At 37.7% G+C, this 144179-nt stretch overlaps 1 protein-coding gene across 3 annotated transcripts; it reads right to left on the reverse strand.

Moving 5' to 3' along the window:
* Positions 1-18980: 18980 nt before the first annotated feature.
* Positions 18981-71605, reverse strand: MAP9 (microtubule associated protein 9). Of its 3 annotated transcripts, none has more exons than XM_066279620.1 (14): positions 71495-71605; positions 70501-70657; positions 69712-69796; positions 68163-68483; positions 62713-62942; positions 57459-57552; positions 55371-55612; positions 54469-54539; positions 52379-52547; positions 43677-43766; positions 41681-41842; positions 41408-41553; positions 40894-41026; positions 18981-26066 (listed from the first exon to the last, which is right to left on the reverse strand). In XM_066279620.1, the coding sequence occupies exons 2-14, from the start codon at positions 70573-70575 to the stop codon at positions 25941-25943; spliced, it is 1944 nt and encodes a 647-aa protein (XP_066135717.1). In that variant the 5' UTR covers positions 70576-70657; positions 71495-71605; the 3' UTR covers positions 18981-25940. The 3 variants fall into 3 exon arrangements, with proteins under 3 accessions (XP_066135717.1, XP_066135696.1, XP_066135706.1); XM_066279599.1 differs by having other exon boundaries at positions 57459-57555; XM_066279609.1 differs by lacking the exon at positions 71495-71605 and adding an exon at positions 71149-71460 and having other exon boundaries at positions 57459-57555.
* Positions 71606-144179: the final 72574 nt, after the last annotated feature.

The following is a 144179-nucleotide window of genomic DNA, read 5'->3' on the forward strand; positions in this document are numbered from 1 at the left end:
ATGGATTTGGGGATGTGTTCATTAGAGGTTGCTATTGCCATCATATGATTTATTTTTTATTTATTTATTTATTTTTTACAGAGACAGAGAGAGAGAGTCAGACAGGGACAGACAGACAGAAACGGAGAGATGAGAAGCATCAATCATTAGTTTTTCGTTGCGCATTGCGACACCTTAGTTGTTCATTGATTGCTTTCTCATATGTGCCTTGATCCCGGGCCTTCAGCAGACTGAGTAACCCCTTGCTCGATTCTGCGACCTTGGGTCCAAGCTGGTGAGCTTTTGCTCAAACCAGATGAGCCCACAGGGTCTCAAACCTGGGTCCTTGGCATCCCAATCTGACACTCTATCTACTGTGCCACCGCCTGGTCAGGTGCCATCATATGATTTAAATAGTTGTGTCCCTGCTCAAATATATGTTCAAGTGCTAAGCACTAGAACCTCAAAAATAACTTTATTTGCATATACGGTCACTACATGCGTATTGAATTAAGATGGGACATTCTGGAGTAGGGTGGGCCTTCAATCCTAAACAACTGGTGTCCATAAAAGATGAGAAGACACAGACACATGAGACATGTGACAATGGAGGCAGACTGTTAGATGCTGTGGCTGCAAGCCAAGGAATGCTGAGGATCAGCAGCCAACCACCAGAAGCTACAAAGAAGCAAGAAAGGATTCTCTCCTGCACGTGTCAGAGGCATTATGGCCTTCCCGATCCCTTGAGCTATGAGACAATACATTTTTGTTATTTTAAGCCACTTCTTCTTTTTTTTTTTTTTATAAATTTTTATTAGTGGTACTGGGATGACATTAATAAATCAGGGTACATATATTCAAAGAAAACATGTCTAGGTTATTTTGTCATTAAATTATGTTGCGTACCCCTCGCCCAAAGTCAGATTGTCCTCCTCCACCCTCTATCTAGTTCTCTGTGCCCCTCCCCCTCCCCCTAACTCTCTCCCTCCCTCCCTCCCTCCCATGTCCTCCCTCCCCCCACCCCTGGAAACCACCACACTCTTGTCCATGTCTTTTAGTCTCATTTTTATGTTCCACCAATGTATGGAATCATGTAGTTCTTGTTTTTTTCTGATTTACTTATTTCACTCCTTATAATGTTATCAAGATCCCACCATTTTGCTGTAAATGATCTGATGTCATCATTTCTTATGGCTGAGTAGTATTCCATAGTGTATATGTGCCACATCTTCTTTATCAGTCTTCTATTGAAGGGCTTTTTGGTTGTTTCCATGTCTTGGCCACTGTGAACAGTGCTGCAATGAACATGGGGCTACATGTGTCTTCACGTATCAATGTTTCTGAGGTTTTGGGGTATATACCCAGTAGAGGGATTGCTGGGTCATAAGGTAGTTCTATTTGCAGTTTTTTGAGGAACCACCATACTTTCCTCCATAATGGTTGTACTACTTTACAGTCCCACCAACAGTGAATGAGGGTTCCTTTTTCTCCACAGCCTCTCCAACATTTGCTATTACCCGTCTTGTTGATAATAGCTAATCTAACAGGGGTGAGGTGGTATCTCATTGTAGTTTTGATTTGCATTTCTCTAATAACTAATGAAGCTGAGCATCTTTTCATATATCTGTTGGCCATTTGTATCTCTTCCTGGGAGAAGTGTCTGTTCATGTCCTCTTCTCATTTTTTTATGGGATTGTTTGTTTGTTTGTTGTTGAGTTTTATGAGTTCTTTGTAAATTTTGGAAATTAGGCCCTTATCTGAGCTGTTGTTTGAAAATATCATTTCCCATTTAGTTGGCTGTCTGTTTATTTTTATATCAGTTTCTCTTGCTGAGCAAAAACTTTTTATTCTGATGTAGTCCCATTCATTTATCTTTGCCTTCACTTCTCTTGCCATTGGAGTCAAGTTCATAAAATGTTCTTTAAAACCCAGGTCCATCATTTTAGTACCTATGTCTTCTTCTATGTACTTTATTGTTTCAGGTCTTATATTTAGGTCTTTGATCCATTTTGAATTAATTTTAGTACACGGGGACAGGCTATAGTCGAGTTTCATTCTTTTGCATGTGGCTTTCCAGTTTTCCCAACACCATTTGTTGAAGAGGCTTTCTTTTCTCCATTGTATGTTGTTGGCCCCTTTATCAAAGATTATTTGACCATATATATGTGGTTTTATTTCTGGGCTTTCTATTCTGTTCCATTGGTCTGAGTGTCTATTTTTCTGCCAATACCATGCTGTTTTGATTATCGTGGCCCTATAATATAGTTTAAAGTCAGGTATTGTAATGCCCCCAGCTTCATTCTTTTTCCTTAGGATTATTTTGGCTATTCGGGGTTTTTTATAGTTCCATATAAATCTGATGATTTTTTGTTCCATTTCTTTGAAAAATCTCATAGGGATTTTGATGGGAATTGCATTAAATTTGTATATTGCTTTGGGGAATATGGCCATTTTGATTATATTTATTCTTCCTATCCAAGAACAAGGAATATTTTTCCATCTCATTGTATCTTTTTCGATTTCCCTTAACAATGCTTTGTAATTTTCATTATATAGGTCCTTTACATTCTTTGTTATGTTTATTCCTAGGTATTTTAATTTTTTTGTTGCAATCGTGAAGGGGATTATTTTTTTGAGTTCGTTTTCTAATATTTCATTGTTGGCATATAGAAAGGCTATGGACTTTTGTATGTTAATTTTGTATCCTGCGACCTTACTGTATTGGTTTATTGTTTCTAATAATCTTTTTGTGGAGTCCTTCGGGTTTTCGATGTATAGGATCATATCATCAGCAAAAAGTGATACCTTTACTTCTTCTTTTCCGATATGGATGCCTTTTATTTCTTTGTCTTGTCTGATTGCTCTGGCCAGAACTTCTAGCACCACGTTAAATAAGAGTGGAGAGAGTGGACAACCCTGTCTTGTTCCTGATTTAAGGTAGAAAGTCCTCAGTTTTATGCCGTTTAATATGATGTTGGCTGATGGTTTATCATATATGGCCTTTATCATGTTGAGATATTTTCCTTCTATACCCATTTTGTTGAGAGTCTTAAACATAAAATTGTGTTGTATTTTATCAAAAGCCTTTTCTGCATCTATTGATAAGATCATGTGGTTTTTGTTCTTTGTTTTGTTGATATGGTGTATTACGTTAACCGTTTTACATATGTTGAACCATCCTTGAGATTCTGGGATGAATCCCAATTGATCATGATGTATTATTTTTTTAATATGTTGTTGTATTCGGTTTGCCAGTATTTTGTTTAGTATTTTAGCATCTGTATTCATTAGAGATATTGGTCTGTAGTTTTCTTTCTTTGTGCCATCCTTGCCAGGTTTTGGTATGAGGGTTATGTTGGCCTCATAAAATGTGTTTGGAAGTATTGCTTCTTCTTCAATTTTTTGGAAGACTTTGAGTAGAATAGGAACCAAGTCTTCTTTGAATGTTTGATAGAATTCACTAGTATAACCATCTGGGCCTGGACTTTTATTTTTGGGGAGGTTTTTAATAGTTTTTTCTATTTCTTCCCTGCTGATTGGTCTGTTTAGGCTTTCTGCTTCTTTATGACTCAGTTTAGGAAGGTTGTATTGTTCTAGGAATTTATCCATTTCTTCTAGATTGTTGTATTTGGTGGCATATAATTTTTCATAGTATTCTACAATAATTCTTTGTATATCTATGAAGTCTGTGGTGATCTCTCCTCTTTCATTTTGGATTTTATTTATTTGAGTCCTGTGCCTTTTTTCCTTGGTGAGTCTTGCCAAGGGTTTGTCAATTTTGTTGATCTTTTCAAAGAACCAGCTCCTTGTTTTATTGATTTTTTCTATAGTTTTTCTGTTCTCTATTTCATTTATTTCTGCTCTGATTTTTATTATCTCCTTTCTTCAGCTGGTTTTGGGTTGTCTTTGTTCTTCTTTTTCTAGTTCCTTAAGGTGTGAAGTTAAGTGGTTTACTTCGGCTCTCTCTTGTTTGTTCATATAGGCCTGAAGTGATATGAACTTTCCTCTTATTACTGCTTTTGCTGCATCCCAGAGATTCTGCTATGTCGTATTTTCATTTTCATTTGTCTGTATATATCTTTTGATCTCTGCGCTTATTTCTTCTTTGACCCATTCATTTTTTAGAAGTATGTTGTTTAGTTTCCACATTTTTGTGGGTTTTCCCCCCTCTTTTTTGCAGTTGAATTCTAGTTTCAAGGCTTTATGATCAGAAAATATGCTTGGTACAATTTCAATTTTTCTAAATTTGCTGATATTGTCTTTGTGGCCCAACATATGGTCAATTCTTGAGAATGTTCCATGTACACTAGAGAAAAATGTGTACTCTGTCGCTTTGGGATGAAGTGTCCTGTAGATGTCTATCATATCCAGGTGTTCTAGTATTTCGTTTAAGGCCACTATATCTTTATTGATTCTCTGTTTGGATGACCGATCTAGAGCCGTCAGCGGTGTATTGAGGTCTCCAAGTATGATTGTATTTTTGTTAGTTTTTGTTTTAAGGTCAATAAGTAGCTGCCTTATATATTTTGGTGCTCCTTGGTTTGGTGCATATATATTAAGGATTGTTATGTCTTCTTGATTCAACTTCCCCTTAATCATTATGAAATGACCATTTTTGTCTCTGAGTACTTTTTCTGTCTTGTAGTCAGCATTATTAGATATGAGTATTGCTACGCCTGCTTTTTTTTGGGTGTTGTTTGCTTGGAGTATTTTTTTCCAGCCTTTCACTTTGAATTTGTTTTTATCCTTGTTGCTTAGATGTGTTTCTTGTAGGCAGCATACAGTTGGATTTTCTTTTTTAATCCATTCTGCTACTCTGTGTCTTTTTATTGTTAAGTTTAATCCATTTACATTTAGTGTAATTATTGACACTTGTGGGTTCCCTACTGCCATTTTATAAATTGCTTTCTGTTAGTTTTGTATCTAGTTTGATTCTTCTCTCTTGTTTTTCTATCATTTGTTTTTGTTTGTTTGTGTTCCATACTTCTTTCCTCTGTTGCTACCTTTTTTAAGTCAAGTGTTTTTGTGGTGGTTTTTTCAAGGGTGGTTACCATTAAGTAATGAAAAGGGTACCTACCATATTCATTGTAGTACCCTATCTTATAAGTATTTCTGCACTTCATCGTCCTTTGCTACTGTTAATCTCCATCCTCTCCCCCCTTTTTTTCCTTTGTTGTCACAGTTTAAGTTTGGTTTTATTGTGTTATTGGTGGAGCTGTTACTTGTGGTGTTGTTTTCTTTTGTTCTTTGAATCTGGTTGGAAAACCCCCTTTAGTATTTCCTGAAGTGGGGGCTTTCTGTTGATAAATTCTCTCATCTTTTCTGTATTTGTGAATGTTTTTATATCTCCTTCATACTTGAAGGATAGCTTTGATGGGTATAGTATTCTTGGCTGAAAGTTCCTCTCTTTCAGGGCTTTAAATATTGGGGTCCACTCTCTTCTAGCTTGTAGAGTTTCTGCTGAGAAGTCTGATGATAATCTATTAGGCCTTCCTTTATATGTTGTACTCTTCTTTTCCCTGGCTGCCTTGAGAATTTTTTCTTTGTCATTGGTTTGTGTCATCTTTATTATGATGTGCCTTGGAGTGGGTTTGTTGGGGTTAAGAAAACTCGGTGTTCTGTTTGCTTCTTGAATTTGAGGCTTTAGTTCTTTCCTCAGGCTTGGGAAGTTCTCGTCTATTATTTGTTTGAGTATATTCTCCATTCCATTTTCTTTCTCTTCTCCCTCTGATATACCTATTATTCTTATGTTATTCTTTCTGATGGAGTCAGACAATTCCTGTAGGGCTTTCTCATTTTTTATTATTTTTAATTCTCTTTCTTCTTCTCTCTGTTGTGCCTCAAGTTGTTTGTCTTCTATTTCACTAATCCTATCCTCAATCTGGGCTGTTCTGTTAGCTAATCTTGTTACCTCGTTTTTCAGCTCGTGAATTGAGTTTTTCATTTGTGTTTGATTTGTTTTAATAGTTTCAATTTCCTTGGTAATATATTCTTTGTGTTCATTGAGTTGTTTTCTGATCTCCCTATATTGCCTTTCTGTGTTTTCTTGTATATCTTTGAGTATTTTTAAGATTTCTATTTTAAATTCTCTGTCATTTAGCTCCAAGGCTTCCAATATGTTGAGTCTTTTCTCCATAGATTTTTCCACATCTATTTGTGTTACCTCTCTTTCTTTTGTATCCATAATATTCGATTTCCTCTTTCTTATTGGCATCTGAGGGTGGTCTTGTTGATAGCACTAATTAGAATTAATAAAGAGTAAAAAGTAAAAAAAAAAAAAAAAAGTTAAAACACCCCACAAAAAAAAAAACAGTAATAATTTATTATTTCCCCTTTTTTTTATTTTTTCTCTTTCCCTCCTCTCCCCTCCTCAGGGAAATATCGTGCCTATAATGGAGGGCCTGATTTGGGGTGAAGAGTTCAAGGGGCAAAAAAAGGGAGTAGGGACCTACTAAATGCAAAAAAAAAAAAAAAAAAAAAAGGAAGAAAATTTTAGACAAGCATAAGATGATTTGCTTGTAAGTGATGGTCAACTAAGAGATATAATGAGAGGGATGAGAGGGAACCAGAAAAAAGGACCAAAAAAAGAATAATAAAGAAGAAAAAAATAAAAATAAGTAAAAATCTGTTGTATTAAGTGGAGCGAAGACTAAATGCAATGGAGACCTTGGGTTGGGAGGACCCAAAATGCCACAAAAATAAACAAACAAGAAAAAAACAAAAACAAAAGCAAAAAAGAAAAATAAAGCCAAAAAAAGCCTTGAGTCCCAAATTAACTAATTTGTTCGTGATTGAGGATTAAATGGGAGGAAAGTAAAACAAGAAAAGAAAAAACGAATAGAAAGGAAAAAATAAGAAAAAGAGAAAAACGAAGGAAGTAATAAAAAAGGAAGAGAAAAAAACAAAATAAAGCAAATCAAAAAAAAAAAAAACCAAAAGAGGAGAGATTGAGAGTTAAGTGTTTTGGAGTATAACCTTAAAGGAGGGTGAGGATGAAGAAGAGAAATAAAATGTAACAGTTATGGGTAGCGTAGTTCAAGAAAAGGGAAGCATAAGATGGGCAGAGAATAGAAGGACCGAGGTGGAGGAAATAAAGGCAATAAGATAGAAGAAACAAACAACAACAACAAAAAAAATTAGTGGAACAAGTTGTAAAGTCTGGATTTTTCTTGATTTTGAGAGGTTAACTTCTTCCTTTTTCTTTTCTCTCCCTCTTCCTGGTCGGTGACTCTGTACCCCAGGCTCTGCCCCTGTGTCACACTTAGGTAGGGATTTGCAGTTGATGGGATTCTATGGCAATGTCATATAATTGGCTTTAGTCTTGCTGGAAGTAAAGGCTTGTTGGCGTTTGCAGGGTCCAATGATGAGAGAGTTTGCTTTCCTGGATTCTCTCTCCTAGTCCCCCCTTCCTGAATTAGCAGCCTGGTGATCCAGCTATAAGGCTGCAACTGCTTCTGCCTGGGGAGTAAGAGGCTCAAAGAGCTGGGAAATCCCCACTCTATCCCCACTCAGTGCAAGGCTTTGGGAAAGGCTCTGGCAGTCAGGGCCTCCAGTGTAATCAGGCGGGGGTGGGAGTCAAATTGTTGTCAAGGTGACTGTTCATCGCCTAGCATTCAGTTGGACCTCTCAACCCAGGCTTTCCACACTTTGTAGCCTGTTTTGGCTGGGAAGAAGAGGCACTAGTCTCTGCTTGCGACTAGTGTAGTATAGATCTTATTATCTGCCAAGTCCCTCTTGTTAGCGTTTATCCCTGAATATGGAGGCTCTATCAATCAGAAGTTGCCCCCGCCCCTTTAGCGAGAGGCAGTAAAAAATATCACGCCTCTTGTCTTGGGTCGCTGAACTGAGAGAGATCTTATCAATTAGAACCGAGGGTGCGCAGATTTCATGGGTTAAGCTAATTTCAGTGATTGGGTCGCAGCTGTGCTCCCGAAGGTATTTTAGGCTGCCTGCGTGCGCCCCTCCCCCAACGCTTGATTGTTAGCTTGAATGGCTGGGTGAGGTGCCCCACCCACGGAGAGAATCTCCCAAGTAGAAGACCTCCCTGGTGCCTCTCCCGCTCGCCCTGCCGCTGGCGGCTGAATCGCACCAGGCGCAGGATAATGGGGCACCCTGGGTGTGCGGGCCAGTAAGGCACTCTGGGAGTGTGGAATGCCCAGGGCACGCGCGCGAATGGGGTGCTCCGGGCACCGGTGGCTGGCGACTCTCACTCACAGTGCGCCGGCAGCTGGGAACGTTAGCGGTGCTCACTCTGCAACCGGACCGGGCGCGCGCGCCGGTGGCTGCTAGCTGCTACCGAGTGTGGGCGGTGCTCGCCCTGCAACCATACCGGGTGCTCGCCCGCGGCTGCTCGCGGCTCCCGAGTGTGGGCGGTGCTCCCTCTGCAACCTGACTGGGCGTGCGCCCGCGGCTGCTCGCAGCTCCTGAGTGTGGGCTGACTCACCACAGGCGCACTCCCTCGCGGCTTGAATGAACGTCGCTGCGGTAGCTTCCTCCACACCCTCGTCTCTCAGATTCAAGTGATAACAGTCCTTTCGCTTTCAGTTTGTGTGGAACTCCGGAATGCTCCGAGGATAAATTTTTCTGTTTCTAGTTGATAAATTTGTTGTGATTTAGGGGAGATCTGTTGGACGCGCTGCTCACGGCGCCATTTCCGTGACGTCACTCCCTATTTTAAGCCACTTCATTGGTGATACTTTGTTACAGCAGCTCTAGGAAAGTAGTAAACCCTTGATGTTAAAAGATTTAAAATTTGAAAGGCTTGCAAAGAACTTTTTATGAAATGAATATAATGTTATTATGTAAGAAAACCTCCACCTAAAAAAAACTAGGACTACAAACTGATGAGACAGTCAGATTACCAGGGAAAAGCAATATTTAGTGATAGGTATCAAGTTTCATGGAAGTCATAGATGACTCTTTAATAGATCAAGTTAAGTCTGAGCATGGTGAATAAGAGCTTGGGGTCTCAATACATTGTTACATTGCTCCTTATTTGGAAACAATTTTATATAAGCCTGCCTTCCAACCATATGAGTGAAGCAGAAAAAGGCTAGTGTATCTGTTTTAATTAATAAACTAATAAAATGTGGTTGTTCTAGATCTGAAAGAAAGGGTTGAAACATAAATTTAAAACATAAGCCAACAAAAATATAAGGTAATATCTTTGGCTTCTACATCCAGAAAAGTATCAGAGAGAAAGACTAAATGACTGACCCATCCAATACATTATATGACTCATGTTCTACACTCACTACTTATATGTGGGGACCTGGGAGCCAGGCACAGTTGGGTTTTAATACTGGATCTTGATTATATTATATTGATTTAATTAATTAATTAATTAGTTTTCACCTCAGTGTTTTTTATTTAGAAATGGGAACAATAAAACCTACTGTGCAGTGTTGTTACAGATACATACTATCAATAAAAACCCCTTAGTGTGCTATGCCACACATAATAAATATTCAGCAAATGGTAATTAGCAGTTAAAGTTCTGTGGACTTGGTCCTTATGGGATTAAAAAAAAATCCTTTTGAAAACAGGAATATATCGTTTTAGAATGAGATCAAAACCCAAATATATTGATGATAATATATCAATAAACTTGATATTACATAAACAGTTCTAGTTCCTATAACATACATTCATAAAGATTTAATACTTGCTTACAATAAAGTATAATTTATTAGGTTAGCTGTTTAGTACAGAACTTCCTCAAGGGAAAATACCCTTAATGTGATCTTTCATTTGTGCCGACCTAGGATCTCTAAAAACCAGTGAGGCTTCTACTTTGTGCAAACATCTGTAATGACTAGTATGTGCTTTCTTTATTGCTTAATGATTTTTGAAACGTAGGTTTTTGGATCCTCTTGTTTCGAGTAATTTTCTTCCTACAAAATGTGCAGCATACAGTTCTTTAAAAGCACGACCTGTAAAAAAAAATTAGCAATTTAAAAAACCGCTAAAATTTTCATAGACGCATTAACAAGATCTCCAGGGTAAAACTTTCAAGCTTCAGAATGGGGGGATTGGGAAGTTCCATCCTATAATGGCACCTGCCCTTATCACAGACCTTCATTGGCACATCTACGTCTTCCACTTGTCTGTGATTATTTCCACTTGTTCCAGTAAGTACTTCCTTAATGCATTCCTCTAAGAGTTATATCATACAACCTGACTGCTTGACTAATTCTGTAAAACGCTGTTTTACCCTGTATTATAACTTTCTTTTACTGGAATAAGCATGAATGTACATAATTTCTGGGAGAGAGAAGCAGTGTACAAATGATAAGGCACATCAACAAAACACTAGAGACTTAATAGGTGAACCAAAAAACCCTAACTTGGATGCATGTTTAAATAAAATGCACCAGATGACTACATAATTCAATAGTCATCTTGTTTTATGTTTCAAATGGTTGGATTTATTTAGGTGAATTAGGCCCAAGTTTATTTATAGTTCTACTTTTATCATGTTTGGCTTCTCTTACTTAATTTTTTCCAGGTGAATCAAAGTCAGTGCAAATATTTTGGCAGAGGTAGTTCCTATTGCCAAATCCCCCATTTTCTCATAGTTAGAAAATTCAGGCCAATTTATACTTTAAATCAGTGGTAGTCAACCTGGTCCCTACCACCCACTAGTGGGTGTTCCAGCTTTCATGGTGGGCGGTAGCTAAGCAACCAAAGTATAAATAAAGATATATTTAACTATAGTAAGTTGTTTTATAAAGATTTATTCTGCCAAACTTAGTGAAAATCCGACATAAAGTACTTGGTAAGTAATTATTATTATATGCTTTAACTTGCTATAACTCTGCTTTATAAATTTTATAAAGTAAAGTTACTTCCCTACTTTATAAATCACCATTGCTATGGAACCAGTGGGCGGTTAGAAAATTTTACTACTGATGAGATACAAAAGTGGGCGGTAGGTATAAAAAGGTTGACTACCCCTGCTTTAAATGTTCATGGTACTATGTCATGACTACCCCATGTCCACCAACTTCTTGACAGGTCAAATGGAGGAGGTGGTAATTAAATCATAATTAGAACTTTTAAAAATAATAGAATGATTGTGAAATATGTTATAAAGCTATTTACCACAGACACTCATGAAAGACTTTTGTTTCTCCCATTACCACAAGGATTCCTTTCCCCACGTGGTGTGAACCTGATCTTCCCACATACCCAAAGCTACCAGTGGGTTTTGTGGGCTCTGAGTTGGCCATTGGATAAATATTCCACATCCTCACACTGCTCTCTGAGAACATCTTACTGTCCTATCCAAAACCAGATTCCTGCTTAGGGGCATAATTTACCCCGATACTGTCAAGACGTGGCAGTTTTCTCTCCCATACTCTTCTCAAAAACAGGCAAGAAGTTGGTAATATTCAAACTCATTGAATAATCACTGTGTGTTCAGCATTTACAGTGATTAAATTCACTTTCACTTAATTCTTAAAACAATTCTATGAGATAACAGATATTCTCAATTAAGCAATGAAGAAAGTGGGGTCCCAAAAATGTAAGTTACTTACCCAGGGTCACCCTATCAGCTAAGTAACAGAAATTAATTTTATTCATTCCAAAACTATAACGTTACCCACTGCTTTGATACATTCCAAGGCAGTTGGTATCTTCATTGAACTTTGGTGCATATTCTAGGATATTTACTTTCCCTTTTCTCTCAAAAAGCATAGCTTTCTGAAGCCCAAACCAATAGGCAATGCTGCTCACTTCCTTTCTTTGTTAAAGTCAACTAACGCCTTGTCACTCTTTCTTATTCACTACAGCAGTGGTCCCCAACCCCCGGGCCACAGACTGGTACTGGTCCATGGGCCATTTGGTACCGATCCACAGAAAAAGAATAAATAACTTACATTATTTCCGTTTTATTTATATTTAAGTCTGAACAATGTTTTATTTTTAAAAAATGACCAGATTCCCTCTGTTACATCCAAGACTCACTCTTGATGCGTGTCTCAGTCACGTGATGCATTTATCCATCCCACCGTAAAGGCCAGTCTGTGAAAATATTTTCTGACATTAAACCGGTCCGTGGCCCAAAAAAGGTTGGGGACCACTGCACTACAGTACTAGATTATGATATTTCTCTTTACCAATCAACATTAAGATCATCATGCTGGGTGATTTGGTGTCATATGCACCAAAATGGGAGAAACTTTTCTCATAACTGGTGATTAGTTTACACAACACCCAGGAACTCAAAACCTATACCATTCCATAAACTTAAGCTTCCAAAACTTCAGTCAAAAATCCGTGGAAAAAATAGTGTCTTCACATGCAGAGGCAAGGGAAGAAAAGTGAAAGAAATAGGGCTTATCTAAAACATTTGCAAGAGTTCAAAACATACTCTGCCTTAGTTGAAAGGCACCTCCCCTGTTGCAAGGCTCATTTAAAATGATCTGCACTTATTTCTAAGATCCTTTATTGAGATTCCTTTTAAGTGTACGAATAAAAATTCATGCTCCCAAAGCCATGCTGTTTTAGTTTAAGAAGGAAAAGAAAGTGTTTGTTGTTGGGTCGGTGCATAAGATTTAAAAGTTAGATTTGATTTTGAAAGTGATAGACGTAAGAGAAAGTCTTTCTTCTCTCCTCGTCTTCCTTGAACTTGTGGGTTTCTTCCCCCGGGAGCTGACCTCTCACTGAGAAACCCTGGCAGGGTGGAGTGAGGTTGTGCCGGCAGCTTTGTTTGCCGCCCACACGCTGACACCGAGCGGCCGGCCAGGGTATTAAGTCCCACGGCAGACGCATGAGCCAAACTAATAAAGGAGGAGCACATATTCGTGCTGTAAATAGCTTTAGTCTGATTGCTCTCGAGTAAAGAAGCACAGAGGGCAACTCGTCATTGCTAACTTTGTTTTCTATTTTCTGAGAAAAAATTCACTGTGCTGTTAATGGCTTTTTAAATTACACAAAGAGTTGTCCAACCACTCGGATCAGAATTATGCCTACTCGGACTCTCTTGCATGAGCTGGTGTAAGGCCATGGTGTTTTCCATTTTTACACAGAAACTAAAAACTAGAGGCAAGTACTGCTTCTAGTCAGGCTGTATATCAGTCATCCCGGATATATTGTCTACACTTTCCTATTTGAACTGAGAGAAGAGATGTATGTCTGGCAACAGTGTTATCAATCATTTAGTAAAACGTGTTGGCCAGAAAGCCATAACGTACAATGATTTTCATTAAAAACAAGGTTTGCTTTCCAGGAGTCAGGTGTTTTCAAAGGCAGGTCATCGTGGGACCTTCAGGCTGGAATCCTAGGAGTTGGCGATGATGACTCATCTCTAATAATCAGAATTCCCCTTTCCAGGGGCCAGTCCAAGCAGCCTCTGGTCTTCGTTTGGCATGCCTCCTTATTTCCAACTCATTGGGAGTGAGTGTACTGAGAAATTTGTGTGTTTTGGAGGTACAGTCAGATCAAGATTTGTGTTCGCATACTATCCCGCCCCTCTTCTCCCCCAGCCCCGATGAGCATCGTTGCGGTGCCTCTGAGGACTCTTTCCTCTTACACCCTTTTCGGAATATTCTTCCCCCGATGGAGTCACTTGTTACTTCTGGTGTATACGAGGAAACCAATACTATTTTAACACTAATACCAAATTGCTTTTTATTTTCATGCTTTGGGTCATTTCACTGGAGTTTGGAAGTGGGCAAGAATTAAGCTCATAGGCCCATAACATCTTGAGCTAGAAATATCGTCCATTTAATAGCTGTTTTTATTTGTTTTGGCTTTACAAATGAATAACTTAGCTTTGTTTATTCCCAGGAAGTAAGACTAGTCACAACTACCAAATACCTTGCATCTGTTGGCAATGAAACCAAAGGCTACAGTCACATTTCTACTATGAATGTTAAAAGCTAAGGAATGAATTACCTCAAAAATCATAAAAATATATTTTATCACAGATAGGTTTTTAAAATACAAAAACTTATATGCTAGTCATAACAAATATTAATGACTTAGAAATACGTAAAATAAATCCCAGAGTTCTTCCCCGTTCCTTCCCCATTCATGACAAACAACCCTGTTCAATAGTTTAGCGCAGGGGTAGTCAACCTTTTTACACCTACCGCCCACTTTTGTATCTCTGTTAGTAGTAGAATCTTCTAACCACCCACCGGTTCCACAGTAATGGTGATTTATAAAGTAGGGAAGTAACTTTATGAAATTTATAAAGCAGTTACAGCAAGTTAAAGCATATAATAATAATTACCAAGTACTTTGTGTCGAATTTTCACTGTTTGGCAGAATAAATCTTTATAAAACAACTTACTATAGTTAAATTTATCTTTTTATTTATACTTTGGTTGCTCCGCGACCGCCCACCATGAAAGCTGGAACGGCCACTAGGGGGCGGTAGGGATCAGGTTGACTACCACTGGTTTAGTGAGTACCATTCAACTTTTCTCCCTGTATCTCACATCTATCCATTGATTACAGCATTGTTTTGTTTATTTTTTAAAATTTCCTTTCCTCTATAGATTACTGGGTATAAGGCAGAAACTATAAGAAGTGTGTCGTTTATTACTTGCTTGTTCACTTTAATATATCAAGGATGTTTTACTGTAATAAATATAAACATTCTTTATTATTGCACATAGATTTGGGACAAACCATTTTGCCTATCTGTGGATGTTTAGCTCATTTTCAGTAGGTTTAAAATTTTGTGCAAAAAGCATCCTTTTTCACTTTTGTAAAAATATCTTTTTTGTGTGTGAAAATATCTTTGATAGAAACTTAGAAGTGAAACTGTTGGTTGACTGGTATGAGAGTTGAGATTTTTACATAAATTGCTAAATTGAGCCTCAAAACGACTGTACCAAATTATACTCTCATCATCAGTGGTGCCTGTTTCTCCACGCAGCAACTCCCATTGGATACCACCAATCTGTTTTACTTTTCATATCAGTCAAAACTGTATTATGGTGTCACAAAAATTAAATATCTACATAACTCTTGTATCCTAGTGCTTTACTACAACCAAGATTTTATTTGCCTTTCACCAAAATCCCCTCTTCTTAATCTTGCAATAAACCATCTGGAATCAATGTTCTCTAAGAATATTGCAGAAGAGAGATTTTATATTGTGTGTGTGCATGCATGTGTGCACGCATGCATGAACACACACACACATATAAATATAATTTTTTTAAAAAGTGAGAGGAGGGGAGATAGACTCCTGCATGTGCTCTGAGATCCACCTGGCAACCCTCATCTGGGTCCCATGCTTAATCAACCAAGCTATTTTTAGCACCTGAGGCCAATACTCAGCTCATCAGAGCTATCCTCAGCACCAGGGGCCAACAGCTTAACAGTTTGAACCAGTCGAGCCACTGGCTGTGGGAAGGAAAGAGAGAGAAAAGAGGAAGGAAGGATGGAGAAGCAGATTGTCCCTTCTCTTGTGTGCCCTGACTGGGGATCAAACCCAGGACACCCCTAAACCAGGTCAATGCTCCATCCATGAAGCCAACTGGCCAGGGCCTAGGGATTACAGGGAGTCCTAGGGTTCCAACAATCCTGACATATGATGTTTTGAGTTTACAATGCTCGCTTAAATAAAAAATTTTGAAAAAATTGAGACATGCTTTGGATTATGTGGTTAGCATCATATTTACGAACTACGCGGGCAAACAAGTTCCAGACTAGCCTGGAACAATTCTTTAAGAAGGTAGAGAGGCCTGCAACAGATCCTGTATCCTCAGCTGCTTCTCAAGATGAAACATCTGTAATACAGGTAGAATAATCTCCAGCATCTGCTGCATGTGCCTTAGGCAATCCTGGTTCACCTGGTCCAGTATTACCAGCCCCTTCTGCCTCTCCAGCTTCCTCCTCCCAATAGGTCACTCTCTCCCATCTTGGAATGCCCCTTCCAGTGTGCAAGCTAACCACAAGAATAAGGGTAAGGAATTTTTTTTACACTCATTTTTTGTCATTTTTTCTGTTACTACAGTATAGTGTACAGCACAGTATATTTATGTCCTTTTCCTTTTTCTGTGGCTTTGTTGTATTTTTATGTTCTAGATTATGATTGTACAACTGTGTTAGGATAGCTAAGTGACTTAGGTTAGGCTGTGTTTTGACTTACACCAAAATGCGGGTTACGTCACTGTTGTAGGAATAGAACTGTCAGAACCTGAGGACCCCTTGTACTTTTAAACATCCAAATCCAATAATAGCATTCTTGTTTCCTCTCACCACCCACGGGCTCTCATCACTTGCCCCTTCTAATTGCAAAGGGGCTGAGACATTCAATTCTTTCATTCAACAAGTGGTCTTGGCTGAGAACGAGAAGTCTCTGCCTTACTACTATTCTCTAATGTGTGAAAATGGTATCTTCCCATGCCTCTAGTTTTCTTTCTCCCTTATGAACTTTCCTCTGTGTTCTTTTTAATTAATCATTTTTAAATTTTTATTATTTAGAGGAGTCCATAATGTATTATACTATGCATAATAACTATTCTTTCTATATATTACAAATATTTCCTCTCAGGAGTTCTGCTCTTAATTATAGTGACAACATTGTGGTGAATGTCCCTTTGTGTAAAAAATTTTTAGTTAAATCAGTGACCCACCATCCCATTTGGGTTTTTTATTTACACTAACCAAATCTTTTTCAAAATACAAAGCTAAAAAGAAAGGTATTCTCATTTAAGTTTCTTATGTCGTGGGTAAAAGTGAAAATAGTTCATTTCTTGAGCATAATCTTCGTTTTTAATCTTCCCACCAGTATCATTTTTTTAAAAACAAAGCTTAAAGTCGACAGTTACACTAATACTTTACAACAGACATAAATAATACAAACACGTATTTGGGGGAACATGTCCAAATTTGGGGAATTAGTCAAAGCAGCAAGTAATGATTTTGAAATCCATACATTAGACTCAGAGTCCAGGAGGCGAGTCCATGTACCATGTACAAATGGCACTATTTAGCAGACCTTGCACACTCACTGCAAAGTGAAGGCTCCACGTTTGCTTCCTGGTTTTATGCTCCCTGCAGGAGGAAGTGGAAAGTTTCCACAATCCTAATTTTTTTTTTTTTGTATTTTTCTGAAGCTGGAAACGGGGAGAGACAGTCAGACAGACTCCCGCCTGCACCCGACTGGGATCCACCCGGCACGCCCATCAGGGGCGACACTCTGCCCACCAGGGGGCGATGCTCTGCCGAGACCAGAGCCACTCTAGCGCCTGGGGCAGAGGCCAAGGAGCCATCCCTAGCGCCCGGGCCATCTTTGCTCCAATGGAGCCTTGGCTGCGGGAGGGGAAGAGAGAGACAGAGAGGAAGGAGAGGGGCGGGGTGGAGAAGCAAATGGGCGCTTCTCCTATGTGCCCTGGCCGGGAATCGAACCCGGGTCCCCCACATGCCAGGCCGACGCTCTACCGCTGAGCCAACCGGCCAGGGCCCACACTCCTAATTTTGATTGGCTTAAGTGACCTCTAAACATGAAATGTACAAACTGTCAACTTTCTCTACATGCTTTTAATTCTTTTTAACCTGTCAGAAACATCTTTCTGTAAAGAAAGAAATAATGGTGCCCTCCCACAATGAGCGTTTCTGGTCTTTCCAAAGTAGAAATGGCTATTAGAGGAGCAGGTTCTGTGGGGACACTTCCGACCACAGCTGATGCCCATGGAGCTGTTGTTTCTCGGGAAGCCACGCCACAGAGCATTGTGTGGGTGTGCTCGCTCCCAGGGGTGACCTGAAACAAATGTTCTATCGGAGACCACGAGTGATGGCCAATACTGCCACGGCCAGTGCGGGAAGTGAAGACCTGAGCGGGGGTGGCAGAGGATGCAGGAAAACACAGAGACATAGGAAGAGTTTGGGCCAGGAGGGACATTGTGCTCTGATGCAGACACAATGACCCCAACCCTGTTTTCGGGCTGGTGATCTTTTGGGGATTCAAACCCAGGTCCTTTGTTATCCCAGTCTGACACTATCGTGTCACCGCTGGCCCTGCTTTTGGAGTCAATGTCACGAATAGCCTTCAAGTTGTTCTAGTGACCTTGCCTTGCCAGGTCACTCAAGGCCGAGCAGGGCCCTTCCTCTGCTCTCAGCTGCACAGAAGCCGGCACATTCAGACGCAGTGGCTCTCTACAAATACAATAGGGCAGTGAATACACTTGGCACACCACTGTGCCCATGGCTGTGTTATCATCCCTTCTGCTCTGAAACACCTTGCTCTGGACTCTAAATCACATTAGCTATATACTACATCCCAGTCTGGAATTTGAAATATAGAGCCATGACTGGGAGTGATGATTTTTAAGCCAACTGTCAAAAGAATTGGGGTTACACAGTGGTAAACAAAACAGAAATCCAGCAGCTTTAGGATTAACATAGTGATTTAATTCTGTAAACCTACTTTAAAACGGTCTTTTTCAAAGCCTTAACCTAGGGCATAGAATTTACCATCTCTGCCTTATTTTAACTCTTGTCTATCATACTGCCTGATGCCAAAATTTCCTGATATGAGAATGAAAACTTAAATATTAAAGACTGAATCTAGAAATAATTGAGGTGATGTACATACCTAAATGTAATTTAAAATAAAAGTTTTCACAAATTGAGGTTCTTTTTTTCCTTCATGAATTAGCAGATTTGAAGCTCACGTTTTTCCTTGCAGGTATCAGCATCTGATAAGAATGAACTGATGGCCTGGTCGTCTGCAGGGACATGTTTGTGGTCCTGAAGGGGAACAGGAAGATCTTTCTTTGAGAGATGTGTTGTTGAATCAGGCACCTGAAACCTGTATTATTAAGTTAACTAGTGTTATCTTATACAGTCACTACAAAAAGAAAATTAGATGACCTGGGTTAGAGCAGAGAAGAAACATGAGATTCAGAAGGAAGATGCCAAGAAAATATCTTTTGGTGGAAAAATTTTAACTTTAATGAGACAGAAAGCATCAATTCACACTGATGCTGAAAAAAAAACCCAGCTCCTATAACTTGAAAATCATGTGCCTATAAGTTAACAGCCCATGTTTCAACGACAAAGTACAAACAGGTTCCACTGAACTTCAGTTGTTCAGAGAAACACGAAACAAAAGAGCCCAACAAACCACCCACCCTCAGAGTAGTTCTTAAACAATATAAGCAAACAATTTGTTTTGTATTGTTTTGTTTTTCATTGAGGATTTTGGTGAGTACAAGAGATGTAACTGAGTAAAATCTCCAGCGCCTACAATTCCATGTTCTTCTCAATATGTGTTAGTTCTTAAAACTAACTTATTGTAATAACTTCAGGCTTTTATAGGTTGAAAGGCTCTTTCTGTTGCTGAATGATTGTTAGCATATCAAGAAAGCCAGTGGGTAGCGGGAAATCGAATTTGTACCTCACCACTCTTCCCAGTGGTGATCTGGTGGCGTCAGCCCTCAGGGGTTGTGGAAGCCTGAGAATAAAATGGGAGGAGGTGATACACCCAAGAAGGCTATTGGAAAATCATCTGAATATCGCCTCTAGTCACCAATCACCCTAACATAATGTCACGTTTTCCCAGTCTCGTTCCACTTTAAAGAGCTTGAGAACATCTCATTTCTTCCACTAATAGGAACAGATGTGCGCAGATGATCAGTCTCAAACATTTCATGCAATAGCTTCCTTGTTCCCACAGTTTGCACATTCTTCTACTATTTGTTCATATATTTTACAAAATGTCCAGAGGATTACACCAAATATTAAGAGTTGCTTCAGGGAAAGGTCATTTATTCTATTTGCTTCTGATTTTGCAGGTGTTATTAATACCATGAGGCCCCTAGGGCCCATTACCTGTGTTCTTCAGAATAAACAAATGTTCCATTGTTAAACTGCTGAGGGTATGCTTGGATAACTTGGTGGCTTTTTTCTTCATTTATTTTAATCTACTCCTGCAGTACTAACCAATAATGTTTTTAAACAAACATCCTTATTTTCTTTATAAGTACAGCAAACATCAAATTTGGTTATTGAAATCAAGTGTAGCATTTTATCAATTCTTAGAAATTAATTTTTGTGGCTTCCAGTATTTTATTCAAAACATTTATCAGCCAACCTTAATTTTTTTTTTTACTTTCACCTATTTTGATGATAGAACAGTGTAGAGTATTTTTACAAACTAAAATGATGTTAACTCCCTTGTCCCTAGAATGTAAGCTGTGTGATTCCACTCATGGAAAATATGATCTTTGATGTCATATCCACAAATCCTATTTCTCATACATATTCTATCATAAGGCATGAAGTTTTCTCTGTATTTTTTTCTATAGATGTTTTTTTTGTTTGTTTGTTTTTTTGGCTCATTTGTCTGATTTCCTTTGCGATTTTTAAACTGGGGTAAAATTTACCATTGGAAGCATTTTAAAGTTTACAGTTCATAGTGTTAAATGCATTCACATTGTTGTACAAACAATCTGCAGAACTCTTTTCATATTGCAAAGTGAAAATTCTATGTCCATTAAACAACTCCCATTGCATGTCTAGTAGTTCTGGCAGTATAAAAAGGTTTCTAGTTTATGAAATTTCTTTTATTTGCCTTTAGCACTGATGTGACCTTGCAGAATGACCCATGATATCTTTTTTATCTTGCATACACTCTTCAGTGAGGTTAATTCTCAGAGTTTGAACATCCTGAGTGACTATCTCATAGTCTACGTTCTGTAACCTGCTGGGTTTTCTGACATTCTAATATTAAGATAAAAGAAGCTTGACTAACTCCTTAAATATTACAAATTCTTTTCCCATTCTAAAGGTCCACCATTTCTAACAACAAGGTTATTGATGACAATAATGGCTGTATTGTTACTTACTATAGTAAACACGTCAGAAAACACTGTCCAAAAACAAGTTAATTGTAGTTGCAGCATCAGAGATTATTCCCACTCCTTTCTATACCCCTGCTATTGGAAAAGTGTGATAGTGTGGAACTATGTTCATTATTTACCCTTGAGCAGAAAGTCTGGTTTCCAACTGTATAGTTTAACCTGATTTTTATTTTAAAGAATAAAAATAGGTTATGTTTAAATACATACATGTATGTGCATGTACCTATATTGTATAATATACATGCACATATGTATACACACATATGGATAGCACAGAAACAGACACAGACAGAGGGAGAAAAAGAGAGAAAACTGTATTTATCTTCTTCATTCTCAGCTTCTTTCAGTACCAAGAAAAATGAACGGGAAATTAAAAACCAAATACATGATATGTTAACTATGATTATCTTTATGGGAGGGAAGTGTGAGTAATTTTTGCTATTTGCATTTTCTAATGATTTGATAATTACATTACCGCTGCAAGTTGTGGAATTTTTTTGTTTGTTTATTTATTGATTTTAGTGAAAGAGGAAGGGAGAAAGATGTAGAGACAGGAACATCAATCTTTTCCTATATGGGCACTGACTGGGGATCAAACTGGGAACCTTTGTGCTTTGGGATGATGCTCTAACCAACCCAGCTATCTGACCAGGGCTTGTGTAATGTTTTGAGTGAAAAAAAGTTTTATATTCAAATTTCCAGTAGTCATTTCTAATAAAAGGTATGTCAATATGTCAACATAATATCATTATTTCATCTTTAGCACACAAATAAACTCACACCACATTTCCTAACATTGTAAAATTAAATTTTGGCAGTCAATAAATAATACTACCCAATAAAATAAATCTTGACTGGTTCCCTTTAATTAAGCATTATATGAAAATATGCTAGTAAAAAGCAGACATTAAATACATCTTTTCAAATAATTCTTAAAAAATATCCCACATTCAACACCAAGAATCTAGTTCATCCTTTAACATTATATCGATACAATTACTTGTAACATGTGTCAAAATAATAAATCACATGAAGTTTTAAAGTAAAAGAATTCAGAGATCTCCAGTTAAGCATTTACACAGTATCGATTATTCTGTCAGCCAATGTATTTCAGAAGCAGGAAAATTGGTAATATTTTTGCTTTGCATATAATGGGTTTAAATACATTTTAATGTAGCACTACTGAAACCAGAGCCAAGATTAAATCAGGAAAATACGTTTCTGTACTAGTTTACTCTTGGGAACTTTTTTGACTAACATGCAATTTCCGCTATTTTGTGAAATTCCTTTTCTCTATTGTATCTTACCCATGACTTAGGACGGAAGAAACTGTAGCTTTCCTCACATTTAAGGTGGCAGGGTAGGGGCCCAAACACTTTGATCTGGTGGGTAATTATGGAAAAGACAGAGGAAAAATGACACATCTAAGAGGATAAAAGATAAAAATCAACCAATAATGACTGCAGTTTTAAAAACTAGTGTGTGTGTGGGGGAAACTAGTGTGAAGGTTTTATCAGATTTCCAAAATTGTAGAATGGTGGACAGAGTATAACAGGGAAATCTGATACCAGAGTTCCAACTACAGCTCCTTGTAGTTGTTATATGAGCTTGGGAAAGTCAAAGCTTTGGGGAATCAGTTTCTTCAACTTGGAAAAAGATTTTGGGCCAGGTTTACAAATTATTAAAATCCCTTTTAGATAAATGGTTATATCACTCTAAGGTACAGAGAACTGTGGATACCTAAACTACTCTCAGGTACTGTTTTGCAACTGTGAAAAATATCAGTTTCAATACTATTTAAAACAATTTAAGTACCTGCTAACATTTTCAAAATGTGATGCATTACAAACCACTGGAATATTGCTATCCCTGAACAGTTATTTTCTTTCACTTAGAAAACTTCAACCTCTTTCTGATCTAAAAATGCTATATTGTTTATGTAACACTATTATTTTCTTGGTTATTATGGAACTTAAGTTCTGCATAAGAACTTATTTTTTAGTATTAATATTTAAATTTCTGGGGAAATATTTTTCAATAATGTTTTCAAATATTCACTAAATTCCCATTTACTTTGCAGTGTCAGCATTCTTCAAGTGATAATACAATTTAAAAACTAGAAGTTTAATCTGAAAATCTATAAACTTACCCTATGTCCTTAATTTGAATTAAAATTCCTTTATATTATAAATTAATGAAAATTAGCAAATATCTACATTAAAAATTTTGTTTTTCATCTCATAGCACCCAAAAACTAATTTGTAAAATCCTGCGGCACACCAAAAAATATATTTTTTGCCAATCTGACAAAAATAAAAAAAGCTATAATTTTAATTCATTCACACCAGAGGGCTATTGTGTCATTTTTAAAATCTGACAACCAAAGGAAAATAAGTCAGTGCCCCTGACTAAATACTCAGGTACTGCATGTTCTAAAACTTCTTGTGGCAGACTGGTTGAAAATCGCTGATGTACACTGACATTTGATACTTTTAAAGGAGACATGAGGAAACCATTCCTCCTTAAATGGATCAATATATTCAGGAGGATATTTCCAGGTTGGATTCTCCCCTTGGAATCTCAAAAGGTAAAAATAATACTGTATTTTCACCCGGCTCTCAAAATTCAGCTTTATTTCTTCTACTGGAGAGAAGTTGATTTCCATCAGCTAGATAATTTAATCAGCACCACTTGTTGTAAACAGACAAATCCCTTTTTGAGGAAATGACTTGTTAGGTCTTTGCAAACATCTCAATTTTCATTTTTATCTTACCTCACAAAGCAACACTAAGAAATTAGTATTTCGATTTCTTCTTGGAAGGTCCCTAAATACAGGTCACCCTCATATTCTCTTCTGAGTGCTGTGGCCTAGACTGACCAGGAACGCAGAGATCGCTTCTTATATGCTAAAAAACGTGTAATGTCAAATAACCATTATCAAAACCATCTACGTTAACCTAACCTTCTTTCACATACACAAAGTGGGGGAGTAGAGGGCTTACAGTAGTAAATAAATGAAATCAATATTTATTAAGTCATTATGTGCCGTATACCTTACATTAATTGCACTCGACTCTGACAACTATGAGGTGACAGTGGTAACCCACTAAATATTATAATGTAGAAGATAAGAAAGTTTAACTTTTTAATGTGAAATCTATTATTTTACAGCCCTAAAAACAGCCATAAATTTTTTTCTATTTTTTCCTTTTACTTCTCTGAAATGTGCAAATGTCTTTTTAGCTCTGAACAGCTATTCCATACAATGAGTGCATCGCAATCCGTTCTGGTAGGCACTGTGTTTGGTACTATGGGAGACACACAGATGAATGACAAGCCCGAAATTCCATGCTGAGAATACTTGTTGCTGGTAATAATGCCAATCTCATGCACTATTCTCTTAGTTCAGGCAGTATAAAAAGGCTTCTAGTTCCATTTATGAAAAATTTAAAATTTATCTACAGCACCGACACGACCTTACAAAGGGACCCATGACATCTTTCTTATCCTCCACATACACCGCAGCAAGGTGAGTTCTCAGAGTGGGAACTCCTGAGTGAGTATCTCACACCTTACATTCCAACACCTGCTGGGCTTTCTAACATTCTAATACCAGGTACAAGGCATTTGACCAACTCCTTAGATATGATAAATTCTCTTTTTATTTTATAGATCTAATGAGGTCCACCATCTCTACTAACAAACAGCTATGTCTTAAGGGAAGGATCACCTCTGGACAATAATACATGATTGTAGGAGCTGCGAGGTAAGTGTGTGTGTGTAAGACTGATATTCTACAGAGGTCTGGGTGAACTCACAACTCTCTGAGGCTGCGTGAAGCCATAAAATGAGCATGTGGATTCTGGAGGGAGACCAACTCAATCAGTTCTATCTAATTCCAACCTAATCACATACTAAATATGGGGCAAGTTATTTGAGTTCTCTGAGTCTCAGTACTTTTATTTGCAAAATGAGGCTAATAATACCTACCCTGAACAGTTGTTGTAAAGGTGAGAAATATCATTTGTAAAGATCCAGCAGAGAGGATACAACAGGTGCTTAATAAATAGTAACTGCTTATTCTCATCCATCATCACATTGCATTTGGCTAAGGTAGCATTTCATCTCCTAGAGCATTCACTTGGTCTGTCATAAACTGCTTATCAGTTGAAGTATGAGTCCAATTAATATAAGGATATGCAGAGATCTAAACAAGTAAAAACTATTTGAACATATTCTACAATTACTTTCCCATACAGCTGACTTCCAAATATAAGCTTCAAGACTCTGGCTTAGTTAAGAGGACAAAAATTGCCTTTATCACCTTCATGGTTTTAGTTTGGAAAATAACAATAGTGATAATGACTTTGAACTCTTGTGCAATTCCCATAAATAATGTGTAAGTATATCACTACCATGGGCTTGATATCTTTTTGGTATCACTGAAATAATAAAGCGAGATAGAATTTAAAAAGACAATTTTCAGAGGTCTGCTCATTATAAAGTTTCCATGACTGTCATGTAAGCCTAGAACACATAAAATTCATTCATAGTGAAACACAAAGCAGAATTCTCAAATCAAATACCTCAATGATTAGCGTCCTCCTGAATTGTCTCAATTGACCACAATTCTAGCTTGCACAGTACAAATGCAACTGCTTTGAGCTAAAGAGCAATCTTAGAAAAAATAATATATGCATACGCCCCAGCGACCATTCATAAAAACCTGAATCCAGATGCACCGCCATATATAAATTCAATTATTTCTATAATAATTATACCTGATGGTTTCCCTATTATTGAGAATAAACACATTTAAATAACATATACAATATAGTGAAAGTGATCACTGATTGATCATCTGACTGTAAGAATCATCAGGACAAGACAAAGGTTATGTATTTTAAAGGTAAGAGCAATCTGATAATTATTAGCTTTTCATCTGAGGCAGTTTATCTACAGTTCAAAATAATGCTTTCAATGCTTTTACTGATTAAGCTCCAAAGCATCTTTTTCATAATCAGCAGAAGTGGCTGGCATTCAATTATCATAGACTCTTTTTAACTATAAATAACTGAATAAATACTTTTAAATCTATGTTGAACTAACAAGTAAATAATGTAAGTAGAATTATCGAAACACTTTTGAGAACACAATTCTGCTCGGAGGGCTCCACGGAGGAAGTGCCTCCTGTTCCAGAAAGGAATGGCGTTTCTTTTCTTTCCGGTCAATTCTTTCCTGCCGTTCTTTCTTTTCCTGGAGAGAAAACAGAAAACTATAAATTTATATATCTGTATAAACAGAACAAAATAATCCATTAGAAGAATTTAAATGTCATTTCCTAGGTGAATTGGTTATAAAGAAATAGCAGTTAGGAAACACTGCTAATTTATAACTATACTACCAATAGGTGTAAATGCACCCTTTATTTTTTTAAACATTAAAAGTGATATTTAAAAAGAATTATGTAAAATAGGAAAAAGGCCTCTAATTCCATAATGCAAAGACAATAACAATTATATTAGTGATCATTTTTTGAGCACAGGTTCTCAGAAGGAAATTCACTTCTGCAAAGCATGGATACACCATGGCAGCAAGGAATATTTCAGATTTTTTACAAACAGCTGAAAACTGAGCCTCATGTTCCTTTGCTTGTTATTGAGCCTGAGCATATTTTTATTTCTTTAGACCTGTGATTTTTTTGCTCAATCATTTGGTTCATTTAACTATGTGGCTCTCAGATAATTTTTAATAATCTACATATTTTCATGTAGTAAATATTAGCTTTGCAGCATTTTATCTACAATACTTTTAGTCCTTGATTTTTACAAAAAATAAGATAAATAGTTCAGCCACAGATAATAGTTCAGTGGTAGTCAACCTGGTCCCTACCGCCCACTAGTGGGCGTTCCAGCTTTCATGGTAGGCGGTAGCGGAGCAACCAAAGTATAAATAAAAAGATAGATTTAACTACACTAAGTTGTTTTATAAAGATTTATTCTGCCAAACTTAGCAAAAATCCAACATAAAGTACTTGATAAGTAATTATTATTATATGCTTTAAGTTGCTGTAACTCTGCTTTATAAATTTCATAAAGTAAAGTTACTTCCCTACTTTATAAAATGGAACCGGTGGCGGTTAGAAAATTTTACTACTAACAGAGATACAAAAGTGGGTGGTAGGTAGAGAAAGATTGACTACCCCTGCAACAGTTTAAAGAGTAACGTGATCAAGCCCTGTGTAGCCACTATGTGCCTTTACGAAATAAAACATGATCAATACTTCTGTCCGCACCCGCATCACACCCCCTTCCTCTGCATTACCTCCCATGAGGTATTACTCCGAACTTGACGCTTATCACTACAGCTCTTCATACTTTTATTACACGTGTATTTATTCCTGAACAACACATAATTTTGTTTTGCAGGTTTTCAGAATTTATACTACAAAGTATTGTGCTATATTTTCTGTTGCAAACTTCTTTAATTGATCATAATATTTCTAAGGTTCATCTACATGGAGCTGCAGCCTCATTTCCTAGTGTACAGAATTCCATTATATAACACATCACAACTTATGAATTGATACTTTTTGTTGAAGTCATTTTCTAGCGTTTCTCCCACACAGTGAGCTGTAATCATCCCTGTTTATCCTTTGTCCTTATAAGTCAAGATTTTCTCTCAACATATATGTGTAGGAGTGAAACTGTTCATTTGTAGGGTGAGAATACGTTCAACTCTGCTGGGAAATTTATTCTCCAAACTTCACCTGCCAACCAGCACCTATGAGGACTTTCTATTTTGATATATTAATGATTTTAAATTTAATATGTTTTCTTTTGTTATTTCTTATAGCATTTTTAGGTTTTAAAAAGCATCTCACTGCCATAAAATTTGATAGATATTACATTTTATTTTCTTTCAGTTCTATTTGTTTGGCATTTTATATTCAACATTTTAATTCTTTTGGAGTTTCTATTGCCATAAGGTAGTAAAGTGATTTATGTCCAAATGTCACACAAATAATCCCAATTGTCATTTCCGTGCATCCATTAATTCATGTTACTTTATTGTACATGTAGTACATCCTTATCTGTAATGGGTTCTCAGGTGTCCTGTGGGCCTGTTATTCTACGGGTACTATACTGCTTCCATTTTTACTTATTCAACTGTTGAGCACTGCGCTCCTACTTGGGGTCAAGCAGTACTCTGGGTACCATGCATAAAGTGATTATAAAATCCAAACATACAGATACGATCCCTTTCCCTCAGACAACTTGCAAAATAGACAGTTAATAAACAAATAACAGGCAATCCAAACTATGTGAATTTTTATAAAACATATAAACTGTTGTGCTTGCTGAAGAAGAAAAGGGAGTACTTCCAAAGATGAGCGGATTCAGGAAAAGTCATCTTAAGTGAGACATGATGGATAGAAGCCACTCGTGATAGGCATCGAGGAGAGAGCATTTCAAGCAGAGAGCAGCAGGTGTGGGGCTCTGACAGGTGGGAAATATCTTGGATGTGAGCAGAAACAAGAGACTCAGTGTGAATAAAAGTGGTGGAAGAGGGGAGAGGAGTATCAGATGAGAATAAAAGGTAGATGAGTCAGATTCGGAGGCCCTGCAGGCCACTGCAACGGAACACAGGTGAAAACAGAGAAGTCAACACGTGACCCTGAAAAGGCAGGCAGAGAAGTGAGAGAGAAACTAGGGGTGCAAGACAACCGGGGAGGAGACAGTAGCAGGAAGGGAAGCCAGCTGTGAGAACGCCGACATCTAGGAACTGGGGCAGGAAAGAATGCCTTGCCGTGGCTGGTCTAGCAGAACTGCCACTTTCGACCTAGTGATGGGGAAAGGGACGCCACTCGCGTTAAAGTGGAAAAGATATGGGGAATTAAGGAGGTGTAAACAAAATGTTTTAGAGGTTTAACTATATATATAAAGGCAGTGAGATGTGGAACCGTATCAGGAGGGAAATGAGGAATTACAAGGGTTTGAAGATGAAATGTCCTGAAACGTGACAGGAATAATCCAGCAGAGGGAAATGCTGGCTCACAGCAGAGTGGAACAGGAAGTTACTATTTTATTGCTTGACAAGAACAGCCCTGCCTCATCTTTGTGTGTGTGTGACAGAGAGACAGAGGGACAGATAGGGACAGACAGAAAGGGAGAGAGATGAGAAGCATCAATTTTTCATTGCAGCACCTTAGTTGTTCATTGATTGGTTTCTCATATGTGCCTTGACTGGGGGGGCAACAGCAGGCTGAGTGACCCCTTGCTCGAGCCAGCGACCTTGGGCTCAAGCTGGTGAGCCTCACTCAAACCAGATGAGCCCGCGCTCAAGCTGGCGACCTCGGGGTTTCAAACCTTGGTCCTCCGCGTCCCAGTCCGACACTCTATCCACTGTGCCACCACCTTGTCAGGCCAGCTCTGCCTCATCTTGTATTAAAAATGTTATCTTTCGGATGACGTCAGAGTAATGGCAGGGTAGGAAGCGATACCGATAAATCTCCCCCAAAACTCAACAAGATCTTCAACCAGAAACAGAAAAATCTATACTTGGAGCTTCCAGATGCTTCGCAATACACCCAAAGGTATGACTGAGTGAAAAATTGGCTAAATATATAACCAAACCCCGAAGGAAATAGGGAGTAAGAAATGCTCCTCCTTCCTCTCTAACCTAAACAGGGCGGCTTTCTCTGGTAACTGTGAATATAGAAACTGAGGCGGGCAAAGGGGGTGAATAGATCCAGGCCACCGTGGCACAAACGGCCGAACCAGGCTGTGGCACACAGATCCAAGCCGAGGAAAATCTGATCCTGTGGCAACCCGGGCAATACAAGCTAACACTCGTGCCAAACCCAAACAAAGAAAGACAAGCGGAGCGGCCATTTTACCCGGTCTCCTGGTCGGTGCGCAGTTAGTGGGCGAGAATTTCTTCCTAGGCCCCGAGAGTGGGTGCCCGTGTTGCCCCACGGAGAGGCAGGGTCAGAGGCCTTTCTGTGGGCCGAGGGCAGAGTCTCTGGGCAGCCCCAGCGCCCTGGGAAAGCCACGCACGGGAGGGAGTGAAAACTAATTCCAACGGTGGAGATTTTCCGTGCTGGAGGGTGTTTCACTCAGAGGGAACCGCGGCCGGCCTCATATCCTGGTTTGTGTGCGCAGATAAGGAGTGAGCAATTCCTCCGAGTGCCTCGGCAGTGCACGCCCGTGTTATCACACAGAGGGGCAGAGTCAGGGGCCTTTGTGTGGGCCAAAGCGGAATCTCGAGCCGCCCCAGCGCCTTGCAAAAGCCGCGCACGGGGACGGAGCGAGACTCAATTCCAACGCTGCAACTTTTCCCTGCGGTTGGGGGTTTCACTCAGAGTGTGAGACTGCTGGCCGGATATCCTGGTCACAGACAGTGAGTGAGAGTTTCCTCCAAGCGCCCCGGAAGTAGGCGCCCGCTTGTGCTACCGGACAGAGTGGCAGAGCCAGAGGTCTTTGAGTGGGCGGAAAGCCCGCCTGATTATGCTAGCAGCTCTGACTGACTGAGCCTTACCCAGAGCCCTGTGCTGAGTGGAAATAGAGTGGGGAGTTGCCAGCTCTTTGAGCCTCTTACTATCCAGGCAGAGGCAGCAGCAACCCCATAGCTGGATTATCAGGCTACTAATCAAGGAAGGAAAGACTAGGAGAAAGGCTCCAGGAATACGGACTCTCTTACTGTCGGAGCCTATAAATGCTAATGAGCTTCGACTGCCAACGAGACTAAAGCACAATACATGACATTGCCATAGAGACTTATCAACTGCAAGACTCTACCTGAGCGTGCCAAAGGGGCAGAACCCGGGGTACAGAGTCACCGACCAGGAAGAGGGAGAGAAAAGAAAAAGCAAGAAGATAACCTCTCAAAATCAAGAATAATCTGCAGACTTTATAACCTATCACATTTTATTATATTTGTTCATTTGTTTCTCTTATCTTCATTCTTGATACTTTTTTTTCCTCCTCCAATTTGGCCGATTAACTCTCTACCAGTCTTACTCTCTCCTCTCCTTGAACTACACTACCCATAAGTGTTACATCTCCCATTATCTTTTCTCTTCTCTTCCTTTCTCTCTATGAGGGTTGCACTCCAAAACCCTTAACTTTCTCTCTCTCTCTCCTTTCTTTTTTCTTCTTTTAGTGGTTCCCTCTTTCTTTCTCTCTCTCTCTTTCTTTTCTCCCTCTATATTAGTTTCTTCCTTTCTCCTTTACATCTCCTCTCATTCAAACCTCAATAACAAACAAATTATCTTATCTGGGACTCAAACCTATGTTTGTGGCATTTTGGGGGGTTTTTACTTCACCTTTTTCCATATTATCTAGTTCTTGTTCCACTAAATACAATAGTAATTTTTTAATTTGTCCCCCCATTTTTCCGTTTTCCTCTTATTCCTCTCATCATAACTATTAGACAACCAACACCTAAAAGTAAATCATTTTATTCTTGACCCAAATTTTTTTCTTATTTGCTTTTTGTGGGTTCACATGCTCTTTTTTTTTCTTTCTTTTTTTTTTTGCCCCTTTATTACTTTTCCCCAATTCAGGCCCTCCATCACAGGCATTGTTTGTTATAATTCACAGTCCACCACAAGATTTTCTCAAAAAAGAGGGGAGAGGAGAGAAGAGAAAAAAAGGAGGGGGGGAATAATTTCCTTTTTTTAAAAATTTTTATTTTATTTTAATTTCTTTATTTCATTATTAATTTTTTTTTAAAAAAAACAACTCTTTTCGATTTTTTTTTTTATTTTTTTAACTTTTTATTCTTTATTAAATCTCATTAATACTATCAACAAAACCACCCTCAGATGCCATTAAGGAAGAGAAAATCGAATATCATGGATACAAAAGAAAGAGAGGTAACACAGCTAGATGAGGAAAAATCTATGGAGAAAAAATTTAATATATTGGAAACCTTGGAGCTAAATGACAGAGAATTCAAGATAGAAATCCTAAAAATCCTCCGAGATATACAAGAAAACACAGAAAGGCAATTTAGGGAGCTCAGAAAACAACTCAATGAACACAAAGAATATATGTCCAAGGAAATTGAAACTATAAAAACAAATCAAACAGAGATGAAAAACTCAATTCACGAGCTGAAAAACGAAATAACAAGCTTAGCTAATAGAACAGGTCAGATAGAAGAGAGGATTAGTGAAATAGAAGACAAGCAACTTGAGGCACAACAGAGAGAAGAAGAAAGAGACTCAAAAATTAAAAAAAATGAGATAGCCCTACAAGAATTATCTGACTCCATCAAAAAGAATAACATAAGAATAATAGGTATATCAGAGGGAGAAGAGAGAGAAAATGGAATGGAGAACATACTCAAACAAATAATAGATGAGAACTTCCCAAGCCTGTGGAAAAAACTTAAGCCTCAAGTTCAAGAAGCAAACAGAACTCCAAGTTTTCTTAACCCCAACAAACCTACTCCAAGGCATATCATAATGAAATTGACACAAATCAACAGCAAAGAAAAAATTCTCAAGGCAGCCAGGGAAAAGAAGAATACAACATATAAAGGAAGGCCCATTAGATTATTATCAGGTTTCTCAGCAGAAACTCTACAAGCTAGAAGAGAGTGGACCCCAATATTTAAAGTCCTGAAAGAGAGGAACTTTCAGCCACGAATACTATACCCATCAAAGCTATCCTTCAAATACGAAGGAGAAATAAAAACATTCACAGATACAGAAAAGATGAGGGAATTTATCATCAGAAAACCCCCACTCCAGGAATTACTAAAGGGGGTTCTCCAATAAGATACAAAGAACAAAAAAAAACAGAGCCACAAGTAAAAGCTCCAAGAAGAACACAATAAAACCAAATTTAAACTGTGACAACAACAAAAAGAAAGAGGGGGAGAAGATGGAGATTAACAGTAGCAAAGGACGATGGAGTGCAAAAGTACTCACAAAATAGTTCGCTACAATGAACAGGGTAGGGACCCTTTTCATTACTCAAAGGTAACCACCATTGAAAAAACCACCACAGAAGCACATGAGATAAAAAAGATAGCAACAGAGGAAAGATGTATGGAATACAACCAAATAAAAACAAAAGATAGAAAAACGAAAGAGAAGGATCAAACAAGACACAAAACTAACAGAAAGCAAGATATAAAATGGCAATAGGGAACTCACAAGTATCAATAATTACACTAAATGTAAACGGATTAAACTCACCAATAAAAAGGCACAGAGTAGCAGAATGGATTAAAAAAGAAAAACCAACTGTATGCTGCCTACAGGAAACTCATCTAAGTAACAAGGATAAAAAGAAATTCAAAGTGAAAGGCTGGAAAACAATACTCCAAGCAAATAACATCCAAAAAAAAGCAGGTGTAGCAATACTCATATCGGATAATGCTGACTACAAGACAGGAAAAGTACTCAGAGACAAAAATGGCCATTTCATAATGGCTAAGGGGACACTGAATCAAGAACACATAACAATTCTTAATATATATGCACCAAACCAAGGAGCACCAAAATATATAAGACAGCTACTTATTGATCTTAAAACAAAAACTGACAAAAATACAATCATACTTGGAGACCTCAATACACCGCTGACGGCTCTAGATCGGTCATCCAAACAGAGAATCAACAAAGACATAGTGGCCTTAAACAAAACACTAGAGCACCTGGATATGATAGACATCTACAGGACATTTCATCCCAAAGTGACTGAGTATACATTTTTCTCCAGTGTACATGGATCATTCTCAAGAATTGACCATATGTTGGGCCACAAAAACAACATCAGCAAATTCAGAAAAATTGAAGTTGTACCAAGCATATTTTCTGATCATAAAGCCTTGAAACTAGAATTCAACTGCAAAAAAGAGGGAAAAAATCCCACAAAAATGTGGAAACTAAACAACATACTTTTAAAAAATGAATGGGTCAAAGAAGAAATAAGTGCAGAGATCAAAAGATATATACAGACTAATGAAAATGACAATACGACATATCAGAATCTATGGGATGCAGCAAAAGCAGTGATAAGAGGGAAGTTCATATCGCTTCAGGCATATATGAACAAACAAGAGAGAGCCCAAGTGAACCACTTAACTTCCCACCTTAAGGAACTAGAAAAAGAAGAACAAAGACAACCCAAAACCAGCCGAAGAAAGGAGATAATAAAAATCAGAGCAGAAATAAATGAATTAGAGAACAGAAAAACTAAAGAAAAAATTAATAGAACAAGGAGCTGGTTCTTTGAAAAGATCAACAAAATTGACAAACCCTTGGCAAGACTTACCAAGGAAAAAAGAGAAAGAACTCATATAAACAAAATCCAAAATGAAAGAGGAGAAATCACCACGGACACTGTAGATATACAAAGAATTATTGTAGAATACTATGAAAAACTTTATGCCACTAAATTCAACAACCTAGAAGAAATGGATAAATTCCTAGAAAAATACAACCTTCCTAGACTGAGTCAAGAAGAAGCAGAAAGCCTAAACAGACTTATCAGTAGAGAAGAAATAGAAAAAACCATTAAAAACCTCCCCCAAAATAAAAGTCCAGGCCCTGACGGTTATACCAGTGAATTTTATCAAACATTCAAAGAAGACTTGGTTCCTATTCTACTGAAAGTCTTCCAAAAAATTGAAGAAGAAGCAATACTTCCAAACACATTTTATGAGGCCAACATAACCCTCATACCAAAACCAGGCAAGGATGGCACAAAAAAAGAAAACTACAGACCAATATCTCTAATGAATACAGATGCTAAAATACTAAACAAAATACTAGCAAATCGAATACAACAACACATTAAAAAAATAATACATTATGATCAAGTGGGATTCATCCCAGAAACTCAAGGATGGTTCAACATACGTAAAACGGTTAATGTAATACACCATATCAACAAAACAAAGAACAAAAACCACATGATCTTATCAATAGACGCAGAAAAGGCTTTCGATAAAATACAACACAATTTTATGTTTAAGACTCTCAACAAAATGGGTATAGAAGGAAAATATCTCAACATGATAAAGGCCATATATGATAAACCATCAGCTAACATCATATTAAATGGCACTAAACTGAAGGCTTTCCCCCTTAAATCAGGAACAAGACAGGGTTGTCCACTCTCTCCACTCTTATTTAATGTGGTACTAGAGGTTCTCGCCACAGCAATCAGACAAGACAAAGAAATAAAAGGCATCCATATCGGAAAAGAAGAAGTAAAGGTATCACTTTTTGCAGATGATATGATCCTATACATCGAAAACCCCAAAGAATCCACAAAAAGACTACTAGAATCAATAAGCCAATACAGTAAGGTCGCAGGATACAAAATTAACATACAGAAGTCAATAGCCTTTCTATATGCCAACAATGAAACAACTGAGAAGGAACTCAAAAGAATAATCCCCTTCACGATTGCAACAAAAAAAATAAAATACTTAGGAATAAACATAACAAAGAATGTAAAGGACTTATATAATGAAAACTATAAACCATTGTTAAGGGAAATCGAAAAAGATATAATGAGATGGAAGAATATACCTTGTTCTTGGCTAGGAAGAATAAATATAATCAAGATGGCTATATTACCCAAAGCAATATACAAATTTAATGCAATTCCCATCAAACTTCCAATGACGTTTTTTAAAGAAATAGAGCAAAAAATCATCAGATTTATATGGAACTATAAAAAACCCCGAATAGCCAAAGCAATCCTAAAGAAAAAGAATGAAGCTGGGGGCATAACAATACCTGACTTCAAACTCTATTATAGGGCCACGACAATCAAAACAGCATGGTATTGGCAGAAAAATAGACACTCAGACCAATGGAACAGAATAGAAAGTCCAGAAATAAAACCACATATATATAGTCAAATAATTTTTGATAAAGGGGCCAACAACACACAATGGAGAAAAGAAAGCCTCTTCAATAAATGGTGCTGGGAAAACTGGAAAGCCACATGCAAAAGAATGAAACTGGACTACAGTCTCTCCCCCTGTACAAAAATTAACTCAAAATGGATCAAAGATCTAAACATAAGACCTGAAACAATTAAGTACATAGAAGAAGACATAGGTACTCAACTCATGGACCTGGGTTTTAAAGAGCATTTTATGAATTTGACTCCAATGGCAAGAGAAGTGAAGGCAAAAATTAATGAATGGGACTACATCAGACTAAGAAGTTTTTGCTCAGCAAGAGAAACTGATAACAAAATAAACAGAAAGCCAACTAAATGGGAAATGATATTTTCAAACAACAGCTCAGATAAGGACCTAATATCCAAAATATACAAAGAACTCATAAAACTCAACAACAAAGAAACAAACAATCCAATAAAAAAATGGGAAGAGGATATGAATAGACACTTCTCCCAGGAAGAAATACAAATGGCCAACAGATATATGAAAAGATGCTCATCTTCTTTAGCTATTAGAGAAATGCAAATCAAAACGGCAATGAGATACCACCTCACACCTGTTCGATTAGCTGTTATTAGCAAGTCAGGTAATAGCAAATGTTGGAGAGGCTGTGGAGAAAAAGGAACCCTCATACACTGTTGGTGGGAATGTAAAGTAGTACAACCATTATGGAAGAAAGTATGGTGGTTCCTCAAAAAACTGCAAATAGAACTACCTTATGACCCAGCAATCCCTCTACTGGGTATATATCCCCCAAACTCAGAAACATTGATACGTAAAGACACATGCAGCCCCATGTTTATTGCAGCATTGTTCACAGTGGCCAGGACATGGAAACAACCAAAAAGCCCATCAATAGATGACTGGATAAAGAAGATGTGGCACATATACACTATGGAATACTACTCAGCCATAAGAAATGATGACATCGGAACATTTACAGCAAAATGGTGGGATCTTGATAACATGATACGAAGCGAAATAAGTAAATCAGAAAAAAACAGGAACTGTATTATTCCATACGTAGGTGGGACATAATAGTGAAACTAAGAGACATTGATAAGAGTGTGGTGGTTACGGGGGGGAGGGGGGAATGGGAGAGGAATAGGGGGTGGGGAGGGGCACAAAGAAAACAAGATAGAAGGTGACAGAGGACAATCTGACTTTGGGTGGTGGGTATGCAACATAATTGAATGACAAGATAACCTGGATTTATTATCTTTGAATATATATATCCTGATTTATTGATATCACCCCATTAAAAAAATAAAATTATAAAAAAAATGTTATCTTTCATATTCTCATATTTTTATTTTACCAGATGAATTTTAGAGCCATTTTGTTTTTCTGCACATAATCATTTCAAAGAAATGACTGAGTTTTTATGCACTAATACAAAATCTAAACAATAATCGAGGAAAACCTTAAATGTTAAGAGTATTTGTATCCTGCATCTCAGATAGAGACTTTCTGCAAGTCTGTAATCACCCCGTACAAAGTTTGATGGTTTCTTATGTAGTAATTTCCTCAGAGCAGCAGTGTCAGGGAGCCTCTGGACCTTGCCTCTGCCGGCTGAATGGCTTGGAAGGGATAAATTATTAAAGTCTATGCTTCTTTTATCAATATACATATATGGGATGCATAAATGATACAAGAATATAATGCAAGGTCTCCATTACCATACAATTATTCACATACAGTACTATAAAAGCAGTCAAGAGAAGTGAGATTTTTAAAATCTATCTTAATATTTTGTTCCTTGTCGTGAGAATGTTTGCATGCTACTACTCCTGGTAAAACAAAGAGAGAACCTCCTTACAGAATTATAATTCAGAAAAAAAAAGCTGTAATTGGATCACTGTCAATCATTTTCATATTTTATATATTTCATACTTTATAGAGAGGGCAGTGACCAGGCTGTGTCCACAGAAAGTGAGTGAGCAAACCTTTTTATCCATTCCATTTGACATGGAGAGAGAAAGTGAAACAAGTCTGATTTTTAGCAGCAGGTGCTAAAAAGTTAAGATAGAAAATAAGCAGTTATCAACTTTCATATCAATTAACATGAGTCAATAATGTTACTTCAAATAATAATTTTAAAAATCTTGTTGGAAAGTTCTGTCGTCTGTTTGAGTCTGTTGTGTGACTTATTTTCTTACCAAAGGTAACTAGGAATTAATCTTGTAACCAGCATGAAGAAGAGTCTTACCTGATCTTTGGCTACAATGTTTCCCTAAAAAAATAACAAAAAAAATTACCCTTCAAGTGCTCACTACCCAAGCTAGGCTGTAAACCAAAATTTTGAGATGCTACTTTACAGAAAATTGAAGTTTTTAGAGTTCTATATGGGGAAATTTTTCTATTCTATCTTAAAACAAATTTCAATAAGAAATTCGTAAGATGAGGAGTAGGCCTGTAATGTGTTGTATATGGATGATTTTATAGGTAGCGCTATATTTGTAGCGGTTATATTTGTAGAGGTTATATTACATATTGAAACAAGTTATTTTATAGTAGGTCTTTGATGAGTTATCTTTCTTCTGAGGACTGATCAGAATGGGAAATTGGCTAAATACTATAATAAAACATAATGTACCTAACTCTGACATAGTCATTAAGAGAATTCTATTTCATTTTTAAGAGTATGTAAAAATAAAGTTCAAAACAAACATTTACATTTAATTACTCCAAGTGATACTAGCAGACTCAGTCAGTATAAGTCTCCTTAATATGAAGACTTTCAAATTTTCTTAGAACAAGAATGTAATCAAAGGAAACCATAAAAGACTAACTTCCTCACTCACAACACTGAACTGAAACAATTTTGATCATCTTATTTTATTATTTTTCTGCCTGGAACTAGTACATAGTTACACTAAAGTCAACACATAAACAACAATAAACTCTGTTGGTATTTGTATTAGGATTGCATTAAATTTGTAAATTACTTCAGGAAGAATTGACATCTTTATAGCATTATAAAATTGAATGTTTCTATTTCAAGGCTGTTTTGATCCATTTTCTCAAGTCTTCATTTGTGTCTTGAGGAGTATTCTAAAGTTCTCTTCATGTTAGTATTGAGTGCTTAAGTTCATTCCCATTTTATCTTTCTACCCTACCTTCGGATAGCTGCCTTTGGTCCTCCATGCCTCACTAGCTACTGCTGATTCTAAAATTTATGTGAAACAATAAACAATACTAGTTACAAATACTTTGAAAGAAGAGCTATGAAGGAAGATTGACCCAAACAGATATAAACATACAAAGCCCTGATAATGAAACTATGGTACTGGAATATGTAGAGTAAGACTGACCAATTAAACAAAAAGTCAAGAACAGACCCCAAAAATCAGGGAAAGTATCACATAATTAAGGTAGTACCTCAAATCACTAAAAATGGGCTATTTTATAAAAGATGGATTTAGAAAAAATAAAGTTGGAATCATATTTCCCACCATATATCAGGGTAAATTCTAAGTAGATCAAATACCGAAATGTTAGGATACTACAATCATAAAGTTATAATATCAGAATTAAAATAGGAGCACTTTGTTTAATTTCAAGTTATGGAGAAGGTGTTTTCAACCACTCCTGAAAACCAGAACTCAAAAGACAAGACTGATGCATTTGACGCCAAAACATGAAGTAAAATTCTCCATGACGTAATATACTACATGCACAGTTGAAAGACCAATGAAACGAGAAAAAATATTTGTAACTCATATAAAAACTGATAGACTAATTTCCCTAGTACATAAAAAAGCTGTTAGAAATCCATAGGAAAAAGACCAACAGAAAAATGTAGAAGAAGTGTATGACCTGACAGTTTACAGAAAAAAAAAAGAGAAAAAGATAAACTTTTTAAAAACGAAGAGGTGCTGAATCTCAGTCCCGACCAGAGAAATGCAACAGCATTCCGGGTATGTTAACTAGCAGGTTAGCAGGACTGCAAAAAACATTTGATAGGAAACCCTAATGCAGGGGTCCCCAAACTGCGGCCCCCACCGCACTTCCGGAAGGGGCACCTCTTTCATTGGTGGTCAGCGGATGCATCCTGTGCTCCTGGAGTACTGTATGTGGCAGTGCCGCACACTTGCATCATTTTTCCGGCTAGCAATATGGACAATTTGGAACCGGACATTGACCATCTCGTTAGCCAAAAGTAGGCCCATAGTTCCCATTGAAATACTGGTCAGTTTGTTGATTTAAATTTTCTTGTTCTTTATTTTAAATATTGTATTTGTTCCTGTTTTGTTTTTTTACTTTAAAATAAGATATGTGCAGTGTGCATAGTTTTTTTTATAGTCCGGCCCTCCAATGGTCTGAAGGACAGTGAACTGGCCCCCTGTGTAAAAAAGTTTGGGGACCCCTGCCCTAATGAATCCTAACCCCCGAAGAGAAATTTTACAGTTTTTGAAATATGATGTGTTAATTACTTACACAAGTGTGTCAGCTACTCATATAAAGTATTCATATGAATGCATTACTTATTCAAAACTGAAACTGCATATTTATACTGACATTTTTAGAGATCAGTATTTGTTTGACATCAATGAAATGTAACTATAAACAAAAGTACACTAAAACAAACAAAAAATATATATGAAGTCCAGCTAGATATTTCCCTCCCAAAATTCACTTACTTTCTTCATTAAAGAACACCTAAATAAGACCTTCTCTTTGAGGTCATCTGAAAGAACAAAAGAGAATAAAAAAAAAATGGAATAATGTTCTTACTGTAAGTTCAGTGTTAGTGTATATCACGGCCAGGTTCCACCTAAAATAATCTGGCAAACCGGCAGCAGTAGACTTGTCAGTGTGTCAAAGCTTCCTGTGACTTTAACTATGAAAGTCATTGCAAAGGAAGAATGGGCATGACTGGTAAGGAGACCATTTGTGGGGAGGCAGGGGAGGAAGAGCATGATGCTGAAAGTTTAAGTGCTTTAGGAAATGGTGGAAGCATCAATAGAAATGAGGAAATCAAAAGAAATATAATATATGTAGGAGGTGGAGAATGAGTTCAGCAGAGCAGCTTCCAGAAAGAAATGCTCAGAAAGCAGGGACAAACGGAACTGACATTGGGTCCAGAAAAGCCCCAAAAGTACATTTAAAAAATCCAAGTGTATTAGCAAACCAAACCTACCAGCCATTTTTCATATTCATCAATAGCTTGTTTATCTTTATCATTTTTCTCAGCTCTTTTCAGTTCTTCTCTTTTTTTCTCATTTATTTTCTCTTTTCCCTTTTCTTTGAAAAAAGCTTCTTTTTTTTCATTCCTATGTAGGATAGCATAAAACACTGGAAAGTTAAAGGAGAACATATAATAAAGATTTCCTAATAAATCTTTATAATGAGATTGAGATGCTTTAGTAAATTAAAAAAAAATTTAAGGATTTTATTTATTCATTTTTTTAGAGAGAAAAAGAGAGAGAGAAAGAAAGAAGGGGGGGAGGAGCAGGAAGCATCAACTCCAACATGTGCCTTGACAGGGCAAGCCCAGGGTCTCAAACCAGCGACCTCAGAGTTCCATCCGGGTCGACACTTTATCCACTGCGCCACCACGGGCCAGGCACATTAGTAAATTTCAAGTGAATACACTTTGGAAGTCCTAGACAGCTATTAATTTAAAATCCGTCACAGCACTTATTTTGGATTACCATTTTTCCACAGCCGTGACGTTGTCCTTCCTTTTTTCAGCAATAGTTTCTTCCTCCTTTTGTTTCTTTGCTCTTTCATATTCTTTCTCCTTTTTATTTTTCTCTTTAAGATACTCCATCTTTTTTTCTTTCCATCTTTCAAAAGCCTGAAAAATTTCAGAATGAGTTTCTGATTTATTGTGAATACTGTAAAATCAGTAAAAACACAGTTAATCACTAATTTCGATTTCAAATATTTAAACATAATAAAGAGATATTCAAACTGTCAAATACTTGTTGAGCTTCTTCTTTCCTGGCAGCATTTTCTTCTTCAGTTTTCTTCTTGTTTTTGTCCTCAAGCCTTTTTTTGGCAGCTATTTTCTTAGCTTCCTTTTCCTTCATGGCCTTCCAGGCCTCAAATGATGCTAAGGCTTCTTCTCTCTTAGCAGCCTTTTTCTATTTTGAGAAAAGAGTAGACAGTTATATATGTATATACAAATAGCTAGAGAAATACAGATATGTAGACATACATATTTTTCCTTTTTTCCCTCGATACGCATCATACCTATACATTATGTTTCAAAGCAGATACTTTATTTAGAATGGTTTATACAAATTGATTTATTAAAAATTGTATTCTGAATCATTCACTACATCTTAAAATGTCCTTTAGCCCTGGCCAGTTGGCTCAGTGGTAGAGCATCAGCCCGGTGTGTGGATGTCCAGGGTTTGATTTCTGGTCAGGGCACACAGAAAATTACATATCTGCTTCTTCACTCCACCCCTCTCCCTCGTGCTTCTCTCTCTCTCTCTTCCCCTCCTGAAGCCATGGCTCAATTGGAGCAAGTTGGCCCCAGGCATTGAGGATCACTCTATGGCCTCCACCTCAGGTGCTAAGAAGAGCTCGGTTGCTGAGCAATGGAGCAACACTCCAGATGAGCAGAGCATCGTCCCTTAGTGGTTTGCCGGGTGCATCCTGGTTGGGCGCATGAGGGAGTCTGTCTCTCTGCCTCCCCTCCTTTCACTGAATAAAAGAAAAATGTCCTTTACTAAAAGGCATTTCATCAGTTATTGATGTACTATTAGTCATGGGAAAAAAGTCAACTATATATTTTCTTGGCAGTGCACTACACAAACATTATCAAAATCAACTGTAACAGGCCCAGTGGTACTGTAAGATGTTCATAATCAAATATTTAAGTAAAATATATAAAAACATCAGAAAAGTATGAAGCTTCGAAAGTGAGTCTGAGTAAGGGTATTTGGCCACGTCACACAGTAAACTGCAGATGTTTGCTTCAAACAGAGTTCTGATCAACATCAAAGCATAAAACTCTTACCACATAAACATATTCCAAATGGTGAACTTGTGTGGCAGACTGGAAAATATGTAGGTGAGTGTATAGCAAGTATGTTATTACTTTACTTACTTGAATCTAATCCCATGATAACCTGTGCTTACATTAATATTGGTTAACATTAAATGATATAAAGCCTTATTTTGGATAAAACATAATTTAGAAATAGAAGGACTACCTACCTCACTGAGATGTAAAGATCAAACGAGAAGTCTCTGGCACTAACTGCAGCAGTAAGAGGCTGCAAAGGTGGTGACAGGTGTACAAGCACGCCCCCTGCAGGGCTGTTCCATACAGGACTGTGCATTTGGGAAACAGGACTTTTTTCTAAATCCATTTCAGCACTAGACAGCATAAGGAAGTGTTTCCCCGCCCCGCCCCAGGGCTTTCATTTTAGAAGATGAGAAAGAACTGAGCATGTTGTAGGCTATTACGTAGGAGTTGGAGGTAGAGATAGAATAGGAGAGAATGAAACAAGAGCTCAGCTCAAGTCAATGGGAAGGATATGGGTCATAGACTCAGGTAGGAGTTAGTGTTAAAGATACAAAAGAACTATAAGTAAGAAAGAGGAAAACTGAAGGGTAAGGCTGACGACCCTTTCTTTTCTTGGCTAAATTGTAGGACTGAAAGAAATTTTTAAGAGTGAAATAATCAGGTGGTCACAAGCAATACTAAATACATAACCAGTAGTGTGAAAACTATTCCACCCACATAAAAAATAAAAATCTCTGTGTATTTGTTTTCATAAAACAGTTATACATTTTTATATCAAACTAAAAATATATCAAGTTCTAGAGAAATAAATTCTTTTATATACAAGTTATTTTGCCATTTAAAAAACAGTTCATTTCTAAATATGAAATATTCACAGATATTTTACTGAAGTATTTACTGAATATTTACTGAAGAGATATTAAAAAATTTCAGAGTACCTGTTCATTTTGGATCCTTAAGTTTTCACTTTCAATCCTTTTAATTCTGTGCTTTTCATGCAGATATACATTTTTCCTTTCTAACCACTCCTGTGAGAACAAGAATAAAGCTGTGATATTCAAAGTTTCTGGAATGAATTGGAATTCTTGTTTATTTCTGTAGTATTTTATTTAGAAATTTAAAAAGCAAAGCAAAATACAATTTATTAATTTTATATAAACTGGTATTTTTTTTCTTTTTTGTATATATGTTCTAATATATAAAGATGAGCATGAATTAAGAAAATTGTTATTTTTCTTAGGATTTAAAACAGACTTTGAAAATGAAATAAATGGCTACATATATTAAGATTTTTCTGAAATTCACATGTACTGTTTTTTTAAAGTATATTATCCTGTATAACAGAAAAATATAATTGTGAAAAAATTAGGAAAGTCTTTTTCTGTGTAAGCAGGTACAAACTCCCAAATACAAACTCTCAGAAAAAAACAAACTAAAATTCTTTTTGTTCATGACAATATAAACTTTAAGAGAAAAAGTATAAAAACACATACAGACCTTAACAATATTATTCTTAAAAATATTTTATAAAATATATTTTTATAAATTGCCATGGCATATTTCTTTCTTTAAAAACTAGGATGAGAGATGACGTCAGAGTAATGGCGGAGTAGGAAGCGATACCGATAAATCTCCCCCAAAACTCAACAAGATCTTCAACCAGAAACAGAAAAACCTATACTTGGAGCTTCCAGATGCTTCGCAATACACCGAAAGGTATGATTGAGTGAAAAATTGGCTAAATATATAACCAAACCCCGAAGGAAAAAGGGAGTAAGAAATGCTCCGCCTTCCTCACTAACCTAAACAGGGCGGCTTTCTCTGGTAACTGTGAATATAGAAACTGAGGCGGGCAAAGGGGGTGAATAGATCCAGGCCGCCGCGGCACAAACGGCCGAACCAGGCTGTGGCACACAGATCCAAGCCGAGGAAAATCTGATCCTGTGGCAACCCGGGCAATACAAGCTAACATTCGCGCCAAACCCAAACAAAGAAAGACAAGCGGAGCGGCCATTTTACCCGGTCTCCTGGTCAGTGCGCAGTTAGTGGGCGAGAATTTCTTCCTAGGCCCCGAGAGTGGGTGCCCGTGTTGCCCCACGGAGAGGCAGGGTCAGAGGCCTTTCTGTGGGCTGAGGACAGAGTCTCTGGGCAGCCCCAGCGCCCTGGGAAAGCCACGCACGGGAGGGAGTGAGAACTACTTCCAACGGTGGAGATTTTCCGTGCTGGTGAGGGTTTCACTCAGAGGGAACCGCGGCCGGCCTCATATCCTGGTGTGCGAGCGCAGATAAGGAGTGAGCGATTCCTCCGAGTGCCTCCGCAGTGCGCGCCCGTGTTATCGCAGAGAGGGGCAGAGTCAGGGGCCTTTGTGTGGGCCAAAGCGGAATCTCGAGCCGCCCCAGCGCCTTGCAAAAGCCGCGCACGGGGACAGAGCGAGACTCAATTCCAACGCTGCAACTTTTCCCTGCGGTTGGGGGTTTCACTCAGAGCGTGAGACTGCTGGCTGGATATCCTGGTCGCAGACAGTGAGTGAGAGTTTCCTCCAAGTGCCCCCCAGAAGTGGGCGCCCGCTTGTGTTACCGGACAGAGTGGCAGAGCCAGTGGTCTTTGAGTGGGCGGAAAGCCCGCCTGATTATGCTAGCAGCTCTGACTGACTGAGCCTTACCCAGAGCCCTGTGCTGAGTGGAAATAGAGTGGGGAGTTGCCAGCTCTTTGAACCTCTTACTATCCAGGCAGAGGCAGCAGCAACCCCATAGCTGGATTATCAGGCTACTAATTGAGGAAGGAAAGACTAGGAGAAAGGCTCCAGGAACACGGACTCTCTCACTGTCGGAGCCTATAAATGCTAATGAGCCTCGACTCCCACGAGACTAAAGCACAATACATGACATTGCCATAGAGACTTATCAACTGCAAGCCTCTACCTGAGCGTGCCAAAGGGGCAGAACCCGGGGTACAGAGTCACCGACCAGGAAGAGGGAGAGAAAAGAAAAAGCAAGAAGATAACCTCTCAAAATCAAGAATAATCTGCAGACTTTATAACCTATCACATTTTATTATATTTGTTCATTTGTTTCTCTTATCTTCATTCTTGAGACTTTTTTTTCTTCCTCCAATTTGGCCGATTAACTCTCTACTGGTCTTACTCTCTCCTCTCCTTGAACTACACTACCCATAAGTGTTACATCTCCCATTATCTTTTCTCTTCTCTTCCTTTCTCTCTATGAGGGTTGCACTCCAAAACCCTTAACTCTCTCTCTCTCTCCTTTCTTTTTTCTTCTTTTAGTGGTTCCCTCTTTTTTTTTTTCTCTCTCTCTTTCTTTTCTCCCTCTATATTAGTTTCTTCCTTTCTCCTTTACATCTCCTCTCATTCAAACCTCAATAACAAACAAATTATCTTATCTGGGACTCAAACCTATGTTTGTGGCATTTTGGGGGGTTTTTACTTCACCTTTTTAACTCACTAGCAGTGCTCCCATCCCTGGCTCTCCATATTATCTAGTTCTTGTTCCACTAAATACAATAGTAAGTTTTTAATTTGTCCCCCCATTTTTCCGTTTTCCTCTTATTCCTCTCATCACAACTCTTAGACAACCAACACCTAAAAGCAAATCATTTTATTCTGGACCCAAATTTTTTCCTTATTTGCTTTTTGTGGGTCCATACGCTATTTTTTTTTTCTTTTTTCTTTTTTTTTTTTTTTTTTTTTTTCTTTTTTTCTTTTTTGCCCCTTTATTACTTTTCCCCAATTCAGGCCCTCCATCACAGGCATTGTTTGTTATAATTCACAGTCCACCACAAGATTTTCTCAAGAAAGAGGGGAGAGGAGAGGAGAGGAAAAAAGGAGGGGGGGAATAATTTCCTTTTTTTAAAAATTTTTATTTTATTTTATTTTTCTTTATTTCATTATTAATTATTTTAAAAAAAACAACTCTTTTCGATTTATTATTTTATTTTATTTTTTTTAACTTTTTATTCTTTATTAAATCTCATTAATACTATCAACAAAACCACCCTCAGATGCCATTAAGGAAGAGAAAATCGAATATCATGGATACAAAAGAAAGAGAGGTAACACAGCTAGATGAGAAAAAATCTATGGAGAAAAAATTTAATATATTGGAAACCTTGGAGCTAAATGACAGAGAATTCAAGATAGAAATCCTAAAAATCCTCCGAGATATACAAGAAAACACAGAAAGGCAATATAGGGAGCTCAGAAAACAACTCAATGAACACAAAGAATATATGTCCAAGGAAATTGAAACTATAAAAACAAATCAAACAGAGATGAAAAACTCAATTCACGAGCTGAAAAACGAAGTAACAAGCTTAGCTAATAGAACAGGTCAGATAGAAGAGAGGATTAGTGAAATAGAAGACAAGCAACTTGAGGCACAACAGAGAGAAGAAGAAAGAGACTCAAAAATTAAAAAAAATGAGATAGCCCTACAAGAATTATCTGACTCCATCAAAAAGAATAACATAAGAATAATAGGTATATCAGAGGGAGAAGAGAGAGAAAATGGAATGGAGAACATACTCAAACAAATAATAGATGAGAACTTCCCAAGCCTGTGGAAAGAACTAAAGCCTCAAGTTCAAGAAGCAAACAGAACTCCAAGTTTTCTTAGCCCCAACAAACCTACTCCAAGGCATATCATAATGAAATTGACACAAACCAACAGCAAAGAAAAAATTCTCAAGGCAGACAGGGAAAAGAAGAATACAACATATAAAGGAAGGCCCATTAGATTATCATCAGATTTCTCAGCAGAAACTCTACAAGCTAGAAGAGAGTGGACCCCAATATTTAAAGTCCTGAAAGAGAGGAACTTTCAGCCACGAATACTATACCCATCAAAGCTATCCTTCAAATACGAAGGAGAAATAAAAACATTCACAGATACAGAAAAGATGAGGGAATTTATCATCAGAAAACCCCCACTCCAGGAATTACTAAAGGGGGTTCTCCAATAAGATACAAAGAACAAAAAAAAACAGAGCCACAAGTAAAAGCTCCAAGAAGAACACAATAAAACCAAATTTAAACTGTGACAACAACAAAAAGAAAGAGGGGGAGAAGATGGAGATTAACAGTAGCAAAGGACGATGGAGTGCAAAAGTACTCACAAAATAGTTCGCTACAATGAACAGGGTAGGGACCCTTTTCATTACTCAAAGGTAACCACCATTGAAAAAACCACCACAGAAGCACATGAGATAAAAAAGATAGCAACAGAGGAAAGATGTATGGAATACAACCAAATAAAAACAAAAGATAGAAAAACGAAAGAGAAGGATCAAACAAGACACAAAACTAACAGAAAGCAAGATATAAAATGGCAATAGGGAACTCACAAGTATCAATAATTACACTAAATGTAAACGGATTAAACTCACCAATAAAAAGGCACAGAGTAGCAGAATGGATTAAAAAAGAAAAACCAACTGTATGCTGCCTACAGGAAACTCATCTAAGCAACAAGGATAAAAAGAAATTCAAAGTGAAAGGCTGGAAAACAATACTCCAAGCAAATAACATCCAAAAAAAAGCAGGTGTAGCAATACTCATATCGGATAATGCTGACTACAAGACAGGAAAAGTACTCAGAGACAAAAATGGCCATTTCATAATGGCTAAGGGGATACTGAATCAAGAACACATAACAATTCTTAATATATATGCACCAAACCAAGGAGCACCAAAATATATAAGACAGCTACTTATTGATCTTAAAACAAAAACTGACAAAAATACAATCATACTTGGAGACCTCAATACACCGCTGACGGCTCTAGATCGGTCATCCAAACAGAGAATCAACAAAGACATAGTGGCCTTAAACAAAACACTAGAGCACCTGGATATGATAGACATCTACAGGACATTTCATCCCAAAGTGACTGAGTATACATTTTTCTCCAGTGTACATGGATCATTCTCAAGAATTGACCATATGTTGGGCCACAAAAACAACATCAGCAAATTCAGAAAAATTGAAGTTGTACCAAGCATATTTTCTGATCATAAAGCCTTGAAACTAGAATTCAACTGCAAAAAAGAGGGAAAAAATCCCACAAAAATGTGGAAACTAAACAACATACTTTTAAAAAATGAATGGGTCAAAGAAGAAATAAGCGCAGAGATCAAAAGATATATACAGACTAATGAAAATGACAATACGACATATCAGAATCTATGGGATGCAGCAAAAGCAGTGATAAGAGGGAAGTTCATATCGCTTCAGGCATATATGAACAAACAAGAGAGAGCCCAAGTGAACCACTTAACTTCCCACCTTAAGGAACTAGAAAAAGAAGAACAAAGACAACCCAAAACCAGCCGAAGAAAGGAGATAATAAAAATCAGAGCAGAAATAAATGAATTAGAGAACAGAAAAACTAAAGAAAAAATTAATAGAACAAGGAGCTGGTTCTTTGAAAAGATCAACAAAATTGACAAACCCTTGGCAAGACTTACCAAGGAAAAAAGAGAAAGAACTCATATAAACAAAATCCAAAATGAAAGAGGAGAAATCACCACGGACACTGTAGATATACAAAGAATTATTGTAGAATACTATGAAAAACTTTATGCCACTAAATTCAACAACCTAGAAGAAATGGATAAATTCCTAGAAAAATACAACCTTCCTAGACTGAGTCAAGAAGAAGCAGAAAGCCTAAACAGACTTATCAGTAGAGAAGAAATAGAAAAAACCATTAAAAACCTCCCCCAAAATAAAAGTCCAGGCCCTGACGGTTATACCAGTGAATTTTATCAAACATTCAAAGAAGACTTGGTTCCTATTCTACTGAAAGTCTTCCAAAAAATTGAAGAAGAAGCAATACTTCCAAACACATTTTATGAGGCCAACATAACCCTCATCCCAAAACCAGGCAAGGATGGCACAAAAAAAGAAAACTACAGACCAATATCTCTAATGAATACAGATGCTAAAATACTAAACAAAATACTAGCAAATCGAATACAACAACATATTAAAAAAATAATACATCATGATCAAGTGGGATTCATCCCAGAATCTCAAAGATGGTTCAACATACGCAAAACGGTTAACGTAATACACCATATCAAAAAAACAAAGAACAAAAACCACATGATCTTATCAATAGACGCAGAAAAGGCTTTCGATAAAATACAACACAATTTTATGTTTAAGACTCTCAACAAAATGGGTATAGAAGGAAAATATCTCAACATGATAAAGGCCATATATGATAAACCATCAGCTAACATCATATTAAATGGCACGAAACTGAAGGCTTTCCCCCTTAAATCAGGAACAAGACAGGGTTGTCCACTCTCTCCACTCTTATTTAATGTGGTACTAGAGGTTCTAGCCAGAGCAATCAGACAAGACAAAGAAATAAAAGGCATCCATATCGGAAAAGAAGAAGTAAAGGTATCACTTTTTGCAGATGATATGATCCTATACATCGAAAACCCCAAAGAATCCACAAAAAGACTACTAGAAACAATAAGCCAATACAGTAAGGTCGCAGGATACAAAATTAACATACAAAAGTCCATAGCCTTTCTATATGCCAAAAATGAAATATTACAAAACGAACTCAAAAAAATAATCCCCTTCACGATTGCAACAAAAAAAATAAAATACTTAGGAATAAACATAACAAAGAATGTAAAGGACTTATATAATGAAAACTATAAACCATTGTTAAGGGAAATCGAAAAAGATATAATGAGATGGAAGAATATACCTTGTTCTTGGCTAGGAAGAATAAATATAATCAAGATGGCTATATTACCCAAAGCAATATACAAATTTAATGCAATTCCCATCAAACTTCCAATGACGTTTTTTAAAGAAATAGAGCAAAAAATCATCAGATTTATATGGAACTATAAAAAACCCCGAATAGCCAAAGCAATCCTAAAGAAAAAGAATGAAGCTGGGGGCATAACAATACCTGACTTCAAACTCTATTATAGGGCCACGACAATCAAAACAGCATGGTATTGGCAGAAAAATAGACACTCAGACCAATGGAACAGAATAGAAAGTCCAGAAATAAAACCACATATATATAGTCAAATAATTTTTGATAAAGGGGCCAACAACACACAATGGAGAAAAGAAAGCCTCTTCAATAAATGGTGTTGGGAAAACTGGAAAGCCACATGCAAAAGAATGAAACTGGACTACAGTCTCTCTCCCTGTACAAAAATTAACTCAAAATGGATCAAAGATCTAAACATAAGACCTGAAACAATTAAGTACATAGAAGAAGACATAGGTACTCAACTCATGGACCTGGGTTTTAAAGAGCATTTTATGAATTTGACTCCAATGGCAAGAGAAGTGAAGGCAAAAATTAATGAATGGGACTACATCAGACTAAGAAGTTTTTGCTCAGCAAGAGAAACTGATAACAAAATAAACAGAAAGCCAACTAAATGGGAAATGATATTTTCAAACAACAGCTCAGATAAGGGCCTAATATCCAAAATATACAAAGAACTCATAAAACTCAACAACAAACAAACAAACAATCTCATAAAAAAATGGGAAGAGGATATGAATAGACACATCTCCCAGGAAGAAATACAAATGGCCAACAGATATATGAAAAGATGCTCATCTTCTTTAGCTATTAGAGAAATGCAAATCAAAACGGCAATGAGATACCACCTCACACCTGTTCGATTAGCTGTTATTAGCAAGTCAGGTAATAGCAAATGTTGGAGAGGCTGTGGAGAAAAAGGAACCCTCATACACTGTTGGTGGGAATGTAAAGTAGTACAACCATTATGGAAGAAAGTATGGTGGTTCCTCAAAAAACTGAAAATAGAACTACCTTATGACCCAGCAATCCCTCTACTGGGTATATATCCCCAAAACTCAGAAACATTGATACGTAAAGACACATGCAGCCCCATGTTTATTGCAGCATTGTTCACAGTGGCCAGGACATGGAAACAACCAAAAAGCCCATCAATAGATGACTGGATAAAGAAGATGTGGTACATATACACTATGGAATACTACTCAGCCATAAGAAATGATGACATCGGAACATTTACAGCAAAATGGTGGGATCTTGATAACATGATACGAAGCGAAATAAGTAAATCAGAAAAAACCAGGAACTGTATTATTCCATACGTAGGTGGGACATAATACTGAAACTAAGAGACATTGACAAGAGTGTGGTGGTTACGGGGGGGAGGGGGGAATGGGAGAGGGATAGGGGGTGGGGAGGGGCACAAAGAAAACAAGATAGAAGGTGACAGAGGACAATCTGACTTTGGGTGGTGGGTATGCAACATAATTGAACGACAAGATAACCTGGACTTGTTATCTTTGAATATATGTATCCTGATTTATTGATGTCACCCCATTAAAAAAATAAAATTATAAAAAAAAACAAAAAACAAAAAACAAAAAAAAAAACTAGGATGATCAGTTAAGCAAAGGCTGAAAGGGAATAATTTAGTAAATAATATTTTGGCTTGCTCAGGTATTACAAAGAAAAATCTTTTCCAATAAATAAAGTATTAAAGCATCATTTCTGACAGGGCCATTTCATTCCTTGATAAACTGGTACCCTTACATAAGTGATTAAGTCTTACAATTAATTTTTTTTTTTTTACCTGATAAACAGTTGCCCTTATATCATCTGCTCTGTCAGGTTCTATGTTCTGTTTCTGTGAGGGCTTTTGGTCCAAGACTTTCAAAGTCCCTAAATAGTGAGAAGAGGTAGTTTTCGATGGAGTTCTCCTTATAGAACTAGAATTCTTTAAAAACTCAGAGGTCATTAATCTGAAAAGATACAAACAAATCAAGATCAAACATTACAGTTACACTTCCTAAAAAAAAAAGATTCATTAGAATTTTGCAACCAGTATATTTGAAAACTACATTCTAACTTAACAAATTATAATTACCTTGACTATAATATCTAATCTTTCTTTAGTATACAAAGAGATCCACTCACCATGATTTAAATTTTATAACTTCCAGTTATAGAGCTTCAAAGGATTGCTCTTTTAAGGTATTTGTAATTAGTACATCTTTATTATATGCAGCTTAAGTGTCTGTTTGTCGCCGATAGCTTATTGGTTGCTTGCGTAACTGTACTAGCCAATGGGGTGAAGTTGCCACGGCATTCAAATAGTCCTGCCTTCTGGCATGCCACCTCACAAATTGAGGATAAAGATTGGAGCAATTATTATGCTGTTAAGAAATCTTAACACCAGAAGGGGTCTTTGCAATGGTACAAGACTAGAGGTTCTCCAATTGAAAAATAATGTCATAATAGCTAAGTCTTTGACTAGCTCATCTAAAGGTGAAATACATGTCATTCCAAGAATTGATTTGGCTCCATCTCAAACAGGGTTGCCGTTTCAATTGAGACGTAGACAACTTCCTGTAAAACTTGCCTTTGCTATGACCATCAATAAGTCTCAGGGCCAACCGCTTAAGCGTGTTGGCATTTTTTTACCTGAGCCTGCATTTGGACACGGCCAACTTTATGTTGCCTGTTCAAGAGTTCGTGAAAGAACGGATGTAAAATTAAAAATAATTGATGGTCCTCTGCAAGGAGAGCTTAAAAATGATGGAAAGATCTACACAAGAAATGTTGTGTACAAAGAGATCTTTGACATGTGAATTAACATTTTATTATTTAAATCACCTTTATTTATTGAGCTAGCGGTGGCTCTTAAGAAATGTACCACCAGTGGTTTCCTTCATTGCACTCTACTTTAAGCAATTAAGCAAGTAGAAGGGGGAAACCCCGTGGGGCAGTAAGCAAAGGGGCGTCCTCGCCGCCTGCCCTGGGTAATTCAGTTTGAATTAGCAGACACCTTTGCACAAATCATTTTAATTACAATTTATAATATCTAGAACAGCAGTCATTTCGTATGACCGCCGGGCTTTCTAGTTTTTAAATAAATGAACTGTATCTTACTCAGGTAACATGGAAAAACAGTATCAATAAATTAGGTTCTAATATTTTCTTGTATCCCTTTCTTGCATAAACCATTCTAATATAAATTTAGAATACTATCTTTTCAGGGATTGGCAAGAAAACTTGGCCCAGCACCCGTTTTGGTAAATCAAGTTTACTGTATCACAGCTATATTCATTCATGTATATACTGCCTATGGCCACTTCCCTGCTATGACAGTAGAACTGAGCAGGTTACAGAGACAGCTTGCTGACGCCTGTTCTAGTTAATGAATGATCATTTGATTACCGGTATCTTAAAAGTATCCAAAGGTTCTGATTAGTATTTATGAGTTAGTGTTCATTATCATCATCATCATCAGTCTTAATGAAGCTAGATAGATTTAATAAAACAACTTAGTTCACAGAACCTGAATGCTTTGAGTATTCTGGTTCAAGTGTTAGAAATGACACTGCATAGAGAAGTGTAACGCTGGACCCCAGCTTCATTACCGGGTTATAGCTACTGCCTCACAAAATAAAAAACCTGGAGAAAAGAAACTATCCCAGAAGCAATGTAGAGTATGGAAAATCCTAATCAATTCCTTTCCATAAAACAATATAAGCAGCTGAGGGATTTAATCATTTAGAAACTACTTTATTTGTCTCATGAGATGGAAATTAAGAGAAAATCAAGAACTAACACCAAGTGCAATTTACTTCACAGAAGTTCAATTAAAACTAGCTCTGTGGAATGTAAACGGTAAGTAAGGGATGGTGGTAACTTGATTACCTGCCCGAGGCACTGGATGCTCTATTATTCGTTGACTTTTTGTTCTTTGCATTTCTATCTTCAATTGTTTTCTATTAAAAAGAAAAAGCCAGAGGTGGATCACTTACCCCGACTGTAACAGTAAGGCTTAGAGGGCAAACTGTCAGTAGTAAATCAAAGTTTTTTAAACTTCTACAAGTGTCAAGCACAGTGCTCACTGGAACAAAGGATATTACATTTTAGGGGGCTGACCGACAATAAAAAGATAAACAAATGTGACCCGTGAGAGGGTGGGTGTCGGTGACAGTGACTGGAGTGGAGGTGAGGCAGGGTCTCCCTGAGGACTTGACATCAGAGCGAAGACCAATGAGTGAAAAGAAGCCACGTGAAGGTGTGTGGAGAGAAAGAAGCAGAAAGTACACACAAGGAACCTGCGAAGGGAAAGAGCGTGATAATCAGGGGAAACAGAAAAAGGTGAATGCTTCTGAATGCTGCTGGTCAGAGAACAGCAGGCACAGTGGGGGGACACATGCTCAGAGGAATCCTTTGAAATCTTTAAGAAGTGGTAAAATGTTAAAAAAAATGGTAACTGAAAAAATTACTTTTAGATTTAAAATCTTGGAATGTGTTCCAAATGGCTGCCATTTTAAACAAAGACCTATAGAAACCTACCCACCTATGAACATATATTTCTAAGATCTTTAAAAGTTTATTATGATCATATATAATACTTCTGATAACTTCTAATGCAACCTTCCCTGAAGAATTAAATTAAATAAGAAGCACTTGACAATATAATACCACTATCAAAAGATGAGTTTTCCACTGATAGTTCAGAAGTAACAAACATGGAAACAAAATATTTCAAAATTGTATTTTGGGGTTTAAGCTGTAGAATAAAAGGTATAATTTTATATAAATACCTTTGCAGAGTCAGTTGCATCGGTAGGTCCTAAGTGATGTGGTGATAGTGGTGGCTCAACCTCCAAGTCATCATTCATAATCAGCTCAGCTTTCTCCTTTTGTTCTTCAAGGTCCTGAAGAGTCACTTGCCCTTCATTAGATTTCTCAAGTGCAGTAGTAGCCAAGTCTATCAAAAACAAATTCTCCGCATTTTCAGCTGATTTCAAGGAACGATGGTGTTCAGTGCATTCTTCGTTCTGATCTATTTTGAGACAGAGTAACAGCACTAAAACTCCAGTGTAAATTAAGAAGATGGATAGAGATTCATTTGCTTTCCACTAGATGTCATTAATCCCTTTTTTTCTTGCAAAATAAAGTATGAAGAAAACTATCATATTCAACTTGATTAAACTCTTTTTTTCCAAAGTGATCTATAAAAGAGAAAATGGTTACTCAATCTACTAAAACATCTGACATACCTAACTCTTAGAAAAAATATATATCACATTAGTAAATAGAATAGAATAACTACCGTAAACTGAAGACACACTAAACATGCGTGTTGATATATAAACTAAGTCAAGTCAGGTAGCAATGTCTATTCTCCCTAAAAGCCTATTTGTTAGCTGGAACAAGAGGCTGTGTGAGTAGCAGGCACACATCTCTGAGCCGTACTAGTTACTAGCAGTACAGAGGTCAACCTGTCTAGATGCAGGGAGAACCGAGAATTCATGTAACTCTAGTAGGGTCCACCACACAGAACAAAGCTACCCACTCAAGAGTCTTATTCCCACTAAGATGCAGTATTGCCCCTGATACCAAAGAGGCACTAAAGGCAGGCCTACTACTACTTATCCTCAGTGCTCTGGCCTACTAGGGTTAGTTTCACTTTTACAGAATTACTTCTACCACCACTTTGGAATTCTCAACAGAAAGAAATCAGTGCTTTCTGTGTTGATCACCAACTTTCACTTCTACTGGGATCCACTTACTGGCCAATCCAGTATCTTACTGTCAAAGCCTTAATTCTGTTGCTTTCATTATGGCCATTTTGGGGGTGGGGAGGACTCATTTTGAGGTATGCTATATTTAAAATCACTTTATAATTATAGCTGCACATTCACATTTGGAGAGCATCTATGACTCAAAGTATCATTAGGATTCTTTACAACTGCTAGTCAAGGTACTCAATGAAAAGAACAAAGACTCTGGGGTCAAGGGTCAAATTAAGACTCCATCACTGACCATGGGGATGTTGCCCAATATCGCTGTACTTCAGTTTTCCTCATCAGGAAAATGACAAACAATTATACTATACAGTAAGAATTTACCATGGTAATTACACATCCCAGTCCTGGAAACATCAATGCCTTTAGCTCTCATTAAGCTACATGTCAGAACTAAGGAAAGAAATAACCTTAACAAGTCACAGTCACACTTACCACATTTACTAAGAATTAGTCTATGTGTTTTACATATATAAACCCAATGAATTCTTACAGCCACTCTATGAAGTGGGTTACTCTTATCATCCTCATTTCAAAGATCAACAGACAAGTGAGAGAGGTTAGTTACTCTGTTCAAGTAGTTGTGCCTGGATTCCAATCCAGCTTAGTCTCAATCTCAAAGTCCACCTACCCAGTATGTTGTGCTGCGGGTTACAGCAGGGACACTATTCAATAACAGTTCACATTTAGTGAGCATTCTGCTGTGCCAAGAGCTGAGCTAGTGCCTGAAATGCATAGTACCACTTAATTTTCACAACAGCTTTGAGACCAGTCTCACTACAAATTGGGAAAGTTGAGGCACTGAGAGATTGAGTTCTGCATCTCCAGCCACATAGTCAGTAAGTCATATAGTTTGTATTACAATTCAGGCAAACACAAACTTGTATTGTTCCTGTCTCTACGTAAGGTACAGGGATGGGCAAAAGTAGGTTTACAGTTGTATGTGAAACAGTTCATTCTTACATTATTTATTAATTATTGTACTATTTATTTGTATTATAACTGTAAACCTACTTTTGCCTACCCCTGAATTATATCTTTTACAAATAGAATTATGTACAATTCTCAGCAATAGTGTTCACAAATAATTGATATAACCACCTTTTATAGTTGTTTTTTCCCCAGATCCTGGTGAAAAGGAATCTCCAAGACTTTCTTTAAGGTATGATGATGATAAACTTGTTACCCAGGGATCCTGCTTTAAAAAAAAAAAGAAAAAAGTATCTATTAGTAAGTTTAGTTCTCAAGATTTGTGGAGGACAAAAGCATTATTAAGATTATTTCGGGCCCTGGCCGGTTGGCTCAGCGGTGGAGCGTCGGCTGGGCGTGTGCATTCCTGGGTTTCATTCCCAGCCAGGGCACACAGGAGGGGTGCCCATCTGCTTCTCCAGCTTTCCCCTTCTTCTTCCTCTCTATCTTTCTCTCCCCCTCCCACAGCCAAAGCTCCACTGGAGCAAAGTAGGCCCGGGCGCTGAGGACGGCTCCATGGCCTCCACCTCAGGTGCTAGAATGGCTCCAACTGCAACGGAGCGGTGCTCCAGATGGGCATGCCAGGTGGATCCTGGTCGGGTGCATGTGGGAGGGAGTCTGTCTGCCTCCCTGCTTCTAACTTCGGAAAAATATAAATATATATATATATATTTGTATTTGTATTTGTAAAGTCTTTTATAGTATATATATATATTTTATAAATATATACTATAAAAGACTTTTGTAACTCTGAAATCTGCATTATTAAGAGTCTGCTGATGAAACACCAAAAGCCTCTAAACTATCGGAGGCTAATATGCTTTACTTTCAAGCCCTGATGTCTTGATCATTGAAAAGGGTCACAACAGAGCTAGTCTAGTTCTTTAGATGACATGCTCCATATTTGTTTTCAGCAATTTTTAAAACTTCTGCTCTAAAGTCAAATCTCCTAAATATTTAAGATAAAGAATTGATATCTCTTTCTCTAATTCTCTCTTCTAAGACAGTATAAAGACAGTAGCTAAAAATCTTTAGTTTTAAACAAATACTAAAAGACATCCAAATAAAAGCAATTATAAAACCAATTATACAGATAAAAATATTTAAAATTGGAAAAGTACAAATTCCATGAACTTCAGTTTTCCTCAAAATTCTAAAAATTACAACTCAAATGAAATAATTATAATTGTACTTAAGCTAAACATCTCTTTATAGAATAGTAATCCAACCCAAAGGTGATGATATAATAATATAAGAAGTTTGATGTGGCAAAATAAATTTTAGTTTTCTTTCCTAAGGCATTTTTATAGGTACCAAGAAAATGAAATGTCAAAAGCAATAGGAAGAAACCTTCTGGGAAGGTGGGAGAATGGCTGAAACTCTGGAGCAGGGGTCGGGAACCTATGGCTTGCAAGCCAAATGTGGCTCTTTTGATGGCTGCATCTGGGTCACAGACAAATCTTTAATAAAAAAATAATAATGTTAAAAATATAAAACATTCTCATGTATTACAATCCATTCATTTCCTACCACTCATGTTCATGGTTGCAGGTGGCTGAAGCCAATCACAGCTGTCCTCCAGGACAACACCAACTTTTTATTGGATAATGCTTAAGGTACACGGGTCGTTGTATGGCTCTCACAGAATTACATTTTAAAATATGTGGCGTTCATGGCTCTCTCAGCCAAAAAGTTTCCCGACCCCTGCTCTGGAGTCTATCTTGAGAGGCAAAGTTTTGCCTGAGGAGTTTGCAATTTAGTAGCTTTTTGCCCAAGGGCATTCTTCCACCTGTGCAGTTCAGTGGAAAGCTACAGCCTTCCTGGGCTGGCTGGAGGAGGCTGGAGAAGGCTACAGCTTTCCTGGGCTGGCTGGAGGAGGCTGGAGGAGGCTGGAGGAGGCTGGAGAAGGCTGCAGCTTTCCTGGGCAGGCTGGAGGAGGCTGGAGAAGGCTGCAGCTTTCCTGGGCAGGCTGGAGGAGGCTGGAGAAGGCTGCAGCCTTACTGGGCTTACGGGAGCTGGGCTCAAAGGATAGAGTTGAGGGTTGGAAGATCAGCCAGTATGTTTGGTTCATATACCAAAGGCATGAACCCCAAATCTGCATATAAAATTTACTGAAACCCTTGACTCATCTATTTGTGGCATGTTCCGGGAAGACTAGCAGGTCCTGTGAAATCACAGCAGCTAGAAAATGAAAGAATTAAGCAGAGAATTCTGCCCATATTCATGACAGTAGCATGATGGCTGAGGGAGTACATGAAACTATACAACCACAAGGCTTCTATAGTAAATGTGAAATAATTCAGTATCAACTCTAAGGAGATTGTGGTAATTTATAGATGCATTTTGTAATCCAGAGCAACTAATAAAAATATAATGCAAATAGGTATAGCTGAAAAGGCAATAAAAATTAAAGTAGAAAACTAAAACATATATGATTAACTCCTAAAGCAATAAAGGAATTATAGAGGAATGATAACAGTATTTAAAAAAACATAAATAAATAGAAAACAAACAGCAAGAAACTGGCCCTAAAGATACATTAAAAAGCAAACTGTCAGACTTCATAAAAAGTTGACATCAAACTATCATTGCAATAGTCATTTAAAGAATAAGACAAAAATAGTTTGAAAAAAATATCAAAAAAAAGATTTACTATATAAACACTAGTCATAAAAAAGCTGACAGCCCTGGCCGGTTGGCTCAGCGGTAGAGCGTCGGCCTAGCGTGCGGAGGACCCCGGTTCGATTCCCGGCCAGGGCACATAGGAGAAGCGCCCATTTGCTTCTCCACCCCTCCGCCGCGCCTTCCTCTCTGTCTCTCTCTTCCCCTCCCGCAGCCAAGGCTCCATTGGAGCAAAAGATGGCCCGGGCGCTGGGGATGGCTCTGTGGCCTCTGCCCCAGGCGCTAGAGTGGCTCTGGTCGCAATATGGCGACACCCAGGAGGGTCGCAACATGGCGACGCCCAGGATGGGCAGAGCATCGCCCCCTGGTGGGCAGAGCGTCGCCCCCTGGTGGGCGTGCCGGGTGGATCCCGGTCGGGCGCATGCGGGAGTCTGTCTGACTGTCTCTCCCTGTTTCCAGCTTCAGAAAAGATGAAAAAAAAAAAAAAAAAAAAAAAGGCTGACATATCAGACAAAACAAACTACAAGATAAGGTAAAATATTTCATAATGCTAAATAGAGTGAAGACATAAATGTATTATCTGTCTAATAATGGCATCATAAAATACTGGCAGAACTTAAGGGAAGTGTAGACAAATTTGTAAGCATAACTACACATTTGAACTCCCTTATATGGTACTTGGTAAATCAACTAAACAATAAGTCAGTGTGGATGGGAAAGACATGAATGTTCTATCAGCCACTCTGACCAAAATAAAATTATAAAACATTATATCTAACACTATAGAACACATATTTTTTGAAAAAGCAAGTGGAACTTTCACAAGATACACTTAGGCTGAGCCATAAAAATATCAACAATTTTTAAAAATGTGAAACCATATTCTCTGAACACAATATTAAATTATATAAATCAATACAAAAGATTTTATTGGATCTAGAGAAGATCAAATGTTTGAAAATAAAATAATTCAGCACATAATAACCAACTGGCCAGAAAAGAGATTATAAGGGAAATTAGAAAATATATTTTAAAAAATGATAATGAAAATAAAAGGCATCAAAAAAACTGAGTGCTTCTAAAGCAGTGAATAAAGGGAGATTTATAACTTTCAATGGTTTTATTAGAAAGGACGAAAGGCTTAAAACCAGTGGACACATTTTTCAACTTACAAAGATAAGCAAATTAAACCCAAAGAAAGAAATAACAAAGAGTGAGACTGGGAACAAACTACAGAAAAAATTAACAAAGCCAAAATTGGTTCCTTTAAAAAGTATGATAAAACTGAGCAATGCCTCTCAAGATTTAATAAGACAGAAATCACAAATTCCATATTAGAAATAAAAGAAAGAATGCACAATAAACTACAGATTTCTTAATGGAAGCTTAGCTAGGCATCCTATAGTTCCATTTCCCCAATCTGCTGAAGGACATTACGGAGGAAGGAGCATTCTTCCCATACTTATTCCCTCTGAAATGTGAAGTGGAAATCGCCAACACCAGTGAAGTGTAAAGACAGAGGTCAAGTGTTCCCCCTAATAATGATAAAGAGTAAACTCCCTGATGGAATCCTCAAAGATTACATTTACTTCCACTTGGTAATATCCCACCAAATATAGGACAGTGCCATCAACATTCAATAAATAAAACAAAAGGAATAAAATAACCGTGGTTATAATGTCCTTAGCTAGGCGTGGATGAAAAAGGGGCCACATACCAAATCCAACAGGGTCAGGGAGGCCTGCACGGCTGGCCCTATAAACTCAGAGACCAAAAGTAACCACCTGGGGATGGTTTGAACATAAACATACCTACCTAACTAAAAGCAAGTTATGGAGGGTAGTCCCATCCTAGGCCTGTAGTTTCCTTGACAAAGGTCAATCTGTATCTAAGTGAATCTGTCTGTTGTCTTTTTGCATCTAAGCTAACATTCCTCTGAAATGTCAGGGTAATCTCCTTTTCCAGATCCTGAGGGCACACCCACCTCACAGAGCAGGAGACCCCAGAACCCCTCATTCTGACCCTGTTTCCCCAAATAGCATCTCTATCTGCTTTAATGTTAATTGTTAACTATCCTTTAACCATCAATGTAAACAAGTATCTCTGTTTTACTTTTTATCCAAATCTAGAGACATCCTTCTCCCACTCCCTAATCTATCACCATCTGATTTCGTGTAACCTCCTATGTCTCCCTTTTTCATTCTAATCTATAAAATAAGGTGCGAAACTGCCATTCTATGGAACATTTATTTTCTCAGTTTGTTGAGATTTTGCTGACAGGCAATTGTCAGTTTGGCTCAAGTAAACTCAAAAATTCTCTACAAGTTTGGCTGGTTCATACATCAACACAATAAGTTATACAATTCAAAAATATAAATAAATAAATATGTAAATTCTTGCAATTAAGATACACATACAATAGTGCATAGAGTCAAAGGGGCAATATTTTTTTTCACATTTAACTTTCTACGAAATTGGACAAATATTATAACTACTGGTATGTTATGGCCTAATTGGCAGTTTTATTCTCTCTTGGCAGTGCACAATATAATGCTATATTTTTGCTATATCTTACAACTGATGGAGTTTCAGACTCAATGGAATACAGTGTAGTTAAAAAACTTAATATTCTTTCCTTTCCAACTGCTGAAGAAAACATGGAACACACACACATGCATGCACAGGAATATTCTCTCTTTCTCATGATTAGATGCAAAGGCCTGAGTTCAAGAACACAGTTCAGTAGTTGAGCAGTAGTGCTAACCTCAGGATCAAGGTTTGCAGAGAGTGCTTGCTTCTCAGCTTCCAGCTGTCCATCGTCTGGCCCTGGGAGGGGCGGAGGTGCAGAAGGTGCCTCCAACCCTTCACAGAGGGCAGTTTCTTTCTCTTCTCCTCGCCCCTCCTTTTCCTCCCCAATGCTGTGCCTTTTCAACAGGCTCCTTGGCCGAGGGGTCGGTGTGACGTGATTTCCTGCTTCAAAGCTGCTGCTCTTTTCTGCTGACAATGAGATGTTTTAAGGTGGGTGTACAGAAAAAGACCGTGGCTCCCAGAGCATGCCAAGGAGCCACCACACGTCCCTCCTTGCCCATGCACCTTGGCCGTTGTCCTGGAGAGCCAGAGGGGGCCGCCCCCCTCTCTGCACAGTGCTCTAGTAAGCGCGGAGAAGCAACAGCTCCTACTCAAAACTTTAAAGAGTAGCTGTCATCTCGGAAGTAACTAGCTTACTTTAGTTTTGTGACAAATTACCTAACTCCTTAACCTTATAATATCTCATAGCATTTGAAAAAGAATTTTAAAGCAAAGAAAACAAAACCGTGCTCTATATAGGATGAGGGGCTCACCTATCAAAACTTTACTGAGTGCCCCCTGCTGGGCCCTGTACACAGTACTCACATTCCTGGACTTCATAATCAAGACTATGACAAGGGTTTTACAGGGTGGAAGGGAGGTGATTTCAATGACATAACTAATAAGACAAAGATAAGTGCTGTCACAAGTATGGAGATGATGTCGGCACGTGGGATAGAAGAGCTGACTCTCACTGGAGGGAGGATTGAAGAACTAGATGATCTGAGATATTGAGTTCATGAAACTTCTCTAGCCATTATTAAAATTGCTTAGTTACTATTTCAATTATTGCTAGATTTAACATAGCAATCTAATGCTGGCATACTCTCAGACTTCGAAACATGATAAACTTAATACTGACATTTTACCTGTTACAAATATTCATTTCTCCATTGTTCTACCTATACAATCTTCTGACAAAATTTCAAACCTGTACTAATTAACACCTTCCGCCTTTCTGCCTATAAAGGGTTTATGGATACTGCTAGAAGATGCCACAACCATACCAGCTGATACAAATGTAAATGTTTCTCTGACAATTTTAGCTATGTCCTAGATGTTCAAATTCCAAGAGTCATCCTAGATCCCTCCCTCTGTTCTCCCATAACCAAGCATCACTATACCCTATTGATTCTACTTCCTAAATCTCATTTATCTCACTTTCTATATCCCTGCCGTTAGCTCCTCATTCACTCTTTACTAGATTACTGCCTTAGTGATATTCGTAAAATGAAAATCAGATTACATCACTCTTCTCCACAACATTCAATGGCTCCCCATGATCCAATCCTACAAAATACAAGCTTCATTATTTTTGTACAATACAGAAGCTTTCATGGTCTTGTCCCTGGCTACCATGCCGCCTTGTCTACTTGACATCCATTCTGCAGTCTGTGTTCCTGACTCAGTGGGCTGACGGCTGTTTTGACTCAATGTCATAAACCTTCCTCCTACCATACCTTTAACAAAGCTGATCCCTTGCCTAGAATGTCCGCTGCCTGCTTCTCCTCCTGACAAAATGCTTGCATGTCTTTTGAGCCTCAGTTTAAGCAGAATATTAAATCATGCCTATTGGGGTGGCTTTGGTTGATAAAATTAATATAGGTTTCAAGTGCAATTATAATTCTTTGATATATCATCTGTATACTGCACTGTGTATTTACCACCCAAAGTCCAATCTGCTTCTATCACCATGAAATGCTGTATTCTTAGTTACCATCACAGTGCTTACAACATAGTGTAGTCACAATAATTATGTGTGAGTAAATAAAATGATCTGCTTATAAGCAAATGTTAAATAATAAACTGAATCACAATAGCATTTATAAGGTGCTTAATTTATGCCAAGATTGTTCTAAGCACTTCAAACATAGGAATTCATTTAATTGCCTCAGATCTCTAATGGAGGTTCAACTACTATCCCCATTTTATAGATAAATAAAATGAGCAACAAAGATGTCCTGTGCCATGGTCATAAACTCCAGCTTGTGCACTTAAAGCAGGAGCACCCTGACTCTAAAGATCATGACTTTAGTCTTGTCAACATAGAAAACACCTTGTAAAACTTATTTTCTACAATCACCACCCTTGTGATATTTGCTCATAAGAACAAAGAAAACTTTCAGGTTCTAGCATTTTTATAAAGCATTAATTGCTACACAGCAACATCTCACCACATTAAAGTTATCAAGTTCCAAACCCTGTAAGCCTAAGAATTAAGAGAAGGATAAAGCCAAGCTCATAAACCACATTCTTCTTTCATAAATGAATCATTCATTTTTTCATTTACATATTTAAATACTTCATGAATTGTAAATGCCAGGTACTATGTTAGGACCATTAGCCTCAATTCTGCTTCAGTGTGAAGAACCTGGGGATATGACTTTAATATATTTTATACCAAAATGCCACTTACAGTATTGTCAAGTTTTAGAAAGACAGAAGTCTGGTCTGTCTAGGCGGTGGCACAGTGGATAGAGTGTTGGCCTGGGATGCTGAGTACCCAGGTTTGAAAACCTGAGGTTACCAGCTTGAGTGCGGGCTCATCCTGCTTGAGCACAGGCTCATTAGCTTGAGCACAGGATCGCCGGCTTGATCAAGGGATCATAGGCATGACCCCAAGTTCACTGGCTTGAGCCCAAGGTCAATGGCTGGAGTCCACTGATCAAGGTACATATGAGAAGCAATCGATGAACAACTAAGATGCCACAACAAAGAACTGATGCTTCTCATCTCTCTCCCTTCCTGACTGTCTGTTGCTGTCTGTCTGTTTCTCTTTCTTTGTCTCTCTCTCTCCCTTCCATTACTTAAAAAAAAAAAAAAAAAAAAGAAGCCTATATATTTTCAAAATGCAATGTTTTATAATCAAACAGAAGATTACTTATGTTGGTAATTATTTTTATAACATATATCCTGAAGAGCAAATGGCTAATGATTATTTAAAAATATATAGTGCTGCACATTTGTGTATAGCACTTAGAATCGTGGTGTCATCTTGTGGTTAAAATACAGTATTTCTTTTTTTTAAGGTTTTATTTATTGATTTTTAGAGAGGGGAGACAGAGGTGGGGGAAGCGAGAAGTATGAACTCTTAGCTGCTTCACTTCAGTTGTTCACTGATTGCTTTTCATATGTGCCTTGACTGGGCAAGCCCAGAGTTTCAAACCGGTGACCTCAGCATTCCAGGTTGATGCTTTATCCACTGTGCCATCACAGGTCAAGCTAGTATTTTATTTTTTTTAAGATTTTATTTATTACTGATTTTAAGAGAGGAGAGAGAGAGGAGAGAAAGAAAAGGGAATGGGAGCAGGAAGAATCAACTTGTAGTAGTTGCTTCTTGTATGTGCCTTGACCATAGTATTTCTATAATCATTTTAACTCATCACAGGTTAAAAAAAGCAAGAGTATTAATTATGTAGGTGGATTATTGCTGATTATCTACCATACAGTTATAATTATATACTTCTATCTGTACAAAATCAATTTTGACTCCTGTATGTTCATATTTTCTACTCAGCCTAATAAAAAACTTTTAAGAATCAAGACAATTAGGATAAATATAATCCACAAAAATCATTCTAAACTCAAGTAAGACTACAAAACATGGCCTACGCTGTCCTTCTGGAAGAGTCACTATGCACCTTTCCTTATTAACAGCTCCTAGAAGTTCTCTGATAAAGAAATCAGTTTAAATTTTCTATAACTCTGTGTTTTCCCCATAATACCAATGGACAACCTATGGGATGGACTTTGGCAATGGTGTTACTGGATTATTCACCAAGTTCAATTATGTTCTCTTCTATCCCCTTTTTTTCATTGCATTCAGTACACTAGGAAGTTACATAAGTTACATTTTTAGCAAGTGAACTGTGTGTCATATGACGACTTAGGCCCACAGTTTTGTTGCCTTTTACAGTTTATGACACACACATCGATTCTCAGAACAGTTTCTTGCGATAGGAAGAGCGGGTTTTACCCTCCTCCCCGTGAGAACACTGTACTGAGGTCACACTCACCTAGTATAGTGTTGTTTTTCTGTGTTCTGGACACTGGGTCTTCCCTGCTCTGCTCATAGCCTCTCCTCTATGAAAGCTAACGGGACTATAGGGGAAAGATAAGGAATGGCTCCCTAATCCATGTGCAAAGGAAAGTTCTGTCTGATGCTGCCAGTGACATCTACTATGTAGAGCAGGGGTCAGGAACCTTTATGGCTGAGAGAGCCATGAACACCACATATTTTAAAATATAATTCCATGAGAGCCATAAAACAACCCGTGTATTATACATTATCCAATAAAAATTTGGTGTTGTCCTGGAGGACAGCTGTGATTGGCTCCAGCCACCCGCAACCATGAACATGAGCGGTAGAAAATGAACAGATTGTAATATATAATGTTTTATATTTTTAACGTTATTACTTTTTTTATTAAAGATTTGTCTGCAAGCCAGATGCAGCCATCAAAAGAGCCACATCTGCCTCGCAAGCCATAGATTCCTGACCCCTGATGTAGAGTATGAATATTTACCGGTACAATATTTAATGTTGATATAAAGAGAAGAGATTTCTATGAAGCTCACATCAAGTACTATATTTCCTATAATACAGAAAAGAAGACTGAGAGACAACACCCTTAACCTTCCATGCTCATGTTGCTGTGTGGTGGCCCAGGGCACCTCAGAGGGGTTGGTGCCTGCTTCACTCCACCTTGACCCCACTGTGCCTAGAGCTCAGAAGAACTGTGGAGAAACTACTGTAATCCCACATCACACCAGCAATTTACTCCCAGAAAATTGAGTTTTAGTGGATTTTCCCTAGGGAATAGAGAAACTGAATGGAGACTCTTCTTTCTAAGGGGAAGTCTGAAGGTTTTAAACAACAACAGAAACAACACAACCCTCTCCTTCCAATTACAGTGCATAAATGTCAAGCAATATTTGGACAAATGGCGGTACGGAAATGATTGTTTCAAGGACTAGTTACAGTGTGGCTGTAACTTCAATCTCTGTCATATGAAATGGATTAGAAAGGACCCATTGCAGTTCCATCCCAAAAAACAAAACTGAAGCCCACAGACTGAGGCCAGGCTGGGCCCAGGGCTTTGGAGGCACAGTTGGGGACGACTGAAGGTCCCCAGGCCTCCATCAGGCACCAGCATGGACGCTATGCTAAATACACCACTGGACACCAAAATTATGGGTTCCCCCATGGCTCTATTATTTTGATTTATGTCTGTAAAACTGAAAAGTTAAGTCTGATCTTTTTTCTTAAATATGTACTAGCTAGCTAACAGATGAAGGTATTTTGTGCCTGGTTATCTTAAACAAAAGTTTTAAGAAATGCAGTCAAAATGATCTAAAACAAATTACCTGAAGATGTGTGTCTCACTGAAAAAATTCTGGGTTTAGGTTTCACTTTAGTTTTCTCTTTTTCAATTTCCTGGTCTTCATTTTGAGATTCAGCTAAAGGATTTCCAACCCTGCCTTCGCCAACGTTGGGTGTCATCTCCTGATCGTTTCTGATGGAGGATGCTGACTCATCTTCCATCACGTCACTATTTGATTTATTGGTTTTCAAAAAAGACAGTTTTGGAGAATTCTTTTCTTCATCATCTGATATATGGAAATCATTTATTGTTTTCTTAAGTGAATTTTCATCTATGGAGGTGTCAGAAAAGTCACCTAAGGAAACTGAAAAATAGAAGAAAAAAATGTACTCAGTAGGAGATCTTAAAGTTTGGAAGGTGACATTAATCAAAAGGTTACCTTAAAGATTACAAATGAGCAAAGCAACTTAGGCAGTTTGTATTGGCATTTATGAAACAGAAGTTTTAATTTCATTAATTTTATTCAGAACATAATTATCAAGTGTGAATACTGTGCCAACCATTGTGCTTACTCTGAGAAAAGTCATCCAAAGATCCAAAGTTTCCTCATAGTAACAACTGTCTCGAGATATTTAGACTCTGGACTGTAAAATTTTTATATGTAAACGACTTCATTAGATTTTACCCTGAGAAGAATAATTCAGAAGGTTAACTATATAGCAACGATTATGGGATTGTTCTGATTATTTTTGCAGAGAACATTAAAATTATTCACTGAATCTTCAAGTATAAAACACTGAATTTCAAGTTTAGAATTGTTTGTTTATACTTGAATGGTATTATTTTCATGTAATTAAAAGAAACCAAATTAAATCATACCAGTACTGGTACATGGGTCTTTAACCCTTTGAGTAGTACGAATGTTCATGTACATCCTCATGCCTCCTGACCATCTAGAGTACGATCGTAACAAAACATTTTTTTAACTGTGTAAGGCAACATTTAAAAAAGGCAAATGTATGTTATTCTTGTTTCCATAAATTGGTTATCAAACAAACATAATTTTAAGTTAATAAAACTGTAACTGGAACTAATTTTGTTTTTTGAAAAAAAACCTCTCCTGGGGGTCAGAGAGCAAGGGTTAAAACTAATTTCTTATTACAGCCCAAAATATCTGATTTATATATAGCATTATAAAAGTGATTCTAATGTGCAACAAAGTTTGGTTGTATGAGCCCTAGTTATTAACTCACTATAAAGTCTCATAGAGTTATCTTAAATATGAACATGGTTTACCACTGACAGGCATACTTTTACTGCAAAACTATTATCAGTTAACTTATATTTTCATATTTGCATTCAGAAAACAGCCAGGGGCAATCATACAACTTCCTAAACTTAAGAGAATATTTACACTTAATAAAAAGTTGGAAATCTAAAACTAATGAATTCATCGATCTTATTTTAACATACAGAATTTTTACAAAAGAAAATTTAAAAAAAAAAAAAAAATTTTTACTTAGTTAGGCTAAATATACCTAACTAAGAAAATAAAAAAAAATAGTGGTTTACTTTTCCATATTGTCACATACCAATCTCATCACTGTCAAAGTCATCTGAGTATTCAGAACTCCTTTGTCTGGCAGAACGAGCTGTAATTGCTTTTATGAGTTCATCCTGAAATAAAATAATTAAAATCAATTTCTACCCCAAAATGGAGGTCTCATATTTAGACAATTTAAATAAATAGTGCTTGGTTAATAAGTGCTTTAATACTCAGGTTTTATTACTCTAACCATATTCACTGAAAGTCAATCTTATTCTAGGCACCCAGGTACTCAGACTCACTGCAGAACATCACTGGTAAGATCCTTCTCCTCATGGAGCTTACGGTTAAATTGCAAGGACAGACACCATCAAGTAAGATAACTGAGGAGACTCAGAAAGGATTTATTATAAACTGGCATTCTGGAAGAAACGGGTACTTTTAAAGATCTTTTGTTTGTGGAGATTGCAGAAATGGATGTAATCAATACTGCAAATTTAGGTGCTGAGTACAACAAAACTGTAGGGACCAAGCAGAGAAAACTTGAATATTGTTATGTTAATAGGAAAAAACCTATAAAACATTTAATATCAATTTAAAGTCGCTATTCAACTTTTAAAGGCTGGTTTAATTTTTAAGGTAGTAAGAATCTGTCATTGGGACTAGTTTGGTTGTCTTAAACAGTTTGCAATACTGGAGCCCAAATAACCATCTGCAAAATTTTAAAAGGAATTTAAGCCTTACACTAGCCTTACATAAGATTCTTCCTAACATCAGTTCAAATCCCATGTTCCTAATACAGTGCTTACTTGTAAAATCACTTGAAATACGTTACCTGGAAAGTAGTTCTTTTGGTGACTTTTGGGCTCTTTGTATATGCCAAAGTTGTGCTAAAAACTTCACCAGACATAGTGTTTGGGTTTTTTTTCTTTACTCATTACCTGTATAAAATGGCTACTAGATGATAGACATAATTCAACCTCTGATGGTGGCTGAAATATAAAAAAAAACAAATCAGACTTTTTGCATGCTGAGAATTTCTAATACTACACTTAGTGGACGGACCCCCAAGGTCAGGCAGAAACAAGGGAAGCACCACGTGACCACTGGGGCTACATCTACATTTAACAATGTAGAGTTCTTGTAAAGATACCTCAAATTCCCATAACAGGCCTGTTTTAAAATATATATATATCCAAATTGAAGTTATCCCAAAAGAGTTTTGTAACAATATTTTAAGAACGAGCAAATAAAGGACTGCAATAGATTAATAGGATTAAATGTTGCCAATTAAACTACTACAAATTTCATTTCTCACCTGTCTTGTATTTAAAAAAAAATTATAACATTGTCAACAACACAGTCATACTTATTTCAAAGGCTACCAAGACAATTATCAACATAAAATATATAACTAAGAATACCACCACCAAAAGGAAAAGGAAAAAATAATACTAGGGAAAGAAAAGGATAAAATACTAACCTGCAAATAGCGATATTTTTTTCAAGACACTTTTTCTGTTTACAAAGTGTATATAAGCGTTAGATAAAATGAAGCTCCGCGATGGGCTGCATTCGAGTCACCGTACAAAGCGGCCCGTGAGCGTTTCTCGTACTTGGAGCAGAGGACGGGCCTCGGGCACCCGGCCGCCCGCCGCAGCGCGCGGGGACCGCTCCGGGCCCGGCCAGGTGGCGCGCAAGTCCCCGCCCGCCGCCCCGCGCAGCCAGCCGAGCGCCGCGCACTCGCCGGCCCGTGCACACTCCAGCGCCGTCCCCGTCCCGTTCCTCCGCGACCCCCCAGCCCCACCAATCCCGGGTTCTGTACCCACCCCTGCCACTCCTGCGGGGACTCCCTGCCACCCCGAGGACCGAGAGGCTGGAGCCACTTTCCAAGGTCTGGGCCTGGCGGCTCTCAGAGACATGGAACTGGACGAGCTGGGGGCGGAGCTAAAGAACGGTGGGGGGTAAGCCGTTGCTAGGAAACAGCGTCTGCGGGAGGAAGTGACTTCCCTACCGTCAGGTCTCTTGGGTACCCAACACTACCTTACGGCCCCACGTGTCGCTGGGGCAACCGTGAAGAGAAAGGAAATGACATCAACCCTCTCGGCTTTGGAAGAGGGTTGCACCTCCGCCGCCTGTGCTTCAGCTGTTGCCTAGGAGACAGGACTGGTCCAGCTCCCACTGGCGCACCGAAAGCCTTGAGCTTGCCGGTGAAGGGCTTTATCCGCACCTGCTGCGTCGACCAAAGCACATTCATCGTTTTCCCACAGTTAACACATGGCTCGGTCTGACAAAATAGTGTACGGACAAATGGGACAGTATAGCACTGTAATGACGTTCGCAGACTCAGGAGTCTGACTGCACGTTGGAATCTTAGCGCCCCTTCCGTATAACCGTGTAATGTCGTGAAAGTTAACATTTCTATGTCTCAGTTTCTTATTCTGAAGAAGAAGAAGAAAAGATAATGGTAGCCACCGTAACTGGTTGTTGGATGTATTAAATGAAATAATGCAGGTGGAACATTTGCAAGAGTTCCTGAGATTGCACTCAGTCAATATCAGTTACATTTTTTATGCAATTTAGTCACAGAGGACCAGGATAGAAGTCATCCTTTGTCGTCCTCATTGAAAACCAATTCCTGACCTGTGGTGGCGCAGTGGATAAAGCATCGACCTGGAAATGCTGAGGTCGCCGGTTCAAAACCCTGGGCTTGCCTGGTCAAGGCACATATGGGAGTTGATGCTTCCAGCTCCTCCCCCCTTCTCTCCTCTCTCTCTCTTTCTCTCTCTCCTCTCTAAAAATGAATAAATAAAATAAAAAAAAAACCACACACACACAAAAAAGAAAACCAATTCCTAGTGTTTCTTTAATATAAAATTACCCTCTTTGTATACACAATGGATACTCTGGTTAAAATCAATCAATAGAGGCAGACAACAGTATGATGATTACCAGAAGGAAAAGGGGCTGGGTGGGTGGAGATATAATAAGGTTTAGGGGGGATAAACGGTAGAAGAAGAATTGACTTGGGTGGTGAACACAATACAATACACAGTTGATGTATTGTAGAATTGTACAAGTGAAACCTGTGTAATTTTATTAACCAATATTGCCTCAATAAGTTCACTAAAAAAAGAAAAATAAATAAATACATGTTTATTTAGCTTAAAGAAATCAAATCAGTCAACAAAATGATCTAATAGGCTGCAGGACCATGTGCTGCTTAGTAACCAAAATCATCATCATTAATTAGAATAAGTAATCCTTAAACAAAAAACCAAATGCAATTATTTAAATAATACTTTCAAATAACATGGATTTCTACCAATACAAATTTAAAAGAAGCTTAATCTTACTGAAATTGTCTGAATAAATAAATGTACTATGTAGTAATAGTTCCAGTATTATTTCCCATATCTCTAAAATGTATTAATTTTCACTTATTAAACAATTATTTATAAACAAATCTCATTGAGATAGATTTAATAAATCAACATGTTGAAAAACTCAATGTACACAACAAAAATATGAGTAAAATTTTGTTTTCAAACAATATTACACAAGCAGACTTTTTAAGCTTGTATTCAACTTATGCAAACTTGTTTGAAAAACTTAGTTTGATTAATATTTGCTTAATTTTAAACATTTTGTGAGTCTCTCTCTGCATATGAGAAAGATTTTTCATTCATCAGTTACTGCTAATCAAAAACATGATGAACATATTTATTAATCAATAAATATGATTCCATCAGAGCACCTGTCCCCACAGTGAGAAAACTGTCTGCGTTTTTCTTATAAGTGAGGTATAAATTTGCTCATGTTGTAATACTTAGATTAATTCAAAAACCTCTGCTTTGTTCATTTTTTAAAATCCATTTACCTGATATAGTTTTCATTTAGATATGATTTCAGAAAATAAAATTCAAAACAATGAAAAGAGCTTTAAGAAATGATTCTATCTTTTCTTCAGAACCTACTAGATTTTTATTTTCAGCTTCAAGAGAATTAATAAATACTATCAAGCTATGCCACGCCAACCTTTAATAAACAAAAATGATTAACCAAAACTGGTTAATTTCTCCACGAGACCTAAAGCACAATGTCTTTCCACTATTTTCTTAACTTAAGCAGCAGAAAATTATTTAATAACATTATATAATGCCTACTTGATAGTATTTTATTTAATGCATAATTTTCAATAAATATACAATTGGTGAATGAACTCATGAAAAAACAAATAGCATTTTAAACTGGAAAATAATGAAAAATAAATTTTAAAACATTCCAAAAGAAGCTTACAGATATTCACTTTTAAAGAAATGAAAACACAACACAAAATTTCAGTAGCTTATGTAATATTTTCTCTATAGCTTATCTTTCATTTTGCTAATATACATTAACCCTCGACAGTATTTGCTTAATAAGCATTTTTTTAATTTAATACTATTTTCAATTCTGAACCTTGTCTTTAGTCACTCATTCATTCGTTTGTTGATTCATTCATTCATTCATTCATTCATTTATTCATCACTGAGTAAGTATACTCATGTCAATTTTCTGGGTCAGATTTCAGGAGTTCAAAAGTAAACCAGAATGAGTCCCTGCCTAGGGTCCTCATAGACTAGAGCTGTGGACAAGTCCTGCCGGGGGTGAGGACGATGGAGATGCAAAGACCCGACTCCGGGGACGAGGTTCAGTGACGCAGATCCACTTCATTCAGGAAGTAAGCTAGCTTATATACATGGGTTCAGCCAATAAGGTGTTACAGCATGTCCTTCATAGCCAATGGCTGAAAAGATCAGGGAGCTGCGTGGTTGGTGCTAAGTCACTTCCTTACAGCGGGCAAGCTTCCTTCCTGGGTATGCCCAGGAGGGTTCTGGGAGTATTCTCACAGCATTGCATCAGCCGCAGCTGCTAGAAATGTGCTCTGTGCTTCACCCACATTGAGCTACCTGGAAGGCTGGGCAAACACATAATGACTTCACATCATGATCACCTCTCTGTAAGAGTACAAGGTAAGAAAAGAGAGTTCAAGAGAGAGTGGAGAAATCTTCCTGGGGCCTCTAGAAAGTTTTCACAAAGTAAGTTTGAGTTGATTGATGAGTTTAGGGTATAAGGAAGGATCTGAAGTACTTTTTAAGCAGAGGAAATGCTCTATGAGTTTGTGGATGGGAGTGGTTGAGCAGAGAGATGGGGAAGGTGCTCAGTGCTTGGACTGTGCTGTCTATCAGACAGAGAGGGAAGTGAGAAGGTTTTTTTCCAGATAAAAGAGCAACTGAGAAGTGACTCTTCTTTAAAAAAAGACCAAAAAAAAGCAAGAAAAAGAAAATACTCATGGACATGGACTACAGTGTGGGGATTCCCAGGGAGGGGGGTGCTGCTGGAAGAATATATAAAGGAGATAAATGGTGATTCATAGAGATTTGACTTAGGGTAGTGAACACACAATACAGCGTACAGAGGAAGCGTGGTAGGATTGTGCACCTGAAACCTGTATAATTTTTTTTAACCAGTGTCACTTCAATAAATTTAATTAAAAATGAATAAATAAAAAGTCCCTGCCCCCACAACCCAGCAGGAAAATTGTTTATGCTTGGTGACTGGCAACACAAGTTATGAACAAAAAATCCTGTACTCACAGCCCTGGTTAAATAACAAAGCACCTGTCTAACATTTTAAGAAATGTACCACACAGAGAAAATCCTCATGTGTTTCCCTGGATAACCACTATGCTTACATTAAACTCTGAATGCCATGTCAGAGGAGAATGAGAGTAAGCACCCAGATACAAGTGCATGTACCAATACCAGTGTTGACTTGTGGGATTAGGACAGCAAGAGAATTATAGAAAGGAATTATCAGTGTCCTGAGGAAAGACAACCATGACCAGCTGCATTAGTTAAAAATATTCATCAGCATTTTATGAGTGAGGCATACCTACTATTGTTAGTGAAATATACCAGTACATATTCTGTTTGATTGTCCCATAGAGAAATATATGAATTGTGATGTAGTAAGATAAATATGATTTCTCATTCAAACTCAGAACTTGTCTTTCTGAACAAATTATTTTTGTTATAAGGGTAATGTCCTTAGTTAAATACCCCCTACAGATATCATTCTAGACAAAAATACATGATCTGGGTGGATACTATTTCTATTCCCTGTATATTGTAACTGTCCTCTGTCTAGTATAATTCTTTATACTTTACTCATTTCATTCTATTCAATCTTTCCAAAACTCTAGAATTTCTGCTTTTTCTATCTGCATTTTACAAGAGAAAAAATAAGTATGGTGACATCTTGAGATGCAAGTAGGTTTGAAAATAAATTATTTTTGCCTGTGAAGTGTCCTAGACAAGACTGTTTTTTTTACGTAGACTTTATTATGTTATTGTAGTTTTAAGAAATCTTCACATTTAATAATGTTTCACATAGACAGAACCACACTGATCTTATCTGAGGAGTGGGCCTAGTGTTTCCTGCCCTTCCTGATCTAGCAGCACACACTGCAGAGAGCATTTTATGCACCGTTTCTCCCACATGGACCTCCCCCTTCTGTTCCCTTGTTTGAAATCTCTTGGCACCTTCCTGATTTGTGCATCTTCCCTTCAAGACAAATCTAGTTTCACGACAGAAAAGAAAAATCACCAATTTACATGTTTTCAGATAAAAATCTCTATACTCTATGAGTTTTTGTAGAATTAAAATCTAGTGTTGAATTAAGCCCAGGAATCGCTTGGTGAGAAATTACCTTGTGAAAGATCATTTCTTTTAGGATTTGCAGAGGAAGAGAGGCCAGAACCCAATGGTAGCTGATAAGAATAAAACAAATTTTTCAGCACTATGCACCAAATTTTGGTTTTGCATTGAACTCATTGTAGAATGCCATAATTCTTTTTGGGTGGTTGAGAGGGAGTCTTTGTCCAGGAGGATAAGACTCCCATGACATGCATTAATAACCACATTCCACCAGATGGCAGCAAAGGATTTAGCACTTGGGACAAAAGCAAGAACATTTAAAAAAAAATTATTTATTCATTGATTTTTAGATAGAGGGGAGAGAGAGAGGGAGAAGCTGGAAGCATCAACTCGTAGTAGTTGCTTCTTGTATGTGCCTTGACCAGAAAAGCCCAGAATTTCAAACTGGCAACCTCAGCATTCCAGGTCAACACTTTATTCACTGTGCCACCACAGATCAGGGGGAACATATTTTTGAGGTATTATTTACTTTGCTTAGAGTGATTTAAAAATACATTGAAAAGTAAACTACTATTAAAATCATCTTATAAAAATTTTTGAATGATCAAAAATTTATTTATATTAGAAAGTTAGAGATTTAGTAGTTTAATGTGATAATAAATACTTTGTAAACAAACATGTTAAAAAGACCACATAAACTGCTCACCTGCCAGCCCCAGTCCCTGATTCTAAACTTAGCCATGATCATTGCTAATTGGTAGGTTTCCTTCCCACACTACATTTCTGTGCACAGAAAAATGTTCACGTTACATGTGTTTCTCTATAACTTGTTTTTTTTTACTTGAATATTCTTTCACGTTAATCAGCAGCCGAATTGTACATAACTCTATAATTAGACAATTATGTATATTTAAAAACCATTATTCATGTCACTTTAGTTTGTTTCCAGTTTTTATGAGAAGCCTCAAAGAAGCATTGTAGCATACCTATTCATTTTGGATAAAAACCTAGTGATGTAATCATTGAGCATATATATTAATTGTCTTTGTACTTATTGTCAAAATGTCTCCAGAAAAGTTTGTACAACACAACACTCCAATATACATCCAAAGAAAATTTGTCACCTAAACCAATTTGTTATTTAGCCACCTTTATTGCACCCTTAGAAGATGTAATTTTGTTTGCTAACTTTTTTTTTTTATTCTAGCCTGGGTAAGTATTATTTATTGTCTCCTTCAATTATAATAACATTTATTAGTAAAATTAATAAACAAAATATCAAATAAAACCAGAAACATAAAATATTTTCTTTAGTTTTTAACAGGAAACATTAAGGGATCAAGGATGAGGAAATTATTTAAATATAACTGGAAAATGTTCTGCGGGTAGAAATAAAACTTTTCAAATTTCCTTAATTATATAACTATTATTTCTATCATTAGGAAGAAACTGTTCAATGAAGTTTTCTTAAGGAAATCCATTAGGTCACAGGAACTAAAAATAACATAAGGTAGAGTTCTTCGTGTTTAAAACAGGTTGTGATTAATGCTAAGACATTATTAAATATTTTATATAACCTCAAAGGCACTCCATCTGCCCAATCAAGAGTTCAGTGTTTGGCATTTTACATATATGTTTTATAGTCAAAGTTAGAGTAAACTTTGATAAAAACTTTGTTATCCAAGTTTCTTAACCTTAATATAAACTTTTATAGTTCCTGAGTAAACATTATAAGGTGATGCTTTTATTTCTTGGCCTGGATTCACATGTCAACTTTTGTTTTCTAACAGCGTGTTCATGCAACCTGTAGCTGACTGACGTTTTTCTATTATAGAGAATGAATAAAGAACGTGGCCTGTACAATCTGATACAAACTTTTTTCCCTTGCATTATCATTACAATGTCCCTTTTACCTTTATAATTAAAACCCACAAAATTTTCCTTTTATTTATTTGCTGCGATTTATTTATATTTTTAAACAAAATTTTTCTTAAGCCCATATTATATCTGTTAGATAAAAACATTTTCCCTAGTAACTATAAGTGAATCTGGTTTGTTTCTGTTTTTGTTATATTTGTTTTGTTTTAAATATTTGAGTGATGTGTGTCTGGGGTTGGCTGGACTCAGGTAAAAATCAGTGATGTATAGTATGTTAAGCTATAGATAGCATAGACTTTCTATTTTTTTTATTTTTTTGTTTTTTTTTTATTTTTTATTTTTTTATAATTTTATTTTTTTAATGGGGCAACATCAATAAATCAGGATACATATATTCAAAGATAACATGTCCAGGTTATCTTGTCGTTCAATTATGTTGCATACCCATCACCCAAAGTCAGATTGTCCTCTGTCACCTTCTATTTAGTTTTCTTTGTGCCCCTCCCCCTCCCCCTTTTCCTCTTCCTCTCCCCCCTCCCCCCATAATCACCACACTCTTATCAATGTCTCTTAGTCTCACTTTTATGTCCCATTATGTATGGAATAATGCAGTTCCTGGTTTTTTCTGATTTACTTATTTCACTTCGTATAATGTTATCAAGATCCCACCATTTTGCTGTAAATGATCCAATGCCATCATTTCTTATGGCTGAGTAGTATTCCATTGTGTATATGTGCCACATCTTCTTTATCCAGTCATCTATTAATGGGCTTTTTGGTTGTTTCCATGTCCTGGCCACTGTGAACAATGCTGCAATGAACATGGGGCTGCATGTGTCTTTATGTATCAATGTTTCTGAGTTTTGGGGGTATATACCCAGTAGAGGGATTGCTGGGTCATAAGGTAGTTCTATTTGCAGTTTTTTGAGGAACCACCATACTTTCTTCCATAATGGTTGTACTACTTTACATTCCCACCAACAGTGTATGAGGGTTCCTTTTTCTCCACAGCCTCTCCAACATTTGCTATTACCTGTCTTGTTAATAATAGCTAATCTAACAGGTGTGAGGTGGTATCTCATTGCAGTTTTGATTTGCATTTCTCTAATAACTAAAGAAGATGAGCATCTTTTCATATATTGACTTTCTATTTTTTTTAAAGGTTTATATTGCAAGTTTGAACTCACATTTTCAAAAATGAAATTTCACTGTTTTGAATGAAGTGATACAATGAAGTAATGAGCCACGATTTTGCATCTGGCCAATGACCATCAATTTTAGAGTTTGTATTTAAATGTGTTATAGACTATTTCCTTTAAGACAAAGCAATTCAAGAACATAATGTCTCACTTCAAGAACTCTACTCTCTAGTTGAAACTGTGCTACCCTTGTGAGAATGCAGTTTCAATCTTAGAATGCTATTGAAGTCATCATGTAATTCTTGGCACATGAATCTCTTTGACAATATTATGGGGAAATACCTGTTTAAAAACTACCAATATATGTAGAAGACTACATCGGCACATAAGCCCATGTTCCATTGCTGGACACGTTTCATTATCACAATTTTATTCTTTGTACTTAAACAAATATGCTTCGCCATTTCCTATATATTGACCTAGTGCTATTATTTAGAACTTCGGAGAATAAATCTAAATCTCATTTACATGACAAAACTTCCATTTTAGAAAGATTTAGCACACTTCCCCAAGTTAGTCATTCTCCTTTACTGCTATTTCTCATAGTTTAAAAAACCCGTCACCCTCCTGGTTGTTCTTTTCTGGACAATATTGTTTAATTTTGTCCTTCAAGAGTTGTGTACAAAGGCTGACAGACTAACCTAAATGTGGTTTACTCTGTGCAAAGGAATAACCCCTTTTAAAGATCTCAAAGCTGCTAACACAGTCTAAGCTTAGGTTAGCATCTTCTGAGGAGAGGGGTTCTGCTCCTGATTCAAGTTGTGAAGCTATAATCAACCAAATGCTGTGATTTTCCTAGGTGCCATATCACTCTAAAGATTCTTTAAACCTAGATGTAGAATTATATATAGACAGAGACAGAGAGAGAGAGAGTCAGAGAGAGGGACAGATAAGGACAGACAGACAGGAAGGGAGAGAGGTGAGAAGCATCAATCCTTGGTTGCAACACCTTCGTTGTTCATTGATTGCTTTCTCATATGTGCCTTGACCGGAGGGCTACAGCAGACTGAGTGACCCCTTGCTCACCTTGGACCCCAGCGACCTTGGGCTTAAGTCAGTGACCTTGGGCTTCAAGCGAGCGACCTTTGGACTCAAGCTAGAGACCTTGGAGTCATGTCTATAATCACATGCTAAAGCCAGCGACCCACGCTCAAACTGGTGAGCTTGCGCTCAAGCCGGTGACCTTGGGTTTTTGAACCTGGGTCCTCTGCATCCCAGTCTGATGCTCTATCTACTGCGCCACTGCCTGATCAGGCTAAAATTTGATATATAATGTGTTAAATATCATCATCTGGTTTTGGACATCTTTTTTCAGTCTTTCAATCTAGAGAAAACTACTTGAGTTCTAGTTGGCCATCCAGCCTGCAACTTTTATATTGTCCTTAAAATTAACAAGTATATATATGTGGCTTGTGTTCATACAAATTGTTACTAAAAGTGTCATTAGGATATTTGTAAGGCCAGTGGCCATGGCCATGCAGGTTCACAATGGATTCGGGCGGACGCTTAAGGAACTGTGGAGCCAGAAAATGGTGGGCCACTTTGTTTATTAAAGTCTTGTGACAGCAGGCCCTGGCCGGTTGGCTCAGTGGTAGAGCATCGGCCTGGTGTGCAGAAGTCCCGGGTTCGATTCCCAGCCAGGGCACACAGGAGAAGCACCCATCTGCTTCTCCACCCCTCCCCCTCTCCTTCCTCTCTGTCTCTCTCTTCCCCTCCTGCAGCCAAGGCTCCATTGGAGCAAAGATGGCCCAGGCGCTGGGGATGGCTCCTTGGTCTCTGCCCCAGGTGCTAGAGTGGCTCTGGTTGCAACAGAGCGATGCCCCGGAGGGGCAGAGCATCGCCCCCTGGTGGGCAGAGTGTGGCCCCCTGGTGGGCGAGCCGGGTGGATCCCGGTCGGGTGCATGCGGGAGTCTGTCTGACTGTCTCTCCCCATTTCCAGCTTCAGAAAAATACAAAAAAAAAAAGTCTTGTGACAGCAGACGAGCAAACAGGCAGGAAGACTGCTTCTCTCTCTCTCTCCAGATTCGTCAGTCAAAAACAAGCGGGGTAGGGGACCCCTTCCCTGGCAAACAACAGCAAAAAATGCCCCCCAATGGAGGCAGACAACACGTAACTTGCAATCTGCCGCCCTGAGGGCAAGCACCCACAGACTTACAGAGACTATACACACCTGGTGCTCATGCACCAATCAGGCAAATGCAAGTGAGCAAGCCTAAACACACTTGTTTTCCCAACAATATTTAATTTAAGCATATTCATGGTTGCCTTTCTAAGCAGGTTCAATGAAAAGTGGTTTTGCTATTTCCCTGAAGGGGTGAATATAGGCCGCTCTTCTTTTTTTTTTTTCTTTCTTTTTTTTTTTTTTTTTTTAGTGAGAGGAGGGGAGATAGTGAGGCCGACTCCCCACATAAGCCCCACTGGGATCCACCAGGCAACCTTGATCTGTGGTTGATGTTCCAATCAACTGAGCTATTTATAGCAGCTGAGGTTGATGATGTGCTCAGACCAACCAAGCCACTTGTCTGTGAGACAGAGAGAAGGGGGAGAGGGAGGGGAGGGAAGCAGATGGTTGCTTCTCATGTGTGTCCTGACTGGGGATTGAACCTGGTACATCCACATGTCAGGCTGATGCTAGACTGCTTTTTTAAGAATGAGAGACTGAGGAAAAAACATGAGAATCTCCTAGGTTTTTATGAAACCTGGAAACTAGTTTTTCTAAAACCATACTACTTAATGTGTCCACCATTACTGGAATGCAAGTTCACTCTCTATGATAGCTTTACACTGGAAATGGACTGAACACTTGAAATAACTAATTTGCAGGTGCCTATATAACTAATAGCAATAAAATATAAATAAAAATTAAAGAAATACAGAACTCCATGACTAATGAACGCTTCTGAGCCTGCCTTCACACTCCATTCAAGCAAACTTGTTTTATTATTACACACACACTTCATTTTGCAAACATCTTTTAAAAACCAAAAACAACAAAAAATAATAGAAATGTCACTTCCCATCTTCCCACATACCATCATTCAAAACCCTTCCCCACAATTACATCCTTCACAAAACCTTTCTCAACTAACTAAATACAATGTGATAAAATTTTCCTGTGTATCCACTTTTATTCCTCTTTGACCTGATTTTAAGCTAGAGAGATTCTATCATTTTATCTTGATTGATTAAATAAACAAGAAAAAAAATCAAGAATGCAAAACTATACACAATATAAACATATTCTTTGTGGTCTATTTTCACTTTTAGTCTCTTAATTCCAACCATAGACTATTATAAATGTTTAATGTCATAGTCACTGTCTTACTTATTGGAGGAATGAAGTTTAGAGAGGAAGGCATATAAAAAGCCAAGATAAGCTGAAAGCTAGGCCTCTTGCACCAGATATACAAGGTGTAAATATAAAGAAAAAATTCTTGAAGGAAATTATGAGTTCTACTTCAGTGGACAAGTGGACACATGAATGAGAAGAAAGAGAAACAGCTGTACTGCCGATGTAAAGAAAGTATTAGTGATATAGCTAAAGACCAAACAAGCAACAACATTCCCTTAAAGCAGTGGTAGTCAACCTGGTCCCTACCGCTGACTAGTGGGAGTTTCAGCTTTCATGGTGGGCGGTAGCAGAGTAACTAAAGTATAAATAAAAAGCTAGATTTAACTAGAGTAAGTTGTTTCATAAAGATTTATTCTGGCCCTGGCCGGTTGGCTCAGCGGTAGAGCGTCGGCCTAGTGTGCGGAGGACCCGGGTTCGATTCCCGGCCAGGGCACACAGGAGAAGCGCCCATTTGCTTCTCCACCCCTCCGCCACGCTTTCCTCTCTGTCTCTCTCTTCCCCTCCCGCAGCCAAGGCTCCATTGGAGCAAAGATGGCCCGGGCACTGGGGATGGCTCTGTGGCCTCTGCCCCAGGCGCTAGAGTGGCTCTGGTCGCAACATGGCAATGCCCAGGATGGGCAGAGCATCGCCCCCTGGTGGGCAGAGCGTCGCCCCTGGTGGGCGTGCCGGGTGGATCCCGGTCGGGCGCATGCGGGAGTCTGTCTGACTGTCTCTCCCTGTTTCCAGCTTCAGAAAAAATGGAAAAAAAAAAAAAAAAAAAGATTTATTCTGCCAAACTTAGCGAAAATCCAACATAGAGTACTTGGTAAATATTATTATATGCTTTAACTTGCTATAACTCTACTTTATAAATTTAATAAAGTAAACTTACTTCCCTACTTTATAAATCACCATTACTGTGGAACCAGTGGGCGGTTAGAAAATTTTACTACTAACAGAGATACAAAAGTGGGCGGTAGGTATAAAAAGGTTGACTACCCCTGCCTTAAAGCAAACCCTAACTCGGAGCCGGGCCCTAACTCTCTTCAGTCTGTGAAGGCTGAGACAGGTTAGGGAGCTGCAGGAGGAAAGCTTGAAGCTAGCAGAGTTGGTTCATGAGGTTTAAGGAAAGAAGCCTTCTCCCTTACATAAAGGTTCAATGTGAAGCAGCGAGTACCAATGTAGAAGCTTTAGCAAGTTATCCACAGGACTAGCTGAGATTATTAATGATGGTGGCTACACTAAACAACAGATTTTTATTTATTTATTTTTTTAATAATTTCTTTTTTTTATTTATTCATTTTAGAGAGGAGAGGGAGAGACAGAGAGAGAGAGAGAGAGAGAGAGAGAGGAGAGAGAGAGAGAGGAGAGACAGACAGAGAGAAGGGGGGCAGGAGCTGGAAGCATCAACTCCCATATGTGCCTTGACCAGGCAAGCCCAGGGTTTCGAACCGGCGACCTCAGCATTTCCAGGTTGAAGCTTTATCCACTGCGCCACCACAGGTCAGGCAACAACAAATTTTTAATATGTACAAAACAGCTTTATATTGGAAGAAGATGCCATTTAAGACTTTCATAGCCAGAGAGAAGTCAGTGTTTCAGATGATGGGCTGATTCCCTTGGTCGCAGCCAACGCAGCTAAATGCAGCTGATGACCTTAAGCATTGAAAACAATGCTTATTTACCATTCTGAAAATCCTAGGGTCCTTCAAAACAATGCTAAATCTACTGTGCCTGAGCTTTATAAAGATGACGGGGGTGGCGGGGGGGGGGGGCAGGACAGATGATAGCATATCTGTTTACAACATTTTTTACTGAATATTTTAAGCCCACTTTTTTAAAAAAAAAGATTTCTTTTAAAATATGACTGCTCAAAATTAACAATACACCTGGTTATCCAAGAGCTCTGCTGGAGATGTACAGCAAGATTAATGCTACTTCCATGCCTACTAATACAGCATCCACTTTCAAGTCTTATTATTTAAAATATATATTTTGTAAGGTTATAGCTGCCACAGATAGTTTACTCCTCTAGTGGATCTGGGCAAAGGAAATTGAAAACGTCCTGGAAGGGATTCACCATTCCAGATGCCCCCGAGAACATTCATAATTCATATGAAAGACAAGGTCCAAATATCAACATTAAAGGAGTTTATTTATTTTAAACAAAAAACATTTTTAAGATTCTATTTATTAATTTTACAGAGCGAGGAGGGTGAGAGAGTGAGAAGTATCAGCTCATAGTTGCTTCACTTTAGTTGTTCATTGGTTGCTTGTTGTATGTGCCTTGACTGGGCAAACCCAGGGTTTCGAAGCAGCGACCTCAGTGTCCCAGGTTTTCGAAGCAGCGACCTCAGTGTCCCAGATTGATGCTCTACCCACTGCATCACCACAGTCCTGGCTAACATTAAAGGAGTTGAATGCTGCTCTCGTGGATGACTTTGTGGGGTTCCAGACTTTACTGGAGGAAGTAACTGCAGATGTAGTAGAAATAGCAACAGCACTAGAATTGGAAGTGCAGTCTAAAGCAGGGGTCCCCAAACTTTTTACACAGGGGGCCAGTTCACTGTCCCTCAGACCGTTGGAGGGCCGGACTATAAAAAAAACTATGAACAAATCCCTACGTACATTGCACATACCTTATTTTAAAGTAAAAAAACAAAATGGGAACAAATACAATATTTAAAATAAAGAACAAGTAAATTTAAATCAACAAACTGACCAGTACTTCAGTGGGAACTATGCTCCTTTCACTGACCACCAATGAAAGAGGTGCCCCTTCCAGAAGTGCAGCGGGGGCCGGATAACTGGCCTCGGGGGGCCGCATGCGGCCCGCGGGCCGTAGTTTGGGGACCCCTGGTCTAAAGCATGATTGAATCACTGCAATTTTATGATCAAACTTTAAGGGATGAGAAGTTGTTTCTTAGGGATGAGCAAAGAAAGTAGTTTCTTGAGGCAATCTGTTCCTGGTGCAGTTGCTATTAGGATTATTCAAATGACAACAAAAGATTCAGAATATTACATTATATTACATTAGAATATTACATTAGTTGATAAAGCAGTGACAGTATTTGAGAGAACTGACTTCAACTTTGAAAGAAGTTCTACTGCGGTTAAGAGCTATCAAACAACATCACATGCTACAGAGGAGTCATTTGAGAAAGGAAGAATCAATTGCAGCAAACTTCATTGCTGCCTTATTTTAAGAAAGTGTCTCAATCACCCAACCTTTAGCAACCACCACCCTTAGCAGTGAGCAACGATCAACAATGAGGCAGGACTCTATTGGCAAAAAGGTTATGCTTCACTGAAAACTCAGACGATGATTAATAATTCTTAGTAATAAAATATTTTAAAATTAAGGTATGCACATTGATTTCTTTTAACAATAATTTTTTTTAATATTAATATTTTTTTATTAAATTTAATGCAGTGACATTGATAAATCAGGGTGCATATGTTGAGAGAAAATATCTCTAGATTATTTTGACATTTGATTGTGCTGTATACCCCTCCCGCAAAGTTAAATTGTCTTCTGTCACCTTCTATCTGGTTTTCTTTGTGCCCCTCCCCTCCCCTAACCCCTCTCTCCTTCTTCACCCCCTCCCCCCTCCCCCAATCCCCCCGCCCCTGTTGCCATCACATTCTTGTTCATGTCTCTGAGTCTCATTTTTATGTCCCTTCTATGTATGGATTCATCTCAGTTTTTTTTTCTGATTTACTTACTTGCACATTGATTTTTTAAACATAGTACTATTGCACACTGAAGAGACTACAGAACAGTGTGAACATAACTTCTATATGCACTGCAAAGAAAAATAAATGGTGACTCATTTTATCATTGTATTTGCTTTATTGTGGTGGTCTGGAACCAAACTCACAACATGTCAGAGATAAATATCTTGTTCACAAAATTGTGTCATAGTCTGCTTCTCGGAAAACTGATCGAAGACACTCTTTTAACTGGAGTTGGCCAATCCATACTCTAGTGCCCTATGTTATTATGACTCAACTAATTTTTCTGACCTTTTGGCTTCTATTCTTGCTACTAATGACATGGACCTCCAAGGCTCAATTTGTTACTTTTATGGAGACAACTGTGACCTGAATGGTCAAGTCAGTCAGCATGATCCAAATAGACTTGTAGCATACCAAAGACTTGTAGCGTGTTTAGTAGATGCTTGTTGTCATAAAATAGTTTCAATGTACTAACAACAAAACAACCGCAAAAATAAACCTCTACTATTTTATTAAATGTTGAATATCAAGGAATTCAGGAGTCTTATACAGTGTTACCCAAGAGCAAATTATTATGTAAAGGTAATCACAACAGATATAAACTAAAAGGTAAAACAAAAAGTGGTGGCATAAGAGGCATAAAATAAAAGTTTTGAAAACACTCTTCTTATTCATTAAGAGAAAATATAAGAAAAATTAGAAATGGACACATTTTCTAATAATTACATTTTATTCATTAATGCATATTTTTAAACTTCAATTTAGGCAAGCAGTTCCTTATATAGTGTAAATTTATGGATACATAAGCATTAAAGATTTTATCTACTTGCATGCTATTAGACAAATCTACTGAAAACATTTGTGGTTTTGATGTGCTATTTTGCAGCTACGAAGCTTGATTTCTTTGCAAGTTCTGCAATTTGTTTGAACTCATTTATATAAGGAACACCAAATTAGCCTGTTCTACTCAGAGTCATTCAAGTATGTCCCATTTGCATTCCCATAATTTGATTCCCACGCATTCAATTTAATTTTCTTTCCATTGCTTTCTCTGGCTCCCTTCAAACGACTAAGAACGACAGACATATTTTTGGATGTCTCCTAGCTATACATGCCAGAAAGTTTGACTAATTCAGAAGATGTTGTCTTTTATTTTAAACATTTTTTTTTCTTTATGGAGCAGGGTGAGAGTCTGAAGATATAAGCATCTCTAAGGAATTTGTAGGTATTCCACAGTTGCCTGCTGATAAAAGCAACTATTACAGTTCCCGTTCTTTTAATATAGAATTACACTTGGGACTTTAACATGGGTATTGGAGGCATTTTTAAGAGAATTTTATATTTTTATCTTTTTATTTGGAGAGTGAGATGATTCCTGGATGACACTTCATGTACTTCTGTGAGCAGCCCTTCTATTGTGGCAGGGAAAGCCACTTTATTTTACATAGTAACTACTTAGACATTTACTCTTCTCTATACAAATCCTGGTAATTTCCTTCAGGCTGAAACAATAGGATTCTGTTCCTGGAAGTATTTTATTTTTTTAAAACTTTAACTTTTTTTTTTGCCTCACCAGGTGGTGGCACAGTGGATAGAGTATCGGACTGGGATGTGGAGGACCCAGGTTCAAAACCCCAAGGTCGCCAGCTTGCACATGGGCTCATCTGGTTTGAGCAAGGCTCACTAGCTTGAGCCCAAGGTTGCTGGCTTGAGCAAGGGGTCACTCGCTCTGCTTTGCCCCCCAGTCAAGGCACATATGATGAAGCCATCACAGAACAACTAAGGAGCTGCAATGAAGAATTGATACTTCTCATCTCTCTCCTCTCCTGTCTGTCTGTCCCTATCTGTCCTTTCTGTGTCTCTGTCACAATAAGAAAATAAATAAAAACTTTAACTTTTTAATCAAAGTAACTAATGTATAATATAAAAATGAAATGCACTGAAGAGCTTCGAATAAAATAAAATGTTTCTATCATTCTCCCAAACCACCAGGCCTCACCCTCACTCCGTCCAAGGTCAATGATGGTTAACTGAGGGTTTCTTTACAATGATTTCCCATACAAATCATCTCGGGAACTAGAACTCACTCCTATCCCTTGATTTACAGTTTTAAACATTTTTTATCTATTTCCCCAGATAACAGACACAATTTAGCTCATTTATGCTCCACCACCAATATGTGGTTGTATTAATTTTGGATTATTCAGCTGGTTTTCTTTAATTAAAAAAAGAAAAGAAACAACAAAAGCTAAATCAATACATCTCTTTCTCTCTCTCTCTTTCTCTTCATCTGTCTTTCTTTCTCTTTCTTTCTTTCTCTCCCTCTGTCAATCTCTCTTTTTGTAGAAACATTATATAATCTAAAGCCAGAAGAGAAGACATAAAATTAGCTTGTTTACTCAAGGAGGACAGCAAGGTCACCAGTAAGATTTAGGTCATTTCTACAAAGATTTATAACATTGTGACCCTCAGCAGCATATTGTTATAGGCAGCACTCCAGATACTTGTTTTACTTCCTATCTCAAGATTTTTTCCAAAACAAATGATATGAATAATATCAACCACAGCTACCATTATAATAGTGTTCCACAGACCTTTTCTAAATTCCTTCTATGTACTCTGCAATTCTTACCATATGCCTGTGGGGTATTATTATGCCCATTTCACAGATAAGGAATCAAAACAGAAAGGTTCTGCAATTTGTCTGTTCTAGTTACTATTATTGGGGTTTTAATCATCCCAACACTTAGTGATGAAAAGCAACCATTGATTATGCTCGTGGATTCTCAGTCAAAAATTTGGACGGCGCCCAGCAGAGAACAATTGTCTCTCTCTGCTTCAAGAAACTTCTGCTGGCACTGAGTTATTCAGTTTTTCTTTGGCTATTGATTTGTACTTTCTTTCTTTTGTGCCTGGAAAAGATACTTGGTGTGATTTCAAACTTAAATTTACTAAGACTTGATTTTGATCTAACATGTAATCTTTCCTGGAGAGTATCCCATGTGCTCTTGAGGTGGAAGTATATTCTGCTTCCGTTTTGTAAAATGTCCTGCACGTGTATTTTAAGTCTGTTCTAAAGCCTTTTCTAGAGTGTCCTGTAATTGCAATCATATGGTATGCAGCCTTTTTAGATTGGTTTATTTCACTTAGGCATGTCTTCTCCTGGCTTGATTGCTCATTTCTTTTCAGCACAAAATAATATTCCATTGTCTGCATGTGCCATGGTTTATCCATTCATCCAGTGAGAGACATCATGGTTGCTCTCCCCTTTGGCAATTATGAATAAAACTGCTATCAAAGTGGATTGGCCTCATACAGGGTAAAACCCTCACCAATCAACCTGGCCAGAGCTCCTGTGGGCCTGTCAAACCCTCCTGGGAGTCTAAGCTGCTACCTTTGCTCTTCGAAGCCCCCAGATATCCAGATTATGCCAGGCCCATCACTACTCCAAGGCACGTGGGACAGAATCCTGTCCCTTGAACAATTCCCAGAAAAGTGAGAATATTTGCCATGTGGTTCAAGTCTTTCCCTCCTCGGCGAGGAGCTGAAACATTTTCTTAAAAACTGCACATTCATTCTGCATTGAGCCAGGGAGACAAAAGATAGTGTGTGGCCTTGAACTAGTTCAAACCACAACCTTTCTTCTCTGTAGTCCCCAGGGGCCAAATGCATACCGGGTCTTGTCAGTGCTCCCAGAAAGGTGAGACAAACCTGTCCTTCAGGTAGCACCTGAAAAAGCTGAGAGTTGGATATGCAACCCAACTCCATGCCCCTTCCGGAATAAGCTAAGAGCTGGACTTTCCTCCTGATCATGTGGCTCTGTGTCAAAGTAGGGATTATGAGATGTCTCTACCCATTCTAATGTGGTTGATGTTTGCATCTGCCTGGGTGCAAGAACCTCTCAACTAGTCTGTGGATTGATCACAAAAGAAATTGATCTGTGCATTGCTGTTGAATTGGTATGTCCATGGGAGGAAGTACAGGACTTCTATTCTGCCCTCTTGCAAATGTTACCCCCAAGAACTTCTTAAAAGGAAGTATATGGTGCAAATATTATTAGTTTTGTATATGAAAAAGCTTCACAATTCAATAAAATAAGCCACAGTGAGAGTTTTAAATAAGAAACATTTACGATGTTTCTTCTTATCTTTTCACAGCAGACCCAAGTGTGAGAAAAAGGTTGTCTGATGATTTAGCACAGAGGTAGTCAACCTTCTTATACCTACTGGCCACTTTTGTTATCTCTGTTAATAGTAAAATTTTCTAACCGCCTACCGGTTCCACAGTAACGGTGATTTATAAAGTAGGGAAGTAACTTTACTTTATAAAATTTATAAAGCAGAGTTACAGCAAGTTAAAGCATATAATAATAATTACTTACCAAGTACTTTATGTCAGATTTTTGCTAAGTTTGGCAGAATAAATCTTTATAAAACAACTTAGTATAGTTAAATTTATCTTTTTATTTATACTTTGGTTGCTCCGCTACTGCCCACCATGAAAGCTGGAACCAGGTTGACTACCACTGGTTTAGCACATCCCAGTCTGAGTAATCCCAGGCACATGTTTTTAAAACATACACAAAGATATCTTTGTGAAATGTATTCAGTACTAGATTCCAGTATCCACAGCCCTCATTTATGCAGATCACTTTGTTCAATTTGTGCTTACTGGTACTGATAAGCAGTCAGAGTTCATTTTCTTGTGAAAACTCTTCCTGGAAGGCCAATCCATTCATGATTGAAATCCACTCATCAAATCATAATGTATTTGAAAAAGTTTTACATATGTCTTCTGTTATCTAATTTTGCTACTGAGAAATGTAACTGTTTGTTTGTTTGTTTCTGAAAGAGTTTAAGAATGATGGCTTTATTCTTGAGCCTCTGAAAAATAATAATATGCAGTGGAGTGTTTATAATTTCATTTTTGTCTGGAAATTTTGTTGGCTTTCAATCAAGATTTATGTTTTTCAGTTTGGGGAGACTATCTCTAATTATGTTTTTGATAATTTCTTTCTTTTATCTTCAATTCTTTCTTTCTAGAATCTTCCTTATTTAGAAATTGTACATCATGGATTGATTTTGCTGCTCTTCCTCCCTCTTTCCCCTGCTAACAGTTTCCTGTTGCTTGTTTTTCTGTTTCATTTTTAAAAGATTTTCTAAAATCTCTCTTTCTGCCAGCCAAACATTATGATTATTTCTGCTTATTTCCACTACCTTTCTTGTTGTTGTTATATTTTAGTGACATTTTTTCATTTCTCTGTGAAACCTTTAATTAGTATTTTATGTATTTGTTTTAATTTGTTTCTGGGTTTATTGCAGTTTTATCTATTTTTTTTTAAATAAATTTTTATTAATGGTAATGGGATGACATTAATAAATCAGGGTACATATATTCAAAGAAAACATGTCTAGGTTATTTTGTCATTAAATTATGTTGCATACCCCTCACCCAAAGTCAGATTGTCCTCCGCCACCCTCTATCTAGTTCTCTGTGCCCCTCCCCCTCCCCCTAACTCTCTCCCTCCCTCCCTCCTGCGTCCTCCCTCCCCCCACCCCTGATAACCACCACACTCTTGTCCATGTCTCTTAGTCTCGTTTTTATGTTCCACCAATGTATGGAATCATATAGTTCTTGTTTGTTTCTGATGTACTTATTTCACTCCGTATAATGTTATCAACTTCCCACCATTTTGCTGTAAATGATCTGATGTCATCATTTCTTATGGCTGAGTAGTATTCCATAGTGAATATGTGCCACATCTTCTTTATCCAGTCTTCTATTGAAGGGCTTTTTGGTTGTTTCCATGTCTTGGCCACTGTGAACAGTGCTGCAATGAACATGGGGCTACATGTGTCTTCATGTATCAATGTTTCTGAGGTTTTGGGGTATATACCCAGTAGAGGGATTGCTGGGTCATAAGGTAGTTCTATTTGCAGTTTTTTGAGGAACCACCATACTTTCCTCCATAATGGTTGTACTACTTTACAGTCCCACCAACAGTGAATGAGGGTTCCTTTTTCTCCACAGCCTCTCCAACATTTGCTATTACCCGTCTTGTTGATAATAGCTAATCTAACAGGAGTGAGGTGGTATCTCATTGTAGTTTTGATTTGCATTTCTCTAATAACTAATGAAGCTGAGCATCTTTTCATATATCTGTTGGCCATTTGTATCTCTTCCTGGGAGAAGTGTCTGTTCATGTCCTCTTCCCATTTTTTTATGGGATTGTTTGTTTGTTTGTTGTTGAGTTTTATGAGTTCTTTGTAAATTTTGGAAATTAGGCCCTTATCTGAGCTGTTGTTTGTAAATATCATTTCCCATTTAGTTGGCTGTCTATTTTTATATCAGTTTCTCTTGCTGAGCAAAAACTTTTTATTCTGATGTAGTCCCATTCATTCATCTTTGCCTTCACTTCTCTTGCCATTGGAGTCAATTTCATAAAATGTTCTTTAAAACCCAGGTCCATGATTTTAGTACCTATGTCTTCTTCTATGTACTTTATTGTTTCAGGTCTTATATTTAGGTCTTTGATCCATTTTGAATTAATTTTAGTACACGGGGACAGGCTATAGTCAAGTTTCATTCTTTTGCATGTGGCTTTCCAGTTTTCCCAACACCATTTGTTGAAGAGGCTTTCTTTTCTCCATTGTATGTTGTTGGCCCCTTTATCAAAGATTATTTGACCATATATATGTGGTTTTATTTCTGGGCTTTCTATTCTGTTCCATTGGTCTGAGTGTCTATTTTTCTGCCAATACCATGCTGTTTTGATTATCGTGGCCCTATAATATAGTTTAAAGTCAGGTATTGTAATGCCCCCAGCTTCATTCTTTTTCCTTAGGATTGTTTTGGTATTCGGGGTTTTTTATAGTTCCATATAAATCTGATGATTTTTTGTTCCATTTCTTTAAAAAATCTCATAGGGATTTTGATGGGAATTGCATTAAATTTGTATATTGCTTTGGGTTATATGGCCATTTTGATTATATTTATTCTTCCTATCCAAGAACAAGGAATATTTTTCCATCTCATTGTATCTTTTTCGATTTCCCTTAACAATGCTTTGTAATTTTCATTATATAGGTCCTTTACATTCTTTGTTATGTTTATTCCTAGGTATTTTATTTTTTTTGTTGCAATCGTGAAGGGGATTATTTTTTTGAGTTCGTTTTCTAATATTTCATTGTTGGCATATAGAAAGGCTATGGACTTTTGTATGTTAATTTTGTATCCTGCGACCTTACTGTATTGGTTTATTGTTTCTAATAATCTTTTTGTGGAGTCCTTCGGGTTTTCGATGTATAGGATCATATCATCAGCAAAAAGTGATACCTTTACTACTTCTTTTCCGATATGGATGCCTTTTATTTCTTTGTCTTGTCTGATTGCTCTGGCCAGAACTTCTAGCACCACGTTAAATAAGAGTGGAGGGAGTGGACAACCCTGTCTTGTTCCTGATTTAAGGTAGAAAGTCCTCAGTTTTATGCCGTTTAATATGATGTTGGCTGATGGTTTATCATATATGGCCTTTATCATGTTGAGATATTTTCCTTCTATACCCATTTTGTTGAGAGTCTTAAACATAAAATTGTGTTGTATTTTATCAAAAGGCTTTTCTGCATCTACTGATAAGATCATGTGGTTTTTGGTTTTTGTTTTGTTGATATGGTGTATTACGTTAACCGTTTTGCGTATGTTGAACCATCCTTGAGATTCTGGGATGAATCCCACTTGATCATGATGTATTATTTTTTTAATATGTTGTTGTATTCGGTTTGCCACTATTTTGTTTAGTATTTTAGCATCTGTATTCATTAGAGATATTGGTCTGTAGTTTTCTTTCTTTGTGCCATCCTTGCCAGGTTTTGGTATGAGGGTTATGTTGGCCTCCTAAAATGTGTTTGGAAGTATTGCTTCTTCTTCAATTTTTTGGAAGACTTTGAGTAGAATAGGAACCAAGTCTTCTTTGAATGTTTGATAGAATTCACTAGTATAACCGTCTGGGCCTGGACTTTTATTTTGGGGGAGGTTTTTAATAGTTTTTTCTATTTCCTCCCTGCTGATTGGTCTGTTTAGGCTTTCTGCTTCTTCATGACTCAGTCTAGGAAGGTTGTATTGTTCTAGGAATTTATCCATTTCTTCTAGATTGTTGTATTTGGTGGCATATAATTTTTCATAGTATTCTACAATAATTCTTTGTATATCTATGATGTCTGGGGTGATCTCTCCTCTTTCATTTTGGATTTTATTTATTTGAGTCCTGTGCCTTTTTTCCTTGGTGAGTCTTGCCAAGGGTTTGTCAATTTTGTTGATCTTTTCAAAGAACCAGCTCCTTGTTTTATTGATTTTTTCTATAGTTTTTCTGTTCTCTATTTCATTTATTTCTGCTCTGATTTTTATTATCTCCTTTCTTCAGCTGGTTTTGGGTTGTTTTTGTTCTTCTTTTTCTAGTTCCTTAAGGTGTGAAGTTAAGTGGTTTACTTCGGCTCTCTCTGGTTTGTTCGTATAGGCCTGAAGTGATATGAACTTTCCTCTTATTACTGCTTTTGCAGCATCCCAGAGATTCTGATATGTTGTATTTTCATTTTCATTTGTCTGTATATATCTTTTGATCTCTGCGCTTATTTCTTCTTTGACCCATTCATTTTTTAGAAGTATGTTGTTTAGTTTCCACATTTTTGTGGGTTTTTCCCCCTCTTTTTCGCAGTTGAATTCTAGTTTCAAGGCTTTATGATCAGAAAATATGCTTGGTACAATTTCAATTTTTCTAAATTTGCTGATATTGTCTTTGTGGCCCAACATATGGTCAATTCTTGAGAATGTTCCATGTACACTAGAGAAAAATGTATACTCTGTCGCTTTGGGATGAAGTGTCCTGTAGATGTCTTTCATATCCAGGTGTTCTAGTATTTCGTTTAAGGCCACTATATCTTTATTGATTCTCTGTTTGGATGACCGATCTAGAGCCGTCAGCGGTGTATTGAGGGCTCCAAGTATGATTGTATTTTTGTTAGTTTTTGTTTTAAGGTCAATAAGTAGCTGTCTTATATATTTTGGTGCTCCTTGGTTTGGTGCATATATATTAAGGATTGTTATGTCTTCTTGATTCAACTTCCCCTTAATCATTATGAAATGACCATTTTTGTCTCTGAGTACTTTTTCTGTCTTGTAGTCAGCATTATTAGATATGAGTACTGCTACACGTGCTTTCTTTTGGTTGTTGTTTGCTTGGAGTATTGTTTTCCAGCCTTTCACTTTGAATTTGTTTTTATCCTTTTTGCTTAGATGTGTTTCTTGTAGGCAGCATATAGTTGGATTTTCTTTTTTAATCCATTCTGCTACTCTGTGTCTTTTTATTGGTAAGTTTAATCCATTTACACTTAGTGTAGTTATTGACACTTGTAGGTTCCCTACTGCCATTTTATAAATTGCTTTCTGTTAGTTTGTATCTTGTTTGATTCTTCTCTCTTGTTTTTCTATCATTTGTTTTTGTTTGTTTGTGTTCCATACTTCTTTCCTTTGTTGCTACCTTTTTTAAGTCAAGTGTTTTTGTGGTGGTTTTTTCAAGGGTGGTTACCATTAAGTAATGAAAAGGGTACCTACCATATTCATTGTAGTACCCTATCTTATAAGTATTTCTGCACTTCATCGTCCTTTGCTACTGTTAATCTCCATCCTCTCCCCCCTTTTTTTCCTTTGTTGTCACAGTTTAAGTTTGGTTTTATTGTGTTCTTGGTGGAGCTGATACTTGTGGTGTTGTTTTCTTTTGTTCTTTGAATCTGGTTGGAAAACCCCCTTTAGTATTTCCTGGATTGAGGACTTTCTGCTGATAAATTCTCTCATCTTTTCTGTATTTGTGAATGTTTTTATATCTCCTTCGTACTTAAAGGATAGGTTTGATGGGTATAGTATTCTTGGCTGAAAGTTCCTCTCTTTCAGGGCTTTAAATATTGGGGTCCACTCTCTTCTAGCTTGTAGAGTTTCTGCTGAGAAATCTGATGATAATCTAATAGGCCTTCATTTATATGTTGTACTCTTCTTTTCCCTGGCTGCCTTGAGAATTTTTTCTTTGTCATTGGTTTGTGTCATCTTTATTATGATGTGCCTTGGAGTGGGTTTGTTGGGGTTAAGAAAACTCGGTGTTCTGTTTGCTTCTTGAATTTGAGGCTTTAGTTCTTTCCACAGGCTTGGGAAGTTCTCGTCTATTATTTGTTTGAGTATATTCTCCATTCCATTTTCTTTCTCTTCTGCCTCTGATATACCTATTATTCTTATGTTATTCTTTCTGATGGAGTCAGACAATTCCTGTAGGGCTTTCTCATTTTTTATTATTTTTAAGTCTCTTTCTTCTTCTCTCTGTTGTACCTCAAGTTGTTTGTCTTCTATTTCACTAATCCTATCTTCAATCTGGGCTGCTCTGTTAGCTAAGCTTGTTACCTCGTTTTTCAGCTCGTGAGTTGAGTTTTTCATTTCTGTTTGATTTGTTTTTATAGTTTCAATTTCCTTGGTAATATATTCTTTGTGTTCATTGAGTTGTTTTCTGATCTCCCTAAATTGCCTTTCTGTGTTTTCTTGTATATCTCTGAGTATTTTTAAGATTTCTATTTTAAATTCTCTGTCATTTAGCTCCAAGGCTTCCAATATGTTAAGTCTTTTCTCCATAGATTTTTCCACATCTATTTGTGTTACCTCTCTTTCTTTTGTATCCATAATATTCGATTTCCTCTTTCTTATTGGCATCTGAGGGTGGTCTTGTTGATAGCACTAATTAGAATTAATAAAGAGTAAAAAGTAAAAAAAAAAAAAGGTAAAACACCTCACACACACACAAAAAAGTAATAATTTATTATTTCCCCCTTTTTTCTTTCTTCTCTTTTCCTCCTCTCCCCTCCTCAGGGAAATATCATGATGACCTGTGAATTATATTATGCTAAATGGAACAAAAACTGCCTATAATGGAGGGCCTGATTTGGGGTGAAGAGTTCAAGGGGCAAAAAAAGGGAATAGGGACCTACTAAATGCAAAAAAAAAAAGTAAGAAAATCTTAGACAAGCATAAGATGATTTGCTTGTAAGTGATGGTCGACTAAGAGATATAATGAGAGGGATAAGAGGGAACCAGAAAAAAGGAGGAAAAAAAAGAATAATAAAGAAGAAAAAAATAAAAATAATAAGTAAAAATCTGTTGTATTAAGTGGAGCAAAAACTAAATACAATGGAGACCTTGGGTTGGGAGGAATGCTAGTGAGTTAAAAAGCAACGTAAAAATTACCCAAAATGCCACAAAAATAAACAAACAAACAAGAAAAAAACAAAAACAAAAGCAAAAAAGAAAAATAAAGCCAAAAAAAACCCTTGAGTTCCAAATTAACTAATTTGTTCGTGATTGAGGATTAAATGGGAGGAAAGTAAAACAAGAAAAGAAAAAACGAATAGAAAGGAAAAAATAAGAAAAAGAGAAAAACTAAGGAAGAAAAAAAAAGGAAGAGAAAAAAACAAAATAAAGCAAAACAAAAAAAAAACAAAAGAGGAGAGAGTGAGAGTTAAGTGTTTTGGAGTATAACCTTAAAGGAGGGTGAGGATGAAGAAGAGAAATAAAATGTAACACTCATGGGTAGTGTAGTTCAAGAAAAGGGAAGCATAAGATGGGCAGAGAATAGAAGGACCGAGGTGGAGGAAATAGAAATAATAATAATAAAGGCAATAAGATAGAAGAAACAAACAACAACAACAAAAAAATTAGTGGAACAAGTTGTAAAGTCTGTGGATTTTTCTTGATTTTGAGAGGTTAACTTCTTTCTTTTTCTTTTCTCTCCCTCTTCCTGGTCGGTGACTCTGTACCCCAGGCTCTGCCCCTGTGTCACACTTAGGTAAGGATTTTCAGTTGATGGGATTCTATGGCAATGTCATATAATTGGCTTTAGTCTTGCTGGTAGTCAAGGCGTGTTGGCGTTTGCAGGGTCCAACGATGAGAGAGTTTGCTTTCCTGGAGTCTCTCTCCTAGTCCCCCCTTCCTGAATTAGCAGCCTGGTGATCCAGCTATAAGGCTGCAACTGCTTCTGCCTGGGGAGTAAGAGGCTCAAAGAGCTGGGAAATCCCCACTCTATCCCCACTCAGAGCAAGGCTTTGGGAAAGGCTCTGGCAGTCAGAACCTCCAGTGTAATCAGGCAGGGGTGGGAGTCAATTGTTGTCAAGGTAACTGTTTAGCGCCTAGCATTCAGTTGGACCACTCAACCCAGGCTTTCCACACTTTGTAGCCTGTTTTTGCAGGGAAGAAGAGGCACTAGTCTCTGCTTGCGACTAGTGTAGTATAGATCTTATTATCTGCCAAGTCCCTCTTGTTAGCGTTTATCCCTGAATATAGAGGCTCTATCAATCAGAAGTTGCTCCTGCCCCTTTAGCGAGAGGCACTAAAAAATATCACGCCTCTTGTCTTGGATCGCTGAACTGAGAGAGATCTTATCAATTAGATCCCGTGGGTGCACAGATATCATGAGTTAAGCTAATTTCAGTGATTGGGTCGCAGCTGTGCTCCCGAAGGTATTTCAGGCTGCCTGCACGCCCCTCCCCCAACGCTTGCTTGTTAGCTTGAATGGCTGGGTGAGGGGCCCCGCCCACGGAGAGAATCTCCCAAGTAGGGAAGACTGCCCTGGCGCCTCTCCCGCTCGCTCCGCCGCTGGCGGCTGGGGCGCACCGGGCTCAGGATAATGGGGCACCCTGGGTGTGCGGCCCAGTAGGGCGCTCTGGGTGAGTGGATTGCCCAGGGCACGCGTTCGAATGGCTGCTCTGGGCACCGGTGGCTGGGGTCTCTCACTCGCAGTGCGCGGGCCGCTGGGAACGTTAGCAGTGCTCGCTCTGCAACCGGACCGGGCGTGCGCCAGCGGCTGCTCGCCGCTCCGGAGTGTGGGCTGACTTACCTCAGGTGCACTCCCTCCGAGGCTTGAATGAACGTCCCTGCGGTAGCTTCCTCTACACCCTCGTTTCTCAGATTCAAGTGATAACAGTCCTTTCGCTTTCAGTTTGTGTGGAACTCTGGAATGCTCCGAGGATAAATTTTTCTGTTTCTAGTTGATAAATTTGTTTTGATTTTGGTGAGATCTGTCGGACGCGCTGCTCACGGTGCCATTTCCGTGACGTCACTCCTATTTTTTTTGTACTTTTGTATTCCTTTCAGATTGAAGGATTCTTCAAGTGTTTAGAATTAGTGATCTGCTTCTTTCAGGAGTGAAGCACTTCAAGCTGACTGGAAGCAATCTGGGCATTTGTGGGGCTTGCTGACTGGCAGAGTTTATCTACCGTGTCTTAGATAGTGTGCCAGAAATTTCATTTGGGAAACCCACAACTGACAGTAAAATGCTCCAATCATTCACTGGGAGGATAGCTGCTAATATTTTTTTTGTATTTTGTGTATATGTGTGTATGAGTGTGTGCGTGTGCATGTGTGTGCAGTAAGTATTTATCATGGATATATTTAAAACACCAGCCTATTTAGTTATTTAATTCAAATGAATGTGTATCAATTATTAATTATTTTTAACAACAAATGATTTATTTGTAACACAGCCCAGTTCCCCTCACTTCAGCACAGCAAAGAAGTAGAAGAGTGTTAACATTGCAAGCATCACTTAGGCCAAGGCAGAGCCTCATGCCTTCCAACAATGCAAGCTCATCTCCCCCAGAGACCCAGGCCCAGAGCCAAACTGAATTTGCACGAAAAGCCAAGCCCAGAATGAAGTCAGCCCCAGACCTCAACATGAGCAAGCTTCTCCTACAGCCCTTTAAGCTTCCTAACTGCAGCCTTTCCCGGTTCTACTCTCCATCCAGGCCAACTCCCAGCCCCTGAGACATCAGGGAGCTTTCTGCATGGAGTAATTAACAGGGGATTAAGTGTTACATGAAACAAGACCATACCCTGTGAAATCTAGTGTTCCATAGAAAGGTTAAAATGACTCCTCTGTCCATAATCTTAATCAGCAATCACAGCTCTTTCCCTCTTTCTCTTCACCTTAGATGTGGGTGGTTTTGATTATTAATTACTTTCCTAGGAGGAATAATTAATATAACTATATAATTTTTGCAACTAAAGTTCACTGAAAAATGCCAAAGAATTAGATGTTTAATTTTTAATTTACAGGTATCTTAAACAAATTCGATTCATCGATTTTTTATTTTTTAGCTAAAAGGGGCAAAACAAGGTGAGATTATTTTTTCACTATCTGTTGAAGAATTTGATCTCAAGACTGATATGGTAATAAAATTCTTTTTCTCATGTATGGACACTTGTCAAAATTTTAACAGTAAAACTAACAAGCATGTTTTGTTTGATTAACTGAAATTAGTGAGTGGTGTTTATGATTGTACATTGCCAATTGAGAATTTTCTCTTAAATAATCACAAAAGTGTAAATAATTGAAAACTAGGGAGCACAGTAAAAATTAGGTTGCTATTCAAAATCTTGCATTATAAAAAACATAACATATATTCCTGTGTTTGTTTACAACTATGATCTCCTTGATTTTGTCTAATCATAGGAAGAAATCATCTCCCAGTTATAATGTTAACTTAAGCCCAATTGGAACCAATGTGCTATCATCATCGTCTTTGTTATTGTTTACCGAACATCTATGTAATATATAATATTGGCTTAAGTTTCTGCAGTCCTGGTTACTGTCACTAGAGAACTTTTGGACTACTTTAAGGAAATGTAGTTCATAGGATCATAGGATCAAAATAAGTACTGAGCATATTATGGGAGACAGGGATGCTGAATTTGTTAGGCGTGGCCATACCCTTGTCTCTCGCAAAATTGTTCATATGATGGGTTTGATTTAGGGGAATTCAGGACTTTAACAGATGTAAAAGAATTTTTTTAAGCTATTGCAGATGCAGGAAGCATAGCTTGGGTGAAATTGTGGAGCCACAAAAGAGAAAAATCCATGCAGCAGATAGGGAAAACATCACTTAACTCAGATGACACATGTTTACAGATCTTTAGTAGAATAAAAGGAGGCTTTGCCACGGTTGGTAAGATATCCTGGAAAATTACCCTACAAAATGCCCTGAGAGAAGGAAATAAAACAGAATGAAAAGCACCGATAGGAATATTTGGCATGGAGGTAGAGAGATGAATTTTCTAAACCGGAATCTAAAAAAATGAGAATAAAAGACACATTCATTAAAAACACACACCCACTGAAAGTCTTTTGTAATTAGAGAAAGGAGGAAACCATATGCAAAAGTAAGAAGAACCGTATCTGAACATCTAATATTTTCAGAGGAAGCCATTCAAGGGAAACATCAGAAAGTATTTTCAAGTTCAAAGTAGTTGAAGGCAGAGCTGAGATTATGCAACATGCATTGAATGGTTTGGCATAAATTTGCGTGTTTCCATTGGCATATCCTTAAAAAGGAGTCTACTGACAGGTAGCACTGGCCGAGTTGCTGAATGTTCAGACAACAGAACCTGAAGGCCTGGGTGGGAGTTCAGCTGTCCAGATCTCACCTATTTGACCCTGGGCAAATTGTTTACCTCTATGTGCTTCAGCACCGTACCTAACGTACAGAGAACTTCGAAGATTAAATGAGTAAATATATATGTAAAGCACTAGAACAGCACCTGTTTCACAGCCTGAAGAGTCACTGCTATTATAACTATTATCATTAATCTTCCTTCTTCCAATGCATGTAAGGTATTTTTATACATTCCTGAATATCTGCTTTTCTTGATTTAGCTTTATTTATTCACTAAAAAAGTCAAGAGTACTACTAAATGCCTAGCTCTGGGAAAATGTAAGAATGTATAGGCTAGTGTTTAAGGAGAGCTTATATTTAGTTAGTTAAGAAAAAAAAAAGACATACTAGTGGAGTATAATTTTGATTTTAAATCATATGGTTTTTGTTGCCTTTCACTACTACCCCAACCCCTATCATTCTGGCTTTGATAATGCCTTTTTACATGTACTGCCTTCAGTGTAGATGTCCCCTCATTCATACGGAATAAAATATGAGAGCCAATGCTCAACTTTGAACTTGAAAGTCTTAGCATTGATCAGCAAGATAGAAGACTGACGGGTTCAGAGGGCAGGTTTTAATCAGTAAACCACAGTGTGGAAAAGAACATGGAACAAAGCAAGACATTTTTATTCTTCCCACATTAACAGAAAAATCAATTTAAAAAATGATGTGGGGGTAGGCCCGGAGCTTGGTGAAAAAAAGAAAAAAGGAGAAAAAGTATTTAGAGATTAATGAGGAATATCTCCTACTGTCCTCTACTTAGACCCCATCCTATGTCTTGAAAGGCAATGAGCAAACAGTAGACATGTTTAGGGGTTCCAGAGAAAAGGTGATTTGTGCATTTTCTCTCAGGGCAGGGTCTAAGCACCCTGCATCTCCTTAAGAAGCTCAGTGCGGAGCTGGAGTATGGATTAGCACGTGAGGTAAGGTCGGGCTAGGGAAAAACACAGTCTGAGCTGATCTTCTTTGGGCTTTGAGAGAGTTTTCAAAAGATTTTTGTGTTCCCAAGATGGGCCCAGACCCAGAGAGAGAGAGAGAGAGAGAGAGAGAGAGAGAGAAAGCCAGAGTACTGAACAAGTCTTTGCCATTTGAATGAAGAGGACCCGAATATGTCAGTTGAAAATAAAGAACTGTGAATGCTGGCTACCCATGTAGTTACAAAAAAGGCCAATGGCTGACCCATCGGTCACTGCGGAAACCTTTGGGAACAGATGAAGGCTGCAGAGAGACGGAGTCACCTCCCCTACACCCCTGGGCTGCCGTGACATATCTGTGGTGCTACCTGATCCCCACACAAGACTTGATGTCACCCAGAAAGACAAGAAGTAGAAGGTGTGAAAAAAAGGAATCCTGCATTGACTATGGAAACATTTAAGAAAAGACTGATTTTTAGAACACTGATTTGACAGTGTTCTAAATTTGCAAGATTAAATAATTTTTGTTCTGCTTTGCTACCAGAAACAGTGCAGCATTCAGTTTCAGAAAATTATTAACGCATCTTTTGACATACAATTTTGGCAGGTAACTATCAACCCCGCTACACTTAGGGACACTGCAACAGTCACACCAGCCATATGATTCAGCCACAGAATCAGCGATGTAGCAATACGCCATTTGAGGAAAGGGCCACACGGACCAGAATGATAAAGGGAGGTGTAAAGGAAATCGCAAGTTCACGGCTAGTGAATTTTAAATAGACAGCGACAGGAGGAAATCAAGGCTTATAGGCAAGATGGAGTCCATTCTGGCCGAAGAAAAACACTTTAGGAATAATGAGAAAAGTTGTTTGTTTGGAACTAAATTTCAGACCTTATCACAATTGAGAAATAATATCAAGGAAACACTGTTAGATATTCTGCTCAAAACAGAATCTTATTTACAACCTCACAGATAGTGGCCTTGTTCTTACATAGAAAACATTAATTTTCTGAAAGTGTTCAAAAACCACCTTCACTCTTCTGTCCTGGAGCCCGGGTTTAGCCACTAACTGGCCTGCGACACGGGACCCATCACCTAAGCACACGAGCATGACCTATTATCAGTGTAATATTTGTTGTAAGTAAACTTGGTTACTCTTGAGAAAACTGAGTACTAAATATCCTAGTACATCCAGTTTTATTGGTTCGGTAGAGGATACAGATCATGATTCAGGGTCTGGGGTAACTGAGGTTATGTGAATAAGAGATTGGAGGACTTTCTGTATAATTCTGACTTGTAATTATAAATAACACTTCACTGCTCCCCCCTCTCTGATACAAATAAGGATTGTGTTTGGCAAGTTTGCTTTTCCCAGGAATTTCCTATTTTGAAGTTTTTCTTCCCCCCGGCCTCATGTCCACTTCTGATTGCCTTTTGCTTAATGTTTTCTCAGACAGGGGCTGCTTACTTTCTAGAGTTTCTCACTCATTTTACGATCCTCTAGCAACTAAGCTTTTAGAAGCCTGTTTTAAAAGCCGGCAACTGCATCATTCTACTTTTTGCTCTTTTGTGTTCGCACCTTCAGAATCCTGTATATTTCAGTTATTGAAAATGGGAATTTAAGGTAGCAGACTATTCAGAAGGAGACTTGGAAACTCATTGTGAATTCAGAGACCGTGTTGGTTGCAGTCATTTTTGTATCTGCTCGCTGCTGCCATGCTGAGGACACAGGTTAGGACAGCGCTGGCTTACTGGCAGGTATTCAGTAAGTAGGGCATTCGCTCTCTTTTTCCTTTCCTTTGTTAATGACGACCAATTGAGTATGGATATTGAATTGGTTTTGTTAAGAAATCCTATTGCCTCTACTTTCAGAACCTGGCCATGTTTCACCTTTTCCACCATCGCCCAAGCCACCGTCTCCTCTCACTGCCGCGGCCTCCTGAGTGGCCTCTCGGGTTCACTCTGCGCGAGCACGCTGGCCTCCTCGCATTCCCTGACTGTGCCGGGATCTTGCTTCCTGAGAGTCTGCACCAGGCAGTATCTCTTTCTGAAGTACCTTTCCTCCAGATGTCCTCACGCTTGCCTCCTCACTTCATATCTCTAATTAATTATCATCCACTCAACAGAGTTTGCTCTGACTAGCTTATATCTCCAACTACGAATCAGACACTTCCCAACACCCACAGGTCATCCCTTTTAAGGTGTTTTTTCCATAAAGTTTTATCATTGGGCCTACTACATAATTCATATAATTTTTAAATGTATTGTTATTGTCTCTCTCTTCCTCAACAAAGAAAGAAATCCTTTCCTTTTTTCTTTCCCTCAAATGTATTCAAATGGCCTAGAAAACTATCAGAGACATAATAATCTCTGAGTAAGTGAACAGAATGAATAAAAGACAAATAGGCATCTTTTGTATTAAAAAGATATATAAAGAATTAATTTTGCCCTGGCCGGTTGGCTCAGTGGTAGAGCATCAGCCTGGCGTGCAGAAGTCCCGGGTTCGATTCCTGGCCAGGGCACACAGGAGAAGCGCCCATCTGCTTCTCCACTCCTCCTCCTCCCCTTCCTCTCTGTCTCTTTCTTCCCCTCCCGCAGCGAGGCTCCATTGGAGCAAAGATGGCCCGGGCGCTGGGGATGGCTCCTTGGCCTCTGCCCCAGGCGCTAGAGTGGCTCTGGTCTCAACAGAGCGACGCCCCATAGGGGCAGAGCATCGCCCCCTGGTGGGCAGAGCGTCACCTCCTGGTGGGCGTGCTGGGTGGATCCTGGTCGGGCGCATGCGGGAGTCTGTCTCTCCCCGTTTCCAGCTTCAGAAAAATACAAAAAAAAAAAAAAAAAAAAAAAAAGAATTGATTTTAGGTTTTGGACATATAAACTGGTTTCTTTCTTATCTCATTATGGTTGAGAGATCACATTGCAGTTCTATATTAAAATTAAATTATTTGTTAAAGTTTTTAAATTTGTATAAATCGGGTAACTGACACAGAATGTCCTGGTCACACTCAGTTTTATCACGTCTCTTTTGACCGAGTTCCCTTCTCTACCAGCTAATATGATTCTGTGTGTGGGCTGTGACCAAACTTATTTATTTCACTCAGATATAAAATTGATCCTGGTGATCAGATAAAGTTTGCAAATCCAGCATTTCCCTGGGTGAAAAAGAACCTAAAAATGAGGATTCTTAAAAGCTTTATCACATAATCAGCAAGACTCTATTTAATAAAGTCTTTATCACATAATCAAGCAAGAGTCTATTTAATGTGAATTAAAGCTCCATTGACTTTCATTTTTTGTTTGCTGCACATGAAAATTACTTGAGGATAAAACATATTTTAGACTCAAGCATTCCTAGACATAAGAATGCTTGAGTGTGGGAAGTAAAACCATTCTGTGAGATTTCCCAAATAAGCTTAAGTTTGATCAGAGGAGAGAATGACCATTTGGTAGAAATTGTGAAATACTAAAGGTATGAGCGTGGGTGGGTTGGGGAGAAATTTGGCGCACTATCGAGGAGCTCTTTGAATAAATCTGTCTTGTACAGCATGTTTACCATGTGACAGTATTTGTTTCATTTGAGAAGGATGGATTTGGCAAACTCTTACTATTTTTTCTTGGCATGGTGTACAAGGACTTGAGGTCATATTCTATTAAGAAACTGTCCAATTTATAAGGTAAGTTAATAGAAGTTTGAAATAATCTGAAAACTTCTTACTTTTTTCCTCTCTGTAACATAATATGAATATAATCATGTATTAATATTTAAAATAGATGATTGTAACCTCAAGACAATAGGACAAATTAAAGTTAAATGTCACCCTCTGTAAGTTATAAAAGAAGGATCAAAAGGTCAGGTTTCTGCCTCACTTTGAGGAAGTGTTACCATGTCTTATCAATGGGAGTTGGTCATTGGCTCACCTCTCTTTATTATCACCTCCTCTAAGATAAAATACCTCAACTGTTCAGAATTTTGAAATCTAGAGGTGTTCTGAGCTACTGTGCACTTGGTATGCAGAAAGTTCAGTCTTTCTTTTTCTGAAATCACCTCCATCCTCAGTGCTCACTCTGTCTGTAGTTCCCAGGAAAGGAGCTGGCTTACACACCTTATATAGATATAATTCAGATATGAGGGTCTGTCTAACACTTTTTACTTCTGCTGGGGCATCCACAGCTTTGCCACCCTTCCTGGGCTGATGCCCACCTCCCACTGGCTGCTTGCCCTCCAGGGTTTTTCTCTCTGTCTTGTGGATTAGCTCCTGCTTTTCTTCCAACTCTATTTTTTTCTTTTTTAATTTATTGGGATGACATTGGTTTGCAAAACCATACAGGTTTCAAGTATACAAGTCAACATAACACCATCTGCACACTGCATCGTGCGCCCTTCACCCAAGCAAGTCCCTTTCAGTCCCATTCCCTACACTCTGCCAGCCCCCCACCCCTACCCCTCCTTCCCTCTGGCTATTGCCACCCTGTGGTTCATGTCTATGTGTAATGTATATGTATGTTTTGGGATAGTCCCTTCACCTTCTAACACCAACTCTCAGATACATTACCCAGAGCAGAGCTGTTGGACAGTGTTTTCCTTTATAACAGACCTGAGAGGGAGGGGGTGGGTGAGAGGTGCTGAGGTTGAGACAGGGCCACTGCGGGAACATGCCGGAGAAGGTGTTGGCCAGGCTGAGGAGGTGTGGTCTAACTGTACCTGAAATAAGTCCCCTCCCCCCACCCCCACACAATATCCATGCCTTGCCTCTCAGAAAGACAACTTCATAATGTAATTTCCCCCTCTAGCCCTCCCTCCTTCTTTCTTTCTTCCCTTCAATATCTTCTAAGCTTCTATGTGCCAGGCATTATGTGAAACATTTCATATTCCTATTACCACTAGTGATCTCTGATCTAAATGTATCCCCACCCCAGTTATCACAGTATTCATGTTTTTCCCCATAAGAGTTGTGTGTCATCCAAGACTTTAAAGTTACTCTAAATTTTAGACAGAGGAAGCCTTTCATTCTCTCAACAAATATAGGAATTCCCATGCTTTATCCTTTTGAAATCCCAACAGGATGTGAAAACAAGAAAATAAATCTTTGAGATCAAAAGATGTGTCTCAACAAATGTTTCGATGAGTTTGAAACACATAATCTTTTTCCTTTTCCTGACCCAGCGATTATATACATTGCCATAAAAATTCTCTAGGGGGCAGTATGGCCCAATGCTGCAAATCTCAAGGATGTTAAATATTCAAAACCTCGGGATGAATTTTGTACATTGGTTTATCTCTATCTGGTTAATAAACCATTTCTAGGGAAAAAGTAAAGGAGAAAGCAAGTTGTGTCATTTTATGATTCCCTCTTTGTTCTCTTTTTCTTTGGCATGTGATAAATGGAAGGAACCCTCAGGACACAGAGCCCTACTTTATTTGAGGAATACCATTTAGAATGACTGCAGAGAGCATTGGAAACAGAGAAAATTCCTTCACTGAGGGACTTGTTTCCAGTTTAAATCTCATTGAGGAAGCAAGAGGAGAGAGGATAAGGATCCCTATTAGCTAGTTGAGAAGATGGTTGGCTTTCTTCTCCTGGATTTTAGAGTGTGTTTAGAGCATTACACAGTTCGGGAAGGTGCTTAGGTGTGCATTTGCTGTGAGGCTTCGTGAGCAGACCCTGAGGAGAAGGGACCAGTTAGAGGGGAGGAGGATCCTGAGCTGAACCAGACTAGGTTCACTGTCAAGACCCAGCACACAGAGATCTGACCCCACTGATTCTCTCCTTGGAAATTCAAACCCTATGACGCATTGTCATACTATTATAATAAAGATATTGTAGATCACTAGATTTTGGCTGGTGTGTATTATTTTTAAAAAATCCTAAAATAGGCTTTAAAAATGAATTACAATAAAGTATGGGCAATTTAAGGATAACATGACTTTGGAGTTAAAAGTTCAAGGGTCCTTGGGTTTATGACAGTCTCAACATACAGCATTTCAAGGTTACAATACTTACTCCCATAAAAACTTTAAAAAATTTAGATGTGAGTGCTTTGACTTACACCTTAGTGTCGTACTTATGGACTACATAGGTGAACTAGTTTGGTTGCATGCGTTGGAAGAATATGTAGTAATGTGAAGTATGAGTGAGGGAATTGGCGTCCACCAGTACGCTTACAGGGGCTATTTTGAACTGTTACAAGCACAAGTGTTCCCTTTGTGTTGCTTTGTTTGGTGACTTTTTGGCCCTTATCATGGCTTCTAAACTGTGTTAGGGTAGGAACCGTAAGTGACTTAGGTTGTGTTTCAACTTACACCAAAATTTGGGTGACCTCACTGTCATAGGAACGGGACTGTGTTGTAACCTGAGGACACCCTGTAGTGGGAGGGCTAATGGTCTTATAGATAATAAGAGAAGAAACGATGTCCTTAAGTAAATCATGTTATACAGAAACATCAATTACTAAAAGCTCGAGAAGGTTTTCTGCAAAATTACTTTAGGAGCTAAAACTCAAATCAATGAAACAATTTTCTTTTTTTACCTCAAGAGTGTATTATTAATTTGTGTTACCACTCAGCATTGCACGCTCTAGTCATTGTGAATCTCATCCTGCCTTACTTTAAGATCTGAAGAATACTTGTAGCTTCCTATGATGATATGCTAATTGGTACAGCGAAATACAGGTTTACTGTGAGCTAATGAAGCTTAAGCGCCAGGGCCCCTCCTTTGCCCAAGCACCTGGAAGAGCAGGGAGTTACTGGGAATTTTAAGGTCTTCTAGGTGAGAAGGATAATCCAGGCTTCAACTAGGAAGCATTATTTTTTGTGTATGTAAGAAATTTTAATAATTATCATAAGAGATCTGAGAAGAAAGGGACCTAAATGTCTAAGTCTTCTATAATTTATTGGAATTTTAAGTCTCATTCTAAATAAATTCACATCTGCAAATGTTGTACACATCACTTATATTCTTTTTCATAAAGAAGGCCTCTCAAATTGAATAAGCTTAAGGTTGACAAAAATCTGGACCTATCCCTGACTCTAAAAGTAGATGAAAAAACATGTAAAAGCTCAAACACCATGCAGATGTTCTCTTGCTTCTATGCTACTGCAGGATAGGTGAACAGCTTGGCGGAGCAGTCCTTCTCCATATAGTCATGCAGGGATCCAGGATGTTCTGCCATCCCCAATATGGCTTTTAAGGTAACGGTGGGGTCATCTACATTTTTGGCAGTCAAAGGGAAAGAAACACCCACAAGGGAGGATTTTGAGAGCCAGCCTGGGAAGTGATGCCTTTCACTTTTGATATTCCGCTAGGTCAGTTGTAGGACATACCTAAATTTAAATGAGGCAGGGAAATGTTATCCAGATGGGTGCTCAAGAAGGAGAGGAGAAGATGGATTTTGGAAGAGTCTCTGCAACAAGCATATTCATTTAATGTATTTTTATGGTCTAGGTGCACCATTTGTAGAGATGTGCCATTTTTATGTTTTGTTAAAGCATGAAAAAAACCCACTAAAATATATGAAATAAGATTTAATTTTTTATTCTGGCACTATATTTACCTAGCAATTGTATAAAGAACACACATAAACTTATACTTACTTACAATCTTATGTGGACTGGCAATTGAATTTCCTATTTAGGATTCCTATTAAGGACTTGTGCATTCTAGACTTTAATAGGTTAAGAAATTGTTTGCAATGTGGCAGCAGAATGCAGGAAGGAAGAAAAGAGGCTTCCTACCCTCTTTCACTAATTGAGGTCAGGTGAATACCCAGAACAGTAGCAGCACTGTGATTACTTAATCCACGCACTATGAACTGTGGAAAACATTCTCTGAAATGGAAAGTAATTGTGTCGTACCTTTAATATGTTTACTAAAGTGAATGTGCAAATATCATAAAGCTTGATTGTGCATATGATGAAGTCATCTCCAATGGCATGAAAACTTAGAACACAGAAAATCCTCTTCAAGCAAAGAAAGAGATTTTCAAAGTGAAAGCTGAAGTTCCTAAAATGAGAATTGTAGTGCTTAAGACATTAACCTTTTCAAGATTCAAATATAATAAAGGTGACCTGTGCTGATTATAAATCACTACAGAAATACAAGGAACTCTTACTGATGTTAAGAACTCTTCTAAAATCTTCTTTTTGATCTCCTTCTAACCTAAACAGTATATGGTAAATGTCCAAAAATGTATATATTTCAACACATTAAATAGACTCAATGATAAAAAAAACAATGCATGACTTTGAAAGAATAATTTGCTTGTTTTATATGACATGGCTTCTGCAGAGAATACAAGTTCTGGTCTCAGCCATGTCATGGAAGAAAACTATGGAAGAGTTAAGAGTCAAGCTAAACCTGCATGAGTTAACCACTGATGTTAGCTCACAGTGAGCCTCACAGCCTGTGAAAGTCCCAGGCGGCAGCAGACCCGAGCACACAGATATGCACAAATACGTTGGGCAACTCTTCACTGTCCTCAACCTGGGGGCCTCTTGTTTCTGGATTTGATCAGGAAAGGTCACCCTGCACTTACTCATCATTTGTATTAACAATAGCTTGGAAATTTGGGCTGAACTACCAGTAATTGTGTATAATTCTACCCACAAGAAATCACATGCAAGATGAAGTCACTAAATGGAGATGAGATTAAGGTCAACAGCATCATAATGTGAAAAAGCAAAAATACAATGTAAAAACAAAGTTAGTTTTGAGACATAGGATACAATAGGAAGAAACAAAGGGTCGGGGAAACTGGGTTCTAGTTTGAGATGTACTGACCTGTTGTGTGAAGTGTTTTTAAATAAATATAAAATAATTATAAGCAATGCTGTTGAGGTATTTAGGTAACTAAACATGCAAGGAATCTATACTCAAAGTGTGTTTTTCTATATATTATCTTTATCCCCAAATAAATCAAATATGTTCACTAAGATCTTCATGGCTTTAAAATTTTGATTTTACAACACAGAATGAGACACATTAGTAATTTGTATTAAACACCTCTCTATAATTCTGTCTTTTAGCAATTAGTGGGGGAGATTGTCTTATAAAAGGTTATTTGTCATTTGCATAATTCATCCTTATAAAATCGGGTCCAGATACAGTAACTTTATATTGAACTACATTTTGGAGAAAATGTGTTATGCTTCGTTCCAATGTAGGAGAAATCCATCACACAGAGATAGCAGTGCTCTGAAGGGAGAATTCTTGTAGAGAACAGAATGAGCCTGTGGAGCACTAAAAATAACCAAGGAAATTTATCAAAAATAAATAAGTTTTGGCCACATAAGTAATGCAAATATCTTAGAGAGAAAATGTGTTGGTTTTTCTCCTAGGATAATATTGAGTTTCTATGGGTATTTGAGAGTTGGCAAGGGAAGGTAGGAGGAGTACTAGTTATTTTTGTGTAGCTAGGCCCGCAATAGCACCAAGTGATTTATCAGATGCAGTATAAGAAGATCATTTGATGACCTGAAGGTTCCAGGATTTTTTTTAACTTTTCAAATAACTGAGTTTTGAGAACTTATGGTGAAATGCTGGTAACTTTCCAGCATACACACCACATACACCAACACCACCACCACCACCACCACCACACACACACACACACACACACAACAGATGCTGGAAATTTTTATATTCAAAGTTCACCCTTTCTTGTTTTATTTACTTTGATCCATCCATTTCACTCTTCTGTTCTAAATTAGTGGTCTAATATTTGACCCTAGACAGCAAAAACGAAAATGATTGATATAGAAAGGAATCTTCAGCAGGAGTAATTATCTTCTTTTTGGTTATTTGAGTTTATATAAGGTCTACCGGAAAGGTCTGTCTGTTTTTGGAATAAAACAAAATACAAATTTTTCTTACCGTCAATAAACTTTATTAAATAATATAATTGCCATTATTATTAATGATTTCTTGCCAGCTTGAGGACAATTTGTATATCCCATTTTTGAAAAACGTTTTATTTTTGATGCGAAAAATTGAACCAGTGCTTGTTTGATATCTTCTTTATTTTTGAATTTTTTGTCCTTCAAAACATTTTGTAAGGACAAAAACAAGTGATAGTTAGAGGGTGCTAAGTCCGGGGAATATGGTGGATGTGACAGACATGCTTCTGTAGCATTTTTTCCTTGTTGAAATTCGTTAAAATTACAATGGGGTAAATGAACTTTTTCAGTAGCCATGGGTACACTATCGCTTCACACATAAGACTAACATGAATCAACTTTGTTTTAGTTAATTTGCTATGTCAGTATGTATACATTAAGTGATAAAAATAGAGAGGCACACATGCACCAAATAAACATGTGCTTACGTGTCAAAACTTGTGATAGAAACGGACAGAACTTTCCGGTAGACCTTATATGTTTGTCTGTCTTTAATATTAATGAAGGTACATGATTTATGCAAGAAGTGGAAGATGATGTAGCTGCTCTACTGGGCTGCTGATCCAACGTGATGATTTTTAAATCACTACTAGTATTGTCTTGGGCCTTCAAAACTCTCAAACACTTTAATAAATTCAGTAACAGCAACATTAACATGAATTATACAGTTTTTATCCTTTTTCATTCACTCATATAATTATTTACCATTCACTGATTTTGGGACAATTTATCTTTTAGACACTTGAGATCAAATGTAGATTAAAAAGAAAAATACATTGGTTTTGTCCTCAAAGAGGTTAGAGTTCAATAAAATGCAGAGACCACTGTGGTTTGGGAATTAACTTGCCAGACTGCTTTGCTAGTTTCTAGGCTTACGTTATTGGGAATCGTACTTTGACTGTATCAAGATTTAGTTTTAATAAGTAGCTTGAAGAAAGAGAAAAGAGGACTGGATGCAGTAGATTTATTTCACAATTTTATAAGATCTAGCCCTAGCAATATTCTTTCTATCATCTTTGGCCCAAAGTTGGGCAGAAGAAACCAAAAGTCAGAGAATAGAAATATATATATATTGTTTAATTTACTTTTTAAAAAAATTTCTAGCACAATTACTAGAGAATATATTGCTGGACCACAATTGTGAGAAGATATAATTTCATTACTAAAAGTATTGCCTTTAGGAAAGCAAGATCATATACACCCATTAAAGATCTTGGACATGAAAAAAAAATTTATGCCCTCAGAGGAAAATTGGATGACTTCTAATATTTTTGACTACTGTTTTGAAGTTATTCTATCAGTCCCAAACAGGCCCCAAAAGTAAGGAAACAAGGACTTAAGTACTGCAATTACTAAAGCAGACAGATATGTGAATACGACTTGTGGAACATTGCCTTGCTCCAAGCCCTGTGATGTATTGTTGCATCTAGAACCATAGTGTACTTGTTTCCTTCCCCATTTCCTGATCCTATCACCTCTTCCTTGTGGCTATCTGTCCTCCTTAATGAAATTGTTCCGGTAAAATGGGTTGTTTTGAAGCTCTATATATTATTGTTCACAGCTCTTTCTAGTTAGAAAGGGGCAAAGGATTTTGCTTGGGTATACATAGATGATCTGAAATGAACATCAGGCTTCTGAGGGAAAATCCTGCATTGTACAGATGCTAAAATCTTAGTTCAGTGTCAATGTTAGACAAAAAGCACATAAACACCAAGACTTGTATTAAGCTTCTGGTTCTTCGTAAAATGATAGTGGTGGTGGTGGCCAAGAAGAAGGGAAAAAGAAAGCATCTGCCAGTGATTGAAAAAGAAGAAAAATTTTCAAGAAAAACACATGTTTATTCTAGTGGGGGGAAATCAGTCTTCAGGTTGGGTTCCGAGCAAAACATTTCTCATCTCTCCATAAAATTGTGGAATAGTCCTAAACAGCCCCATCCTCTTATTCCATCACAATGAAAAACCCTGTTCTTGGGGACCTAGGGAGTTTATAATATGAATCCCCAACTAGGCTTCAAGGAATATGGGATCATTTGAAATGAGAGCCAAAATATTGTGTGTATGAATGTGCATTTTCCACTAAAAAAGTTTATAGCTTTCATTAACTTCTCATGAGACCCTCTGACTCCAACATCTTTGAAACCACAATTACTGTAAAACAGTTTATCAGAAAATACAGATATAAAACAAAGGATTGTACAGTATCTCCCAATTACATACTTCAGAATATAATTTCCATAGAAATATTGGATAAAGAGAAACTGCCTAGAAACTGTTTTGAACACTACAAAACAACTCCTTAAACTCCATAAGAAGAGCTCCCAAACAGGAAGCAGTTACCTACAGTTAATGGGCATGAGACTAGAGCCATTTGGTACCTAGAAAGGTAGATAAAAGATAATCAAATCAAGTCCCCTAGTCACATTACACATTGGGATTTTAAGTTACTATTTACGAGGCACCTACTATATGATCATTCTTCAACTAGATTCCACATGTATGTTAATTTATGCATGCCATTTTCATGTATAATAACATATTCAGTAAGTTTCTTCTTGTGTTGAGAGTGTTGGCTATGGGTCTCTGAAGTGTCCCTGGGCACAAGCCTTAGGATACAGTAACACTATATTAGTGTGCTCAGGTTTCCATAACAAATACCATAGACTGGGTGGCCCCAAAGGCCAAGAACAATAGTCAATGGCAAGAATTTCCACAACCCAAAGCAAAATGCTGGATCACTTATACAAGGCAGACTACTCAATAATGAAACCAAACCTGCCAGCATTAGCCATCACTTGCCTATAGCTCATGTAAGAGAGCCAAAAAGGCCAGTGAGGTCAGTGAGGATTATTCTTCACAGAGTTGCTGATGTGCTGTGGACTTACATTGCCTCACTAACCCTACTTTTTATAAAGGAGGCTGACGGAGTCCTTCATTCTCACTTGTGCTGAGTGACAAAGAAAAGCTTCCAGAACATTCCTTAGAGAGTTTGGCATGTGTTCTTTCTTACAAGAAAAATAAATATTACAGAACACTAAGTGAGAACAAATAGGAAATACATTCATTACATATTGTATGAAAATATTAATAGTACATTTTATAGATATCTTCCTAGACTATAAATTCAGTCATGCAAAAAAGATCCCTTTTATAGTTTTGATCTTGTGTCCAAGTAAATGTTACCTTTTTTATTGTTACATAAAGATATAGAGATCTAAATGGAAACAACTTGACTATTACAATCAAGATTCTGGTGATGAAAATGGACAAAATCATGTAAGCAGTTTGTGTTGCACAATTTTTATCTAAAAGAGTGGTGTCTATCTGGGTTCATTTCTCATTAAATAAGAGGCAAAAGAAACTAGGGGAAACCTTACAAAATAAATTCTTGCTCAAATAAGTTATGCTTAGAAAATAATTCTGTTGTTTCGACTAAAATATCTTTCTTTGTATGTATGACTGTTTGTTAAAAATTACATTCAATTAATTAGTTTTCCAATTAGAATTTTCATATGATATATTAAAGGAAATATATAAATAGTTTAGTTGAATATTGCATTATAAGTATACTTTGTCATAGAAACCATTCATTTTTATCAGAATAGTCTGAGGAAACAGGTGTAGGATAGATTATATTCCATTTAAAACATTGCTTGCTTTACTGTTTTTAAATAGGCTTATGTGAAACGGCACCCACTGGGAAAAATGAAATCAGAATGAATCATACACCCAAAGGTCATTGATCTAAAAATATAGGTCCTGTGAAATGGATAAACATATTCTATTTAGTGAAAGTCATCAAGTGAGAGGATTTTTTAATCCTTTCAAACCATTTAAGTCTTCAGGGCTATTTATTAATTTATCAGTCACAGAGAAGGCAGCCACTCTAGTCCCCGTCCTCATGTGGGGAGCAGTGCAGATAAAAAGTGATCCTGCTGAGGAGGAATGAAGATGAAGGGGCTTGCTTCTCCGCAGGGGAGAGAAGGGAGCATATGTGCAAGCACACAGAGTGGCTGAGCCTTGACATTGGATCTCTAACAGAAAAAGTAGACCTAGCAGGTCCTCAGAAAATACCATCTATGATGATGGGCAAGGATCAAAGAACTAACTTATGGAAGAATGACAAACATTTGTTGTCACCACAATAGTAAACATGGTTCTCTAAAGAAATGAGAAATAGGCATTTCCCACATTGACTTTCCACAATTATTATGGGGAGAGAAAATAATGTTAAGAGAAACAGGGGTCTGCCCTGGCCAGGTAGCTCAGTTGGTAGAGCATTGTCCTGATAGGCCAAGGTTGCAGGTTCAATGCCCCATCAGGGTACATACAAGAATAAACCAATGAATGCATACTAAGTGGAACAACAAATCAGATGTTTCTCTCTCTCTTTGCCTCTCTCTCTTTCAGATCAATGTAAAAAAGAGGGATATATAGAAGCAGGGGTCTACTCTAGGGAAGAAGATAACAGGTATGTACTAGTTTGTCTTTTATTTTTAAAAAAATCAACAGAACCCTTAACCAGCAGACAACTTTCTTTGATAAGTATTAGAAGGCATATTATGTACATTTCAGAGTTTTGACAACTTGGTATAACAGCTGCCTTGCCCAAATAAAGGCAAATAGGATAGATAACTCTTTTATAGTGGTGTTTTGATGTGAGAAAGAAGAAAGAAAGGAAAACGTTTTGATAACACTAGTTGTTATTGAATAAAGATGCATATACACAGTGGTATAACCAATGGTAGGGGCAATGAGATCTGTTTACCCTGAGTCCAAGCTATTTAGGGACATGTGCTCATTATAGCATTCAAAACAATAAACCAATAAAAGTCAGACTGACATTTATTATCATTATGTTCTGGTTATTATAAATATTATCAGTAGTGAAATACTTTTCCTTGCCAGAAATCCTCCCCCTCCACTGACTTCCTCACACCAGAGTATGTGACAGTGTGTGCATATACACAAAAATCTGCACACACACTTATGTACAAGGGCTCCACATTCATGGAAATCTTGCTTTATTGAGGAGTTAATTCATGTGTAAATTGGAAAAATAGCCTTCTCAAATATGATCAGGTCTAACGGGCAACACAAGTCCTCCACAAAACCCTATATGTCACTGAAAGAATAAAAATATTACTTGTTTTGCATTGAGTCTCTCTATAAAGTTGATCTCTTAAATCTGTGAAGTAAATCTCCAATTAATAGATGAGAATATCAAGGAAGATATGGTTGCTAACTAATTTCCCCAATGTCATACAGTTAGTAAACCATAAAATAGGAAATTTAATTTAAGTCTTCTGAATCTAATACTTTAATTATAATAAATTATTTTAGAATAAAATATCTTATTTCCATAAATGCCATAAGTGCTTTTTAATGAAAATATTACTATTTCTTAAGTTACTATAGATAGTTGTGTAAAAAACACCTAATTTTCCTTAACTTTTTTTGTACTGGAATGAAGGGAAAAACTAACTTTAAGTTATTTTTATTTAAATTTTAATCAAAGTTGGGTTTTTTTGTACAATAACAGATGAGGTCTATCAAATTGCAGATGCCCAAAAATAATTTGTGATTTTTCTTATTTGTTTTCACAGATATAAATATAAAAGACTTATAATCACAAATATATACACACTTCCATGTGTGGTTATATATTTGGTTGTGTATGTTTCTGCTCCCTATGACATACTTAATTCAGTCAATAGCACATGGGCTCTGGATTGTTAATTTTTCTAAAACTTGTGATGAGGTGAATGCAAAAGATTCATTTTCACACTCACTATCACAGGAAAATTTCTGAAACACCTCATTGACAAATACAAATATCTATAATGTGCAGTAAATGAAAGCAAATTTATCTTTAAAATGGAATTCTTTTTTGGCTAAAAATAGACCTAACTTAATTAGTTTTAGAATAAGCATAGTGATACTTTTGAATGTATGAAAATAAACACTATCTTACAATAGTCATTGCAATGAACAGATTCCATTAGTGTACTCAGTCAATGGGGAAAATGGACAATTAAACCTAAGTCTGTATATTATTTTGTTCAGTGCTGTGTATAAGGTGTTGTGGGAACACAGGGAGAGGCCACCAAAATCCAAAATCCAATCAGATATCACAAAAGATGACCTGTACTGGGTTATAAAGGTGAGAATTTAGCTAAAGGAAGAAAAAGGGGGCCCTGGCCATTTGGCTCAGTGGTAGAGTGTCAGCCTGGCGTGTAGGAGTCCCAGGTTCGATTCCCGGCCAGGGCACACAGGAGAAGTGCCCATCTGCTTCTCCACCTCTCCCCCTCTCCTTCCTCTCTGTCTTTCTCTTCCCCTTCCGCAGCCAAGGCTCCTTTGGAGCAAAGTTGGCCCCAGGCGCTGAGAATGGCTCTGTGGCCTCTGCCTCAGGCGCTAGAATGGCTCTGGTTGCAGCAGAATGATGCTCCAGATGGGCAGAGCATCGCCCCCTGGAGGGCAAGCCAAGTGGATCCCGGTTGGGCACATGTGGGAGTCTGATTGCCTCCCCATTTCCAACTTCAGAAAAATACAAAAAAAAAAAAAAAAGAAAGAAAAAGGAAGTAGAGAAACTGGTGTTTAAGACAGAGGGAAGCATCGTGGATATTGTGAGGGTTAACAGAGTGATAAATCTGGGAAGGCAAGTTGGATAGGGCCAAACCATACATAGGTTGATGGAGCAATGTCAGGGTGAAATAGAAAGTAAGAGATTTAGTGTGTTAAGAAAAGGAACGTGAATTTATTTTGAATTTCTGAGGAAATAAATCCTTAAGCAAAATCTTAAGGGTCAGAGCTTGACTATATTTCAGCATCTTTCAGAGCAGTGTGTACTCATGTAATTGAATTCCAGTGAAAAGTGAAGAACAGTGTACCTCTCCTATGGATGTCTTCATTGTCTTCTCTCCTTTTGGCCCATGGAGGTGGTGATATTCTGAACAACCATGGGCATCATGTGTTAAAGTGCCAGAGCCTCAAGCAGCCTAGTTTCTGACAGTTTAACAATTGGCCTAAACCATTACATTTTCAATGCTGGGGTCATTACAACTGGGCTTAGTTGTTAAAGTGGTTAGAACAACCCTACTGTATGGCCAGTGGTCACTGCCGTCCTGGCCATGCACATGCAGGTTCATATTGGATTCGGGCAGATGGTAAAGAAACAGTGGAGCCAAAAAATGATGGGCCATTCCTTTATTCAAGTCTCACACTGGCTGGCAAGCAAACACACAAGGAAAACACACTTCCCTTTCACTCAGGGCTCCCAAAGCCACTGACACATTCTCCGGTTCCACATCCAGGAGAATTTTTTCTGGTTTCTCCTGGAATCAAGGCCCCACCAGTATTGGAAGAGCTCACAAAAGCCCCTCACCTCTGGTTCCCTGCCTGCATTATTTTCTCCCTTCTCTCTGCAAAACTCTGCAAAAACATGGCTTCCTCCCTTTTCTTTTCAATACTTTCTGGTGCAAAAACCTGTCCTCCAGCAAACATTAGCAAGATAATGGCCCTTCCCAAGAAGGAAGGTAATGGCTCTGCCCAGTGCCAGTTTTTAACACTAAAAGTGAGCAAACTAAAAAAATACAAACTTTACAAACTCACTTGCTCAACACCTAACTAAATAGAAAATACATTGAAATATTTTAACCTGGGTTGCATGGTAATCAGATTTATATTTTGGAACCATATCTTTGTCAGCAATGATAAGGGTGGGAGGGAATCATTTTCTGTAATAATCAGGTTTGATGAGGACCTGGACTAAGAAAGACAGAGGGTTACATCTGGTGAAAGGAAAGTTCTCTCTCTCTCTTTATTTTCTTCCTTCCATTATCTCTTTCTTCCTCTCTTCCTTCCTCCTTCCCTTCCTCCCTCCCTCCCTTTCTTCCCTTCTTTTTAAATTTTGGAGATATAGTGATGTAGTTGCCCAAAATAATGCAATGGCAGTTAGAATAAATGGGAAATTCACAAACCCAAGATCTTTACTGAGTAAATCTGTAACAAGTGGTGATTGATTGGATGAGATGAATGAAAGACACAAAGAAATGTAGAAAGACAAGTAAGGGTATGGCTGAGATGAGTGGTTAGATATTGTATAGAAATGTAGAGAAGGACGGTTTAGAGCAGGGGTAGTCAACCTTTTTATACCTACCGCCCACTTTTGTATCTCTGTTAGTAGTAAATTTTTCTAACCGCCTACCGGTTCCACAGCAATGGTGATTTATTTATTTTTTATTTTTCTATTTTTTTAAATAAATTTTTATTAATGTTAATGGTATGACATTAATAAATCAGGGTACATATATTCAAAGAAAACATGTCCAGGTTATCTTGTCATTAAATTATGTTGCAATCCCCTCACCCAGAGACAGATTGTCCTCCGTCACCCTCTATCTAGTTTTCTCTGTGCCCCTCCCCCTCCCCCTAACTCTCTCCCTCCCTCCCTCCACCCCTGGTAACCACACACTCTTGTCCATGTCTCTTAGTCTCGTTTTTATGTTCCACCAATGTATGGAATCATGTAGTTCTTGTTTTTTTCTGATTTACTTATTTCACTCCTTATAATGTTATCAAGATCCCACCATTTTGCTGTAAATGATCTGATGTCATCATTTGTTATGGCTGAGTAGTATTCCATAGTGTATATGTGCCACATCTTCTTTATCCAGTCTTCTATTGAAGGGCTTTTTGGTTGTTTCCATGTCTTGGCCACTGTGAACAGTGCTGCAATGAACATGGGGCTACATGTGTCTTTACGTATCAATGTTTCTGAGGTTTTGGGGTATATACCCAGTAGAGGGATTGCTGGGTCATAAGGTAGTTCTATTTTCAGTTTTTTGAGGAACCACCATACTTTCCTCCATAATGGTTGTACTACTTTACAGTTCCACCAACAGTGGATGAGAGTTCTCTTTTCTCCGCAGCCTCTGCAACATTCGCTATTACCCATCTTGTTGATAATAGCTAATATAACAGGGGTGAGGTGGTATCTCATTGTAGTTTTGATAGCAATGGTGATTTATAAAGTAGGGAAGTAACTTTACTTTATAAAATTTATAAAGCAGAGTTACAGCAAGTTAAAGCATATAATAATAATTACTTACCAACTACTTTATGTCAGATTTTTGCTAAGTTTGGCAGAATAAATCTTTATAAAACAACTTACTATAGTTAAATCTATCTTTTTATTTATACTTTGGTTGCTGTGCTACTGCCCACCATGGAAGCTGGAATGCCCGCTAGTGGGCGGTAGGGACCAAGTTGACTACCACTGGTTTAGAGGAACAGTAAATAAGTTCGATATTAAGCACATTGACTTTGATTTAGCTATAAATCACTGAGGAACTGAGGAAGACATGTCTAAAAGATAAGTTGATTTGAAGTTCAAGAATAGGTCTAGGATGTTGACAACTTTGCACTATCATTTTTGTGTGAAGCAATAAACACTGGATGAGGGGATATCACAGGCCCTCACACTAGTGATGAGAAATACTGATAAAAAGATGGACAGAAGAGACAGAGATAACATCAGATAGTGAGAAGGAGTGGCCAGAAAGATGGGAGAAAATGCCAAATAACATGAGAGGAATCACCAAAGCTGAAGAAAAAGAGATTTCAAAGTCTACACACACAAAAAAATGAAGTTAAGGGCTGAAAATAATCCACTAGATAATACACAAGGAAGTCACTGTTGACTTTACAAAGAGCAGTTGGAAAGAAATGGTGGTGACAGAAGCTTTATCATATGAATTGAGCAATGACTGGGTGGAAAAGGATTCCACAGTCACAGATAACTATTTCACATGGCTAATGATTGGGCAAGAACTAGAGAGGAATGTTGTTGGTCAAACAAGTTTGTAAAATATGATTTTTATGTTTGCTCACTTATAGTTTGCATTGGGGGCTGGGCAGTGCCAGGTCCATGTGGTCTGTGAAATTGCAAATTACCTTCCTGCTTAGGAAAGGCCATTGTTTTGCTAATGTTTGCTGGAGGAGGGGTCTTGGTGGGCCCAGGTAGCTTTTGCAGAGTGAGAGGAGGAGAAGAGGTAGGAAAGCCGTGTTTGCAGAGTGAGAGCAGAGAGAATGCAGAGTGCTGAAGAAGCCGTGTTTGGCAGAGAGAGAGAAGGTCGGCAGATGGGGAACCAGAGCTGAGGGGCTTTGGGAGCCCTGTGTGTTTGCTTCTTGGCCAGTGTGAGACTTTAATAAAGGAATGGCCCACCAATTTTTGGCTCCACTATTTCTTTACCATCTACCTGAACTCAACGAGAACCTGCATGTGCATGGCCATGATTGTGGTGACCCATGGCCCTACAGATGCTGAATCAAGAAAAAGATTAAATTTTTGTTTTGAATTGAGATCCTTTTATCATATTTACACTATGAAATAAATATAAGAACACTTCTAAAGATATGGAGGGAGAGATGACACATGATAAAGTGAAGTTTCTGAAGACATGGAAGAGAAAGGTAAGGAGATTTAAATTGGGCAGAAAGCAGTATCTCTTCCTCTAACAATAGGGGAAAAAGGTATGAAGACAAGAAGTTTATGCAGAGTATGTAGCAAGACAGTTAAGGGAGACTTCCCTTGAATGTTTCTCTTTCTGTGATAATGCAACTGAAATGAATAAAGTGAAAGTGAAATGATACAAAAAATGAAACCTTAAGTAAGAATGAAGGTGATGGGGTAGGAGATTTGTTTTTAAGGCCAACATTCAGAGAAACCTGCAGAGGGCAATGAGAATGCACACTAAGATATGAAGGGGTTTGCTGGGATGCATCAAGGACTCATATGTGGCTGGATACCATGACTTTGCAGGGGCCCCGGTCTCCATTCTTATGTGATTTTCTCCAGCTTTGCAGGATAGTTGGGGTACATGAGTAGAACCCTCTGAAAATAGATTCAACCGGGGTTGAGGCTTGCAGGGCTTTTTAGGTGAATGAAAAAGGTAGAAAAAGAGGCAAATAATAATGAGTGAAATATCTGCTAAAATGTCCTGTATGGAGGTGGTTCATATTTTGGTCAATAAATTGCTTTAGATTGTGTGGCACATAGTGTGGAAATAATGTGTTGGAACACAGTGTGGAAATTCAGTACACAAGGGACAAAAATAAAAGCCTGCTTTAATGATTGACTCTGAGTCCATGAAACTTTATTTAAAATATAAAGGACTTGCCAATGTGTTTTACTGCATGCTTTAAGAGAGAATACAATACTTCCTTAAATTAACATTTATCTCCCTAACAGCTCTTCCAAAAGATGACAGCTGATTTCATCTTGTAGTGTTGGTTTGCCGTTCTATAAAAACAGCCTAAGTTCTTGAACTTGAAATAGTGGTAATGTATTTTTTTTCTTCACATGTCATGGGTTTTATTTAACTCCATTTTGCTCTCAAGAGAGGCAAAGTACCAGAGGGAATACATATCTATTTGAACATTTTTCTCTTGGCTGTCTTAGTTAACCTACTGTGCACAGTACAAAATCATTCTATCTTATTTTAAATCACCAGAGTGCACAACTTTATAATCAAAAGGAGCACGGTGCTAAATTTATACTGGGAATGTACTTTACATTTGAAGAAAGATTCTATTTTGTTTTCTTAGTAGTAATAGAGAGTGACACGTCTTTGCCACTAGCTGACTTTTCTGTGTTGCTTCTGTTGCCAATAGCTACAAGGTTGTGTGTTGATCCTAATGGATGGTGACATATATTGTTAATTATGTTGACATAAATTCTCTTGACCACCACTTTGTGAGTAGGGGGTGGGATGGTGATGTTTATCATAGTTTTAGTTATGTGTCAAACTAAATATCACACAAGTTCTGATTTATGTGAGAGTATATTCATATTTTTGGTGTAGTTGCTTAGTTTTTTTTTTAAGTGTATTTGTAGATATACATAGGTATATATGTAGATAAGTATGCATGCTTTGGGACTAAAGGGCTTATAATAAAAAAATGACTACAATTAATACAAATATCTGAACAATTATTGAGCATTTCTGTGACAGTTGCAGTGCTAAGTAAGCTACCTACATTAGAATTTAGTCTTCAAAATAAGCCCAACATTTCAGCTTTATTGATTTGGAAGTTAAGACTCAGAGGAAATGTAACTTTTCTAAGCTATATAATATTATGTACTATATAAGGGCCAGAGATGACTTTAAAGTACAGGTTCTGGACATATACTCAACTATCATTTTAAAATTGTCCTCAGAAAAGCTTGTAAGATTGATTGCAGTTAATTAAGCAAAGAAAATGTATTTCACATTTCAAGCTGTATATTTTTTAATTTCATAATCTGTGGTATCAGTCAGCAAAGATTTGTTAACACTTGTCTGCACAAAATTATACCATTAACCTTTCCCTGGGAAAAATAGCTATAAATGTAAGCATAATTTAAAGCTGTGTTCTTTCTCATTTTTAAAGATAGGTTAAGTAATATTTAGTTATAAGTATCACCTATATTTGCCTTTTGTTTATAAGAAACAGGCTAAAAGATTAGGAAATTGTACATGAAAATCAGAAGTTAAAAATAGGTGAATATTATCTAGTCAACCCTTACTGTTATATTTATGAGTATAGTGTGAAGCTCTAAGATCTTCAAGAGAAAATTAGTTTCTGAAAAGAAAACTAATAATAAAGGTTTATCAATAGAGGAATATTCCATGTTAAACTATATTTATGACTATATTGGAAGATGATCAGCAATAGGTGAGGTCATGAAGCTGGAGCCCTCATGAATGGGATTAGTGCCCTTATAAGAGTCAAGAGAAAGCCTATTACCTCTTTCTGCCATGTGAGGATATAAAAAGAAGTGGACAATCTGCAACCCAACAGAGGGCTCTCACCAGAACTCAAACATGCTGACTCCACAACTGTGAAGGAAAAGTAATCTGTTGTAAATAAGCCACACAGTCATGGTACTTGTTACAGTAGCTGAAACAGACCAAGGCAAATATTTATAATGTGTCTAGAACAGTGTTTGGCACATAGGAAGTGTGCCACTAAATGTGCAATTTATGGCTCAGTTGAAAGTCAAAAGATATGTACGACTTTTTCTGTGTTCTTTTTTTTTTTAACTTCTGTAGCAACAAATTTAGAAACTAGCACACGGTTATCAACTCTTGTTAAATTAAATTTAATAAGTTTTACAATTATAAATATGGTGTATGGTAATGATATTTATTACATATAAAGATTTCTTATTTTTCAGTGTATTCTAATCTGTGCCTCTATTATATTCCAGTGCTGGGCCTTGGGGTTACTCAAATAAGAGCAGGTTCTTTTTTTTTTTATTAATTTTAATGGGGTGACATTGATAAATCAGGGTACATATGTTCAGAGAAAATAGCTCTAGGTTATTTTGACATTTGCTTATGCTGCATTCCCATCACCCAAAGTCCAATTGTCTTCCGTCACTTTCTAACTGGTTTTCTTTGTGCTCCTCCCCTCCCCCAATCCCCTCCCTCTCCTCCCCTCCACCCTGTAACCCCCACACTCTTGTCTATGTCTCTGAGTCTCATTTTTATGTCCCACATATGTATAGAATCATATAGTTCTTAGTTTTTTCTGATTTACTTATTTACTCAGTATAATGTTATCAAGGTTCATCCATGTTGTTGTAAATGATCCGATGTCATCATTTCTTATGGCTGAGTAGTATTCCATAGTATATATGTACCAAAGCTTTTTAATCCACTCGTCCTCTGACGGACACTTGGGCTGTTTCCAGATCTTCACTATTGTGAACAATGCTGCCATAAACATGGGGGTGGCATTTCTTCTTTTCAAACAGTGCTATGGTTTTCTTGGGGTATATTCTTAACAGTGGGAGAGCTGGGTCAAAAGGCAGTTTGATTTTTAATTTTTTGAGAAATCTCCATACTGTTTTCCACAGTGGCTACACCAGTCTGCATTCCCACCAGCAGTGCAGGAGGGTTCCCTTTTCTCCACATCCTCGCCAGCACTTATTCTGTGTTGTTTTGTTGATGAGTGCCATTCTGACTGCTGTGAGGTGATATTTCATTGTGGTTTTAATTTGCATTTCTCTAATGATTAGTGATGTTGAGCATTTTTTCATATGCCTATTGGCCATCTGTATGTCCTCTTTGGAGAAGTGTCTATTCATTTCTTTTGCCCACTTTTGGATTGGATTGTTTGTCTTCCTGGTATTAAGTTTTACAAGTTCTTTATAAATTTTGGTTATTAACCCCTTATCAGATGCATTGACAAATATATTCTCCCATTGTGAAGTTTGTCATTTTATTCTGTTCTTATTGTCTTTAGCTGTGCAGAAGCTTTTTAGTTTGATATAGTCCTATTTGTTTATCCTGTCTTTTATTTCACTTGCCTGTGGAGACAAATCGGCAAATATATTGCTGCGAGAAATGTCACAGCTTACTGCCTATGTTTTCTTCTAAGATGCTTATGGTTTCACAGCTTACATTTAAGTCTTTTATCCATTTTGAGTTTATTTTTGTGAATGGTATAAGTTGGTGGTCTAGTTTCATTTTTTTGCAGGTAGCTGTCCAATTTTCCCAACACCATTTGTTGAAGAGGCTGTCTTTACTCCATTGTATGCTCTTACCTCCTTTGTCAAATATCAGTTGTCCATAAAGGTGTGGGTTTATTTCTGTGTTCTCAGTTCTGTTTCATAGATCTATATGCCTGTTTTTATGCCAGTACCAGGCTGTTTTGAGTACAATGGCCTCATAGTATAACTGATATCTGGAAGTGTGATACCTTCCACTTTATTCTTTCTTTTCAAGATTGCAGAGGCTATTCGTGTTCTCTTGTGGTTCCATATAAATTTTTGGAATATGTGTTCTATATCTTTGAAGTGAGTCATTGGTATTTTAATCGGTATTGCATTGAATTTATAAATTGCTTTGGGTAATATAGATATTTTAATGATGTTTATTCTTCCAAACATGAGCAAGGTATATGCTTCCACTTGTTTGTATCTTCCCTGATTTCTTTTATCAATGTTTTATAATTTTCTGAGTACAAGTCTTTAATCTCCCTGGTTAAATTTATTTCTAGGTACTTTATTTTTTGGTTACAATGGTAAAGGAGATTGATTCCTTAATTTCTCTTTCTGACTGTTCATTGTTGGTGTATAAAAATGCCTCTGATTTCTGAGTATTAATTTTATCTCCTGCCACCTTGCTGAATTTATTTATCAGGTCTAGTAGTTTTTTGACTGCGACTTTAGGGTTTTCTATATACAATATCATATTATCTGCAAATAATGATAGTTTTACTTCTTCTTTTCCAATTTGGATGCCTTTTATTTCTTTTTCTTGTCTGATTGCTATAATTAGGACTTCCAGAACTATGTTGAATAAGAGTGCTGAAAGGGGGCACCCCTGCCTTGTCCTGATCTTAAGAGGATTGCTTTTAATTTTTGCCCATTGAGTATGATGTTGGCTGTGGGTTTGTCATAGATGGCCTTTATTATGTTGAGGTATGTTCCCTGTATTCCCACTTTGCTGAGAGTTTTGATCATGAATGGGTGCTGGATTTTATCAAATGCTTTTTCTGTATCTATTGAAATTATCATGTGGTTTTTCTCCTTCTTTTTGGTTTATGTGATGAATCACATTGATTGATTTCAAATATTGTACCAGCCTTGCATCCCAAGAATAAATCCCACTTGATCCTGGTCTATGATTTTTTTCATAAATTGCTGGATCCGGTTTGCTAATATTTTGTTGAGGATTTTAGCATCTGTATTCATCAGGGATATTGGCCTATAATTTTCTTTCTTTGTGTTGTCTTTGCCTGGTTTTGGAATCAAAATTATGCTCACCTCATAAAAGGAGCTTGGAAGTCTTCCTTCCTCTTGAATTTTTTGAAATAGCATGAGAAGGATAGGAGTTAGTTCTTCTTTGAATATTTGGTAGAATTCACTTGTGAAGCCATCAGGCCCCAGACTTTTCTTTTTGCGAGTTTTTTGATAACTCTTTCTATCTCATTTGTTGTAATTGGTATGTTTGGATTTTCTGATTCTTCCAGATTAATTTTTGAAAGATTACATGTTTCAAGGAATTTTTCCATTTTATCTAGGTTGTCTAGTTTTTTGGCATACAGTTCTTCATAGTATTTTCTTACAATATTTTGTATTTCTGTTGTGTCAGTTGTTATTTCTCCACTCTCATTTCTAATTTTATTTATTTGAGTCCTCTCTCTTTTTTTCTTGGTGAGTCTGGGTAAAGGTTTATTGATCTTGTTGACCTTTTCAAAGAACCAGCTCCTGGTTTCATTAATCCTCTGTATTGTTTCTTTAGCCTCTATGTCATTTATTTCCACTCTGATCTTTATTATTTCCTTCCTTCTACTTGCTCTGGGCTTTACTTGCTGTTCTTTTTCTAGTTCTTTTAGATGTAGGGTCAAGTTGTTTATTTGAGATTTTTCTAGCTTCTTGAGGTATGCCTGTAATGCTATGAACTTCCCTCTCAAGACTGCTTTTGCTGTGTCCCATAAATTTTGAGTTGGTTATATGCTCAATATTGTTCATTTCTAGGAATTTTTTATTTTTTCTTTGATCTCATTGTTTACTCATTTGTTATTTAATAACGTGCTATTTAGTTTCCAAGTGTTTGAGTATTTTTCAGTTTTTCTGTTGTGGTTGATTTCAAGTTTCATGCCATTGTGATCAGAGAAAGTGCTCAATATGATTTCAATCTTCTTAAATTTGTTGAGACCACTTTTGTGCCCTAACATGTGGTCTATTCTAGAGAATGTACCATGAGCACTTGAAAAGAATGTATATTCTGCTGCTTTAGGGTGAAAGGTTCTGAAGATATCTATTAAATCGAGTTGATCTAGTATGTCTTTTAAGTCTGTTGTTTCTTTGTTAATTTTCTTTCTTGAGGATTTATCTAGTGATGTTAGTGGGGTATTGAAATTCCCTACTATTATAGTATTGCTGTTGATCTCGCCCTTTAAATCCATCAAAGTCTGCTTTATATATTTAGGTGCTCCTATATTAGGTGCATAGATATTTATAATGGTTATATCTTCCTGTTGGATTGCTTCCTTTATCATTATATAGTGACCTACTTTATCTCTTACTATAGTCTTTGTTTTAAAGTCCATTTTGTCTGATATGAGTATTGCTACCCCAGCTTTTTTTTTCATTTCCATTTGCGTGAAATATTTTTTTTCCATCCTTTTATCTTTAGTCTATGTGCATCTTTTGTTTTAAGGTGTGTCTCTTGTAGACAGCACATGTATGGGTCCTGTTTTCTTATCCACGCAGCTACCCTATGTCTTTTGATCGGATCATTTAATCCATTTACATTTAAGGTTATTATTGATATGTAATTGTTTATTGCCATTTTATTCTTTAAAGCTGTATTCCTCTTTTGCTATATTATTTTTCTCCTTTGATCTGTTGATAACAGGCCCCTTAGCATTTCTTGCAGCCTTGGTTTGGTTGTAGTGAATTCCTTGAGTTTTTTTTTGTCTGGAAAGCTTTTTATTTCTCCTTCAATTTTAAATGATAGCCTTGCTGGATAAAGTAGTCTTGATTGTAGGCTCTTGTTCTGCATTACTTTGAATATTTCTTGCCATTCCCTTCTTGCCTCAAGTGCTTCTGTTGAGAAGTCTGAAGTCATCCTTATGGGGGCTCCTTTGTAGGTGATAGTCTTTTTTTCTCTAGCAGCGTTTAATATTTTCTGTTTATCACTTAGCTTTGGTATTTTAATTATGATGTGTCTTGGTGTTGATTTCTTTGGGTTTCTCTTTAATGGAGTTCCTCAACATGTGAGATGTTTTCCTGCCTTAATTGAGGGAAGTTTTCAGCTATGATATGCTTGAACAAAGTCTCTATCCCTTGTTCTTTCTCTTCTTCTTCAGAAACCCCTATGATGTGGATGTTATTTCTCTTCATGTTGTCACAGAGCTCTGTTAGAGTTTCCTCAGACATTTTGAGTCCCTTTTCTTTTTTCTGCTCTGCTTCCGTGCCTTTATTTATCGTGTCCTCTAACTCACTGATTCAGTTTTCAGCTTCATCCATCCTGCTTTTAATTACTTCCATTGTGTTCTTCATTTCTGATATTTGTCATTTCTGACTGATTCTTTTTTATTATTTCAATGTTCTTTTTTATATTTGCTATCTCTTTATTTAGGTGTTCATAATGACCATCTATTATTGTTCTAATATCTTTGAGCATCTTAACAATCATTATTTTGAACTCTGCATCTGGTAATTTGGTTATATTTGATTCATTCAGTTCCTTTTCTAGGGATTTCTCTTGATTCATTTGTGTTGCATTTCTCTGCCTTCTCATCTTCTCTGTGTAAAAGAAGGTCTGGGCCACTGGAGTCCAATGGGTGTGGCCTCTGTTCCCTAGGTATGGTCTGTCTGCAGGCCCACCACCCCCTCTGCTGTTGCTGTCTAGGGCGTTTGGGTATGGGTGTTGCTGTTGCCTTCCCACTGGGGCTGTTGCTGTGGTTTCCACCTCTCCTTCATGGGAGTGGCTGTGATCATGTGCTTGGGTGTCCAAGCCTTGGTGGCCTTCGTTTGGCCCCGCCCCCATGGGTTGCATTATGCTCGGCCCTGAGGGCAGTGGCGAGCACCTTTGTTCAGCTGCCGGTCTCTGCCTGTTTCCGGCTTCCGCCTCGCCCTTGCAGGAGAAGCCAGCTCGTGGGATGGCTGCAAGCCTTGGCTCCACAGACCAGGCAGGACTGTGTGCCCACGCCCAGTAGCGGGACTCTGCCTGTTCTGGTGTTTTGGCTCCACCCCCGCACGAGGAGCCGGCTCCCAAGTCAGGCCACAAGCCTCGGTTCTGCGGGCGGGGCAAGGCTGTGCTCCTGTGCCCTTGCTCAAGGGCCAGTCTCCACCCCTTCTGGGGCTCCTGCCCTTCCACTGCAGGCTGGATTGCAGGTGGCCCGCAGCTGGGCTTGACCACTTTTGCACGCCCCCTCCTCCCCAGCCAGGCAAGACTGAGCTCTCACCTGGGCCCAGTGGTGGCCACCCTGCTTCTGCCCTTGCCGACAGAACTGCGCCTTCGCATCCTGCCGCTGCCCACCCTCGGACGAGCCCTCAGCCTTGTGGAAGGGGGCATGGCAGCTCAGACCCTAAGACTCACTACTGTAGCCCCAAAAGCTCCCTCCTTCTAAGCGACTCTGCTCTGAGTGCCGCGGGAGAGCTCGTTTGGCTGGTGTCCTGCTTCCCTTTGCTGGTATTGCTGTTTCCAGGGGAAATATTCACTTCAGGTTTAGGGAGTGACTCGTCCCAGGGGTTAGGGTGGCTGTCTCCCAAAATGTTTCTCCCTGTGCCTCCTAGATTACACTATCTTCCTGCTACTCTGTTCCTCTCCTCTCTCCCCATCCCCTGGAGCCCCGGGTGAGTGGTTGTGAGAGAGTTGTTCTGCGCGGTCCCTTTAAGAGGAATCCTGGGTCTGAGAAATCAGTCTCTTTCTCAAAAACAGTATCCTGACTTGTTTCCAGCTAAATACTGTCCCTATACCTCTTCTAGGCTCTGGGGCTGCAGGCTGGGGCTTTGTTCCTGGGGCTCAGGACCCTCCACTCTCTGCTAAACTCACTTCCTGCCACGGAAGTCTCTCCCAGCTGCTGTTCCCTCTGGGGAGCTGGGCAGCCCTCTCTGCATTTCTGCTTTTCCTACCAGTCTCAGTGTGGCTTCTTTAGTGTTCCTTGGTTGAAGAGTCCTCTTAGTTTAGTCTAAAGTTGGTTTTTCCAGATGATAGTTCTTAAAATTAGTTTGTAATCCACTTTGGTTCCAGGAGGTGGGAGTTGGTACATCCGCCTACTCCATCGCCATCTTGTCTTTCCAAGAGCAGGTTCTTATATACAAAAATTTCATAGTATTTAGGAAACAGACAAATGAAGGAATAATTACAAACAAATGTGAGAATGTTAAATATGCAAAAAGAAAACAGAGAGACAGAGACACTCCCTGGAGGGTCAGATATTCAGAGCACAGATGGACCAAAAGTTGCTTCTATTATAGAGGTTATATCTGATTTGTATATTTCTGGATCACCACCAGATCCTCGATCGATTTACATTGAATATTATTAATCTGAAATGCACATGACTTATAATTAAAATTTTAGTGGCCACAAAACTAGCTTTTTGAGGTATTATTCAAAATAAAGGCCTCTACACTTTCATTTAAAAAACTTAATTGTATCTGGCTACATTTTTTTGTTCTTTGCTGAAATAATAGTCACACATTTTATATCTCAGTTTATTGACTTAGTTATTTTTCTTCTTAAAAAAGTAATTGTGCCTTAAAAGCAGAGTAGGATTGTTTTACAATATCCACTCAACCTTCTAATCCAGCATTCAAGTGTAGATCAGAATGACATTAAATAGCTTTGATCTCCTTCATTCTAATCCTCTGGTAATCATCCCTTTGATATCGTGATAGGCATTTTAGGATTTTTTTTTTCCTAGAGCCAAAAGGGTATTGAGTTTAACTCAGAAGAGCTACAGAGTTATAGGAATTACAGTCTGATTATTACTATATTTTCATATATGACAATTTTGTCTCCCAACAATTCCATAATCTAAAACGTAATTGCCCAACAAGAAATAATTGTTTGCAGAAGTCAGGAATGGACAAAGGAAGATCACTGCATGCTTCTCTCCTCATCTCTGTTTAGCAGAGAACTATTGCTGCTGTGGGTATTGTTTTGTTTTGTTTTTGACAGAGAGAGAGTCAGAGAGAGGAACAGATAGGGATAGACAGGAAGGGAGAGAGATGAAAAGCATCAGTTCTTTGTTGTGGCATTTCAGTTGTTCATTGATTGCTTTCTCCTATGTGCCTTGATGCGGGGTGGGGTGGGGTTACAGCAGACATTGTGATCTGTTGCTCAAGCCAGTGACCTTTGGGCTCAAGCCAGCAAACATGGGATAATGTCTATGATCCCATGCTCAAGCTAGCAACCTTGAGGTATCAAACCTGGGTCCTCTGTCTCCCAGTCTGATGCTCTATCCACTGCACCACCTCCTGGTCAAACTCTTGTGGCTTTTTGATAGAGCTGTCCATTTTGAGATACTGGTGGAAGATTAGAAGGTAGGTGATGGAGAGAAATCTGGGCATTTCATCCTGTAATAGTTTCCTATTGTTGCTGTAACAAATCAGCATAAATATGGTTGCTTAAAATAAGATAACTTGGTTATCTTAAACTTTTGAAGGTCAAAGTCTGAAAAAGCCTCTCTGGGCTGAAATCGAGGTGTCAGTGGTGCTGTGTTCCTTCTGGAGAGTAAAGGAGAGAATTTATTGCCTTGCTTTTTCCATCTTCTAGAGACCACCAGCTTGCCTTGGGTTGTGCCTCTCCCCTTCCCTCATCATTAAAACCAGAAGTGCATTATCTTCAAATTTCTGTTTCTGACCTTGACCCTCGCTTCTGTCTTCAAATCTCCTTCTCTTTTCTTGCCTCTCTTATAAGGACCTATGTGATGAGAGTGGACTCATCCAGATAATCAAAGATAATCTCCCCATCTCAAGATCCTTTATTAAGTCACATCCGCAGAGTCCCTTTTGCTATGTCAGGTAACATATGCACAGGTTCTGGGGACTAGGAAGTGGCCATTACTCTGCCTATGATGCACCACCTCTCACTCATCCATTCACAGCACCAGCTCCTGTCAGTGATGTCCTCTTGGTCAAGATTGAGTTCCTGATATGTAGAGTCCATCACCAGGTCAGTTTCTGCTGGGCTTTGATAAGATAACACCACTTCCTGTCATTTGCCCTTCAAGGGTGATAGATGCTTCCCGAAGCTGCTAGTCTTGGGGTTGCCTCATTGTCCCTTATTCAGCATCTCAAGTCTTCCATTACACAGGTTACCACAGAAAACACGTTAAAGGTTTTAGGCAGTATTTGTTTTCCCAGCTTGCTGGACATTGACAGGTGAGAATTAATGGCAGCTTGAATTCGAGTAGTGGAGGTGGACACATTCGCTCACATTTGAGTAAAATAATAAAATCAAAATCAATAAAATAAAATAGAAACTAAGAACATTTCTTAGGTCAAAAAAGCCTGCCATATTCTATCATGTTACTTTTTGAAAGTGGTACTTATTCCTCAAGTATGAATCAGAAATATGTTAATTGTATTTGCAGAAATTAGAAAAAAGTTGCCTCAAACACTTCCTTCTGTTTTTGATTAGGTAGATGAGAATGTATCATGAAAGATTTCATTAAAGACTTTTGTTACTTCTTTGTGATTGAACAAGACTTAAAGTTGAAGGATGAATTAACGCCATCAGTAAATATCCAAGAAAAGTGATTTTTAATTTGGGGATCTATAGGTAATACATATTGAAGAATACTAAAAACACAGTGTGCCAAAAATGTTTCAAAACTAATGAATCAAATATTTCTTTTGTGATATGAATAACAAAAAAAATTCAACTTGCTTTTAAGATGCTTTAAAAAGACATTTCTTATAGCTGGAAACCTTTGCTTCTCTTCATCATTAAGATCTTGATTAGGGTTTATTATGTGAATTTATTTAGAAATGGACTCACTGGAACAATTTGGTGAAGCAGGTTCTGATCACTTCAGTTCAATCTCAGCTTTACCTTCGTTGACTTTGTGACTTCAAGTTGTTGAACCATTCTGAACCTTGGTTCTCAGGAGTAACAAAGGATCAATTTAACTCAATTTAAGAAATTGCTTGCCTGACCAAGCAGTGGCACAGTGGATAGAGCATCGGACTGAGATGCAGAGGCCCAGATTTGAGACCCTGAGGTCATCAGCTTGAGTGCGGGCTCATCTGGTTTGAGCAAAGCTCACTAGCTTGGACCCAAGGTCGCTGGCTTGAGTAAGGGGTTACTTGGTCTGCTGAAGGCCCATGGTCAAGGCACATATGAGAAAGCAATCAATGAACAACTAAGGTGTCGCAACGAAAAGCTGATGATTAATGCTTCTCATCTCTCTCCATTCCTGTCTGTCTGTCCCTATCTATCCCTCTCTGTGTCTCTGTAAAAAAAAAAAAGAGAGAAATTGCTTGAGGATTAAATGTGAAATGTTTTCCTGAGGAGGTGGGTGAAAAATCAGAGATATTTTTGGCATGTTTGGGTTTTGTTTGATAGAAAATTCCAGTATTAAAGCTAAAGTCTGCTTTCTCAACTCTCTTTGCATTCTCTATCTAATATTCTTCTAGTGAATTTTCAGGTGTCTATTAAACATCCCAGTAGGAAGGTAAAGTAGAAGTTTATATAAATATGTCTGGATTTCAGGGAAGAAATCCAGGTAGGAAATACACATTTGACAGTAATTACCATATGGATGGTATTTAAAACTGTAAGACTATGTGAGCAGGGGGAACGAGTACATATAGAAGTAAAAATGGTTTAAGACCTAAGCTTAGCAGATTGGGGGCCAAGATGGCAACATAAGAGGCTCCGAATTTCCCTCTTCTGAAGGATACACCAAATATAGCTCCAAAAGAAGCAATGCCTCCCTCTGAGAGATGCAGACACTAGCTGAGTCTTTCCTATACATCGAACTGCTAAGAGAATACTCACATCAACAGGTAGGACAGGCTGAATCAGGTATTACAGCAGGCCTTTACTTATTGACTATATTCTTAGGATTCCAGAATTTAAATTTTTATTTCTGTTAGAAGATATCAGTGTCAATCTGTATTTTTTTTTTGGCACTAATAATGACACATATCCAAGGTGAATTGATTGTTTCCCCAAAACTTTTATGTTTTTATTAATTATCTACTTAGATGGAGTTTCCATACAACTAGTCACCCAAGCAAGAAATGATGTCATTGTCTTGAATTTCCCCCCTTTTCATTGACAGTGTATTTCAGTTTACCCTTGCCCTCATATAACTGATTAATTAGCTTAGAAACAATCACTTATCACTGCCCTCTGCTGTCTCTCTCTATTCTTACTGATATTCTTTAATAAAAGTTCCAATCAGCTTTTGTATATTTCTTGTTTAGGCAAAAGTAAAATTTTAAAGGTAGATGGTACTATTCAAATATGTTACTATAATTACTTTCTTTTTCCATCATAAACTGGCCACCCACAAACAGAACTATAGTTTATTAAACACTAAATTAGCCAAACCAGTAGCATTTAATATTTTATTATAGAAATAATAAAGACAATGTATTTATTTTACTTGCTGATCTTTTATTTGGCAAATATAAGGACAAGGGGGTATTCAATTTAGATACCCTTACATCTAGCATTTCATTCCTTGTTTATATGAATACACCTTTTTAGGAATTTATTTCCATGAAATCATCAGTTCCAGATTTAGAGCTAAGGAAAGTAAACAAAGTTAGGTATTATGACTGGAAACTAGGTGACTTATAGTTTTAGTGAAGATTTAGAAATACCATTCTCTCTAAAACTAATTATTTAATCTAATGCTTTATGAAGATTATATAAAGAGCAGCATTAAGAATGACATGCACCATGGAGAACTGTGCAAACATTTTCTTAGTGTTGGCATTAGGAGCACTTACTTTTTTCAAAACATTTGAGTTTGGCATCACTGGGAATGAGTGGGGAGGCTAGAAGGTTTCAGAATGTGGCTTCAGATCTCACTTCTCATTACCTTGACATGAAATCAAATATTGTATGAAATGTTTTGGCAAACAGGCCTTTTAACATTTATAATTAAAAACATAGAGCTGGATGGCCCTGGCCATCAGTGGGATAAAGCATCAGCTTGGAATACTGAGGTCGCTGGTTTGAAACCCTGGACTTGCCTGGTCAAGGCATATATGAGAGTTGATGCTTCCTGCTCCTCCCTCTTCTCTTTCTCTCTCTCTCTCTCTCTCTCTCACTCTCTCTCTCTTTTCTTAGTGGATAGAATGTTGGCCTGGCATCTGGACGTCCTGGGTTTGATCCCAGGTTAGATTCCAGGTAAGGACACACATGAGAAGTGACTGTAAGCTTCTCTTCCCTTCCCTTGCCCCTTTCTCTCTCTCTCTCTTTGTCTCTTGCAGCCAGTGGCTCATTTGGTCCGAGCATCAGCCTCAGGTGCTGAGAATAACATCGTTGATGCAAGCATCAGACCCAGACCAGGGTTGCTGGGTGGATCCTGGTTGAGGTGCAGGTGGGAGCTTATCTCTATATTTCCCATCCTCTTACTTAAAAAAAATAAAATAAATAAAAAACACATAGTCGGAAGCTAGAAACTAGTTTTGAAATACTTATCACAGGAAAATAATTGGCTTATTCTCAAATCTAGAACTCACTTTAAAATATAAAAAAATTAAACTTCATTATAAGAATCAGAATTTTCTCCAAAACTAGTTGTTAATCCTGGCTGCTATATTAAATAAAAGTGTGTCCCTAAAGTATAGTTTCCTAGGAAAATTGGATTTCAATCTTTTAGATGGTACGTTAGTGGCACCTCTTATTGAATGGTAGATTGAAAAGGATATGAATATAGAGGCAAAATAAGAAAGCATTTGTGTACAGACTTGAGAAACAATGAGACATTAAATAATATAATAATTTTAGTTTATTTTTAGTCTCTTTGTCTTCTTTAAATATTTTTCAATAGAATTGACCAATTATTCCAAAAATACAATATAACTTTCTATTCTTTTAAACTTAGTTGTAATACCTAATCCCCAGAACCTGTGAATGTTACCTTATGCAGTAAGTCCCCGAGTTACAAGTGTTCTTTTAAAATACAACTCATACTTCCAAACGGAGTGCAATAACATAAGGGTTATAGAGATATTTGTCTCCTGTGGCAGAGAACTAACCAGTGAGGACCTTATGCTGCTCTAGCAGCAGATGATAGCATTTAGGGAATAAAACAGGGACTTAGAAACTACAGAACAGAAAAAGTTTTCTGAAAAAGAGTTACCTGATGCTTTTTGTCTCATGAAGCAGTAATGGCAAAATTAAAAGAACAAGATCCTAATACAGAGAAGTTCACCAAAGTTTATCGTATAGTTACCAAAGGCTGAACTGCTACAGGGCCATTTATTATGAGAAAAAGAAAAGCTCTGTACAAACCTTCCTTGAGGCCTACTTCAAGAAACTGTCTCTTGCCCTACCAGGTGGTGGTGTAGTGCAGTGGTCCCAACCCCCGGGCCGCAGACCAATACCGATCTGCAGAGAAAGAATAAATAACTTACATTATTTTCGTTTTATTTATATCTAAGTCTGAATGATGTTTTATTTTTAAAAAATGACCAGATTCCCTCTGTTACATCTGTCTAAGACTCACTCTTGACGCTTGTCTTGGTCACATGATACATTTATCTGTCCCACCCTAAAGACGGGTCCGTGAAAATATTTTCTGACATTAAACTGGTCCGTGACCCAAAAAAGGTTGGGGACCACTGGTGTAGTGGATAGAGCATCAGCCTGGGATGCTGAGGACATAGGTTCGAAACCCGGAGTTCACCAACTTGAGCGAGGGGTCTCCAGCTGGTGCGTGAGATCATAGAGATGATTCCAAGGTTGCTGGCTTGAGCCCAAGGTTGCTGGCTTGAGCAAGGGGGTCATTGGCTCAGACAGGCTCCAGTGAACCAGTGGGGGGAGCCATGGGCTTGGTGTGGGCCACCACCATAAGGTTTGCTGGGAGGGGCATGTGGTGGGTACAAGAGTCCTGGACCAACACTGCTTCACAATCCTTCATTACAGTCAGGCAGAACACAGCTGTTACGTTTTTAGGTCTGCTGATCCTGCTCGTGTATCTGTGGTCAGCTGTCAGGTTACTCGGCCTATGATGTCCCCAGCCTGAACGCCTTGTCTCCAGTCCATATGATCACGTATTTTCCCATCCAGTAAGTAATTCAAGGTCGTTCACATGACAGCTGGCAGGTTGAAAGAGATAGTGAAACCTGCCATTCTGTTGTTCAAAGCAAGTCACAAGGCTGGTTCAGATTGAACAAGTGAGGATATGCACTCCACATCCTGATGGAAGGAGCTTCAAAATCCCTCTGAGGTGGGGAATCATGTGACATTTTTTGCAATTTGCCAGATAACTGTAAAAAAGATGACAATACAACCTCACTCAATAGTGCAATTTTATAAGCCATTAAATTCTATGACAATCAAGACAAGGATTCTGCTACTACAACCTCTGTTCAACATTGTCTTAAAGAGCCAAGCAAATTCAGTACTAGTAAATTTTATTTTGGTGCTTGCCATATACCAGACCTGTTTCTCAGAGCTTTACCTGTAAAAACTCCTATATCCCACATCACAAGCCCAGGCAGTTTGGTTCAGGGCATGCATTTTTAAATGTTGTTACAGAAATGAAATATTTTGAAAAGAAGAAAACACTCTTTCTGTTAGAGGTAAATATGATATATATGTAGAAAATTCAAGAAAATATTAAACTATTTAAACCACTTCTTTTTAATTTGATAATAAAATTTGGCAAAAAATACATGTTGCATATAACAAAATTTCTGCCATTATTTAATAAAACAATGACAAATCAAGGCTTGACATTGTACACTGAATACATTCTGAATATCCCTGGCATCAAAAACTTTATAATGAGCCTAATAATATGTAATTTTACAAACAGAAAAAGAATAATAATGAGGTTAAACAGAGACAAAATGTTTTGGAAAATAATATTTTTTTATCCATAAATAAACAAATATATTTTTATTAACCGTTTAACCTTCTAATCAATGGCATATGATTAGTATTGAAACTTAAGTTTCTTTAGATAAATGAATATACTTCATTACTTGGGCTTCTACTTTGCAGACATGATCACTGACTGAAATCTTAGCTAAAATTATCTTGCAGAGCTATTATTTTTAAGATATCAGTTTTCACACTTTTTTCCTTCTCCATTGAGAATGTTAAGGGTTGAGTGGTATCTACCCTCGCCAAATCCCAAATTCATTTGTTGAATCTTTTTTTAAGACTTTATTCAATTTTCAGAGATTAAAGAGAGAGAGAGTGAGAGAGAGAGAGAGAGAGAGAAGAGGGAGGAGCAGGAAGCATCAACTCTCATATATGCCTTGACCAGGCAAGTCCAGGGTTTCAAACCAGCGACCTCAGTATTCCAAGCTGATGCTTTATCCCACTGTACCACCACAGGTCAGGCTCATTTGTTGAATCTTAACTGTCAGTACCTCTGAATGTGACCTTATTTTGAAACAGGTAGGATCTTTGAATATGTAATTAGTAAAGTTAGAATGAGGTCACATCTGAGTAGAATGGGCCTTATAAAATAAAGATAATTTGCACACAGACATGCACACAGAAAGAACAGCAAGTGAAAAGGAAGGAAGAGATCAGAGATGCTTCTATAAGCCAAAAGTCATTCATTTACATAACAAAAGACACTTTGGTCACTCTCCTCACTTAGAAAATTCCAAGGGCTTTAGGAGCTCTGTGCCTGAAACAGTTAATTTACACTAAACATATCTGTCTTATTTATTACAAATCACAATATCACAGTACCTCATTTTAAGAGTCTCTCATAATTGTTTTACCAGAGTCACTTTTCCATGGAAATATAGCAAAGCAATATCAAAAAAATTGAAAAATTGTACAAATTAATGTATTGTAAGGTTGGTTAATAAACAAGGTAATTGAGAAACAAGTAATTTTTGAAAAGTAAAAGACAAAGTATGTTCCAATACTTTGTCACCAAAAGCAGTCTTCATAGAACTATAGAACACTGAGCTTTTATATTTTAACAACATCAGCAATAACAAAATTATTAGATCATGGGTCATGTTTAAAAATGTATATAGTTCAGTAGTTGCCAGTTGACTAATGCGTTGTTTAATGTAGTAGCACGTATATTGTTCTTCCTTTATGGCCCACATGACTTCCTATTATGTGTTTGAAAGTCCTTCATCTTGTGTCTGTTTTCCTGTGAGATGAAGTGTTTGAGTGTAGATTCATCTAAACGTGTCGCACAGAAGGCTGAACCGCCATCCATGCGTAAGCCCTCTCTGTGTAAATGCTTACAGAATAGAATATTCGTTGGATGGCAAGGACTTTGAATAAGCCCTCAGGAGATCAAAATTTCTTTTTTTTTTTTTCAGAGACAGAGAGTCAGAGAGAGGGATAGACAGACCGAATGAAGAGAAATGCGAAGCATCAATCATCAGTTTTTCGTTGTGACAACTTAGTTGTTCATTGATTGCTTTCTCATATGTGCCTTGACTGCAGGCCTTCAGCAAACTGAGTAACCCCTTGCTCAAGCCAGCAACCTTGGGTCCAAGCTGGTGAGCTTTTTGCTTAAGCCAGATGAGCCCACGCTCAAGCTGGCAACCTCAAGGTCTTGAACCTGGGTCCTCTACATCCCAGTCCGACGCTCTATCCACTGCACCACCGCCTGGTCAGACGAGATCCAAATTTCAGTGTGATTTTTCTGTGTGAATTTTATGCCCTTTTTTTCCTATGCAACATATTTCTTGTTCCATATCAAAAAATATGAATATGAATTACATAGTTTGAAGATACCTTCAAGTTCTAATTTTGATTTGTAAGTAGCCCTCTTTTGACTACACAGACATTTTTCTGGAAGCCTTTCTGGACAGACTATTTCTCTTTTTCTAGCTTTCCTATTGCTTTGAATATGCAAATCTTTTAAACAAAGAAATGGATTCTGCATGTATATTTACCATGTGTAATTGTCTGTGTTTAGTCTCTCCTTTGAGAGCTGGTACCAAAATTATAAGCTTTTATTCTCCTCCTAGCATTTGAATAAGCATCAGTTGACTTAAAAAGCTAATTTGTTAGTTCTATCTTTATTTTAACAAAAGGAAGTTTTCTCTCACTTGCTGATGGGAGAATTTAGTATTTCTGATGGCAACTTCTCTGAGAGCAGTTCCTCTCCTTGATCGTATTTTAGAAGTCACTGTTCACGGAAGTTGTTTCAATACGCAAATTGACAGGGAGGAGATGACCCACAGGGCATGCTCGTGAAGCTGGTAATCTAATGTTCCCAGCAGTGTGATAAGCAGAGCAGTAGACCTCGCAGGGGAGCGTGCCCAGAGCTGAAAACAGCCTTCAAGCTTTTCTGTTCACTGATGAAAAAAATAAACATGTTCCAGCCTGGTGAAAGCAAGAATTGTTTTTCCAGAAACGGTATTCTCTGACTAATTTTCATTTCAGTTCTAGTTATGAAATGTGTGTGTGAATTACTGAAACAGCTCACTTACTGTTTAAAAATATAATCACTTCAGATTATACAAAGGATTATATATATATATATATATATATATATATATATATATATATATATCAACATCTTGTTTTGAACCTCTGAATGTCACTTGTTTTCTTGAGATAAGTGGGTCTAATTCTCTAATTTTTCTACACAGATCATCTAAATAAATTGTTCTTGATTGCCCCTGGGGGAAATGATGGATGAAAGAAATATAGGTAAGGAGAAAAAGAGAGAAAAGAAATAAAGTGAGGAAAAAAGGAGATAGTTAACCAGTTTAAGAATATATGGTAAGAATGAAGCAAGGAAGACATAATCCTAGGGAAAGAAATGCATTCTGGCAGTCTCAATAATGGGTAGAAGAACATATTTATAGTCCTCAATTTTAGGGGACCGAATAGAATAATTCCTGAAAATGACCATTCTGGGAAGTTCTTATATACTTATGGATAAATGTCTTACAGTATTTTTATGTATATGTTCAAATGATGAGGTTTATAATTGTGCCTCTTTTACAGATGTACCTAGAGACCCATGTTGACAATTTTGACACTGCTCAAAATAAAGATCTGGGCCCTGGCCAGCTGGCTCAGGGGTAGAGCATTGGTCCAGCGTGTTGATGTCTTAAGTTTGATTTCTGGTCAGGGCTTACAGGAGAAGCAATCATCTGCTTTTCTGCCTCTCTTCTTCTCTCTCTCTCTCTCTCTCTCTCTCTCTCTTTCTCCAGCCATGGCTCACAATTGAGTGAGCTGGCCCAGACACTGAGAATGGCTCCGTGGAACCTCTGCCTCAGGCACTAAAAATAGCTTGGTTGAGATCATGGCCCAATATGGGCAGAGCATTGGCCCCAGATGGGGGTTGCCTGCTGGATCCTGGTAGGGACACATGCAGGAGTCTCTCTCTCTCTCTCTCTCTCTCTCTCTCCTCCTCTCACTTAAAAAAAAAAAGGAAAGAAAAGAATGTATTATTTTTTTAAATTCACAAAGTGAATACCCACAGTCAACTTTTAGGTAATGCAGAATGCATAAATTAGAACTACAGTTAACTTCCCTCCAAAAGGACATGGAAATGAAAGATCATGGCTGTTAAATTAACCCTAATCGTTATAATGGAGAAACTTAAGCAAAGCAAAAAACCAAAATAATAATAAATTAAAAAAAGAATGATCAGAAGCTTTATTTTATTGTTTTGGAATTATATTTAACGAGAATATCAA

Source organism: Saccopteryx bilineata, chromosome 1 (assembly GCF_036850765.1).
Source record: "Saccopteryx bilineata isolate mSacBil1 chromosome 1, mSacBil1_pri_phased_curated, whole genome shotgun sequence".
Lineage (NCBI taxonomy): Eukaryota > Metazoa > Chordata > Mammalia > Chiroptera > Emballonuridae > Saccopteryx > Saccopteryx bilineata.

Excerpts from the sequence above, each read along its gene's own strand:
- MAP9 (XM_066279599.1), bottom strand. The coding sequence starts at position 70,575 with ATGTCTGGTGAAGTTTTTAGCACAACTTTGGCATATACAAAGAGCCCA. Across the intron at positions 57,556-62,712 it reads CTGCAAACCTTGATCCTGAG|CAGGATCCCTGGGTAACAAG; the intron begins GTTAGCACTACT and ends TTTTTTTTAAAG. Across the intron at positions 26,067-40,893 it reads ATGAATATGAAAAATGGCTG|GAAAAGAAAGAACGGCAGGA; the intron begins GTAGGTTTGGTT and ends TTTTCTCTCCAG.